This window comes from Petromyzon marinus, chromosome 14, assembly GCF_048934315.1.
Source record: "Petromyzon marinus isolate PM22_M1 ecotype Great Lakes invasive population chromosome 14, UKy_Petmar_22M1.pri1.0, whole genome shotgun sequence".
Taxonomy (NCBI): domain Eukaryota; kingdom Metazoa; phylum Chordata; class Hyperoartia; order Petromyzontiformes; family Petromyzontidae; genus Petromyzon; species Petromyzon marinus.
In genome coordinates this window covers 6967449-7087945 of record NC_133680.1, presented here as the reverse complement: position 1 = coordinate 7087945, position 120497 = coordinate 6967449, and the positions used below count along the sequence as shown (strand labels likewise).

Sequence of the window (120497 nt, the reverse complement as noted above, 5' to 3'; positions counted from 1 at the left end):
TGAATGTGTGGCCCCAAAACCAGCGGAGAAATAAAAATACATATTTATATTCTTAGCTCTTTCGGTAAAGTCACGTTGAAGGGAAACAATAAAATAATAAAATGTATATATATAAAACAATACAAAAATTCTCACGACGTTTCGACCATAACACAAACGGTCATCACACCTGATGAAACGTCGTGAGAATTTTTATTGTTTTATATACATATATTTTATTATTTTATTGTTTCCCTTCAACGTGACTTTACCGAAAGAGCTAAGAATATGAATTACTGCAGTCACGAAAGCTTTAAATCTAAATTTAATACGTATTTAGTTTTTTTTCCGGAGCTCGGCACCCGGTCAATTCCCTCCCTCGTGTGTATGACGATGATTGACACGTGTCAGTGAGGGGTCGAGGCAGAGCGCGTGGTGGTCACGTGGGCCGGTGGGGGGTGGGGGGGGGGCTGTCGAGAGGGGGTGGGGGGGGGCCCAAGACATTTTTTTGGCGCCAGAGCCGTCACGTGGTGCGCGGCGCCGTCCAATCAGCGCGCCGGTGCTTTCGGTTCGCGGGAAAATGGCAGAGGGTGCGAAAAGTGAGGGCGGCTCGCAGGCTTGCGGGCTCGCGTTGCTGTGAAGCGGCGATCTACGCTGCGTTGCCTCTGCGGCCATCGGGGGCATTTTTAAACGAAGGGATTGTTGTTGTTGTGGAGGCGAGAGCCCCGAAGCGAGGGAGAAGGGGAGGGGCCGCGATCCAAGAGGCGACGCTCAGGGCCGTCGCCGTTTCGCTGCGCCCATGGAGCTCGGGCCTAAGCGGGGTGAGTTACGGTTGCCATGTGCCGTGTAAGCTGTTCTTATGAAGCATTGTTGATAACATAGAAGTGTAAATATTTGCGATGGGTATTTGTTGTTGTTGATGTTGTCTATTGACTCGTCGTGAGGAGTTGCGGTGAAGCGATCGCGAAGTCGAGGTGCTAATTTTGGCGTTGCTTGCCCGATGGAGGTCTCGGTTATAAAAGGAGGGCGATGTTCATGTTGATTAACTTTGAAGTGTTGATGCATTTAAGAGTAATGAGAGACGTCAGCCAATGTTCAAATCAGGCAACATTAAAAATAATTCGTGGTTGGCCCATTAATTGAATTGGTTGATTCCACTTTTGTTCCTTGATTTTGACAGGGGCGGAAACATTGGCTTGTTTGCAACGGGCCTTAATCCCTTGTTACCATCGTAGCGCAATATATTGTTTACAACTAAATCCACGTTAGCGTGCATCTGTAGAACAATTTCACGCAAACGTAAACATGTGTATTATCAAAGTTGTCAGCTATCGTAACCTCGTATGAGTGAAAGCAACCTCCGCCTATTTTACACCAGTACGGCATATCATACGTTCCTTTTTATATTTAAAATGCTTGGTTGCACCTTCAAATATAAACGTATCGTCATCTATGGGCCGTATATACCGCACACCACTTGTGAAATGCCAGTCGTTGCGCAAAATGTATTGTCACTTGGAAATATTAAACCTCTCCCAGACTCTTTAAGGACTCGTGAAACCACTGCTTTATTAGACAAGGACCCTGATAATGTTGCTGCTGCTCTTGCTAAGTTCTCTCACCCTTGTGTGTTTTTTTTAGACACAGGACCAAGTGCCGGATTAAGATGTAGGCCCCTGGGCTCCATGTACTGCGAGGCTCCCGGAAATATTTTCAAAAGGAACACAAAGTTAAAGATAAACAAGATTTTTTTTTTACAAGGCTAACAACAAATATAATTCAGCATTCACAAATGAAATATCTTTTCACTTAATCGCTGGAGGCCCTCCAGCTGGCGAAGGCCCTTTGGGGCTGCAGCCGCTAAAGCCAATGCCAAAATCCGGCCCAACACAGGCCCAGCAACCAGTACGTCCGAGCCAGCCAAAAAAAACCAACGTGTATTCTTATATTGCATAGAGCCCTTGTCTCGCTTATCTTTTCCGGTTCCTTCTGTGTAACTGTATAGCGCAGTGTGTATCGATGTTTCGCGTTGTGTCTGTTTCACATGCAGATTTCCAGTTGTTGAAATCAATGTGTATTACACTTTAATGAAAGTTTAAAAAAATGGTTGTATAGGGAAATATAATAGTTGATTCAATTTCTACTCCCGTTACAGTGTACATGGTTGAGTTAAATTGTCAGATCAGTTTTCCTGGTCACTGCAATGAGAATAGGATGACCTAAAACAAACTAAATCAAGCCCCTTGTGATCCACTTGGATGAAGACCTCTCCTGCACGCCGTTTTGGTCATGGCCAGGAGGAGGGCAATCTTTGACCCATACTTTACTAGCCCCCCCCCCCCATCATCGCGGTTTGGCAACGTTTGGAAGGAACAGCAGGGCCGTTTGACATGTCACTTGCCCGGAATCTTACTCGGGTTTCGTAAGCACCGTGCACCAATAGCATTACTGCCGCTGTATTTTTGCCCCGTGACAGGGTTAGTGATTTTATACTGAGTTTTACTCTTTCCACAATCAATTGTAATATTGCGTATGGCATTACGTTCGGGTTTGCTAGCCATGAGAGACATTTTCGTGTAGTTTTGCTACTGCATTGAAGGTCGCAGAAGACGGTGGTGTTCTGTATGGTCTATGGTTTGGGTTTCATGGCCACAATCGCACTGGGGCTTTTATTTTACATTTGTTAACGACGTGTGCCTGTTAATGTTCTGATATGGTTGATAGTTACGCCAGTGTCTTTGAGCAATGTCAAAGGAGGCGCTATCTTTGGGTATCGAGGTGTTTATTCTTGACGGTCTGCGTTCGACTGTTTGCCAGTCTTCCGTATCTGGGTGAGATTCAGTTATGTTGATCGCACGATCACAGAATGGATGCCAGTTTAATTTGAAGGACAGTTTGCTGATCTCGGGTCACCGGTTCATATTGCAAGTGAGCTAACCACTGCCACTGCTCCACCAAGAATGAACATACGATGCAGTAATTTGCAAAAATTCCAGTTGATTGTTGACTAGACTTGCCCAAGATGTTGCCCTTGGAGCATAGTGTCCGTGTTGGTAACATAGTGTGTGGATGACTTCCGCACGTTAATAAGTGAGTTGTAACCAGGGGTGCGTGGAGTAAAGGTTAGGGTTGCCGCAATATGGCGATACAGTACTATATTTACTTGCCCCCTACTGGACATGTGTGAAAAATAGCTTCGTCGCTCATCAGATTTCTCCACAATAATTAAAGATTCTCATTCCGATTCTGACGATATATACAATCGTTCATTTACATTTTTAGAGTTGTAGAGGGCATGGCGATTATATGCCGTCATTTGAATTATGTATCAACTGACTGCATGTGCCTCCAGCGATACCGATTGTAAGGGTGCAATTCGAGCTGGGTTATCCAACTATTGATTGAATAGATGTATCGACTAAGATAACATATAGTTGTTGAGGTGTCGCCTGGTAACACGTGTGCCGCTGGATAGGAAGTGACGATTTGGAGATTGGTAACATGATTGCTATCAATTGCAGCACACCCGTCATGTTTTGGGGGATTTTCAGCATTCAGCAAAATTTCTGAATCACTCCCATTTTCAGAGGTTCCTGAATAATCGACCACGTAAAGTATATTTTTCTTGATGAGTTGACCTATTTGACAACTGTACCCAGGTCGAGGTGCAATCATCAGAAGACTTGAGTGGACTGGAGTTGAATTTGTATCATTCATACTAGAAATACAGCAAAACACACAAAATACAAATAAAAAAAAACTGAAGTACAATTACAAATTTACGAGAATTTGACATCGCGATAATCATGTAACATTTCGTAAAAATGCTAGTAAAGGTTTTATTTGCCTTTTTCAGATATATTTGTGCCGTGTTTGGTGAGCTTGGATCGCTTGTCGGAGATCTGTAGGCAGCAGAAGCTAAAGTGTGCTGATCTTGACATTACCCGGCACAATCTTAACTACTATGAAGTGGAATACTTGTGCAACTACCAGAAAAAAGAGGTGAGTAATGCACACTCACTAAACATTTACACCATCTTTACAGACAACCTTCACAAATGTAAATTGAAATTGTACTTGACTTTACACAATGAGAAATAACAAAAGCTTTACCTTTGTAGGAATGATGTATCATTTAAGCTTTTAAATGGCATACAACTCATTTCACCATTACGCTTAAATTATCATTTTTAGGATATGGAGTTTTACCTGGTGAAATGGAAAGGATACCCAGAGTCTGAAAATAGCTGGTTATCACGCAAAGATCTCAAATGCAAAGATCTGTTGAATGTCTTCCACAAAGACATGGAAAGGGAGTCGAAGAGGCAAAGACAAGTTCAAATCGTCAATGGAAAGAAGCCCAGAAGACATATCCGTAAGCTTCACCCCACTGTGGCCGAGTACCTGAAATTGAAAGGTCAGCAGAGGCTACTACTAGCCGCCTGGCAGAAGGACCTGAACCGGAAGAAGAACCACAGCGCTCTCATCCTAGTGGAAAATGATGTCGACCTCGAGGGTCCTCCAGCGTCCTTTATATACATCAACGAGTACCGACCAATGGATGGTGTTGTCATGGCTAAAGAGCCTGTGGTTGGTTGCAGCTGCAAGGACTGCTTTTCAGAACGGGGAAATGGATGCTGCCCTACAATCAATTTTACCAGCTTTGCCTACAACAACTCTGGTCGTGTGAAGGTGAAGCCCGGAACACCAATCTACGAGTGCAACTCCCTGTGCCAGTGTGGGCCCGAGTGCAAGAACAGAGTCGTGCAGAAAGGCATCCCGTTCCCACTCTGCATCTTCCGCACGGATAACGGCCGTGGCTGGGGAGTAAAAACTATGCAGAAGATCAAGAAGAACAGCTTTGTGATGGAGTATGTGGGAGAGGTAGGTGTAGTCATCAAGAAGGACTGATATCAACAAATCTTAATATTTTATTATGCTATTCAACAGTAAATATAATTTACATTCCTGGAATCCTACATTTGGTTTAATGGTTAGCACACTGAAATTGTAACATAGAGGTTGCCAGTTTGATCCAATCTCTTCGTGAAGCAGTTAAAATAATGGGCAAGTTTCTTAAATGCTCCCACTTCTGTACACCCAACGGTATAAAAATAGGTGCACCAGTCAATTGTAAGGTTGTGTGTAGTGGGGGAAATTTTGGTGTGGCTGCTCTCTCACCTCTTCCAAGATATCTTGCCATGGAAGAGTAGGCTAAAATACCCTCTAAGAGCTCTTGAGCTTATTTTAGTAAAGGACCTTCTGCCAGCATTGGCATAAGCAAGTGATTGCAGGACTGCACATTTACCATTTACCCTTTAAAAAATATTTATTGCATTCTAGTGTAAATTTTTGATGGTCAGTTGTTGGTGTTTCTGTGTGTTTTCGTGTGGAGCTCATCCCCTCGGAGGAGGCTGAACGTCGTGGTGTGATCTATGACAGGGCAGGAACAACCTACCTCTTCGATCTTGACTTCTGCAAGGATGACTACACTGTCGATGCAACCTTCTACGGCAACATCTCCCACTTTGTCAACCACAGTGTATGGCCGTACTTTGGTTGTGGTGTCACGTTAAAGAGTTTGGTGTATATTTGAACCTGCAAATTGTGGCAATTTTGATGTTAGGAATCTTGAATTTATTTGTTATACCAATGTTACAGGGTTGAGTTTTAAGATTTGAGATATTTAGGTTCCAACTTAATTAGTGTTATTCGGTACATTTAATGTGTCTGTTTTGAAAAGTATTGGTATAAGATGAATTTGTTTGATGAATTTCAATCAGATACACCTTTTTATGGGAAAAGTTGGACCCTTTTGTATATATCAAATGCAATTATAAAAATGCACATGAATTGGATGTGCAGTAATATGGATTGATACTACCAATACATGTACCGATCTTTTGTCAATCCGGAGGGTGCTGTGTATATCATCAGCAGTTATTTTGACCATACTAAATGGTGGTCAGTGCGGGTTAATGAAAGCGGGGAGCTTAGATGTGTGAATATAGAACACACTCATGTATTTCCCTCGCTGCCTTCTGCCACAATTTAGCCACATGGGACTATACTGACAGTTGCGTTTGTGACTTAATACAGTTCATGCCCAATTATAGTTCATTCCCATAGGTTGCAAGAAATATACAATAATCCTTCGCCAAACCGTGGGTGTTAGGATTCTGAAGACTGCCGTGCTTTGAAATACTTTAAGCCCCTATGGGTAAATAGGGGGTTAGGTCAACTGCAGCCGCGGTCACACTCGTCAAAACACAACTAAGTTGCCTATTCCCTCACTGAACACAAATACACAATAACATTAAAAAACTAATATTCAAGTAGAAATTTAAAACAGTAAAATAATATTATTTATCTTTGATACTGAGGGTTAAGTCCAGTCCATGGAGATGACAGTGACGAGGATGAGGTAATGGGGGGAGGTGGTTGTTCGAAGGAAGAGAGGGGCTTTGCCCACCCTCTTTCTCCACCTCCACATGGTGATGGGAAGAGAAAGTTGGTGGGAGCTGGGAGATGAGACGATGCACAGAGGGAATACAGATGCTGGGTGATTTCAAATTGCAAATGGCGGTCGCCATGTTAAACCGTGGACACACAAAATTAATCGTGGTTAGAAAATGTATATGCCGAAGGAAAATAGTGAATAGATAAACACCGCAAATGCAAAGAACCAGTTGGGAAGGGATTGCTCTGTTTGATTTCTTTAAAGCATACATCACTAAGTGGTTATGATAATTTTTCTTCCAATAAGCCTTTGATGTTTATAGATTTGAACACCCATTTTTGACCACTGTTTCGTTTCCTATACGTGATGCAACGTAAGTTATGTCAAAATCTAGCTCGAGTCATTTTGAGGCCTTGGCATGGCATTTACAACCAGCTATAACAATTGTCAGTGGTCAAACCACTTCCATGGCTGATACAGAGTAGGGAGGCCTTTATCCGGTAATTGATTGACTAAGGGGTGTAAGTTTTTTTTTTTACTTCATTTGATTGTGCCAATTGACTGCTCTACTGTTGTGTGCAGTGTGAACCAAACCTACAGGTGTACAGCACTTTCATCAATAACCATGACTTCAGTCAACCACGCATTGCCTTCTTTGCCATGGATGACTTAGCAGCTGGGGAAGAGCTGACATTTGATTACAACATCAAAGGTGAGCTACCTACACGGAGTGGTTCTGCTATCTGGCAAATATATTAGTCTGGTACCTGAGTACATAATGACACGTGCAATTCTAAAAACTGCTTACACAGTTTTAGAAATTAGTTTAACACATAGGCTTTTGCGACCAACATTATTCATAAGAAAGTTTTTTGGGTTAGATTGAAATTTGGAATGTTTTTTTTTCATACAGCACTTAGGATCTCACTACAATTGCTCTAACCCAAAAACCTTTATTCTGAGTTTTAGAAATTGCTTACACAATTTTTTTTTATTTCCTCAGTTAAACTTAACTTAATTTGTATAAGGAGTTCAGGGGTGGTTAGGAACACTTGTACATCGATTGTCCATGTCAAAAATGTGAACTATAATTAATAAAAAAAAACAGTTGTTGACATTAATTACATGAATTCTAATATTTAAAAAAATTCTATGATAAACATAAATATACGTAGCTCAGCTACAGGCTGGCTGAAGTGTACAGAGTGACGATGTCATGTCGGTCATGTTGCATGGGGTTGTATTCCTAATGGCAGTGATTACAACACCTAGAAACTTCTGCAACTCACCCACAGAATTGCAATCTCACTAGGAAACACATTTCCTTTGAAATTTGGTATGGTTTTTTTTTCATACAGCACTTAGGATCTCACTACAATTGCTACCTGCTGCATTTTATCAGAATGTTCGGGCCTCTGGAAAAAAATAGAGTCCAAGCCCAACATACCTTATCTACTTGTGTACATGATTGTTTCTCACCAGCAGTTATTGAATGGAAGAGGAACTGGCAAAACATCTGCTGAAAATATTCCCATTGTAATTAATTTAATGTTTTGGTCAAACAAAAACTCACTTGCAACATTGTTGACTGGGGAGCATATGTTACAAATAGTCCTTATTTTTATAACTTGAGATTTTTAAACTGCTTGTAGATAGTTGTCATAACTACATATGATTATAGGAATAGGTTTTACCCTTTTAACTGGCACAAAAACTGACACCTTTATTCAAGGCATCATGTTTGCAATGACCACAACACAAGCAGTCAAAATGCAAACAAAAAAAGACAACTCTGATAATAATATGCACTGTCCTTGAATTTGATTGGTCCACACCCGAGACAGCTTTTCTTAGAGCCTAGTCTCCATTGGTGTTGGACCAGAAGACGCCAAAAGGCGTACAACTCAAAACAGCGCACTATCAGAGTATTGAGGGCTCGGGGTGAGCATTAACATTATGAGACCTCCTTTGCCAGAAACAAGATATAGGAATAGGTTTTACCCTTCTAACTGGCACAAAAACTGACACCTTTATTCAAGGCATCATGTATATATATTATTACTTAGAAATACTATTTTCATGTTTCATGTTGTATCTTTCTTGTTTCAGAAATTACAGAAGATATGGCTGATGCTCCCAATAGCCCGATTCAGGCTAGCCCACTTTCCAGTCACAAATGCCCGGATTCCAGTAGCCGGGCTTTGCATGGTCAAGTCACCAATGGCCCTGTTGCCATTGCTTCCTATTCAATTGCACCAGATTCCAGTGGATCTGTCCCTAATGGGAGTATTACAAATGGCCAGGTTCTAAATTCTCCAATATCTAATGGTCTGGTTCCAAACGGTTTGGTTAAAAATGATCTGATTTCAAATAGTTCAAGTCAAAATGAGTCGTGTAACAAAGACACTGTGCTTCACACCACTGTGACCACAAGCCCCAAGCAGAGAGCCCGCATTACCTGTAAATGTGGAGCAAGTACATGTCGGAAGTTTTTATACTGAAACCCATCACCTCCGCTGTGTTCTAATTATTCATTTTCTAAAACGAGGAGCTTTGTTGCGAGTGTGGTATGTTGAACTCTTATTACCACCTGATTAATGCAGCTTTGTAAATAAAATCATAACTCCACTTTTTTTATTTAAATTCAATCAATGCAGGATTTGATTTGTGGTTTATATTCGTAATACATTTTTGGGTCGGATTGTATAAATAAAATGTGTGTAGTATACTGTCCCCCACCCCACAGCCAATTGCTTTTGTAAACGTTTCAATTTATACTGCTTAGGCACACGTACATTTTGTAGAGCAATCCACAAAATGTAACAAGTGTGTACGAAGTTTATCTGGATGTTAAACCAGCATCATTAGGTATTTACTGGTTGGAACTACCAGTGAAACGTTTCACATTGTATGGCGTTTCTGCGGCCGTCTGGAATGCATTTCTGATGTTAGGAAGCCACGAGAGCTATGCACTTTTAAATCTAGATTGAAAACGAATTTGTTTAGAACAGTTTTTTTTGTGTTTAGTTGTCCTTCCCCCGCACCTCCGATTAGCACGGTTGGCTACATACAGTGTGCAAGAAATTAAAAATACAACCAGCATCATCAGGCAGTTGGTTGTGATTGCCAGCAAAACGCCATACCCGATTGTTAAATGTGGATTGCTCTCCAACATACGGGTGTGCTGAAGCAGTAATCAATTTTGATTGAAAACTTTCATGACTGCAGGAATTAAGCTTTGGTAAAGTCACGTAGATAGAATTTTTTTAAATAAAAATAAAGTGAATTAAAGGAAAATAAAAAAACTAAACCATTAATGTAGACTGTAGCTTGGTTCTTAATCGGTCTGAGTGTACTGACAGTCTACAATGTAGACTGTAGCCTGGTTCTTAACCTCGTTGAGCATACTGGCAGTCTAAGGTAGACTGAAGCCTGGTTTTTAAGCTTGGTGAGCGTTTCGGCATTCTATAATGTAGACTGTCACAATGCTGCGTGCTTTAAAAGTTATAGATTCTAGTGCTGTGGCTATGGAAAATATTTTTTCATTAAAGAGAAAAAAATATTTTTGTTTAGATTTTTATCTTTTATTATTTTTATTTTTTTGTTACTGAAAGAACCAAGAATAAGTCTACATTATAGACTGCCAGGACACTCCGATTAAGAACCAGGCTACAGTCTACATTCATGTTTTTTTATTTTTAAAATTATTTTTCGATCTACGTAACTTTACCGAAAGAACCAAAGAATACAGTAATAAATTGGCACATTTGTTCACATGACAACTGAATTGTCTGCGGAGGATGGTGTAAAACGTACTGGCAATATTACCCAAAAATATATTATGCATTGCAATATTGATTGTGAAATTCTATGTTTTGAAGTGGGTTTTTTATTGTTTTGTGTTACCCTGCATGACTTAAATTGCCTTTACAGAAGTACAATGGCTCATCTAAGATGCTGGCAAAGGTGTGCTGTGTGCTTTTAAAAGTTATACATTCTAGTGCTGTGGCTATGGAAAATATTTTTTCATCAACAATTGTCAGTACATTGCTACTTACGTTATTCCATTTGGCCTGAGGATATTTTAAATTTACATTTAGAAATTGTAGACATTAAAACAATTATCAAGAGTCTTGACTTTGTTTTTCTTGTAATGCATTTTCTATATTTTAAAACCTTGCCAGCTTATTGCTTAAATTATGCTAAACTAATTAGCCATATGTGACAATGAGATGTCATTAGAATGTCAAGGTTTTAAGTCTCATTGCTACATAATATGAGGGTCAATGTTGAATTGAGGTAAAATGAAAGTGTTTTGTAAAATTTTAACCACGTGTGTATTTCCTTCATGTTCGAAGACTGATGTGCTTTGTGAACTAGCATGAGAGCGTTAAGAAATTGGATACTTGTATTATGACTTATTGGAACAGTTCCCTACATACAGAATATACAAGTCCATTTTGTTTTAACTACATAAAATATACAAAGTTTGAATGTTACTTCATGGCATTAATAATTGCTATATATTTCAAAATCCAAATCCTCTGCATCGGTAAAACGTTTATATGGATTTGCAGCACTTGTTAAAGTTTATTTGCTGTTAAATATTCAGTAGAACATGAAAGGTATTATTGGAGTGGTACCGTAAGTATTGACCGAGATGAACTGCATTTGTTAAACTTGACAACTTTAATAAATTGAATGTGACTATTAAGTAGACTTATTTGGAAACTACCTTTGTTTTATAATGCATACGTTTTGGTATGTGGGATGAGCTTGACAATAGCCACGTTTTACATTGGTACATGTGAAACCCTTTTAACCAAGTGGGTAAAAATTGAACTTCAAGAGGACAGTTTAATACAGATTAATATATTTTCAGACAAATTATTGTTTTGCAAAATCTGAGCACGTGTTTTTTTCTGGTTCTTTATATGCCAGCCTGAATAAGTGCAGCGTTTATCTTATTCCTGAAGCTAGCATTGAGTTTGAATGCTTCGTTTGTGGAGCCAGAGTGTTCCAGATGACGGTAGCAACCACGGACGAACGACGCTGAGAGTCAGGACGGTTCTGGGGGTCATGATCAAACAGATCTTGAGATGGGTTCCAAAGAATACGGTGCCCTTTCGTGGTTAAGAGGTTCAAGAAGAGTGAAGATATATGGCAGTTTACCTTGAAAAGTAGCACTATGAAAGACTTACGGTATGCAGGGCTGGATTAAGATGTAGGCCCCTGGGCTACAGGTACTGTGAGGCCCCCAGTAATATTTTCGAAAGGAAAACAGTTAAAGAAAAATAAAATGTATTTTTACAAGGCTAACATAAAATTCAGCATTCACAAATTAAATAACTTTTCACAATCTCTGGAGGCCCGCCCTCCAGCTGGCGGAGGCCCCTCGGCTGCAGCCCCTAAAGCCCATGCCTTAATCCGGCCCTGACGGTATGCGTGATCCTCGATTTTACAGGAAGCCAGTGGAGGGTCGTTAGTGCAGTCCCTGGTGTCCCGTATGGCTGCACTCAATAACAGACGGCACGTGGAAGATTATGTTGAAATTGTTGCAACAAATGTTTTCGATGGCTGGATAAGGAATGGCGTTGCAGTAATCAAGACAAGAACCAACGATTCGACATGCCAACGTTCGCTTAGCTGTTGGCATCGGTATTCTGTGCCATCAGGCCTTAAGGTGATGATTGCTAATTAAAACTCAGTTTTATACAGAACTTCACAAAATAAATATATCCAACCCTTAAAAACCAATAGACAAATTATAAAATTATACAAGTCAAGAATCTTTACACAGACGGATATGAAAACAATAACGTTTTAAGATGGGACCTAAACATACTCCCAACTTAATCCATGATGTTCTGGGGGAAAAGCATTCCACAAACAAGGTGTCTGGCTGCTGAAGGCTCTCGCTCATTGTTCACAAGTTTGTCCTCTCTTTAGGTGCACAGATTATGGAGCGAAGTTGCCCTGCTGGAGGGCGTAAGGTTTAAGCAGCTCAATATGTGTAAGGGATCCAACTCCATCAGGACCTTTAACGTTCAGTGAGAGAGTTGAACCCTCGGTAACGTCCATAGATTGCTGTTGGTTATATAGATTGATGGTAGAGCCAGAGTCAAAGATTAAGAAGTAGTGAAGCTCTGGTGAGACTGCCTAGTGCTTAGACAGAGATCTTCAGATTTGTTGGTATTGGACAGACGGCTATTTGACCAGAACCAGGTCTCCGATTATCACGGTTGACTGTACAGTGCGAACGAAGTTCAACATACAGGTATGCAAGTGTGATGTGGAATCCGTTAAATTCTTTGAGATGTCAGGGGTCTATCGATGAGGAACCTAAAGGGGGGGGGGGGGGGGTGCAAGTACGGATCCCTGAGGTATTCCAGTTGTCGATATGGTCACTGACGATGTATAATTTCCGACCTTGATGTAAGTCAGCACACCGGTGTTAGCGAGAGAGGCCTGCTGTTCAGCACACCTGTGCTGGTGAGAGAGGCCTGCTGTTCAGCACACCAGTGCTGGTGAGAGAGTCCTGCTGTTCAGCACACCCGTGCTGGTGAGAAGAATGCGCCGATGATGGTAGCCTCAGCCGGTCGGTGCGCCCTGTTTTGTCTGTTAATTCAGTGTTTTGCCAAGATTTTCGGAGTTTTTTTTTAACAAGAGACGAACTTTTAAACATCAGGGAAACCACTCCTGTGGATTTATTTCCCACTTTTCTGCTCCCAGCGGCAGAATTAGTGGGCATTCTAGTCAAAGCCGCGCTAGGCTTTGCTCAAGCAGCGAAACGCCGCCCAAAGGGGTAAACGGTCGGGGGCTCTAGTACGGCTACGCAGACGCGGGATCCGAACAGTGCTTCCGAGCTTTTTCCTCTCCAACGTACGTTCACTGTGCAACAAAATGGACGAACTTCAGCTACTGATGGTGAAAAACAAAGACTTTCTTTCAACTTCTGTTTTGTGCTTCACGGAGACATGGCTGTGTGATTTGATTCTGGACACTGCGCTACAACTGGCAGGATTCCATATTGTAAGATCGGATAGTGACATAGCACTCTCCGGCAAGACGAAAGGCGGTGGTATTTGTTTTTACATTAACAGTGGCTGGTGTTACAGTGATTCTGCAACATTGTTCTCCGCTCCTTGAATCATTTTTTTTATAAACTGTAAACCTTTCTACTCGCCTCGCGAGTTCGCGTCGCTCATTTTGGTCGGAGTTTATTTACCGCCTTGTCCTCAGGTTAAAGAGGCCCAACGCATGCTCGCCGATCAGATTCTGAGTGTGGAGCGAGCAAATCCAGATTCGGTGGTTATCGTACTTGGCGACTTTAACAAAGGTAATCTCAGCCACGAACTCCCCAAATACATACAATTCATGAAATGCCATACCAGAGAAGGGAACACTCTGGATCACTGCTACACTACAGTAAGTAGAGCCTACCACGCCGTCCCCCAAGCAGCACTGGGACACTGACCATGCCATGGTCCACCTGATTCCTGCATACAGGCAGAAACTAAAGCTCTGCAAACCTGCTGTGAGAACATCTAAACAGTGGACCAGTGAGGCTGTGGAGGATTTGCGGGCGTGCTTGGACTGTACTGACTGGGATATGTTCATGACTGCTACCAATAGTCTGGATGAACTCAGAGGCTGTGATGTACATTACAGCTTCTGTGAGGACTGCTGTATTCCAACACGTACCAGGGTGAACTTCAACAACAAGCCCTGGTTCTCAGCAAAGCTCAGAAGGTTGAGGTTGGAGGAGGAAGCGTTTAGGAGTGGGGATAGAGACAGATTCAAGGAGTTGAACAGGTTTAGCAAGGCGGTGAGAGAGGCTAAACGACTGTACTCAGAGAGACTAAAACACCAGTTCTCTGCTAACGACTCTGCTTCTGTCTGGAGAGGGCTCAGGCAGATCACCAACGACAAGCCCAGAGCCCCCCACACCACTAACGACTCCCGCCTGGCCAACGACCTGAACGAGTTCTACTGCAAATTTGAAAGAAAATTGGACTGTCCTGAACTACCCCTTCCCACCCAAGAGGCCCCATCCCCCACCCCTACTACAGAGACGACTCTCTCCTTTCAGGAGGGAGAAGTTAATAGACTTTTCAAGAGGCAGAACCCACGCAAAGCAGCTGGGCCGGACTCTGTCTCTCCAGCCACCCTCAGGCACTGCGCTGACCAGCTGTCTCCAGTGTTCACCAACATCTTTAACACCTCCCTGGAGACATGCCATGTACCAGCCTGTCTCAAGTCCTCCACCATTATCCCTGTGCCCAAAAAGCTAAGGCCAACAGGACTAAATGATTATAGACCGGTCGCCCTTACCTCTGTGGTAATGAAGCATTTTGAGCGCCTGGTTCTGGCACACCTCAAAGCCATCACAGACCCTCTCCTGGACCCCCTTCAGTTTGCCTACAGAGCCAACAGGTCTGTGGACGACGCAGTTAACATGGCCCTCCACTTCACCCTACAGCATCTGGACTCCCCAGCATCCTACGCCAGGATCCTGTTTGTGGACTTCAGCTCTGCCTTCAACACCATCATCCCTGCCCTGCTTCAGGACAAGCTCTTCCAGCTGAACGTGCCCGACTCCATCTGCAGGTGGATCACAGACTTCCTGTCTGACAGGAAGCAGTGCGTTAAGTTGGGAACACAAGTCTCTGACTCCAGGTCCATCAGCACCGGAACTCCTCAGGGCTTTGTCCTTTCTAGATTTAAAGCTTTTGTGACTGCAAGGATCCATACTCTTTGGTTCTATTCGGTAAAGTCACAAAATTCTAAACAAACACAAGATCCTGGTCCGGTTCAATACAGTACATAAAATCCGTGACCTGATCCCTTCCGTGAAGGATGTCATTCCTGACTTACAGTACCCCGGAGTTTACAAATTGATCTGCACCTGTGGTGACTGCTATATCGGGGAGACAAAACGACATGTCTCTGACCGAATTCGCGAGCACAAATCAGATTTGAAACATGGCAGAACGAATTATTCTGCCGTAGCTGATCACTGTTACAACACTGTGGGTGATCACGATATAATTTTCTCCGATACCAAGGTTCTTTGCAAACCAACGGGTTTTTATCAGAGATTTGTTCACGAGGCAATTCAGATTTACAAACACACACAATTTCAACCGAGAGGATGGTTTCAAATTAAGCAACCATTGGAAAGATGTTCTGAATCAAACCAAACATTAAACTAATTTTCAATGGTACAGTATATTTTTTCAAGTAGTGGTATCCCAAACTTTTGCAGCTGCTCAAATTCCCTTTTCACACCATCAATATGTAAACTCCCCCCCCCCTCGCTGGTCTGCACTTGCTGCCCCCCAGTACATCGTTCATCATGCTAAGTCCGCCAATTAAATGCTAATTTATTATGCTAATTCCTTTGTCAAGGCGCTCTGCTTCCTCTCACACAGCTTAAAGGTCGCGGTCTGAGCTTGGCTGTGTTCACTCCAGCACTGTCCTCTAGACAGTCTGCTCCCTTGACCTGATGAAGGCCACTTGTGTTGTGGCCGAAACGTCGTGAATTTTTTTTGTTTTTTACGTGACTTTGTCCTTTCCCCACTGCTCTTCTCCCTGTACACCAACAGCTGCACCTCCAATCATCTGTCTGTCAAACTCTTGAAGTTTGCGGACGACACCACCCTCAATGGGCTGATCTCTGGTGGGGATGAGTCTGACTATAGGTGGGAAGCTGACAACCTGGTGACCTGGTGTAGCCAGAACAGCTTAGAGCTAAATGCTCTAAAGACAGTTGAGATAGTTGTGGACTTCAGGAAGAATACAGCCCCACTCACCCCCATCACCCTGTTAGACTCCCCAGTCAAAATTGTAGAGTCCTTACGCTTCCTGGGCACTATTCTCTCCCTCGACCTCAAGTGGGAACTGAACATCAGCTCCCTCACCAAGGGAGCTCAACAGAGGATGTACTTTCTACGGCAGCTGAAGAAATTCAACCTGCCAAAGACAATGATGGTGCAATTCTATACAGCGATCATTGAATCCATCCTCACCTCCTCCATAACCGTCTGGTACGCTGCTGCCACTGCCAAGGACAAGAGCAGACTGCAGCGTATCATCCACACTGCTGAGAAGGTGATTGCTTGCAATCTACCAACCCTCGAGGACCTGCACACCTCGAGGACCATGAGGCGAGCGAGGAAGATTGTGGCCGATTTCTCCCACCCTGGACACTCTCTGTTCCAGCTACTCCCCTCCGGCAGAAGGCTGCGGTCCATCAGGACCAAAACCTCACACCACAAAAACAGTTTCTTCCTATCCGCTGCTGGCCTCTTCAACAAGGCCAAGGGCTTACACTGACTTTAACATGTTATCTACAAAATGACACCTTGTCATATTTACACTATGTTACCCTATTTGTATTTTTTGTATTTTTAGATTGTATCTTATAGCTACTTTATATTCAATATTTATTAAAAATTTTACATACTTTAGCCCCTTAGTGTTAGTTAGACTTTGTACCTTTAGTATAGTTAGACTTGTATACCACTTATTTTAGATTTAAGATTACTCTATGTTGAATGTATGCACCTTCCTGCCAAAGTAAATTCCTTGTCTGTGCGAACTTTCATGGCGAATAAAAACCCTTTCTGATATTAACCAATATAGTGCATACCACTGACAGCAATCTCAGATTCCAGATGCACGATTAAGATATATATTGTGTCAAAGGTAAGATGTTAAGGCTGACCAATACAACAATGGAACGAAAGTCAACGAGATAAAATGTCAGTGGTCTTGACAAGCAAGGTCTCGGTGGAATATGCTGAATGGTAGGTAGACTGGAGGGGACATTTTAGATGTGGCCTTACAAGAAGCAGACGTTCTAGCAGCTTAGAGACTTGATACATTCGATATTGGTTGATTATTAGAGTTGTTAAAGGCAGGCGTTTTAAAGATTGGTGTGAACCGACCCAACCTCATTCACGAGGGGTGGGGGGGGGGTTAAAATTCCAGATTTCAAACTTTGCTACATGTGCACCCACCACAGAAACTGTGCAGTGCACTGTTTGAAGATGGTACCCGATAGGTAGTCAAAGTTTAATTTATTTATTGGGGAAGTTCAAAGATGTTTGGTATCTCCTGGGGCTTGACAGGTGGGAAGAGCGAGAGGGATCGAGAAATTACTGGTCATGACAGGTAGAAAGCTTTCCCCTAATGGTGGGAATTTTAATTATTATTTTACACGCTTTTATTTAACTCACTCTTGTCTGTTGTATCCTCAACTCTGTTGTATCCAAAAAATCTTGTAACTCAATTCTAACCCACTTCCCAATGTCATATCGACTGCAAACTTGGTATACATATGTCATACTGATGACAATACTATATTCTATCATTAAACATGAAATATATATTTTTAAACAATATTTTCTTATATGTTATGTTTCGGCTTTGGTCTAATTGTCCACGCTCAACTCACGTTGGCTGTAATTGGCCACGGCCCCCTTACGTTGTGGCAAGCTTCGGGGCCACTTCCTGGAGTCGTGGAGTTCTGCCATTACTAGTACGATACATTTCATTAAAGCGTGTTTTTTAAAAGTATTTTTCCAATACTACTTATTTTTTGTTGTTGTGAATAAGTCAACGTTAGTGGTGAGCCCAGGGGTCGGCTTGGTGATCACGCTGGGATGGCACTTGGTTACAGTGGGGGTGGGCATTTAGTGTGGAACAGAGAGTTGACGGAGATTATTCATGACAGAATTAATGTTCATTAATAAGGGAAGTGTGAGAGGCCATGCTTAACCTAGTTGTGCACGAAACAGCTGGGCGTGGTTGGAGATGATGAATATCAGTTGTATTATGGATTGAGCGAGGTGCTAATTAGGGTGAGATACGGTATACTTGTTAACTCCTTCAAACTCTGTAGCCTCATTTGTGATATTGGCTAAGAGGGTTGAAAGTACAGGTAGTCCCGGACTTACGATGGAGATGCGTTACAACGACCCCATCGTAAGTCGAAACTATCGTAAGTCGGACCATCGTAAGTCGGGGACTACATGTAGCTGTGTCCTGAGGAGAGCGGTGGTGGTGGATTCTAAGCTCTTGGGCATACGAGAGTGCAAAGCGTTGTCTGGCGTTAAAAGGGACCGGGGTGAGGGTTGATGCCGACCAGAAACAGCAGGTGATCCGAGTGGGCCACTGACCGGTGGTGGCTACTCGAGACCACACGTGGTCAGCAAGGCTCCTGCCAGCGACTGTGGTATGATGTGAAGAAGGGCAGCACACCGCTGCAGTGCAGCCAGGGGGCCACCGGACTGACAAATTCTAAGATTAAAGAAATTGCCCTCATGAGATATGGACTCACACTTTTGATAAATTAGCACTGATTGCGTATTTGCACGGGGTATAACTTAAGTGAAATGCAAGCGATATATAAAAGCTGACATGTTGCACAGCAATATGGTATGGAAGATGTTCTTAGTTTCTCAGTGACACTCTGGCCTACTTTCAAGTTCTGTGCACATTAATTATTGCATCTTGTTTGACTAATGAAGTGAAATGTGTTTTCCAACGACATCATCATTTACATACGGCGGGCTATCGGATATTCGGTTTACCGAATATTATATAAATTTAGAAAGGCAACAGTTTTTCCTCCTGACATACGGTTTGAGAGATACAAAGTGTGACAAACGGAACGATGGACACGTGCATTATATACAGAAATCCCTCACCAGACGCGTTTTTCGCATCCGCGGTAATTATGAATCCACGGTTTTCTTTCTGCATACCAATTTGCTAACCGCGGGATGGAGTTATGCGTATCCGCGCTTTAGCACGGCAACCGGCACTTTTAATTCAAAAACACATTCCTGCGGAGGGAGCTGGTAAGATCGTTGGGTTGTTCGGTCAACGGCGGCATGGTGTATTCCGCAAATATGCCCGACTGTGAGGGCGGGCACAAGCCGGCGTGAGTAGGTTAAACGTTGAGTTTTATAAGGGCACCACGGGGTGACCAGCCCCTCCACTCCCAGCCCCACCCCTCCCCGCCCAGCCCCACCCAGCCCCTCCCCACCCTCTCCACCCAGCCCCACCCCTCCCATTTTTGGATGCACGACGGACGGACACAATAATCCCGTGGGCTGGTGTAACCAGAGGTTCCTACAAGTATCACCTGCATCTGTATTTCCTCCGTACATCATCTCATCTCCCAGCTTCCATCACCAACGCTCTCTCTCACAGAGTGACTGTTGTGTGTGGACGTTGTCGTATTGTCACGCATGATCTTCAATTATTAGCATGAATTTTGCCCTTAATCATGGCCCTAAGTGTGCAACCAAGAGGGTGTGCAAAACCCCTCTTCTGTTAAAGGGTGGTGAGACTCAGTGTTCATTGGAGCAGCTAGAGCAAGTACGGTATCAATCAGGTACAGTATTCTTGATTTAAAAGAATGTAAGTTATCCTAAAACAGCTTAAAATGTAGCAGCGAGCTACCCAGCCGCGTCCAAGGCACCACATCACCCATCCACCAAGATATCTCCCGATCAGTTTATCAGTTTAACACTTAGGCTTTCGCGACCAATATCATCCATCGATCTAACCCAAAATAACCCTGCATTATAGAAGACCCCCTGATATCTGACTCCGCCCCCTTTATGTAGGTGGAGAGCTCTCCCTTAATTAAATTGTTCCATTATTACACCCAGCTGTTCCCAAATTACCTTATTTTTTGGGTGAGGCACCACACCGCTCAAGCAATCCTAGGTGTGCGTCCACATACCCTCCAGCCCCACACAGAGTACCCAGACCCCAGACATCGCAACACAGGCGTGGCAACAGATCACAGCACTTCTCACAACCACCTCCTCCACATGAACTCATTCCTCATCAACGTCATCTTCATCACCACCACGGACTTCAACCCTCAGCATTAAAGGTAACATTATATATTTGGTTCTTTCGGTAAAGTCACGTAGAAGGGAAACAATAAAATAATAAAAAAGACTTGTATTTTACTGTTATTTTAACATGTATTTATTTTATGTCATTGTGCATTTAATTTGTGTTTAGTGAAGAAACGGGCATCTTTGGCTTTGACGAGTGTGGCTGCTGCCACGGTTGCCCTGAATCCGCATTTCGAATAAGGCCTTAAGTCTTGCCAAGCACGGCGGTTTTCGGGAACGTAACCCCCGCGGTTGGCGAGGGATTGCCGAATGTACATACATATTTGTACCGCCCACGAGACCAGACTCAATTCGCCACTCCGACAATTCACCAGTCACTCGCCTGACTCACCAGACACCTCGCCATTTGGTAGACCCACCACACTACTCTGCTGGAACGCAGCAAACATCACCCACCACTCACTTGACACCAACCACCAGCCTCATTGTTTCCATACACCAGACCAACCGATTAGTCACCAAACCCACACACCTATAACAACATCAAGATTTTTAATATATATTACAACCACGCACCAGACCACTGCATGAATGCACAACATTCCAGTACACACCCTTACACCATTAAGCTGGACACCATACCACAGATCCACGAAACGACACCTTCATCTCCAACTGCGCTCCACCAAACACCACACCACGACATGAATGCATGGCACCACACCATACTACTGTATTACTTTACATTACCCCACTATGATACAGACTACACCACTTCTGTACACTACACTATTTAACTGCGCGACTGAACACAATACTACACAACACAAAACCCATTGTATAATTGATGGATTTTCCTTACTCTCATTCACTTACTCATTACTCCCTCCTTCACTCATTCACCGACGCAATTCTGCCACTCTTCACAGATTTACTCAGCAGAACATTTGATTATGCAATGTACATAAGTCCTTTGGTGTACATATACACAGATTTGTTTTAGATTTTAAAAAAAGTGTTTCAGGTAAAACGTATCCTTCCCATCATTTTCATTCTTACCTCATAACACTCATTCATTCGCTCACTCCCAACTATATCCCAGCCTCCCATGCAGACTGTCCGGGACCTCCCACTGTGCTCCCTGATGCTCTCCGACTCCAGCCATTGCTAAGGATGCCTGTTGTTGGGATGCCTGTTGGTAGACTGATGGCCGGGCCTTCCTACTAGCAGCAAAACATGTTTATTTACGATGTACACAAGTGATTTATTAGGCTTCTCGGGTTTTGAATTTTGCAGTCCTCAAGCGTTTTTTGTTCCACGCCCATAACTCGGAAAAAACAGGTCGTAGATAAACACTTTTTGTACATCTTCAGTCAGACTTAAAATCAATATAAAATGTCTACACTATCTTGAAAAATGTGGATATGTATAAGGTTCGTTAAAAATGCCAAATACCTACAGCAGGATATGTTTTGACATGGATTACTATAATACATTCATTTTTCAAAACACATTTTCACCATGAATTGTGTGACCCATTTGCTAGATTTAAGTAAATGTCTAATAATTCATGTTCAGGTGGAGGAAGGGTCTCTGGTGTGGCAGAGATCTCAAAGTCTGATGATCCCTGCGAGTCTTGTGGCACAGAGCTCTTTCCACACACACAGTCTTTGCTGGCGATGTTTGTATGCTCCATGCAGCCTTGACTATTTTCAGGTGGTAATATTTCTGTTAGACCATTATTTCTCGTTGTGCACAACTGTTTAGTTTCTGATAATTTAACATTTCCACATTTGATATCCTCAATATCTGACTTAGCAAGCAATGCCATTGCACTGTGGTCTAATGGAATATCGAAATGTGTTCCTGAATGCATAGCTTGCATTTGGGTTATTCCTTCACTTTGAGGACGAACACTAGTGAAGTTGAAATCTTGAGAACTTAAAATTTCTGTTTCCGTCACATCGGAAATGTGTGTAGAATCAGATTGTTGGGAGCATTGTTTACAGCTGCTTGCACAATCATCTGTGTCCGAGTCTGAAAATAGTACAGGGGTGCCAGGGTTGTCCATGGTGTCTGCATATTGACAGCAACCACTATCACTCTCAGCAACAGCAGCAACAGCAGCAGGAGCAGCAGCTGTGGAAAAGAAGGCACCCCAAGTAAGTTCGGGACTGATTGTTGCAATATTGTTGCTTGCGTCTTTGCAGTCAGCATCGTCGTTTTGGACAACAGAGGTGTGCTCCTTGGTCGATATTTCATTGCAGGTTCCATTTGCCTGTCTTCCAGTGCTGTCTGCATTTTTACTGGGTGTGCTGCAGGGAGGTTCATCAGCATTCTGTACTTTTTTTCGACGGGCAGGTGGCTCTGGCGTATCATCAAAAAGATCCAGGAGGCAACTTTCTGAAAAGAAAAGTCATAATGCATTGTAATGATGTGTGCAATGTATTATATAGTTATATGAACTAATTTGTTTCAGAGACTTGAACATTTGTTTAAGCACTACAAATGTTGCTGTTATAAAATTACGGAATAAGTATGTAATTCGGAAGTGGTATGCAAAATAATAATTTTACCTGCATCACTGATAGATCTTTTTGCACACTCCAGAGATCCTAGTGGCTGGTAATCTGACTCTGCGGAATTCGGCTCTTGATAGCAGTACGATCGTAGCCTGACAGTTGTTAAGATAAAACGGAAATTGCATTAGTGTGAAAGCATGTTTGTATGTAATATATCTTTATTTTAAGTGCTGTGTGTAAATAACTGTTAATGTTTAAAAACTGCTTTCACAATGCTTACATCTCTTTGATATCTTCCACAGTTTTGCCCTTTGGAATGACGTTTGGAAAAATGTTGGCAGGCTTAATGTAGGATATGAAGTCTTCTATCTGCAAAAAAAAAATGCCTCATTCACAATGCAAGTAGCATGTCAGTTACTTGAGCTACGTTTGTCCTGAATGTTGTGTACCTCGCTGAAGGAAGAGTGGAATGAAAAGCAAGCTCTGTATGATGATTCCCCAGTCCTACAAATAAAAAGAAAAGTCACTGTTTTTAATTATTAGCATATTACATCATACATATAAACAACCACATGTATCTGATGCCTTTGTATGATCCAAAAATATATTTTTTCACCTCACGATGATTTTGGTTTTCTTGCTTCTCTGTGTGAACCACATGGTTGAAGGTTTGATGCTCATCATGTGAAGTGGCTTTCCTTTGGCATCTTTTTCTCTGCACGGGAGACGGCGTCCTTCACAAATCCCAGCATCCTGAACACGGCAGAATGAATGTTAAAAATCCCAAGAATGCATATTAACAAAATCATACAGTGAGGGAAAAAAGTATTTGATCCCCTGCTGATTTTGTACGTTTGCCCACTGACAAAGAAATGATCAGTTTACAATTTTAATGGTAGGTTTATTTGAACAGTGAGAGACAGAATAACAACAAAAAAATCCAGAAAAACGCATGTCAAAAATGTTATAAATTCATTTGCATTTTAATGAGGGAAATAAGTATTTGACCCCTCTGCAAAACATGACTTAGTACTTGGTGGCAAAACCCTTGTTGGCAATCACAGAGGTCAGACGTTTCTTGTAGTTGGCCACCAGGTTTGCACACATCTCAGGAGGGATTTTGTCCCACTCCTCTTTGCAGATCTTCTCCAAGTCATTAAGGTTTCAAGGCTGACGTTGGCAACTCGAACCTTCAGCTCCCTCCACAGATTTTCTATGGGATTAAGGTCTGGAGACTGGCTAGGCCACTCCAGGACCATAATGTGCTTCTTCTTGAGCCACTCCTTTGTTGCCTTGGCTGTGTGTTTTGGGTCATTGTCATGCTGGAATACCCATCCACGACCCATTTTCAATGCCCTGGCTGAGGGAAGGAGGTTCTCAACCAAGATTTGACGGTACATGGCCCCATCCATCGTCCCTTTGATGCGGTGAAGTTGTCCTGTCCCCTTAGCAGAAAAATACCCCCAAAGCATAATGTTTCTACCTCCATGTTTGACGGTGGGCATGGTGTTCTTGGGGTCATAGGCAGCATTCCTCCTCCTTCAAACACGGCGAGTTGAGTTGATGCCAAAGAGCTCCATTTTGGTCTCATCTGACCACAACACTTTCACCCAGTTTTCCTCTGAATCATTCATGTTCATTGGCAAACTTCAGACGGGCATGTATATGTGCTTTCTTGAGCAGGGGAACCTTGCGGGCGTTGCAGGATTTCAGTCCTTCACAGCGGAGTGTGTTACCAATTGTTTTCTTGGCGACTATGGTCCCAGCTGCCTTGAGATCATTGACAAGATCATCCCGTGTAGTTCTGAGCTGATTCCTCACCGTTCTCATGATCATTGCAACTCCACGAGGTGAGATCTTGCATGGAGCCCCAGGCCGACGGAGATTGACAGTTCTTTTGTGTTTCTTCCATTTGAGAATAATTGCACCAACTGTTGTCACCTTCTCACCAAGCTGCTTGGCAATGGTCTTGTAGCCCATTCCAGCTTTGTGTAGGTCTACAATCTTGTCCCTGACATCCTTGGAGAGTTTGGAATCTGATTGATTGATTGCTTCTGTGGACAGGTGTTTATTATACAGGTACCAAGCTGAGATTAGGAGCACTCCCTTTTAGAGTGTGCTCCTAATCTCAGCTCGTTACCTGTATAAAAGACACCTGGGAGCCAGAAATCTTTCTTATTGAGAGGGGGTCAAATACTTATTTCCCTCATTAAAATGCAAATAAATTTATAACATTTTTGACATGCGTTTTTCCGGATTTTTTTGTTGTTATTCTGTCTCTCACAGTTCAAATAAACCTACCATTAACATTATAGACTGATCATTTCTTTGTCAGTGGGCAAACGTACAAAATCAGCAGGGGATCAAATACTTTTTTTCCCTCACTGTATCTGCCATCAATAACTTGCCTGAAGAACATTTTAATCGGTTATATGACCTGCCATGACACGGACCCAAGTAAAAAGAAACAAAAGCTGAAAAGTGCAAAAAAAGTATGGAGACGCATGCTTATAATTCCATTGAGAAAAACAGGAATGCATAAATTAGAGAGTGAATGCGAATCGAAGGCATATCGGCCATTACGGAAATTGGACTTGTTCACAATGCATAGCTAGTAGTGGTGATGGGCAATGATTGTATTGGTGGTAGAATGGCAACCAAAGGAAAGAATAAACAGAAAAGGATGTTCACCATGTAAGTGGAGCAATGAGAAGTTCACGTGGAGGACTGAGATTAATTGCGGCATTGCAAGGCTACAAGGAATAGCGATGGACTGGAGAGGCCTGCAGTGGATAGACTATTGATGACGATGATGACAAATGTAATGTGCCAACATATCTACACTTGTAAGGACGAGTTTATGACGCAGGTTACATAAACATGCTTGCTTTGAAGAAGATGTTGCAGTCTTTTTGTAAGCCTGATAAACAGTTGCTGGTGATGTTTGAAGTATGGCACCTTTGGAATACGGCAGGCGTGGATCTGAGTATTGCTGTCATGAGTCACATGATCCAAAATATCAGGCATGTTCTGAAACATCTCCAGGTACCCCAGGTGCACCTACCACACACGCACACACACACAAGTCTCAGTGCACAATTGGTACCAGGAAATATAAAGCTTAATAGGCGGATCCTTATATTTTGATGTTATAACCTGTCTTTTTATAGATGTCATATCAAGTATCTTCAGCATATCTTTATTTTCCCTTCAATAATGCAATTATCAATGCAACATCGAATGGAAACAGCATAAAAGTGATAACGTCATGTGGTTAATGGATGGACGTTTTGTCAAGTGAATTAAATGGACTTCATTGGAAGTTATTACTGTGTCATTTTGATGAAAAAAATATTTTAAGGTATTTTCACGTATTTTCTTAACATGTGTGTAGAGATTCCCCATATATGCCAAGTATGACATGTACTATCTTATGAAAGTCAGAGATTAGTGGATTCTGAGATGTGTTAAAATGTTGGATTTTGAAGACAAACTTGACACCATTGGTGAACCATCTATTTAATGCTTTAATAAGGAATGCCACAACAATCAATCCCATACCTTTTGACCAAACTCTCGGCTCAAGTGAGTGAAGAGGTATTCATAGCCATAGGCTGCCTTGCAGTTCAGCCAGATCACATGTTGGGGGCTTTGTGTAATCCATCCCCGGACCAGATTTAAAATTCCTTTTAAACAATCTTCCTGTAAAAACATAATGTAATTACATTTTACGTCAAATTTACATTTTAAATGTTAAGTGTAATAAATATAGGTATTATAGGGCATATCTTACCCGGCTTGGAATGTAGTAGCACATTGGGTCACAAAATGTGGTATCTAAATATATGCTTTTGATACGTTTAATCCTGAAATAAAAAAAAGATATACAATGACACGTTAGATATGTTAGATATCAGTGTTAATAGCCGTAAGAAAACTGTAATAAAACATAAAAAATCCACGTTAAATTAAAGTGAGCAAATATATATACGCCATAATTGTGAATGCCACGATTGAGCTGTGGAACCCTTGAATTTGACATTACCCATCAACAATGTTGTGAGGACTAGGCATTGATATGCTGGAGCACTGTGTGGTGCACACAGCACTTGCCTGCCAGCTAAGTGCAGAGCCCCCATGCGGGAAACCCCTCCACGAGGCAGCCGGAAATCACCCGTGTAAAGCACCGCCCCATGGTCCCCTTCAAACAGGAACCTGCAAAGAGAACGATCTGTACAATTGATCATATGGAGATATGTCTATCATGCCACTTACAAATCAAGAACCAAAGGTAGAACAAGGCACAATACACCATGAATATTTAAATAAATTCAACTCTTGCAAATGAAGGTTAAGAGTTTTGAGAGATAATTATCTTACTTGTGATGTAGGCAATGTTTTTTGTGATTGGCATGAAGACATTCCAATGTGTGACATTTACTTTTTGCTGCAATGACCATGTGCCAATTAGTAAGGTTCATCAGCAAATTGGTCTATCCGAATGCTCAATTGTTGTTAACAGTGCACTAAATTTAAACGTAATCATCGTAATAACTATGAATGTCTATGTGCAACGCTCACATGACGGAGCCTGGGCAGTGACCCGCCGGAAGAAGTGTAACCACCAAATCTGTTTTCTGAAAAATAGAAAAATAAATATACTGTATTAAGTTAAAAGTAATCATCTGGCCAAATGTTAAATGTACAAACATGTTATTGTGGGTGTTTCGTGGGGGATTCGTGTGCAGTTGCAGGAAGTTACTTGTTTCGTTTTATCATCCATCAGGGAAATCTGGGTCGCAGTGTCCACTTCAATCGCCACCTTCAACAATGCACATTAGTTAGTCAGTGTTTCATTTCCATACTTTACGTGCCATAATACGTTTAATAACTCAGAAATGTGTGTGCATGGTGGCCGTTAATATTAACTTACCGTAAACCGTTCAAGGAAACGATACCTCCAGTTGCTAAGCAGAAGCTCCCGGGTGACAGGTGAGCAGTAGAGATGCACACCTGGGCTGAGAAATACTGGTTGGTGAGTGACTTTACCGAGCTGAACTGCATTACCACATCAATTATCAAAGTGAAATATCTCCGTGAAAAATTCTGCATTCAGATTATAAATCATCGTGCAAAATTCAACATCAATGTGTGTGCAGTGTCAAAGTTGTGTTGTTAACATAAGTTGGAGTAAAATGGAACCGACAGTCACACTAGTAACAATTAAAGATAGCATACTACAGTTTCTGATTTACATTAACATATATGACTGCATTATTATCGAGCATGTAATACAAATTACCTTCTCTCAAGCTTTTTTCTCAGTGCTTCCGAATATAATCCCACCATATGATCTGGATCAAAAACAAAAATACCCCAACGTGTCAATGTATTCAATTACAAGTGACTACTAAACAGTAACATTGCTGTAATTTATTTGATATGTCAGTAAGATATGAAATAATGCACGTAATGTATTAAGATGTCTTAATTTCATGAATATATTAGGTCAGTTACGAAAAAAAATATTGTTGGTTTCATCTACAATATCATTAATACAATCTGTTTTTGGTATAACTGACATAACATGTTTGTGAAATTGTGCCTAACGAAGCTTAAAACTCGTGGACAGCTTATTTAGTTCCTGTTAAAGAGATATATAGACGGTACATTCTGCATAGTTGCCTACAACCGGTTGCGCCTGATCTGGTTGGATCCTGGAAGGCAAGCAGAGTTGGGCCTGGTTAGTACTTGGATGGGTGACTGCCTTGGTTTAGGCTTGGGCTGTGACATGGCCAGATGGAAGTGCAGCAATTGATGCTTTAATGATTGTTCCACCCTTGTCATGGGTGCAATATCTATGGGTGCCCCGCTTTCCTTATATATGCTAAACAATTATTGATGCAATTGTCCAAAGAAACCAATGAAGGGCCCTTCTGAAAAAAGACTATCGACTGGGTGAAGCATTCCTCGGTTAAAATGGCATTATGGGTATCATTACGTCTTGAGATGCACTCGCATTCAAACAAAAAAATCATCGTTAGTATTTATTATCCGCGGGACTATTCTATTTGCTGCCAGAACCTATCCACAGGGAATTCTGTCATTCGCGGGACAAGTAGCACGGATGAGGGTCATACCTGTCAACCCCCTTATCGGTGCCCATCTTATTACAGACCAATTCCAACTCTATTGGTTACCCCGTGCGCTTATAAATCTCAAAGTTCATCCTACAAAGTGCCATTACAAGGGAGAAACACAAACAAATTGACAAAAAGACAGTTTTTTGCCCGTTTTGAAACGGCTGTACGCCGTGTGGACCTGAAAACGAAATTCCCACGGACAAGAATACGGGCTAAACCGTATGGGTCGACAGGTTTGGAGGATTTCACCCGGAACTGGCAGAGACTCAGACATCATCCGCGATGGCCCGAGATCTCCTGTCGCGACTTGATGATGGTGGCGGCGATAAAGCAGAATCTGATGCTGCTGATAAGAATGACCATGGGGCGGATAAACTCTGATAACAGAAGAGTAATTCGCTACCACTTTCCAGGGGGTAACATAGGGGCCGTCCATAAATGACGTCACGCACCTGGGGGGGGGGGGGTCAGACATTTGTGACGATGTGTGACGAGGGTTGGGGGGGGTCTGAGAAATGTGACGTCACATCAAAATACGCAACTTTAAAATACAGACAACACGTTCTACTTAATTAAATATACTTTTTTATTTTTTTATTTAAAGCTTTCGTGACTGCAGTAATTCATATTCTTAGTTTTTTCGGTAAAGTCACGTTGAAGAGAAACAACAAAATAACAAAATATATATAAAACAATAAAAGCCATCTGGCTTCCATGAGAGATTCGTTCATGAGGCTATCCACATATACAAGCACAGAGACAATTTCAACCGAGAAGATGGATTCTATCTTAGCAATCATTGGAAAGATTTGATAAATCATTTCAGTTCTTGATTGATTGTTCACGCTTACAGTGGCTTTCAGACAGCATACATAAAAACAAATTTCGTCTCCCCCCTCCTCTTTTCAAAAAATAGATGGACTAGTCCTGGGCAAACTGCCAATCGTTGCGCGTGACGCAAACGTTATTTTTTATATATATAAATAAATATGCCGTTTTCAAAATAAATTTATGCAAACCGACACACCTGATGTTGACCGTTTGAGTTATGGTCGAAACGTCGTGAGAATTTTTTATTGTTTTATATATATTTTGTTATTTTGTTGTTTCTCTTCAACGTGACTTTACCGAAAAAACTAAGAATATACTTTTTTATGTTTTATCCTACATCAGAGTGCAGCGCCACATTAAATACGCACTACAATGATAATAGTTTAAAGCGATTTGAGGCATGTTTTATATTTTTTTGGGGGGAGGGGGCAGAGCTTTGTGACGTCATATTTGAGGGGGGTCTGACTTTTGTGACACCATATGACTAGGGGGGGTCAAAAATCGTCCAAAATCACATGACGTCATTTATGGACGGCCCCATATCTGCGAAACAGGCGCGGATAACAGGAAGAAACACATTCTTGGTTCTTTCGGTAAAGTCACGCAGAAGGAAAACAATAAAATATAAAGCAAGAAAATTTCCTTGCTGTATTTTTTCACACCTGATTATGATTGCTTGTGTTGCAGTCGAAACGTCGTGACAATTTTATTGTTTTATATTATTTTATTGTTTCCCTTCTACGTGACTTTACCGAAAGAACCAAGAATATGAATCCCTGCAGTCAAGAAAGCTTTAAATAAAAATAGGAAGAAACACTTTAAAGATATCCTGCAGACTCAGCTTTGAATTTTGAATGTGTCCACACGGACGACCCCGTTTAGCAATTTCCTTTACAAACTAGACCCGTAGTGATGTTGTTGTTGAATACAGTAGCAACGAAAACGTCAATGTAACAGAGAACGAATACAGGGTGTTGAAGGAATATTACACAATACTACTAAGGGCAGTTGCGCACAGTACGAGTTTCCACGGACAAACATTCACGTCGACGATTTATAATATACACTGCTGGACGTTTGCGAAAAAGAGCTTTATAGCTCAGCGGATTCCTCCAGTATAACATTCGGATTATACGCTTTGGTTCTTTCGGTAAAGTCACGTGGGTAGAAAAAACACATAAAAGTTCACGACGTTTCGGTCACAACAACAAGCCACCGTCTTCAGGCGCGAGAGAATATATATCATGCCTCGTCCACATGCACTCCGATTCTTCTCTCGCCTCAAGACGATCCAAACGTCGTGATCTGTTGTCATTATTTATTTACCGAAAGAACCAAACAGTATGGGATTCCCGCAGTCACGACAGATTGAACATTCTCACTAATTCTGAATGTTGACTCCGGCGTTGAGAGAGGGGCAGCAGCAGCATCATTAATCCGCTCCCGGTACTCGGCCGGTTGCCGTTCGTTCGACGACTCACCCTGGTGGCAGTGAGACAGAAAGAAAGCTCTGGCGTCGACGTTGTCTCTGTCGAAGCGGTCGATGGACACGGATGGATACTCCGCGGTTTTGCCGAGGAACGAACTCATGGCGGAAGCCCTCGTCGAGACCGTCAGTCGCTCTCCTCACCACCATCACCACCCCCGCCGCCACACGCAGTTGTTGATACAAGCGCATGGGCAGCGCACGAACCGCTGCGAAAACAAAACTGCAGACGCTCGCACATCTTAATCTTTGAACGATGCACGCCGTCGGGCGTGCTACTTTCCACTGTGGACGCTGTCGTTTAAGCGTTCCTAAATCGGATAAATAATCAGCGACGACTGCACGAACTCTCTCCCTCAAGCCAATGCCGCCGTGACCAGCAAGACCAAGAACACTGCCGGTACATTCAGCAGTAAATAGTAAGACGCGTTTTCAGAGGAGGGTGACCCAGCTGCGCCCACAGGACATCACCGGTGTGAGGGGCCCGCCACGTTTGAAACCAACGGGGATCGACAGCAGTAGCAGCAGCACACTGATGGGGTGTTGACACATTTGTGTTCAGTACTGGTCGCGCTAAAGGCGACCAAGGGCCCGCGGGCCTTGCAATGGACTATCTGAAAACGAAATTACATTGCATTAAATTGATATAAAAGTTATATTGCGTTAAAATTGTATTATGTCGACGGCGTTTCGGGCAATGATTTAGGGTGGGCCCCCTCTGCAGCACACACCCCCTGGCGGAGCGCGCAAAAAGCTCGTCAGCCAATCAGAACGTCAGCTCGCGCGGCTCGTCAGCCAATCAAACACATCGGCTCGCTCGCGCGGCTCGTCAGCCAATCACAAACGTCGGCCCGCTCGCGGGCTCCTCAGCCAATCAGGAACGTCGGCTCGCTCGCGGGCTCGTCAGCCAATCAAAGGCGGCGTCACAACCACCACCTCCTCGCCTCTCCCCCGCCCTCTCGTAAGTAATGGCGACGCAGATTGGTTGATGTTGGTACCAAGCCGCCTAGCAACGCGACTCCCGATTGGCGAAGCGCGAAGGTTGCCCCCGGTTACCGCCATCGCCTAGCAACGGCTTCGTAAACAACCTGACAACGTAACCTGACAACGGCGCTTCCTCTCGCCCGGCAACACTTCCCGAGTGGCTTTACGCGCTTGCAACGGCAAGAAAGGTATTTTTGTTTGGATAAAAAAAATGTTGGCTTGATTGAACAGCTTAATAATGTCTCGTTGCTGGTATGGTCGTTGCTGGTTTGTCTCGCGTGTTTATAATAGCAAAGTTTTGAACGCGCAATGGCGCCCTGTTGGAGTTGACTGTCGCTCGCTGTAATAAAGTAGGCACTCGAGCGGTGGCGGCAGTGGTTAGCAACACACACTCTGTGCAATGAACCCGAGTTCGGCCACGGGATAACACAAGTGGCTAGTAATATATGAACCGGCGTACTGGTGAAGCTAGAATTATCAAACAGAGTCAGAATATTTATACTGGATGAATCCGATAAGCTATAAAGCTCTTTTTCACATGTCCAGTGATCGACAAGGCGTGACGAAGGGGCCTTCATTTAATTGTCGATTCACAATATATTATCGTATATATACACCAGAACAATAATAATAATAACATTCCGTGTTTATATACCCGGCGTTGCCCGGGCCAAAATAATATTTAAAAAGTACTCTTAAAAATCTAACAGCAGTGCGTACTGACTGTGGTGGTACCTGCTATCACTACAGCAATACATGCTGACTCTATAGCAGTATTTATCGACTTTATAGCACAAAGTACTCACCTGACAGAGTGGCGTGGTGAGGCCTAGTCCCATGCAGAGCCTCCGGCCTCGCCTAGATTGTCCAGCCGGCCGAGGTGGCACCTTGGCAGGCTGGAGCTGCTGGACTGCTACCCCTGACCCCTCCCCCCCCCCCCACAAGGCTACGATCTCCCCGGCCGCTCTGCAGTAATATCTAGGGCCGAAAGTGGTAGCATGTAGCGACTATAAAGTCGTAATAACTGCACGCATCGGGGTGGGGGGGGGGGGCATCACACAGTGAAGAATTAACGTTGGCGTTTAGTGTATTTTTATAGCATTTTTAACGCGAAAGAAAATGTCCCCCTCACTCCCACCGAAGGCGTGCGACTTGGCATAGGCCGTCCCTCGCACCAATGGCGCGTGAGTTGGTATGGTCGAGAAGAGACCTGATGGCTCGCTGGGACATTCGGTCTACAGGAAAGCCACCCACACGGATGCCTATCTAAAGCCTGACTCCCACCACCATCCAGCCCAGAATAATTCCCTCATCAAAACACTACACCATAGGGGCCGTTGCATCTCCGACCAGCACCACCTAGCTAGTGAGTTGGAGCACGTACACCAAGTCCTCAAGATGAACGGATACTCGGACCGTACAATCCGCAAAGCTGCCTCCCCAGCCATGCGGAGATAACCTTCTGAGGTTCCAACCGAAACCATCACTTTACCATACATAGCAGAGGTTACCAAAAAGATTTCCAAAAATCTTAAACAAACACAAGATCCAGGTTCGTTTCAACACAGTACACAAAATCCGTGATTTAATCCCATCTGTAAAGGATGTGATTCCTGACATGCAATACCCTGGTGTCTACAAACTGAGTTGTGGTTGTGGCAGCAGTTACATTGGGGAAACGAAACAACATGTCTCGGACCGCGTACATGAACACAAGGCAGATCTGAAACACGTTAGGACCAATCCCTCTGCCGTTGCTGATCATTGTTTTAATGCTGTGGGCTCACACGAAATTTATTTTTCCAAGACGGAGGTACTCTGCAAACCTACCATCTACCTTCAGAAATTTGTTAATGAAGCCATCCAGATATATAAACACAGACAGAACTTCATCCGAGAAGATGGGTACAAACTGAGCAATCATTGGAAGGATGCTATTAACCAGGTAAGGTCTTAACTGACTGTGATGTTTCCATCCTACCTGCCTATATCAGCTGTTATTTCCGACTATGTGTCTCTCTCTCTCTCTCTATGCCTCTTTCTTAGATCTCTCACATGTCCTTTGGATTGCACTCTCATGCTCACATGTCCTTTGTATTGCACTCTCATGCTCACATGTCCTTTGGATTGCACTCTCATGCTCACATGTCCTTTGGATTGCACCTCTCATGCTCACATGTCCTTTGGATTGCACTCTCATGCTCACATGTCCTTTGGATTGCACTCTCATGCTCACACGTCCTTTAGATTGCACTCTCATGCTCACATCTCCTTTGGATTGCACCTCTCAGGCTCACATGTCCTTTGGATTGCACTCTCATGCTCACATGTCCTTTAGATTGCACTCTCATGCTCACATGTCCTTTGTATTGCACTCTCATGCTCACATGTCCTTTGGATTGCACTCTCATGCTCACATGTCCTTTGGATTGCACTCTCATACTCACATGTCCTTTGGATTGCACTCTCATGCTCACATGTCCTTTGGATTGCACTCTCATGCTCACATCTCCTTTGGATTGCACCTCTCAGGCTCACACGCCTTTTGGATTGCAATGTCATGTTCACGGTGCTAATCTCTAATTAACACTGCTGTTGTGCGCATATGCGGGCATGATACTCTTATGCGGCAGCGGAAGCTCATTCATGCTAACCTCCCTCCCTAATCCCTCTCTCCCTAATCTCCCCCATTAACACAACTCACGTGCTTGAGTCCGTGAATGGAATTCCTTTCCAGCTCAAACCCCGCTTGCTTGCCCATCGCCACATATATAAACCTTGTTGTAACTGCTCTCTCGCTGGTTCAGCAGTTCCACTGCTTGATTCTATTTTTGCCACCTGAGGACGACCGCTTGTGTTGCGATAGAAACGTCGTGATTTATTTTATTTTATACCTACGTGACTTTACCGAAAGAACCAAAGAGTATAAATAAAAGGTAAGCGCACAAAAATCGCTTGCTTCACCGCAAGCGCTTGCACACCGCAGGGCTTACGGCGTGGTACCTGGTTATTTTTTTTTAACGTAAACCCCACCGTTGTAGAGGCAAATCGTTCGCAAGCGTGCGAACACACAAACCCACAAACAAACCCACAAACAGACAATTTTGGACTTTTATATAGATACCTATATAGATACATAAACCTTTAAGGACACACCAAATACAAAGACCCCCCCTTATAACCTGTTGGGGCAAGTGCTGTTTGCAATCACCTATGAAACTGAATTGAAGGGGGTTATGTGTTCAACTCCACAACTGACCGATGTTTTTCTGAGTCGATCTAGTGATTCCCAAAATAGGTTCCTATACTACAGTACTTAGGACCATATTGGTGCTTTATGAGGCCCAGAATCGAACGGAGAATTAAATGTGAGCTTCACAAACGACGACGAAAATGTTAGAATATGTTATTGCTCTTTATTTATGTTTACATGTAATTGTGTATATTTGTGTGAATGTTGGAATATTCTGTAGGCGGAAGTCGTTCCGTGATGAATCCGAAGACAATGAGCCGAGCAAGGTCGTGGAGCGAGGTGGTGGAGGACCTTTACCGCTTCCAGCAGGCGGGCTACCGTGACGAGACGGAGTACCGCCTCGTCAGGAATGTGGCCGAGGTCAACTGCAATGGCACACTCAAGCCAAGCCGCCACATACATGACCATAGCTGTGAAAACCCATACGGGTTACCCCTATTCTTGTACAGGGAAATTGAGTGTCCAGGTCCATACGGCGTACAGCCGTTTCAATACGGGCAAAACATTTTTTTGTCTATTTGTGTTTCTCCCTTTTGATGGGACTTTGGAGGATGAACGTTGAGATTTATAAGGGCATGGGGTGACCAAAAAGGTCTGAAATAAAGTAGGCACTGATAATTATCAATAAAGTAGGGACTGATATATGGGTTTGACAGGTATGCATTACAGTACATATTTTGTATACGTTGGATATAAGCAACTAATGTTTGACATTATATTGGTGGAGGAAGCAAAAGGTATCTGCTGATGTAAACACACCTTGAGCTTGCTTTCAAGGTGTGTACTGTTACTGGTGTCTGAATGCAACTGCATCTGAAAACGATGTACAATTATCGTGGGGCACAGGGCCTACTGATGAAGCAGGATTATGGTATATATTTCTAAAATAAGGTATAAATGACAACACTTTTATACAACACAACCAGTCATAGATGGCAAAGCGCAATGACATTTAGGAACACAATTACAGAGGCAGGCAGTGTAAGTCAGGAGCACAGATTGCCAGGGGAGGAAATTCTAGGTAATGATGGCAGCAGCAGAGAAGCACCAGCCACTCATCTGTGGTCGAAGTTATTTTTTTGTGAAAGGGTCTTGCTTGCTGGAGTGAAGAGCACGTTAAGCGTGGTAGAGCGAGACGCGAGCAAAGAGGTTAGCAGGAGAGAGCCTATGGGAGGTTCTTGAGTAAGGCGAGAGCGATTTGTAATTGACTGAAGTTTTAGGTGATGTGGTCGCTACACACTTTCCCACGTGTTTTTGAAATTTGGCTTACACCCACCTTTTCCGGCCGACTGATGTGCTTTGTTTTTATTGTCATTAAATAGGCAAAAAAAAAACCTAATCGCTGTTATTTAGTATGTGCGTATCATTGGTGCATGTGCTGGGATGATACAATTGTAAGCTTCGTTAATTATTAAAAAAGTATAACTGGCTGTCAGTCGCACCATTGAATAATTAATCACTTAAATTGTATGTGCCAATTGAATGACCTCACTGGAGCACTTGACTATAACTTAAGTCGATTTACCTAATTTTCGAAGCTTCATACCTATGTCAAACATCCAGTAAGTATTTACAAGATACAAACCATGTGTTGTGTCTTCCTGTGATTACTAATACATTAGTTACAACTGCACTACGAATGCCGGACAACACAGTTGTATTATATACAATTTAAGACGTCATTTACATTGTATTTTCCATAAATAAAGATGTACGTCTTCACTACTGGTACCATCACCAGGTGCTGAACAAAGGAGACGCATTTGTGTAACGTGTGGTTCACGCTTGTGTTAATGTTTGCAGGTGGACCGCTGGCCAGACACAGGCTACGTGAAAAAACTTCAGAGGCGTGACAACACGTTCTATTACTACAACCGCCAGAGGGAGTGTGAGGACAAGGAGGTTCACAAAGTCAAGGTGTATGCCTACTGAGAATGGGTCTACTTTCATGACAGCTCCATGTATCATATTGATTGCCTCTACATCTACTTTGAAGTAATGTATATGTGAAATGCTTTTATTAGGATCATTGGTAGAACTGCCTTAGCGAATCTCACTTGCTTTGTTTTTTAAAATGTGGATTACAGATTATGTTGACCTCATTGATATAAATAATGCATGTACTAATGGTGACTTGTTAATAAATTCATACTTAAATGTTGTTGAATATATTTTTAATCGACATGTGATGATATCTATCATAAACCCACGTGCGCTCCACCAATAAAAAAAAAACATTTGTGGTTAAAGCGATCTGCTAGCACAGTACACACCACTATGCAAAACAGCAATAACAACAGCATGCCTGGCACCTCCCCATGTAACCATAGAAGATGCAACATGTGCATCTTCACATCAACTGATATATGGACCAAAACACCCATAGCATAATTTATGACACTCTACGTTTACATGCACCAATGTGGCTCATTGCATCATCACGTGCAAACCCCACTGTGGCCTTTGCTAAATTGGCGTTCGATGTGTCCAACATCTTCTATCAACTAGCCATGCAGATATGCCAAAAGCAGTGGCGTGTCACTTCAACAGTGGGGACCATAACTCCAGTAAAATGTCAGTGCGTGGTGACTGTATTTTTCTCTGGTGGATATGACAGCAACAAAAGGCCATCTCATTCAAACTGAATACCGTTCAGCCAGAAAGACGGGATGAATGCCTCATTAACTTAATACATAGTTGAATAAATGACTGCAGGACAAACCTTATAATTTTTGGTTTAATATATGGAACACATTAATGTACGTAACATTTTATTTTTCAGTAATACAGTATTGGACAGCAAATGGTGAAAGGACACTCAAACTAGTTTTAAATTGGCTCCCATAAATTCCTCTACCCTGCTTGCAAGGCTCAGGAAGATAAACCATGTTATGCTATGAATAAGGGCCTTTGACCAAAACGTCGGCTGCTATATGTCTTCCATTTACGATTTTAAGGCGACTGTTATCGACGAATGTTTTTTTTTCATTTGTGCCAGGGGAACCACTGCCAGCGCAGCAGCATCACCAAATAACTTGCTTAGGTTTAGAACTTTAGATAGCGTGACTACAGGGTGGCACTATGACAATTGTTAAGCGTGAAAAAGGGGCGGGGGGGGCGGGGTGTTCATTGAGAAAGTTGGCCTCGGTGGAGCAAACCCCACCTCCAGCCACTTACAGAAGAGCCTCGCCCCACGGAAGAGGCGCAGTGACACGTGAAAGCAGGGTCCGCGTTGGTGGGGTGCGTGTTCGTTTAAACGTTGAATTAAACAGCTGACTTTGACTGAAGACCACTCGTGTGATACGCCGGGAAGTGAATGGTCCCACCAACATGTGGACGCTACGGGCTGCCTCCACTTGCTGTGGTCTGAAAGGAGGACTTTTTGTTGGAGCCTTCTTATTAACTTCACATTTACTGCTGGCCTCAGCACAGTCCGTGTGTTCACCGGTAAGATGCGAAGGAACTCGTGTTTTTAGTTGTTGATGTTATTTTCGAATTTGTATAATGAAGACGTGTGATTATTTGTGTCTCCCACGTAGTGTTACGGATTTATCCGTCTTGACCTGTACTACATGCACATTGACATTTAAAATACAGCACATTGAAATGTATGAATGTCAATGATATGTATTGTGTGTGCTAATAAGAAAGGTGGTTGGTTATGTTTTACTGTCATACGAATGTGTATTTCCTTTTAAATCTTCAAGGTTAGTTTGATCAGTTTTGACGCTACATTGCTTGAGTTTTACTTATGAATTGTGGCGCTAGGCAAATTAAACAATGCGTTCAGTTCCTTAGAACAGGAACTACAGGAAATGAATTCCTTAAACACTCTGGACGACGTGTCAACACAACGTGTATTTATATTGCAATGCTTTGATAGGGCTTACACGTTATTTTAAATTCTTACATTATGTAACGTGCACTGCGGTATATTGCACATGACACATCAAGACGTGTGATTACGTTTACTCTAGTGCAGCCAGTGGAAATGAACTGCAGGAAATTATTTAAGTTCGTGAAGACGGCTGCGAAGTTGATTAAAATAGTAAAGCCATGCACAACAAGTTCGCGAAATAAATTAACATGCAGTATATGTTAGAGGAACAACTAAACCAAAGCAAGAGTAGGGATAACGTAGAACACCATTAAAAGCGAGCTGGGATCAAGACGATGCACTACTGTGAAGGCAAAGCAAGTGCAGATTGAATTTGTTTGAAAGCCATCCATTTTTTTGATCACGAAAAGCAGCAAAGCAGTGCGTCTAAGGAACAACATTTTCAATGTGTGCATAACGCGTAATATGATGTGGAACTGAAACATGGTCACTGACAAGTGAAATGCAACAATAACGAAAACAAGTGCAGAATGTACTGTATCTAGGATTGTGCAGAACATATTGGTGTAAGGAATGATTATCACTGTGGGACAAAAATTGTTCCTGGGTAGTAAGTGTTATTTCCTAATTGCGTATGCCTCAAAAGTACAGAAAATGTCTGTTATTCCCCACCAACTTTGCTTTTGTGACCAGGATCGTAATATTTTGAAATTTACCTATTTTCAATGAGAAAACGTGTGCATTTGTGTCTTTCGTTCACATTAAGTCCTGGTCACAAAAGCAAAGTTTGCGGGCAATAATATCCATTTTCTATACTTTTTAGGCATAAGCAATACAAAAATAACACTTCGTACCCAGGAACAACAATGGTGTTTATATAGTGTCACCGATGGAGTGACAACCCAAGGAGGGAGCACACTGAAGAGTTAAATCACCGATGAGATCAGCGCATTGTGCCAGGATGGAGATAATAGATAGTGGCAGCACGAGGAGGCCTTTATCCAGCAGTAGATAGAACATGGTCGATGATGTATGTTGAACTTCTTTCACACCGTACGTGGCCAACCGTGCTGAACGGAGGTGCAGGGGAAGGACAGCAAGCTAAACACAAACAGCTGTTCTAAACAAATGAGTTTTCAATTTCGATTTAAAAGGGCATAGCTCCAGAGACGCACACAAACAATCTATACATAGTAACTATTCGTTTCTTATTTCGAGGTTTGCGGTGGGATTTATACAACACTAGTCTGTATTACTAAGAGTGCGTGGCTCAAGAAAGAGTGATGCCCGTCGTATGTCTACAAAGCTCGCTTTAATCAGGCAGGCAGTCAGAAGACCATAAATACTTCACTTAATGTACTGGAGTTATTTAATGTGCCTTATTTATCGGTACAACATATGCAATTTAAGTATTGACATCTATATTTAGGTTACGTCCTCAGAATCTTTATTTTTACTGGAGGAATCCAATGAGCGATAAAGCTCTTTTTTCACAGATGTCCAAAAAGTAATCGTGTCACTGGCATCAGACACTTGGTTTCTGGAAGAGAACGTTTTAGCATAGCTCTCAACAATTGCATTTAATTATGTTTTACTGCAGTCATGAATGCGCTGCATTGGATGTTAAACACATTGTTCGGCATGTACTATGGACTATACAGTGTGCATCTATGTGCCGATTTACCGTTTACGACAATATGCAATGGCACAATTTCTTTACTGTCAACAATTCCCTTTACTTTGGGGTTACCACCCCTGGCATCTGTTTTTGGGAGGCAGGAACTGATTTGTATCACTATCTGGCGGTACTGTATTATGTAAAACTTTAGTGCAATGTCCTGCACGGTTCTGATAGACCTTAGATGACTAAGAAATGTGCCGGGCTTTGGTCTGTGGAAAAGGTGGCAACCCTAGTTTGCGTGCGAAGGTCAACGTGGCTGGAGTTACAAATATGCACGGAACAGTTTTTTGCTGATTTTGGTTTGTAATAAATTACTAGAAGTGAAGTTTATGTGGACCTCTGGGTTTTTTTTACTTGAAAACCTGTCAGTGGAGTGGAATATTTTAAACCTCGGAACTTGCCGGAGGGAGATGACAACTTGCTCAAGGAGGACATTCTTGTGCAAGACTGACGTGGCCTAAAACCCAGAAGACTTGCTTTGCAAGTACTATGAGTTGTACAGGGTGGTCCAGATGTCTTGTGGCCCCCAATGAATTGACCCCTCATTTCTGTTTCCCCATTTGCATACGCATTTCTGTTTTAAATTAGGCTTACTTAAAACAAATATTACGTTTTAGAGAATTATATGGGGGGGGGGGGTCACAAGACATCTGGACCGCCTTGTACATTATTCCTAGAACACTACAACCGTATACAGTACTGTGCTGTGATATAGATGGACATCTATCCATGTTTTAAGAATTGTCACCCAAATTGTGCTGCAAACGAATTGTTTACTTACGTTTACAGAAAAGTAACAGTGAATCATAGAATAATTGGATGCTACCGTGGTGTTATAATTAGCAGACTTAACTTGCAATCCAAGTTAAGTCTGCATGGTGGGGTAAAGTGTCGGTCCTCCCACCTCTTACAAAACTTGTGGCCAGTGCGGAGTCGACCCAAATATCCCATAGACAGTCTCTGAATTGAGATTATTGTCATTCATTTTTTAAAGATGTGATACCGTACCAATGTCCATGTCATGGAAAATGAAAGTAAAACACCACAGCTTAAACGTTACAGGTTACAGTACTGTAAATGAATATATCACTGTTGGAACGCTACAATTCTAAGACCCAAATACAAATCCACCAAGAGTATATACCACCGTACTCTTTGGTTCTATTCGGTAAAGTCACGTAGGTAAAAAAAATAAAACAACTTTACCGAATAGAACCAAAGAGTATGGATCCTTGCAGTCACGAAAGCTTCAAATCTAGAATATATACCACCGACTTTATTTAAATGGTAGTTAAAGCAACAGTGCATTACTTAAATTTCATATGATTCACTGCAATTCCTAGCAAATAAACCAAAACAGGGTTGTGAACCTGTCAGTAGGTGGACCTTGAATTTAGTTATACCATGATTTGCATGGGCTCTGTCTCTACGTGCGGTACTGTGGCAATGCACTGATTTCCTCCTACGAGCATAATCACTCATTAAATTGGCCAAACAATGCCCAGGGCCCTGCTGAAAAAGAAAAAAAACAGTCGTGAGATTGATCGAGGCTTTAATGGATTTGTGAGCGGGAATTAGCTAACAAAAGTGCAACTGCGTCTTTCTACTGCTACTAAGTGGGCCTTGACTTTCCATGAAGAGTCCACCGAGTTGCGGATGTGAAGCAGAGTTGCTCCCCCCCCCCACTCCTTCACCAACCCAGTAGCCCACCCTTCCATTTCCACTTGCGGATATTTACAATGGCCTCGAATGTGACATGCAGTCAAAATATCTGTGAAGTCCTTTCCCCTTGTTTAAGCTGTTTTGTCCGGAGCTCATTGTCTTCAAACAGCTCTGAGTTGCTCATAATGGAATTATCATTCTTTTTTTAAACACTTATATGATGACTGATTTTCGGTTTTATTACATACACACACAAACACGCTTTCCTTTTGCATTCATATCTTTTTGCGTTCATTCAGCATTCATATTGAGAACACAGTTACATTGTTATACAGTTGTCAATATTTAAGTAAGAAAGGTGATTATGTGCATATTATATTGAGTACAGCATTTGTTTAGATTTTATTGGATGCTCATACATTGATTGGGGTTTAATTTCTAAAAGTTTTATTTTACATTTCTACAGTAATATTTACTCTAAAGTTATTTTATAACATTTCTCAAGTACAGTACTCAAATGTTTTCTTTAGTCTTTCCTGCATGGCTTTGTTTCCACATTGAAAATGTACGTTTTTTGCTGCACTGTACAGGAGAACATCTATTTTTGGCCACTCCTGTTACGCACAGAAGCTTTAGGGTCCATGCACTTTATATACCCACGGCCCTATTCCAATTATCCACCGTTAGCCGCGATTTTACCCAAAAGCCGATGCGGAACGGTGTCCGATAACCGGCAATTTTTCTTACGGGTAAGAGGAGTGAATTCGTGGATAACCCCGTGGATGATAATGCCCCCAATAATAGTCTCCCATGTCACAAGAGACATTGTCGATGGGATCTCAGTCGCAGGCCTCCAGCCGATGCGTAGCAGGTCCTCCTGATCCTAAGGAAGGAAGGTCGTCGATGATCGGAGGCAGAGCTCTTGCGTGATCTGCCAACACATCAGCCCAGTCAATGTGCCCAAAGATCCGAAGCCTCCTGGATCTTGACTCTTTCAGATACCGGCTGATATGCTATTCGCCAACGTAGTTTGGCATTTGTAATGTGCCCGCTGAAGTAAATACAAAGTGTCCGTCGCAAACATCACTGGTCATTACATTACTCGACCACGTCGATGTGGCTTACAGAAACGCTGGGAGGATATACACAATGTAGAAGGCGGATCTTTGTTACTCTTATAATGCTGGTAATGCTGGAGACCCAGATGTTGCTTTTAAGTAGTTTCATGCACTCATGTGTGACTGAAATTCCGGTATGTTAGCCTCGCTGAAGATTTCACCACCTCAATATTGGTGTCCCCTACCTAAATTTAAGTTCAGTCAAGCTGCAGCTCATCAGTGGTATAAATTTCGTTTCCCTCCCCCCACCCCCAGTTTATCAATGGGATCTCACCTAGTGATAGAAAACTTTAAGGTTCAAAATTATTAAATAAAGAGTTGGATGAGAGCATGTTTTTAGCGCTTTTGAAAAACCGAATTTAACAATGAGAAGCAAAATACTGTAGTATTTTTATTTGCCTGAAGAAAGTTTTTAATAACCCGTGCGTATTACTGTACCTGCCACGATATGGATTACAACAAACCTGGACATTGACAAATAAAATGTAACAAAAAGCTGTAAAGTGAGCAAAGCAGCATCGCGAGAGGAACGCGCTCGGAATTACACTGACAGGCAGAAAACACCACGAGTTAGAGACAACATATTGACTGCTAAGCACAGTAATTGTGCCTGGGCCAGGACATGTCCACCGAAAAGTTTTTTTTGTTGGCCTGTGATCGAGACTGATAGAGCAGTGACAGCCAAAAAGAGGGAATGCGTGGCCCGAGAAGTTTTCTCACTGCAATGCGGAGATGGAATGATGTGAAATCGTCTCGTCCAGGATCTCCGGATCCACTGTTGCAATCTCGATACCAAGTGTGGAGGCCGTAGTCCAGGTGGCTCATGGTTGCCCGTAATGATTAACATTTAGTGAGGGGTTCAGTGAGTAACACTAGTCGCAGTGTACAGATTGGTAAGCGTTCACACTACTCGTTGCACCTTGTCACGCTCGCACGCACTGTATTGCAACTACTGTGTAGTAAAGTAACACATCGTACAATTATTATGCGCACGCACACACACAACACACAATAATTGGTGGTGTGTGTACAGTACTTGGATCATCAATCTAAAGTTCGATTTTGCTGGCATCAGATTTATAACATACATTTAAGGTAAACAATTGATAATTGGGGCAGATCCTCAATTTTTGCTCTCGCTATTGCTGGCGGGTTGCCCTCCACTAGAAGACGCTCTAGAGAGCCACTCTGGAGGGTTTTTTTGGCCTCTTATTCCATACTGGACGGGCCGTCCATAAATGACGTCACGCACCTAGAGGGGGGGGGGTCAGACATTTGTGACGATGTGTGACGAGGGGGGGGGGGGTGAGAAATGTGACGTCACATCAAAATGCGCAGCTTTAAATAAATATATAATTGTTATAACAAGACTAATTGTTATCACAACACTCCTACAACATCAGAGTGTAGCGCCACATTAAATACGCACTACAATGACAATAGTTTAAAGCGATTTGAAGCATGTTTTATTTTCAAAATGGAAATATGGTTTTGGGGCGGGGGGGGGGCAGAGCTTTGTGACGTCATATTTGAGGGGGGGGGGGTCTGACTGTTTGTGACGCCGTGTGACGAGGAGGGGGAGGGGGGCAAAAATCGTCCAAAATCGCGTGACGTCATTTATGGACGGCCCCACAGACATCTCGGAACAGGTGTGAGTACTATAACCCACTTTTATCTCACCTCACGTTACCTGTCGATCGATTGTACAGTCTCCTGCCGGGTGGATTTAAGAATCTTGCCCACTGCTGCAACCACTGGTGACTTCTGGATTGCATCTATCTTTCGGCAGCGTTGTGTGTTATCCCCTCATGTGGGATTTGTTTTTACAGGATACTCCAGTTTCCTCTGACATGCCACAAACACTCACATGGATTCGGCTCCAATGCAAGACCTTCCTGAAAAGGTGTCTTGTGACTCGGCGAGGCTTTGTTCGCTCAAGTAAATGTTTGGCTATGTTGATGATTTCTTAGAACCTATACTTGTGCTCTGCCCAGGCAGAGACAGCAAACAGTGTGGCACTTTGGGCTGGAGAAAGGTCGGCAACTTCGCCACGATCCTGTGTCATCGCAGGAAAAGTTAAATGAAGAGAGAGGGGAATTCTGCACGAGTTAAAAACGCCTCGCATGCAAGCACACACACCTCAACACAGGAGCAAAACTCGCCAAAAACTGTTCGTGGAAAGAACTGGTCCTACCTGTTGAGCCATTGACATTCCTCAAAAAGAATGAATGCTTTTGCAAGACTAAAACCACTCAACTATCACCTCCACATAAACAGTACAGTATATCGGCCACTGTTCACTAAATCTTTGTTTTAAATTGGGCCATGAAGCTTGCCAAATTGATCTTCGGAGAAAAATTAAATTCCGGATGTGATTTGGAAATAAAGATATGATCAAGTCATCATGAAAGCACTCTCAAACTCATCAAATTGTCGAAGCTACCCAGACTGGAGCCTTGTGAGTTAGACTGTAAATGTTGTGGATCCACTCTTCAACACACCGGTGGGCTAAAGTAGTGAACTATTTGTCTTTTGTCAACGTGACACTTTTTTGCTGATTGGCCGTGTCGAGGGGTGGAGGGTTACGACACATTTATAAATAACGCGATCTAAACCAAAAACCTTGATTATGAATAATATTGGTCGCGAAAGCCTACGTGTTAAACTGAGTAGACGTGTGACCACCAGGACTTTTCAGGCACAACAATACATTATTTGTATTGTAGGAGTGGGGCTTTGAGGTGGCTTGAGTTTCAAACCGTCATATGTGTGGCATTTATTCAGGTTCTGCGCTTTCCTCGCACACGACACCAACACACACGTGTGTATGTTGAATTTCTTTCGCACCGTGAATGAAATAACCAAAAACATTTCAACGCAGTACTGGCCTGAAAAAAGTCTGAGACTCGGTACAAAAGTTTCCTTGGTATTTTGTATGCGTGGTGTGCTCACACATTCTCAATGGTGATGTGGTGACGTGGTTGAATTTGTGCTTGAGAGTACTTGCAGAATAATACAGCACAGTGTCGTGGTCTCGTTTCGTTTTAGCTCCACCATCATCAGCCTGACAAAGGAGGTGCTTTTTTTTTAGATATCCAATCCTCTTAACTTCATCGTGGTATTTATCAGCTTTAGAAGTTGCCAGGAGTCTGAATGTTGAGATGCACAGCAGGACATTTTATCTTGAAAGGGAGTACTCGTCTTGCCTCAAATCCTGTCTAGGCAACAGAAAACTCCGGGTTTTTAAAAAAAAAAAAACATTCACTTTACACTCACTATAGCGTTTGACTTAGTGACGCGGTGAATTAAAAATACAAACATATCAAGTACATAATCGTTTAGCCTCTACTTTATTTTGGAGGGATGTGCTCCGTCAGGAAACCCCTGAGAGTGCCCGGTGGTGACCTCTGCCGTCAAATGGAGACGCTGGAAGAAAGCTGCGACACGAATCGGAGCATTGCAATGCGTCCCACGCGGGATTGGTCTCGGTAGCCGCCGTATGTGATGATACGGCTTACAAAAGACCGCAAAGAATAGTGACTGTGATGCCAAGTTTTAGGTTTATGAGCCATACACAATGAAGGATTTGGAGGAAATTGAAAATGTTTCATTTGCAACAAAGCGCAGACAGAAAGGGCTACAATAGAACTCCTCCAAACTATACAAGAGGGCAATTCCACTGATTTGGTAATAAGCTGTAACATTCAACACAGCTGCTGTATAGCTGGCGGCTAAACACTGTCAAAGGAGACATTTAAAAGGTAGAGTTTAATGTATTTTCAAGTGCTGCGAAAGCAAATTCCTTTGACTTTTAAAGAGCGTCTGGGAGAGTCCTCACTATGGATTTGTAAGGATACACCCCATAGTGATTTGATGATTGGTACAATCATTTGATTAGCGAATCGGTTTGTTTTGTCAAATAACATAGGCGTTTGCACCAGTTTACTACAACTTCACTATGAGTGGCATGATGTGACGTGAAGAATACATTTGTACATCTCACAGAGCAATGTGCCACGTGCATGGGAGAAAGGCACGTGGAATACATTTTCAGCAAGACTTACAAAAAATATACATACTTCGAGTGACAATTTTATTCTAAGCACATTCAGGAGCACGTATTCACATAAGGCTCTGCTATTAGATTCTTAGCCGCACGACAAACCAAATATATCACTTTTAAAATGATCAGGGATAGAATTTAGCCAATTCAAACGAAAACTAAAAAAAATCGAATGTGATGTATGTTTATTTGTGTATGGTCACTGCTGACCGGGCTGACACCATCAACTTGCTACTCTTGATATGCCGCTTTTCACCACAGGTCGCTTCCCCCTTCAAAATCAGGATCTCAGCAGTGCATGCTCGGCTCTCTGAGCCCTGAGCCACGTGGCCAGCTATTTTTTACAATGTTATTTGTCTTGTTTCTTATCTTTGCTGCCCCATTTTCCACGTTTTTGTCCTCGCTTTGAGCCCAGACGTGTAACCTTTGACGTTGAAAATGCATCTACATATATACTTTATAAGGATTTGAAGTTTTCGTGACTGCAGGGATCCATACTCTTTGGTTCTTTCGGTAAAGTCACGTAAGAACCAAAGAGTATGGATCCCTGCAGTCACGAAAACTTCAAATCCTATACTCTATAAGGTTTATATAAAATGTAAGCGCTTTACCTCTTCATTATGTCAATGTAGAAAATAAAACCGGTAACATGTACCTTTAGGAAAAAACAATTTGCGATTAAAAAATGTCCATTATACACCAGATTGTCGTCTGAGAACCACACATATTGGTGGTGCTTGCGTAGAGATTTACCCAAGACCTGGAGCATTGGGGCAACTTGTACACACAATCAGATATGGGCATGCATATACAACTACTCCTTACTGACAATTATTAGTTAAGAAAATTGAATAGAAACGCCTTCATAAGCTATGTTTAAAAAATGTGGATCTCTGCAAGTTGCGTAAATTACACCCACATATTTATCCTCAAGTTTCAGTATAGATGCCAGAGGCTCTAATAGCGAAACTAAAGCAATTTCATGATGATCCTTAAGTGCAGGAGGAGAAACGTCAAAGGGTGCACCACATAGCCTCCTTTTTGATGTTTATGAATGCAAAATCGTACACTTAATGCACTGCAGTAGTTGGCACTGCTGCGGGTGATAAGAGCATTACTTAACGCTTCTGTTTGTCCATTACAGGTGGATTACCACTTTGAGTACACAGAGTGCGACAACACAAACTCGCGATGGAGGGTGGCTATACCCAACATACCCGGCAGCTGCATAGGATTTCCAGAACCCACGCAAGGAAAAGAATGCTGTGAGCAAGCATCACGCTCGCACTCATTATGCATAGTGAAACGACGGGTGTGCAAGTGGTGGCAATACACATCCGTGTGAGGTTGGCGGAAGCGTACATAAAGACAGAGTTGCTGAGATCATACCGGGAGAGTAGTGGCGTAGTGATGTGTGCACTGCACGATAAGCAGTTTAATTGCTCATCAATCTGTTTTCGGGTTGTACCGCGTGCTGTTCGTCATGATGTCCAACGTTTCACTCCAAAGTGCTGTGAGCTATTTCAGGAACTCGGCAACTGAAGTAACTCCCAGCACGTGGATTAAAACGTCGGACATCATGCCGGCCATCACGCAAAGCGAAAACCCATCGGAGAGTTGTACAGCACGCCCCCGTGATAACCCACGCAGAGGAGCGTTTACATTTTTAAAATTATTATTGCTCCACCGGTGCAGCATTTATCCGTCTTCATGCCACCATAATGTTGATTTCTGACACCCAATGACGCTTCCTGGACTAGCTTTCTCATGTGGGTCGGGAGAGTTCCTGAACATCCCCACGGAGACCTGCATCAAGTGTACACCTGGGACCTACTCCCTCGGCTCTGGGGTTCGCTTTGACGAGTGGGATGTCCTCCCCACTGGGTTCTTGGCTGCATCCAGCAGCCAGAGCGTAAACCTCCAATCGGATGTCAACAGCTGCAACCAGTGAGTCGTCACGTCGATGTGTTCATTCTCTCATGTTGAACCGAGTACAATGTGTAACCAATGCAGTATAGTACAGCTACTTTATGCTGGCGAGAGAAAGGCAAAGGAGCAGCAATCTGATACAAGCGATCCCAAGGGGTGTGGCTTATATCCATATTCTACTTAATTGAATTAAAGGCAATGCAATTTATGGCACAGTTATACATTTTTAAATGATGTAGAGACAGAATCCATGTAATAATGAAAGTGTTTATTTAACATCTTTAAAAGTCAAAAACTGTTTGGTCACTCAGTGTACATTATACATATAATATTTTCAAGCAGCTGATATAGACAAAGTTAAATTTACGATCTAAGAGAACAAATGTAAGGGAAAGTGCTGTTTATTTCCAGACACTGATTATATATTTAATTTTGCTCTTTCATTTATATACATACCTGAGCATTTAATATATCATCTTTTTAAACTCCTTACATCTTTGTAGAATCACAATCATATTTTTCTAAAGTTATCATCTAACAGCAGGTTTAAATTGATGTTTAACTTTATTTTTAGGTCACTTTGGACTCCAAAGGATCAGTATATTGAGTCAAACAGAGATGACTGCTCTGCGTCACTCATCTACCGAGTGAATCTCAAGACGGAGGGAACAATTGCGTTCGAGTACCAATACACCGACTCCAACATGTTCTTTGAATTCTTTGTAAGCTTAGTCTGCTCTTGCGTATGGCAATGTGTTCTGCAGCTACATCTAAATGCTGAGGATCTGCTAGCCATGGCAAAGAGGGCTTCAGGAGAGCGAGAGAGATCGTGTAGTTTTCCTATTCCTCCTCCGTAGAAGGAATGCAGATGACTGGTTTTCTATATGATCCATAGTGGGGTTGCATGGCCACAATTTCACTGTGGTATGTCTTTAATGCAAGGTTATATAAGGTTACATAAATGCCAGGCAATAGGACCACAGTTCATAATAATTTGTGATGGTATTTTTTTTCTTCAAATATTTTCAAACATATTCTTGTAAAACATGCGTTCTCAAAATGGAATGCTTTATTTTCATATTAACCAGACAATGTGCCTGGCTCACAAGGGAGATTTAAACTCACAAGTGAGATGAAACATTATTTCAGACGTTGTCATTGAACAATGCAGGAAACAAATACTGATGCGGTGTTTTAATGTATTGTTGACTGCAATACCCTTACTACTTAAAATGCATTCATTTTTACATGACTATGCATACAATTTTAATACAAGTGCAGGAATCTTAAAACTTGTTTAACTACTAGTATAAATTGTTGAAATTGTTTTGATATGGAAAGTGACTGTGATGGAACTGGTGGGCTGATTATTCTGTTACATTTCATAGTTGCATCCGTAATAATATTAATGATTAACCAGGAAAGCCTCACTTGAGTCTAAAGACTCGTATTCATGAGGGCTCTGCATTGGGATGTTGCTATTGCAATTATTTGAATGTTTGGCATATGACGCTGAGCACTGCCATCTCCTAGCCACAACATGTAACCCCATGGCTTACAACACCTGCCAAGAACTGGTGGTCACCCATCCAAGTTAACAACCAGATCCAACGCTGCTTAGCTTACAAGAGCTGATGAGCTGAGATGCATTGAATGTGACTTGGTCATAAGATGGCATGGTGAAAACAGATAAGCCAGGTCAAAGTAGTTAGCTGATTGTGATTGTACGTTGCATTTTGTTGTACATTGGTTGGGATTGCCCTTAATGCTTTGGCCATTTAATGTTCATTTAATGAAATGTCAATGTCCTCTTCAGGTACAAAATGATCAGTGTCAAATGACAGACTTCAAAGGCAATGTTAAATACATGCCAATATCTGAAACTGGCAAGTGGGTCTCACACGAAGTAAGTATTGTTTTTTCTTCATTCCTAGTCATGATTCTTAGTTATTCATGCATTAACTTATACTGCAGTAGAACTACATTCGTATAAGAACACGTTATTGGATATTTTTTTCTTAATTATGTTTGGTACAATCTGATTGGCTCTGGGACACAGCCAATTCGTTTATAAAATCCTTTTTTTGTAATGTGGTTAGGGGTGAAAATCTGCGTCGATTCATTGATTTAAAATCGATTCTTAAGGTTTACAATGCAGAAATACACATCGTAAATAGTGCGTGTAATGTCTTTTGTGTGTTTCTTTAATGTAAATGATATCATAATGATATGCTAATGTTACAACAAGACAAATGGAGCCTACAACCCCTGTATGAACAATATATAATATAAACATACAACAATACAAAAAAAGACGTTGAAAACAAAATAATCAGTTAATTGATTGCTCGCTTGAATTGCGAAAATAAAAATATATATATACTTCTGAGAATGGGCGGTGGGGGGGGATATTGGGGAGAATGAATTTATTTACTTCTCTCATTCCAATTAGAATGCATTCGAGGTTTTTTTGTTTGTAACCAATTTGTCAATGGTGGAAGATGGGTTATACGTGAATAGAGTTACGGTTGAGAGTAATGCGAGTGTGGGTTAGAGACAACTTCTTTTCCACCGTACGTAGCTAACCGTGATAATCAGAGCTGCGATATTGGTACCTTGGCTTGAATCTGGAAAAGGAATAATCTAGGATTGTATTAAATGTAATTGGTGAATATCATCTCCCCACATACATGCACTTCTTGACTGCAGGCTTAGCCACATGCACTGCACTTCTTAGTGTTCAAATATAATGCCAAGGTTATAATGTATACTGTTTATGTACCCTTTGATACTTTAAATATTACGTGTGTATCCATTACCTCCCTTTGAAAATAAAGCCAAGCATTGATATGCAATAATGTACACGTTTTAATACAAATGTAGTGTGGGAGGTAGAGCAATCATTCTGTGGTTAACACGCTGAGCAATGAGCCCGACGACATGACTTTGATTCTCCACCACAGCCCGTATCAGTGGCGAGTGATATCTGAATGATCCTGTTCTCTCCCCCAACACCCCCTGCACTGAGCTGCATGGTGAAGTATGGTAAAACAACCTCCATGCCCAACAACACGTGGATAAACGTTCATCCAGCAGTGGATTGGCAAAGGGCAGTAGATTACTATTCAATGCAATTAATGTCATTGGCCTTGTCTTTATGCTGAATGTTCATGGATAGTTTACAATGGGGAAAAAAACTACTTCCTTGTGGTTACACTGTATACAGCACAAGGCCATCATAGAGGACGAATGTTTTTAATACAATTGCAGAGTGTGTGCTAATGACATTGCAGAGTATCTGTGTGTTTAATGGCATTGCAGTGTGTGTGTGTGTTTATACACGATAGAGAAAAAATAAAGGTCACCTTGGGCAGTTCCTGTGTCCATTGGCGCTGACAGGGCCCACTGATACAACGTTTGCGCTTGTTACAGAGGTTTGCTGTTCCAGCAGCAGCTGCCTGGTTAATACTGCAGGTGTATTAACAAGTAAATGTTCTCCGTCTGCTTCTCAGTGGGCATTAAGGATCCCGTTGATATTCGAAAACGAGCGGGAAATGTATGCTGGCATCGCATCCCAAAAATTTGAGCAAGTACAGTACTTGCACATTACTTGATTTGGAAAAGCCACATAGGAACATCTCACCCCCTTCTGGCAGATTGATGCCAACTTCAAAGCCCAGTGCTGTTTTCACCTTGTCCCGCAGAGGGACAGCTGCCACCAGGTTTTACCCCATTTGGCTCGACTGCCACAGGGCACCTTCAGATGCACTGCATGGGAATCGCGGTATAAATATCGCGTGATGATCTTCAAGCGTTGATGACAATTACATTCTTCTATAATGAGGGGCTAGTGTACCTCATTTTCTGCCCTGGATAGTTTCCTTTCTTAATTGCTGTTGTTTGTTGTCCCCCCCCCTGTTCTGTGCGACTTTTTTGAGATGTCGTTTCATTTGAATGCTATGTAAACACAAGGTGTACTGTGTTCTATATCTTCAACATATCTGTGGGATGGGAATTCCCAATCCGGAGCTCGGGGTTTCCCAAACTCCATTCCCCACACCCCACCTCGATCCGCCTTTTCACGTTAATCAATCATCCCCATTCAAGTACAAATTAAGTTGTTGCATGCTGCACACACCTGATTCTTGGCGAACACCCCCCCCCCCCCCCCCCCACGTGATGGAGACGAATTACCGCACGCAATTTAAAATAGAACATAGAAGATTAAACACTTGGAAAGGGAGACTATGGTGGGGTGCCAGGAGTGGAATTTGAGAAACCATGATGTAATTACCACACACCACCATTGTCCATGTTGACATGGTTGTCAAATGCCTCAATGTGTAACAGATTCATTTCCTTTGGACTAGTCGGTGGTCTTCTTCTTCCTCCACGCGTTTGTCCCACTAATGTGGGGTGTTCCGCTCTCCTTGCCAACCTTCCCCACGCTGCCATGTCCTGCCCCATCTCTCTCTCTGCTCCTCGGGCCACCGTGTCCGGTCGCACCACATCGCCCCCCCCCACCCTCCACCTCTTCTTCTGCCTTCCTCTTGATCTCTTTCCTTCCACTCGCATCACTTGCACATTCTGACCCACGCAGTTTTCCTGGACTGGTCTGTGGTAATAACTGGAATTCTGGGAAATGCTTCGATGGTGAATTATTTGGTGATGCTGCATTTGCAGTGCTGTAAAAGCACAAACAAAAGCACATCAGGTATATGACAAACCTTAATAATTGGCTGTGTCGGGGTGGTGGCAGGTTTAACGACGCATTTAAATATATTTAGGCGACCTAACCCAAAAAAAACATGTGTCATGGATGATATTGCTCGCGAAAGCCTCCGTGTTAAACTGTGTCGATTCTACGTTGACCACAAGGGCAGAACAAAGTAATCGCGTCTTGACCCCTACTTGTGACAGTTCATCGAATGAGCGGTGGGGAGCGAATTGTCACGTGTGTCTTGTGTTTATCTTTTAATTGCACAGGTGAAACTGCCGAAAGGGAGCAATGTGCTGTACTGGAGGACAACGGGCATGGTCATGCACAAGGACAATGAAGATCCCAAGCCTGTGCGCATGCGCAGCATTCACATTACAGGTTTGCAGCAGCCCCAACGGCCGCACTCTCTCGTTTATTCAACGGCACGAATGGAACAACAATGACGATAATAAGTTCGGCTTGCGTTTCTCCACACAGTGTGTGCTCTCTCCTTCGAGAGAGAACCACTCGGTGGCGCGACAAACCACAGGCAAGCGGGAAAGGCGGTTGCCAGGCAGTGAGCTGCCACCAAATTCCTTCCCAAGCTCAGCAGTCCTCTATATGTTAAGGTGTTATTGCCCAATTAATGAGTACTTGTGGAAGATAAACGGAGCACCTGGAGAAAATCCACGGATCTAAGGGGTCAGCACTCTATCCGATTCAGATGGAACAAGTGGAGTCCACGTTATTGTTGTACTGAATCACCTGGTGAGCCAGGGTATGGCAACTCGATGCCCACAGGAAGGGCATTGCTGTAAAACTGCAATCCAGCACTTGTCTCTGCAGTGCTGGATTACAGGAGTATGTCATCACTGCCTGGCTAAACACTTGGTTTGTCTGCATGGAGTCAAGAATCACTGTCTGGATCACGTTGGATATTAATTAGTCTTTGACTTTATTCGTGTCCTGATATCGGAGCCCAAATCCCAATGCAAAATTTGGACATTACCTGGACAAATAAACCCCATTGAAAAACCAAAATCTTTTCCCATAAAGTTGGACTTGGTTAATCACTCTTCAAATAGGTAACGTCAGTGGACTTGTATGTATGTACGTAAGTATGTTCAACTTCTTTCTCACCGTACGAAGCCAATCGTGTGAATTGAAGGTGCGGGAAATCTCTTTATTGCCAACTGTGGTACAATAAAACCAGGATTTTATTTTTCATGGTAAGAAGAATGTCTCAAAATACTGGAAGAGGGGAGAACTACGTGTCAGTGCACTGTCTTAAGTGGTGTATTTTTGCACAACTGACACAAATTGTAAACTTTCAAAGTCCTGCGAAGCTAAATCAAGAAGAGGACATCCTGGGAAAATCAGGACAGCTGGCAACCCTCCGTGGGCTGTCATCCGTTGAACACTTTGTGTAATGTTTTTGCCACGGGCGTTACATCAATTAAAAGTGTGTACGACTGGTGTATGCTGCCTCCTTGTATTGCAGGAATTTCCTACACGTCTAAGTGTTTCCCATGTAAGGCGGGCACGTTTAGTCAGGACGAGGGGGCGAGCTCCTGCCAGCTCTGTCCCAAGAACACCTACGCAGCGAAAGGTTCATACATGTGCTCCTTTTGTGAGCATGACTACTACTCAGGTATGCCCTCATTTTGTAATTTTCTTTATCGTCATGCTTTTTTGGTTTCGTTTTTGGCTGCACTATATATCTACATTTATATTTATGCTGTGATTTTTCTGATTCAGTTTTTTTGGAAAACATCATCGAATGCCTCAATTGTTTAGTTTCTTTACAACCATGCTTTTTGTTTTTGGTTGGTTGGTCTTAAGATGTGGTCAATATTTTTCTTCATATACATTTATATGCCTTTATCGAATGATATGTTCGATTAAGCCACGTTCAAAACACAGGTACTCATGGAGGGGTGCCACCCAATTTTATAGTAAACCAGTTGAGAAGTTTAAAATGTAAATATCAAAAATCCAGCGTGTAACCAGGACCAAGAGATACTTAGCAGCGAATTCACTTAACATTGTTGCTTGGTATGCTTTATATAAAATGTGTTAATTGTCATGTATTGTTTCATTGTACATTAACCCATGGGGGTAACCCTGCCTAATATACCCATTCAATCAGTTAATGCTGTTTTAACTTCGGCAAAAATCTGCATGCAATAATTGTGGCTTCATACACTGAATTATATCAAAGTTTCCATTTGACACCTGACGAAAAAGTGTCACGTTCAGTTTCTATTTTCATCGACACTCCGCAGATCCTGGGTCAAGTGAGTGCAAGCCAAAGGAGCCATGCACTGCAGATGACTACATCTTCACGCACTCTCCTTGCGATGAGGAAGGACAGGTAAAAAAAAGTAGAAAGTGCTTCAGGCCTCATGCTCTTGACAGGGCCCATTGACTGAAACATCAGCCTACTTAAATAGTCAACGAATTCTTAAAATAACACTACCTTAAAAAGAAAAATATATAAGTGGGGTGACCATTCTGGCAATGCACATTTTTCACAGCATGCAGAGAAGCCGGAAAGTTTGAGTTGCACAAAATATGTTTGTATTACAAAACAGTGTCAATAACGAATATGGCCAGGGCTTATAATTCACACCTGTGCAGCATTGCAAATTCAGTCCCTTAATAATTAGTGTCATCTAAAATAGAAGTTTTTTGGGTTGGATCTCATTGCTGTACATTAATTCCCTTTCTCCATTAGACAGGTGTTTACAAGAATCAGGTGAAAATGTTGCGAAGGGTAATACGTTTTTTGCTCAAAATACTAAATTATTCTACGTTGTTTATTATTGATTGGTAATTTTACTTTTTTTTATTCCAATAAAAAATGGACTCTCCTGTGTCATGCAGTGAGACAGTGTCTTTTGGAACTCTGTTTGAGAATAAACCAAGGAAAGTTAACATCACAGAACTACTTGTGAGATATATAAAAGTGACCTCATATCCACACGAGGGGGCACTGCACTTTCTCACGTGCTGTGTTCTAGGTATTTGTTGACATTTTATTTTTAACTGACAGATTCATTTTTTTTTGCAGCAGATTAAATAAAAAAAACATAATTTGATGGTTTTATTGTGTGGTCATTGGCGCTGGGATGTGACTATTAACTCGCTGAACTTGAAAACCCGTTTGAGTCATTGGTGACTGCCTGGATTCAGACCAAGGGCCTCAGCAGTGCTGACTCAGGGTTCTCTACCTCAACCACCTGACGACCTCAGTGTGTGCACATTGTGTTATAAGGGTTTTTACCTAACCCATATATGAGGGTACGTTGCCACACCACACGTGGAGGCTGCCGGCTTCTGGTGATTGGATGAGGTTGCACACTGGAATTTTAATACAGTGATGCACTAACTCGTGTTTCCAGATTCTAGATCTGGGTTTTCGACATATTTTCACACGTAAGGTTGAAAATACATTGGGGGTTTGAACATACTTCCCCCCCCCCCGTTTAGTTTATTCCGGTTGGTGAATGGGGGAGGCCGAAAACCAATTCAGATAGCACTCGCACTGATGTGTGTGATGACTGGGAATCGAACTCTGGTTGCCGCTTTCACAGCGCAGTTCGCAATCCACTGCACCATCGCATTCGCCGCAGTTTATGCATATTAGCGTTACCTTCCTTTCTTGCTTGCGCTTCACGATGACAAATGATGCCCCACAGCTCTTTTGCTTGCCGTTTCACTGGGTAGCAGTGATTGCACACTGAACTTTACACCTCATGCAATAAAACCGACTTGCGTGTCATTTCGAGGACGTTTGCCACACGTCCAGAACTTTAGCATTCGCAAAGAAAATAAAAAAAAAACACGTCATTAACGCTTGTGCCTACAACTCTAAAAGCGATACTGCCACGATGTAGCAGAGAATACATTGGACCACTGATTCGATCTCCCGCCGTAGGCAGTTGAAACACCACAGTCGATCGACAGGTCATGTCTGATGGGGTAAAGTGTGGGTACTCCCACCTCTTCCAAGAAGGCGTCTGGTCGGTGTGAAAGAGTTTGCTAAAATACCTTCTCTATGGGCTCGCTATAGAGCTCCGTCTAGTCACGACCCTTCCAAAGGCAAAGATCCCCCGTATAGCCTGAACAGACTGTTGGGGCAAGTGCTGTTCGCAAGCACCCATGAAGGCCGGTACGGACACGAGGGGGTGGGGTGACCAGCACCATGGCCAGCCGCCTTTGTCTCCAACGTGGCGATGTTTACACACCGCACCGGGTAATCATTTGAAGCTGAGTCAACCTAAGGGAGGCCCAGAACCTGTCCAGATAATCGTCACTGGTGTTGGCCGTGAGCGGGAATCGAACTCGGGAAGGAGCCTTCCACCACCAACGGCACAAGCCACATTTTATTTTTTTGCCATTTGTATTTTAACAGTAGTTAATTGCTCCTCTTGTTTGTGTGTGTGTGTGTCGTTTCTGTCTCAGACACAGTTGCAGTACAGCTGGGTGGAGCCGATGGTGTGCCGGGAGGATTTGGAGGGTGCGGTGAGCCTACCGCAGCCGGGCAAGAAACAGCAGTGTGCACCCTGCAACCCGGGCCACTTCAGCAGCGACGGCTCCAAGTGCCTGCCTTGTCCCCAGGGCACATTCTCCAACGGCACGACCGGTACACGCAGCACCAACAGCCACGTCTACAAGCAAAGCCATGCCTGCCCAGGCGAGCAGACGCACCCGTTTGTGGAGCCTTCCGCCCGTGGACGGGCACGTAAATTGTAGCGTGCAACGAAACATTACTTGGTTCATCGGTCATGAATAAATAAATAAATATACGGCTTTGTTATATTCTTGGTTCTTTCGGTAAAGTCACGTAGAAGGGAAACAATAAAATAGTAAAAATATAAAACAATACAATTCTCACGACGTTTCGACTGCAACGCAAGCAATCATCATCAGGTGTGAAAACCACAACAAGAAAATTTGAAGAAAAAAAAATACCTTTGCTTTGTTGTTGTTTTGCGTGTGAGAAACTATTCATTATGATTGGTGCCATTATATTGGGACATTATGCTCTCATTACATGAAGGATACACTCACTGTGCAAACGAGACATCAACAATGACAAACAATACAAACGAGGTGTCAGAGACGAGAGAAAATAATGGATTGTTGAATTGAATCATGACCCTAAATTGACAATTGATTAAATAGCTTGGTGGTGCGAAGTGAGTGGGGGTGGCGGGGAGGGCGGGCATTGTTACATGCCTAACAAACTGTGTTCTTGAATTGGGTGCCTTCTGTGTGATATAGTTTGGAGACAATTCATTCATTAAGAGGGTTCACCCACAAAGTAGCGTTGCCCTTTTTGCCGGCATACTCTGAAACATAATGCGATCCTATGTACGCATGCATGTTGAACTTCTTTGGCACTGTGTGTAGCCAACCGTACTAATCGGCGGTGTGATCCTTTCTGATGGCCTGGCACAAATATACAATTATAATTAGAGTTAGTTAATCCTCTTCATCCCCTATGGGACACGAGGGCACAATGAGTTCCCTCCGCTTCATCCTGTCCTCGGCAACGTGTTGAGCCTCGCCCCAAGAGAGGTCGATCGCTGCTGCCAGCTCTATGTTCACGGCCTTGCGTCACTTGGTTTTGGGGTCTCCAAAGGTTTCCTTTTTCCCGGGGGGGGGGTGTTCTTTTTCGGGCCATTTTTGGTACACGGTCCTGGTCCACTCGAAACAAAAATAAAACGGGAGTGTTGCCGGCGAAGAAGGCCGGTGAGTAAATGGAAGTCCTCCGCAATGCAGTGGTTCTTAACCTTTACTTTGGTTCTCAGAAAGGGCATCCGTCACCCCCAGGGGGTTGCCTGCACCCCAGATTGACAACCACCGCCGTAACATTCACCGTGCGCCGCCCTGTGGCAGAGTGCAGCCAGTGCCCCGCCGGCACGGAGCCCGTGCTGGGGCTGGAGTACAAGTGGTGGAGCAGCCTCCCGCAGGGGATCAAGTCGTCTTGCTTCAACGTCGACAACACGAACTGTGACGTGATGAAAGGTGCCCCCCCCTCCTCCTCCACACACCCCCCCCCACCCATGGCCTTGGCCCGCAAGCCAAAATGAGCGATTTGGCGGAAATCAAGAAAAAGTAACGACGCTGGAAAAAAAAACCCAAGTTGATCGTAAACAAAAAAACCTTTGCTTATGTTTAATGAGTAGGGTCTACACCTGCGCTCATATGCGCGGGGTAGCTTTTCTTGCAGGTTACTCCGGTATCCCACTGAAAAGCCAAACACTCAAATGTAATTTCGCCAAACATAGCAAAATGCGGAACCTTGGCTATAGGGCCACCCCGTGGACATGATGTTGGGTGCAGTTTACTGTTAAATGTCCTGTGCTGTATAATGTAGGTAATGCTCACCTTTGCTTTCTGTAGAGTCCTATATAAAGCTATGGGGGGGGGAAAAGCAGAATATTTGAAATCGTGAATTTAGATAGCGTCTAAATGTGACCACATTTTAAGACGCTACACAGGAACAGTGGGCATAGTTAAGGTGTGTAGAGACCGTGAGTCATAGGCTGAGGAAAAAATGGAAGGTCTTCAACAGCTAAACAAAAAACAGGAGAGAATCTGTTCTGCTTTGCTGCTGCGTGGTTAAAGATGCCGATGTTGGCCAGTCGATGTAACGTGAGTGAAGGTGGCAGTAAAAATGTCCGTCTTGTCACAGGCTGGCTGATGGCACAGGACCACATCGTCACTGGCACGGGAGCCTCGGACAATGACTACCTCATCCTCTCTCTCTCTGTGCCTGGATACAGGTAGTCCACCCATCACAGCACGGCTCTCCACGAAGCAACTTGTCATCCATAATAATTTGTATTCATCTCTTTTTGTTTCGTCATTTCCAACAACGTTATGCTGCGGCGGTTTGGCCAATGGGGGGCACTCCCTGGCTTATTCGAGGTACTACATATATATTGGCTAGCTGACAATTATTGTCACAACAGTTCTCAAATCCCTTCTGTCAAGAACGAGTATTAAGAATGCCTTCACAATTTTTTATGTCCTTAATGGTTTTGCTCTGGCATACCTCTCTCCTCTCATATCCCTCTATTCCCTTGTTTGTGGATTTCACTCTCGTGGCCTAGTAGCTGAAGCCAGGTGAAAGCCAGTATACACTTTTAAACTGTGGGAGGTCCCTACTTCTCCTTTGCTTTCACTACTTTCTGGAATTTTTCTTCTTCTTGTCATCCACGCCATTGATTCCCTCCCCATATGTAAGTCCAGACTTGAGATCAACCTCTGTCTTCTGCCATTGACCGACTTTCCCTACTGATAGTTTTCTCAGCAATGTTTCTCCTGCACCTTCCCTTCTATGTCCACGTCTTTACCCCTTTTCCCCGGTTCATGTCCCTCCACTTTGCAAAACAAACAGAGCTGTTTCTGCTTCACTCGATCATTTCATAATGAAGTGTACAATCACCATGAACGTGGCACTGTGGGAGATGGGGAAGTCTGTTCAGAGTAACACCGCTGCTCAATCTGGCCAGCTATTGTTTTGTTTTCTTATTCTTTCTTATAGTTTTCTTATTCTTTCTTATAGTTTTCTTTGCATGTTGTGTGTGTTTACTTTGTAGGGTATTTTGAGACATGTTTGCGTGTGAGATGTTTGTAAATGATCGTTAACCCATATACTTTGACCATTTGTTATTCTGCATAATTAAACATTGAGCTGCAATGCCAGCATGAAATGGCTCACTTTTGATCACACTACCAAAGCAAGATCGTTTAGCATATATGTTATTCTAATTGCAATGTGTATAATCTCTGTGTGGTCTGACTTCTGGTCTATCCGGCCTTAATCGTTTTCCTCCTCAGCTACCAGATCAAGAATGACAGCAAGTCCATTGAGGTTGCAAGGGTCACTTTTACCTTCGAGTTGGACTGTGTTTCTCAATGTGAGCTCTTCTTCATGGTGGTAAGTGTGCTACAAGCAAACAACATTAACAGTTACAATGGAAAATTTCGATGGGATATTTACAATTACAAATTGGTTTGCTCTCTCGTACAAATACTAATTGTACTCTTTATTTGTCTCAAGAAAGGTTCACTGAGTCGCATGCATTGGGTTATTTGGTCAAATCCACAACAAAAATATTTGGCACTTGCGAGGATTCCATAATGAGGGGATAACATCGAGCACAGACAGATTCACTCCATTGTTATAAAATCATCTTTTGGATAACTCACAATTCAATGTCTGACAAAAAAATCTACGGCTTCAAAATATAATATTTGGGAGAGTCATTTTGCTTCTCAGCCAGTTAATTTGCCTCCTTAAATAAAACGTGTGATCGCTGAACAGCCGTTCCCTTAGCTGGTGTGTGTGTGTGCGTGTTCGGGATCATTGCAGGACACCAACAGGAAGGCCACCAGGGTGAAGAACTCATGGCAGGGCAAGCAGGACAAGCAGGTGTACACGTACATAGTGCCGGAAAATTTCACCACCACCTTCACGTGGGCCTTCCAGAGAAGTTCAAACCCCAAGGCGGTGAGCCTCGTGTACCCCCCCCCGCCCCACTAATTGTTTGTGCGAGTGTCAATCACGTGCGATGGATTCCCTATGAGATCGTGGCTGCAGCGCTCTCGGCCACGCTGTTGCCTTTCCCCCGACGACGTTTGTCTTGCTTTTCGTCAGCTGCTTGAGCTGAAACCCCCTTTTTTGGGCACAGATGCATGAACAGCAAGAGAAGGTCCGGAGGGAGATTTGAACGCGCCAAGCTTTTGTGTTCCATCGTCAAAGAAAAGAAAGTTAATTTTGGCACCAAAATAACTGTACAATGAGAATTGAGAGTGTTGGAAACTTGTGCAAGTAATTATTTTGGTATTAGATATCAAGGGTCCATAAAATGTTTTTACTTTTTCTAGATTAAGCATGCAAGATTATTTAAGGAGCTAAACATATTCTTTAGTGACTTTTCCTTCAATCGTGTGTCCACGTATTAATAGTAGTAATATTTCTGAAAGGCAATATTGGCTTCATGATGATCTAATTACCTAATAGTTATATTTTTGACGACATCTCACCACAACAAACAAGTGTCACATGAGAGCCACAGTATACAATAGAGGCTCATCAGTCTTAAAAGTGTAATTTATGTACCAACATCTTGCACTATAACAATAGCTGTGTGATGATTAAAAAATATTGTAATTCAGCTATCTGTCAATAACCATCGCTCATGAGAAATCACAACCAACTGATCACTCCATTAAACATTGTTCCCACTCTCCAGTTCAGGTCATGCCCTCTCAAATAAAAATTGCATTTTAGAAAGGGGAAGTAATTTTCTCTGTGGATATTGGGTGGATTTCTGTGTTGTCCTGAATGTACTGGTAATATTGTGTGCCACTAATGTTGTGTGCCAGTAATTTTCTTTTGCCGGTAATATTGTGTGCCAGTAACATTTCATGCGGGTAATATTCTGTACCGGTAATATCGTGCACCATTAACATTCTGTGCCAGTAATATCCTGTGCCAGTAATAACGTGTCCCAGTAACATTCTGTGCCGGTAATTTTCTGTGCCGGTAATATCGTGTGCCAGTAACATCCCATGCCGGTAATATTCTATCCCGGTAATATTGTGTGCCACTAACATTCTGTGCCGGTAATATTGTGTGCCAGTAACATTTCGTGCCAGTAATATCCTGTGCCAGTAATATCGTGCGCCATTAACGTTCTGTGCCAGTAATATCCTGTGTCGGTAATATCGTGTGCCAGTTACATCCCGTGCCGGTAATATTCTATCCCGGTAATATTGTGTGCCAGTAACATTCTATCCCGGTAATATTGTGTGCCAGTAACATTATGTGCTCGTAATATTCTGTGCCGGTAATATTGTGTGCCGGTAATATCATGTGCCAGTATCATTATGTGCTGGTAATATGCTATACTGGTAATATTGTGTGCCAGTAACATTCTGTGCTGGTAATATTCTAGACCGGTAATATTGTGTGCCAGTAACATTTCGTGCCAGTAATATCCTGTGCCAGTAATATCGTGCGCCATTAACGTTCTGTGCCAGTAATATCCTGTGTCGGTAATATCGTGTGCCAGTTACATCCCGTGCCGGTAATATTCTATCCCGGTAATATTGTGTGCCAGTAACATTCTATCCCGGTAATATTGTGTGCCAGTAACATTATGTGCTCGTAATATTCTGTGCCGGTAATATTGTGTGCCGGTAATATCATGTGCCAGTATCATTATGTGCTGGTAATATGCTATACTGGTAATATTGTGTGCCAGTAACATTCTGTGCTGGTAATATTCTAGACCGGTAATATTGTGTGCCGGTAATATTGACGTTTTGCTTAAATTTTGATTTAAAGCTTTCGTGACTGCAGGGATTCATATTCTTGGTTCTTTCGGTAAAGTCACGTAGAAGGGAAACAATGAAATAATAATGTTTATATATATTTTAAACCTTACCAATTTTTTTAAAAATAAATAAACCGTTTAAAAATAAATAAATGCGAACCGCCACTTCTTTCAAATGTTTCTTGCCGTTGGTTTTTCACACCTGATGATGACCGTTTGTGTTATGGTCGAAACGTCGTGAGAATTTTTATTGTTTTACATGTATTTTATTATTTTATTGTTTCCCTTCAACGTGACTTTAGCGAAAGAGCTAAGAATATGAATTATTGTATTGTTTCCCTTCTACGCGACTCTACCGAAAGAACCAAGAATGTGCTGCTTAGAGTTACGCCGTATCCTTTTTACTCGTGTCCAGGGCCGCGAGTTCGTCACCGACGTCGCCAAGATCTACGCCATCAACGTGACCAATGCGCTGAACAGCGTCTCGTCGCACTGCCGGCCGTGCGCGCAGGGCAGCGGCTCCGGCGACGCCGACTGCGTGCCGTGCCCCGCCGGCTTCTACATCACCGAGGACTCCTCGCGCGCCTGCGTCGAGTGCCCCGACAACACCGTGGTGGCCGATCGCCACGCGCTTGGCCGCGACTCCTGCGAGCCCTGCGGCCCCGCGGCCAGGAGCAACCCGGTGGGTGGGCCACCGCCGCCAGTGACGCCACACGCTTGCAGCAACGGCGTGGCAGGCGGCCGCGGCTACGCAAGTGGTGCCATGAGTGGGGGACGGTTCATCCATTCAAAGGACGTATTCAAACTGTAAATGTTGTGGATTCACTCTTCACCACACCGGTGGGCTAAAGTAGTGAACTAATTGTCTTTTGTCAACGTGACACTTTATTTTGCTGATTGGCCGTGTCGGGTGGTGGAGGGTTTCGACACATTTATAAATAACGCGATCTAACCCAAAAACCTTTATTATGAATAATATTGGTCGCGAAAGCCTACGTGTTATATTGAAAACTATAACGTTGCATGACAGACATTTGATCAAGCCCAATGCCATGTATCTATGTGTGTTGAACTTCTTTCGCACCATACGTAGTCAACCAAGCTAATCGCAGGTGCGCGGGGGGAAGGACAACAAACTAGACACTAAACTAATGCCATGCTCCGCGCGTTAGCAAGAATCATCTCTGACGCACGAGTCGGCGATAACATCACTGGGCTGAAATCAACAAATTGCAATGATGTAAGTAATCGGTTGGAAACGCGTGCTGCTGGCAACGTTAGTGTGCACGATGACCGTGGCGATATGACAGCGAGAGAGAGATAGACCACTGGGCCGGGCGACACGGTCGCGTGGGGGGTCGCGTGGGGGGTCGCGAGCGCCCGCGGGGTCAGCCCGTCGGCGTCTTCTCTCCCCGCTGCGCCTGCTGGGCCGGCGGAATGAGGACGGCTCCATGATCCATACAGCAGTCACGCGCGTGTGAACGTAATGGGGGCAGTGCAGCCATCCTGTCCGCCGTTGATGGGGAGAAGATGCTCCAGGGCTGTGTTTGAGGCACGGGTTTTATATGTTGCATATAAATGTAGAAATAAAGACGGTCACTGGATCGCGCGCTGCAGATGCGCTTCTGCGGCTGTCTGGAATGCTCTTCCTCCCTATATTAGGAAGCCACTGCAGCTACGTGCTTTTTAAAATCTAGATTGAAAACGAATTTCCCCCAAACTGTTTTTTTGTGTTTAGTTTGCTGTCGTTCCCCTGTACCTCCCATTAGCGCAGTTAACTGCGTAAGATCTAAAATAAGTTCAACATACATACATACATCGTCAGCCTTTTGTAAATCCACTGCTGCACAAAGGCCTCACTACGTCTTGTAGGTCATATGCGTTTGACTATTGAACAATGCTGATCGGTGCATGTTGGTTACTGTGGGGGAGCACAGGACTGGTTAAGACATCACTCACCACTGGTGTGGCCACTTGTATTGTGGCCGAAACGTTGTGAGAATTTTATTGTGTTATTTTATTTTATTAATTTATTATTTTATTCTCATTCTACGTGACTTTACCGTAAGAACCAAAGAAGATTAATCCTTGCAGTCACGAAAGCTTTAAATCGAAATTTGGTTCTGTGATGCCATCTTTTAGGCTGTTCCCCGACACGGTCATGTAATTCCAGCTGCGAGAGTTTTGACTGGAAACTTAATTATCTCACGATACGACACCGATAGCACAATTGGAACATCATAAAAAAAAACAAGTCAATCTATTTTAAATATGCTTAGTCATACTATGCTTTTATTTTAAAGTACGAACTGTAGGTACAAATTAACAAAACTTTCAAATCTCATCCCATGAAAAGATTTAACTTCAGGCCCTGATTAGTCCCTCGCAGCACAAATCCTGATGCCCGGACTGTCACAAGGTAGCAATTGAATTGTCTATCCTTTTTTTGTATTATTATCAGAGCCACTCAGCATGCTACAGTGACTGCACGTTCACATACGAAACTGAGAGCGGTGTGCTCGAGTTCAACTACAGCGGTCTGAATGGTACCACGAGCAAGGTGACTGGGCCCAGCTTCACGGCCAAAGGGACGATGTACAACCTGGTCTACAACATCAGCCTCTGCGGCAATGAGGTAAACACCACCACAGTGCCTCTCATAGACACTGAATTCCCATATGATTTTTTAAAAAGAATACTACTGAATAAGGTATTTTTCAGTTGTGCTGTACAGCGATCTGATGCGTGTTCTATTTGTACAACGTGTCGTTTCGCACGATGCCTGACATGCTTGGAGCTTCTTCAGCAACTGAAGTCAGCTCCAGAATTCACTTTCAGGACGTGGATCGAAACGTTGGACATTATTTCGAACAACATGACGTACGACCCGGAAACACATCGCCGAGCCGTTTTAAAGGAAGAGGAAACCAAAAACCAAACAGCTGCCATCTTGTATGCACAAACCAATGTTGTTTGACGTGAGCTCGATGATTAGCTAACGGGAAAATGGATGGTTAGGTTATGAGAAAGCACGCCACTTGGCATGTTAGTGGCCCTACTCCTATTGGATGCAACGTCAGGGCAGTGATATAAGAGGAGTGCGATGATAGAGTAGGAGGTGTGGCCCTGCAATTTCGTGATCGTGCCACTGCTGGTGGTAGGGCCTCCATTAGAGGAAGCTCGAGAGCTCCTCTCGAGGGTATTTTGGCCTACTCTTTCACATCTTGAGAGAGGTGGCAGAAACCCACACTTTACCGCACCACACGCAATTTACCGATGGACTAACTGTGTGGTGTACTCATTGTATTGCTGGGTGGACAGAGGCCGAAGAGAGGAGGTTTAATTTAAAATTTCACTTCGCACATGTTTTGGACAGCCTAGGACACTGAACCTTGTTGCATATTGACAATAATTGTTTATTTTTGGGTTGCATCTTACTTAACTCGTGTAGCGCAGTGTTGTATCAAGTGGTGAGAAACAAGCTTTCTCACTAAGCTAGACGCTCATATGAGTGAGCTCTTGGCCGCACGAGACTCGTGCCCCACTGGCTCGGCAAAATGCGGGGCCCTCGCGTTACCAGTGCTTCTTTTCCAGTGACTCTTAGCCGAGCCGGAGGAAACAAAACGTGATACACTGGCCTCACAAAATATCTGAATACGGCCTGGGGCCAAAGCAGGGCCAGCGACGCGGTTAACGATGCAGTCATCGCGCGTGACATCAGTCGGTGCAATTCAAACGTAAGCTCCGCTGCGTCATCTTTATGCAGCTCGACTCGTTCGGTCGCGCGTGATAGCACCAACACCGCCCAGCTGCTGCAGTGGAAAAAAACAACGTGGCGCCGCCTGAGCCGCCCCAGGGGGCTGGCATGGCACAGCCGCTCCGGTGCGGCTCTGTTGTAACGGTGGAGGCTTCGACGAACGCCTTGAGGTTTTTGGGGGCCACTCGCTGAGCGTTCGCTGTGCCGTGCCTCCCAAGGGCGCGATGAAGGCGCAGTGCGTGGACAACGTGACGAGCGCCCAGCTATCGCAGAAGGACCAGAGTCAGAGGACGCAGATGGAGGCGTTCGTGTGCCGGTCGACCATCATCACGTCGGAGGCACGCGGCATCGGGGCTACGGTTTCCTCGCAGATACTCAACCTGGCCGACCGCTTCTTAGGTACGCGTGCGCACACGCTCAGCATAGGTACGCTCAACACATCCATCTTCACCACTATTTCACAGTTGTTTAAAAGTGAAACGGGTATGCTAGTTGCGCATGTAATGGCCCTTTTGTTGATCCACTGTTGGACGAGGGCCGGGCCATTTCCTACAGGTCGTGGGAGTTATTCGACCATACTTTACCTTGGTGGTCAGTGAAGGTTGGTGAAAGCGGGGAGCATATATGTGGAAGCATAGAAGTACATATATTTTGTTGCACTGTCTGCCACTATCTACCCTGTAGCCTCACAGCAGCCTATTCTGCCTGTGTCATGCATTTAATGAGATCAGGCACATTCAGTGTGATATGGTCACACACATGTGTGGGACTTTTATTACAATGAAATGGCAATTGGTAATGTTTTTGTTCTTTGACACCTGTTTTGAGGACTAAAACACTGGTTAAGGTTTTTTAGTGATATCTTCTGAATATTGTATTTAAAACACAATAAAAGTCACCCTGCAATTTAAACCTCTACATCATTGTATGGTTTTCTGCTAAACTGAGCTTTAGAGTGGTGTTCATCTCCTTTAGTTCTGAGCCGGTGGTAGAAATTCTGCATTCTTACTGTGGGACCAATTCTGTCCTTAGGAGATTTCCCCACAAAATAGTTCCTATTTTATTAGCCGCAGAGGGTTAATAGGATCAGTTAACCATTGGTCAAGATATGAACTCGCAACTATGAGGATGCGATTTTTCCCAACGTAACCCAGGCAGATCACTTGGTTTTCAATAATTTTATGGCCAAGTAAAGCTTCCGGATGAAAAATATCAATACTTGCTACTGGGACTACGTATTTTATGACAATAATTATGATAATACGAATACCACTGTTTTGAACACAATTGTAAGTATATCCATCATGGAGATGGAGTAATGATATCAGCTTGTGTGCAGATAGCTTGATGGATTATTGTCACAGTGAGATATGGCAATGACTGCTCCCTGCCCCCACCCCTCAGCTCCAACCAGACCTACCACAACCCCGATCACGGGGTTGTGGTAGGTCTGGTTGGTGGCACATTAGGAATGGACCACTCTTTTAATTATTTCCTCGTGCAGCAATGGAGCAAAGTGTGGTTTTGTGAAGGTCCTTATGTGCTGTGCAGTACATCAAAGACAAAGATCCCCCGTATAGCCGTAACAGACTGTAGGGGCAAGTGCTGTTAGCGAGCACCTATGAAGGCCGGAACGGTACACGAGGGGGTGGATGGCCAGCACCGCGCCCGACCGCCTTTGTCTCCCTAGTGGCGATATTTACACACCGCACCAGGTACTCATTTGAGGCTGAGTCGACCTAGGGGAGGCCCGGGACCGGTTCAGATAATCGTCACTTGTGTTGGCCGTGAGCGGGAATCGAACCCGGGTCGCCAGGTTCATAGCGCAGCGCGCTAACCGCTACACTACCGCTCCCCACAATCAATGCACGTTTACACCAGCATGCGATACTGAGTCGGGCCTGTAGGTGGCTGGCAGGGTTATTGAGTAACCTAACCTGTACACCAGTCACGTGGTTAATGGCGACTCGGTTGGAAACTGCTGTGTGTGACCCACGTGCTGTTGCATTTTGATAGTTATAGAAATGTTCTAGTGTTTAAGCTTGGCTTTGAATTGGTAGTTTGTGATATCTTCAATAGGTGGGGGTTTAGCACTGTACACTGCAAAGGATGATGTACTGTAGTTGATACTGATAATTATCTAACCTTAATACTGTTTATTTTATAACCATGCCCATGCACCCAGAGTATGACTACTTGCAATATATATTATACTACTATAATGAGCCAAGAATGTGTGGCCCGCACGTGACGTCACTCCACATGAGGCCCACCCTCAATATTCACACGCAGAGCAAGGTCGAGCTGAATTAAATAATGTATTACTCAAAGTCGCTTCAAATATGACGTTTCTTTACAGAAAGTGACGGTAAAAATAAATCTAAGCAGCACAGTGCTACATCCGTGCGTGACGTCACTGCATGCGTGGAAATTTACACGAACGCACAAGAAAGCCGTGCACTCCACATGCCGCACCCCTCGTTAATAATCATGAGCGGGTGACGTCACGCCACATGCCGCACCCCTCATTAATAATCATGAGCGGGTGACGTCACGCCACATTCCGCACCCCTCCACAATAACCATTAACGGGTGACGTCACTCCACATGGGGCAACCCCCCCCCTCCTCAATAATCATGAGCTGAGCAATTTTGATATTGAATATTTCAGATTTACTGCAATATACACCCGTCCTTGGACGAGCAAAAAAGCTAGTGCTATTAAGAATAAAACACATGTACAGTAGTAAGTTGTACAAAGGTGACAAGTACACTACGTATACAGTACATATAATGGGTGTAACATCAATATAGTGAATGGTATCGATAGACATAGAGCTTAGGATTAAAGTAATAATCGAATAGTTAAGTGTAAAGGTTATGATTAAAGACAAAGATGGTTTATCAGTAGTGGAATTGGGTTTAAGGGAAACTGTTATTGAGTAACCTGGCTTGGACACCAGTCTCGTGGTTAATAGCGACTCGATTGAAAACGGCTGTGTGACATACATGCATTTTAAAGATTACCACAATAAATGTGTTTGTCCTCGATTTGGAGCACCTGCCCACGTCACAATACCACTATCACTACCCCTATCACTACCCCAACCCCTATCACTACCCCGATCACTACCACTACCCCAACTCCTATCACTATCCGTATCACTATCACTACCAATATCACTATCACTACCCCAACTATCACTATCCGTATCACTACCAATATCACTACCACTATCACTACCCCACCCCTCCTACTTAACCTCTCCCACCTGTTCACCATAACAACACCACCACTTTTAATAACCCCGCCCTTTATCTCAACCACAATCATCTCATGTACAATTGCTGGAAAGAGTCTTTGGAATAGGTCACGATGTCAATCTGTGTAAGATAAGATACGGTGGCTGCTGATAGTTGTTTTGAAACCTGACGGTGTAATCCAAGTCTTGTATCCATCTTTTTATTGTCCTGCAGGGGCAAGAACACAGAATACACTTGACGGAATAAATGTGCCTCTGGAGTTGTTTCCCCCAAGTGACTACCCCTCCATCCCCGACATCATACATTACTACAGGTGACAGACACTTGGATTCTGTTCCCTCTGCTGTGTCTCATGGCTATACTGATGGGTGCATTGGGTTCGATGGCATTAATGTTTGAAAAAAAAAGTTGTTTTGTTTAACCAGGTGGATAGTCCATCTCGAGACCAGGATAGTTGAATTTGCGAGAGTGACCCGGGTCACCAGGCTGACAAGCGAGAAACAAAAAAAACAACAGAGGCGGTCTGCCGGCATGGAGGCTGCGACGCTTCAAGGGCGCGATGTAGTTTTTGCAAGGGAAATTTTGCAAAGCCGAGGGTCTGCGTGTTTCTCTTTAAGCCCTAATTAGAAGTGCGGCCCTACGAGACAGATTGGGGTGGTGGTCACAAGGGGTGTGATGACCTAGAGCTGTTTTCCTGTAGGTCGTCGGACACCACAAACTCCTGTCCGGATGGACGCGTCACCACCTTCCGGCTACGATGCAGCCCGGAAAGCACACAGATTGATGACATCGCTGTGCCAAGGTAGAAACAAAACATGGGCACGTTATAAATTAACCCCCCCCCCCAATGTTATGAATTGTGACATATTTGACGTAGCTAGTAAATTCAAACATTAATAAATTTTTGTGTGTTTTTTCTCTTCCTTGCTCAAGACAGGTTTGCCCAATCCATTAGGCTGTATTTTCGATTACCATTTCACTTGCATCTCATTTGCATGAACCGTAAATAACTGATTCTCACATGTGCGATTCCACGTACGTATTGTGAGCACATGAATAAACGTAATCAGTGGATCGATGAATCATTCCATGCCCAACAAACAAAGTGCATCTTCTTTGGTTCTTTCGGTAAAGTCACGTAGAATGAGAATAAAATAATAAATTGATAAAATAAAATAACACAATAATATTTTAATATTTTAATATTTTATTGTGTTATTTTATTTTATCAATTTATTATTTTATTCTCATTCTACGTGACTTTACCGAAAGAACCAAAGAAGATGAATCCTTGCAGTCACGAAAGCTTTAAATTGAAACAAAGTGCAATTACGCATTATATTCCTGGCGGGAGGAGGGGGGGCAAGGCAGTTTTTGCATCGATATTTGGTTCTTATTTTGCATTGTTGTGTATTTCAGCAAATGCCCTGAAGGAACCTGTGACGGATGTACATTCCACTTCTTGTGGACTACTCCAAAAGTTTGCCCGCTCTGCAGAGAGGTTGACTACAAGCAGGTCACCGAGTCTTGCCAGGGCGGCATAGAGGTAAAGCGACATTAGCACTGCTTAAAACAATACCCCTGGGCTCCGGGAGGGCCATCTCAAACCCTCCGTCTCCATATACTCTATTGAAGTGTGCCTGGGATGCTTGCAGTGTCAACAACCAGGCTCATTTAGTTTTAAGAGTGCAAAATAAGCCGTAAAGGGGAACTATCTAAAATGAAGCAGATATGCAAGAACGCTTGTGCTTTGTTATGATCGTATTTTATTACTTGCTGAAAAATATATTTTATTTTGTATAACAATTGCAGAACATGAATCTAGATTGATAGGCTAAGTTGCAAATGTATGATTTGAGGTATTCATCACCAAGTTCACACTACAGTGTTAAAAACCATGGCAGAGGTCTCTAGACTTTGAAGAGGAGTGTTTTTTAATTATGAATTTCAAATCCGATTTATATAAAACAATAATTCACTGGTTCGAAAGGCTGTAATTTTTACCCCCATCTGTAGTTCGAATGCAGTCAGCACATACTGAACATCAAACATTTTAATAACTTCCAATATAGTGAAGTCATCAGAAAAGCTCACGGCAAATCTAACACACTTAGACACGCGGTCATAACGTTGCGTGTCTATGCACACGCGTGTGTTGAATTTGTACACCGTACGTAGCCAACCGTGCTAATCCGAGGCGCTAACCTCGATCCGTATGACTTCAATTCGTGACTCCGGAAACCTCAATCTCGCACCCTCACCCTCATCTTTGCAGAGAACGCACTACGAGTGGAAGGCGCCAGGCCGCTGCACGGGCGGAGTGTCACTTCCGCCCGAGACGAGAAATGTGTGTATGGACCTGAGCCTGTGGCTCAAGGTGGGCATCGGGGGCTCCATCCTCGTGGCTGTTGCCCTCGTATTTCTCACCTGCCTCTTCTGGAAGAAGAACAAGAAGTGAGTGCTCCGATTCGGGGGGGAGACCCCGTCGCGGCCCACGTACGACCGGCGTCCGCACCTCTTGTGGTGGTACGGCCGACGGTCTTACCCCTGGGAGCTGGTGCCCCCTAGGGAGGTGGCGGTTTTGTCATGCAGTTAGAGCGGTGTTCTTCATTGGGCCACTGGCAGACCCTGGTAACCTTTAGTGCGGCCCGTGACGTGCGGCGCCTGACAATACGCAACATGTGAAAACGCCCATCGTGCTGCTGTCAAACCCAATGGTTTAAAATGTGTGGCGGCCCTCACACTGATGGTGTCTTATCGGCAAAAGTGGCCCCCCTCTGAAAATTTGTGAAAAACACTGATGTAGAGGATTTGGCTGTTATAAATATCCACGCAATCAAACACTTAATTGAGCTATCATTTGTGGCCAGGTCTCTTCCGAAGAGCTATATAGCTCAGCGGGTCTTACCTGGTAAGAAAATAGTTTAGTTTAGGTTAATGCTGATAAACATTCGTTAGGACATTACAGTGAAACTTCTTGCATTAATTTGTGATCTTGATGTTCACAATGTTTATTCTTCATTGCCGTGATAGACTTACGAAAGGTTCTGTTATCTCTGAATAATGAATTCATCCTATATCCACATGTTTTTTTTCACAGATAGAGGACTGATCCAGAAGTGGTGCCAAAGTTATCCTATCAACTGTGTTTATTGGTGGCTAAGCTGATTCCAGTAGTGCTAAATTCATGCTATTTTATCTGCATTTTTTTCTGATAAGAAGAGTGACTCGGAAGTGGTGGCAAAGTGATCCCATTCTTTATGTTTTCCATGGATAGCCGCATGGATGTCTAGAGTTATTGTCGTGAATAGGTGTGGATAATATGATCTGCTATGATGCCTCCCATATCAATACGGATGCGAAGACCACCTTAGCATTTATTGTAAGCACGCAGTAGTAAATGAATACCAACTAGGACTCTGGGCAGTTCAGATTACGTTTACATGCACACCCGCATCACTATCTGAAAGCTGGCATCTTTCAACTGATTCAAATCGATTATCGTTGCATCAATCGTTGTCTCGTAGGCCGCTCGCACGTCCCTGTGTCTGCCACGTCCCTGTGTCTGCCACGTACATTTAACGCACGTGTAGTATGACCGCGGCTCCCTCGATTCCATCACACCCTTCATGACTGATGTGGTCTGCAGACCAGTGTCACTTGATGTGTATGTATGCTTAACTTCTTTCCCACTGTACGTAGCCAGCCGTGCTAATTGGAGGTGCGGGGGGAAGGACAATAGACTAAACACAATTACCCTCCCTCTGCTTCCACCATGACTGTGACCCCTGACCCCCCTTCACCACATTTCACTCATCTCAATGTGACCCCCGCTAGCCACTTGAGAAAAGACGGCTATATCTTCAGTTTTTCTTTTGTAGTAGCCTGTTTGGAGATATGAGCCATTCAAATTTTTACAGTATGGATTTCCACTTGTGATTGTATCGCTTTGATGTTTAAATTATGGTTATATTGATTGACCACATTTTTTGTTATACATTCATGGTAATCACATTCTTGGAAAAAGATTATTGGATTAGGCTATTTGAAGTGTATATCAGGCAGGAGGTTGACGTAGTGGTACCAATTGTGCCTAGCAGCAAAGATGAGCCTTGTTTCAATTGCCGAATTGGGCACCTTTCTATGTACGTTCTCCCCCTGCCCTGCATGGGTTTCCTGCCACAGATATATTCAACATACTTTGTATTTGGTGTTGGCCATGAAGTCCAATGCAAAAATATTACCAGCAAATGACTCATTTGGGATAACACGCAAAAACATCGACGCCTACTGAGAAACTTAGTGAGCAAACACTGTTGCTTGCATTGTAAGTCCAAATTCATGATTATTATAATTAATATCTGGTGAGTTTGGCTGCATTCCAGGTGATGTGGTCATAGGATTTTAACCCCTTTCCATTCCGAGACGTCTGCAAGTTGTAGGGTGGGTCTCGTTCACCTCTGATTCTCGTTACGCCCAAGCTGCTCGGTGTTAATTTTATTTAGAGAGGCGTAGCGCCGTTTTTTTTTTAAAGACATTCTACTCATTGCAGAGAACTGCAGCGACACGACCACACTCTATGATAGCATGTGCAACATGCCCTCCTGCATGGCCTTGTGGGAGCCTCTGTACCGATAGAGTTATTTATTTAAATTTTCCTTCCAGATTAGTTTTGACGATGTACACGCACGTCCTCGGAATGGAATCGGAAGAAAAACTGATGACGTGCGCATGCATCATCGGAACGGAAAACGGTTGATTCACTATTCTCACAGAATTTCACCCGAGTGGACGTGATGAACGCAAGACCGTGCACGGCACGTCCGTGTTGTCCGTCCTGCGCAGGCTGGAGTACAAGTACTCGAGTCTGCTGATGAATGGCAGTGCCAAGGACGGGGGGGAGCTGCCTGCCGTGGACAGCTGCGCCATCATGGAGGGCGAGGAGGAGGACGTCATCTTCGCGAACAAGAAAAACAAATCCTTCTTTGGGAAATTAATGAACAAGAAGAAGGTGCCTTTTACCACTAGAAAATTCACAAACTTAGCATTGATATGTTCGTAAGCATTGCGAACGCGAAATACTTTCACCGTAGCTTAGAAGTGTGCGCTTTGCGTGGCAAGTCCAAAATACTTGTGTTTTCATTCTTTAAGCGGAAATGTTTTACACAAAATAATTGCTTGTGTAGTCCCATTTAAATAGCTACTTATGTTGTTAGTTTATATACTCGTAAATCCAATTGGCCAAAGACTCAATGCAGCCCCTTTGTTAAAAGCTTTGTGACTCATTGACGCTTTTCTGGATAAAGGGCATTAATTATATATTTATTGATTTAGGGTATAATTTCATGTGGTTGGTGATTCATAAATTGTGGTTGAAATTGTACTTTGAATCACAATGTGAAATTCACTATCACTGACCACCACAAATTCACCACCACAACCTCTTGTATGGAGCTGAGCATCAGCTGGGGCTCGCCGTTGTGATTTTCTCAGTTTTACGGCTCAAAAACACATTTACGTTCCAGAATCATGGGCCTAACATGCACAAACTTTTTGCCTCTTTACAGGATCCAGAAGAGGTGGAGTTTCAGTCTGTGCAACTGCAACTGAAGTCTTGAGTCATAGGTGCGTTGCAAGTTTACATAAAGGTGTGCACTTTGTATTTGTCAATTGACATTGGTTCGTCCATTGCAGTACGAGGCATCGGAATGTTTGCTTTGTTGAACGTTGTAATGTCATGCGGTAGACCTTGCAGCGTGAAAACTCTTTAACAGCAGAATTTTTTACACAATCAAAAGGTTGATTTTCACGGTCAATCGAGTTACTAGATATATGCATCAGGTGGGACTTTATAATTCCATTAAACCATTTAGAGAATAATGTAGAGTGGTGTGTAAGCTGTATATTGTTGGTGAGTTCCATACATGCAAAGTTTGCTGTATTTTAATTATGTACAAATAACACACAGAATATCAGAATCCAAATATTTATTTAGACTAGAGGAATCCGATGACCGATAAAGCTCTTTCACAGTTGTCCAGTAGGGGCGGTTAAGAACGTTACAACAACAAACAGTACAAAACATGATAGTAGTGCAACGTACACGAATAATATACAAATCAACCCAAACATACAAATACAATACTAAACCATCCCCATCCTACCAGGCAAAGCCCACTGAGGTATTCACTTATTTTTCAGAAGCGACCTGGCCACAAATGATAACTCAACAAAGTGGCCCCATCATTTGGACATTTACAGCACCAAAATAATCGCAATGCACGCTTGTAAATGTGGAGGGAAAAACTGACAGGATCCGGAGAAAAATTCCCCGCGACCACGGGGAGAGAGACACGCAAACTCCAATTACACAGCAGGCGTCAGGGTCGGGATTGAACCCCCGACCTCCTGCATACCAGGCGAGGAAGATTACATCTCGATATCGTGGCGTCCCTTTAATAGATAAATTAGATCTATAGCCAAGATCAAGCATGGTCAGTCCTGAGGATATGTTATATGGTATGCTGATGGACAAGTTGCACTGTTTTTATTTGTATAATAGTCTGTACAAACCCTTGTTAAGTCTGTACGAAACAGTGGTGTTTATGATAAATAACACATTATAACATGTGTTATTGCAAATGTTAAGCCATTGCAAAGAATGTGGGGTGTAGTGGTAACTACTGACTCCACTGTGGGATTATGTTTGCATATTTTATGGGTGTAATGTTAATGCTTGGTTAAATTAATAATAAAATTTTGGCCTTCGTCAATACACATCTGGATGACTTTTCTGTGCCATGTCAGTCATCGGGACTGTTTGACGATACTTCACCTTTGCCGGCCAGTGAGGGTTCGTGATGTGGGGACTGGTTGACATTTCACTCGCCTGTGACGTTAGCCACGGCTGGAAATCAAACTCAGGTCACTGGGTTAGCGGTGCAATGCACACACCGCTGCACCACCGCTCCACTCCAATACGACCGGGTTGTGGAACGTAATTCGCTTGGCATATAAAACAAATTACATATGCAGAACAAAACTAGGAATATAGGATAAGTGAATTTCCCAGTAAAACGTTATGGTTGGATTAACACTCATCTGGTATAAAGTCACGAGAGAGTTTATTTTTCCCCCAAAACATCCTTCCTACCTTACCATGAATTAAAACATTATGGTCCTTATTATACTTTACACTCAAGGTACCGTTGTTTTCGTTAGGGTATGATACAAGGAAGTTAAAATATTGAACTAACATGGTACGTGTAAGCTTGCAAGCCAAGTTCACTATGTATTGCTGAGCATTGTTTAGCTATAATCAGGAAAGGCTGTTCATCATACATGGTGTAAGTCAAGAATGGTTCCCCCAAAAGGTAAGTCTTCACATACATTGGGGTTATTTCTGTGCTACCTGTAATAGACAATGTGAGTATTAAAAATGAATATACCTGCACAGGTTTAATATTGCAGTTTAAAAGGCAAAGCAGCTCATTTAAGCTTCGTTAATAGAATGCTTTCCAATTGATAATATAATTGGGCCATACGGCATAAGAAAACTGTGTGTTGTGAACCCTCCTCAACTTAACACAGCCAATAAATAAAGTTACCACGTGAACAACAGACGTGCCAATTTACCACTTTAACAAACTAGTGTGCTTGAGAAGATTGCACAACTTTTTACAATTCACTACATTCACTACATTGTGAATTGCCCTCTCACTCACGGGTGGTGTTACTGAAGCAGTAATAAGGGGGCCATCCATTTAGTACGTACGCATGGAGGGGGGGTAACCCAAATGCGTACGCTTGCGTATGGGGGGGGGGTCTACTGACTATGTACGTACGCATAGGAAACGGTGGGGGGGGGGAGAGGGTGAAGCCTCGATAATAATTTGTCTACATTGGCCTTCAAATGAGCCACAGTTCAGTTTCTTCAGCTGTCGGACAACAAGTACTGCCGGGAGAAGTGGGACTGTGGGAGAGGTGTCACTTGTGTGCCACCGTGCCCCTGACTGCAGCTATCACGCAGCCCAATAGTCTGGCGGCCTGCCCCATGGGTCACACATCCTGCAATCTGGACTCCTCACTGCAGACTGCCCCTGGCTCAAGGTTTTAGCTGCCGCAGGCCAGTGTCAAACGACACCAGCGCATTCACGCTAAGGAGTCTTCTGACAGTGATAACAATCAAAAGCTGTACGATGATGATGATGATGACGACGCCAGCGACGCTGTGGATCTTGAGACGGTGGCCCAGCAGACTGCAGCTATCACGCTGCTGTGCTTCAGCATGACACTGCGCCTGTTGACGAAACCCCTATAATGCGTCGTCACCTGTTCCACTGGGTTCAGTTGGCGTTTGAACCGAGCGGACACCAGACAAACTTTTTAAAGGTACGCAATTTAATTATTTAATGCAGCCGGCGGTGGACTATCTGTTTGCCTAAACGCGTTAATTAATATTATTAATCCTTGATCGTTACAGCGTGGATTAAATATCGGCCGTTCTATACGTAGGTGGGGTGTAAAAAGTCCGCGTGCGTACAGGGAGGGGGTGAGGGGTCAAGTTTGGACAGATTTTTGCGTACCTACAACATGAATGGCCCCTATATACGGACGTTTGTTCATCACGTTACTATATTAACTGGCTGTATCGGATGGAGGAGGGTTTATGACAACACACTTTACACGAATGCGGCGATCTGAGCCAAAATTCAACAATGAATCATAAACATTGGTCGCGAAAGCCTACTACGGGTTGAATTGGTTAATGTTAGTTCACGCATTCATTTATGTTTGAGTTTTAATACGAAGCAATGTTTCCATATCAGATGTTGCCTCACCTGTCCAGGTTATATGACTCAAATCAGGGCTTCGTTGCTCATAGAATATTTTATGGGAATCCCCAAGACCCCGGACATTAATTTTAAGTATAATTTGGAATGCAGTAAGGTCTAGTGTAAGGCGAAGTTTTTTTTGAGCAAGCTAGTTTGGCTTGTCAGTCTGCATTGCTTGCTGAGCATATCGCAGTGAAACAACGTGCATAGGAATCAAGCGATTACATCGAATAATCGATGCATCTGATTGTTAATCTAACGACGTGCGGATCGAATCGTTTTCGATCGGTATGTGTTGTGATGAGCGGATTCACACCACACCTGCAGCCACCAGGGAGAGGCCACCATTACACGAACAATGTAAAACAAAACAGATGAGATTATTGAATCAAATCGTGACTGAATGAGTGACGTAGCTTGTTTGGCATGGGCCCTGATGCAAGGGGTTAAAACGGGGCCCCTTGTCCCATTCCTATCCTGAATCTCAGCGGCCTTGGGTCCCTCCAGTCTGTGGGGCCTGGTGCAGTTGCACCGCCTGCACACTGAGTAGCTATGACACTGCTGAGTTGCAAAGATGTGCTGCATCATTCCCCCCGTCCCGACTCTCTGAAGCACCAACTTTTGTGCACTTCTGCAAAGTAACCAGCAAGCGGCACTGTGTCATCATGGAACACTCAAATCCACGTTTTTTTTAAGTCCCTACCTCATAGGTACGTCATACAAAAATCCTGGTAAAGGTATTTTATATAAATACATAAAAGCATGTTGCAACAAATGCTGTTTTGAGTAATGTTGGTGTTTCATATCGTTGTAATGTAGTTATGCATTTTACAATTAATATTTGTGGTCTATGGAGGATGATACAATAAATGTTATTGTGAAACATTTTAATGCATGATTAATGTCGTAAATATTTTTGCTGTTAAATATTTCCGGCAGATTAATATTTTTTTGGCACCGTCTCATTATCCACACAATGCTCGTTATTCAACATCTACCTTTGACCCCACCACCCCTGTCTGGTTTTCATAATACATGTGTGAGCGCCTTTTTCCACGTCATTAAACGTTCTGTTTACTTAACAATAAAGCAATGTGGACAAACTGTGCTGTCTGTAGATGTCCGTGTCTTTCTCTGTAATTATCGGGGCACAATTATACGTATTGTTTATTCTGGCACCCGTCTGTGGTCCAGTTTATTTTTGCAGATAATTGTAAAAGCATTTTAGCGCCATTGTTGGTCTGATGCGCGTTAATTTATAACTCAAATATTCTAAACTGCTCCGTTTTTTTCTGTACATTACTGTCAGGCTTATTTAGATTTTGTTTGTTTTCAAAACAGCTCGTTTCGATTGGAAGTCATCGTTTACGTTGTTTATTTTACATTTAAATTCGTTGTTGTTTTGTTTGTTTTTCAAAAATTTGTTAAACTGTGGGAACGAGCTTTAACCCCCCCCCCCCCCCCCCCAATTAGATGTTGTAGAGTTACAGTACTGTTGTCAGTCTACTGTTGGATGAGGGCCTACCCACATTGTGTCAATCGTAGGAAAATACGATTGACACTGCGCGAGTCTTTGCAGGTTGGTGAAGGAGAGGCGCCCCACTGATGTTAGCCGGAGCCAGGAATCCAACTCAGACGGGCAGGTTCATAGCACAGTGCACTAATCACTGTGCTACTCCTCCCGTTTTTGGTAGAATTAAATATATAAAAAACTGTATTTAGCATTGTTTTTTAGTCTCGTAATTTTGGTTACAGTTTTGTATTTACTAATTCGGCAATGTGCTTAGTATAGTTACATTTTCAATGAAATAATGTTAGTGTTGTTTCAATTATAGTATAGTGAAATTCCACATGAGATATTGCCAAGTGTTATTTAAGTGCAAAAGATGACTCTCAAACCCAAATGGATTGTAATCTGTGTCAAACTGTTTTCCCACACGCTGGATTATATGCTGCCCCATGCATTCAAAGGATTCATTTTATTTAACATCGTAAATTATAAGCAAGCTTTGTGCTCCCTATTCTCATAGGGCTGTCCACCCTTGTTAAGATTGAAGACGGGAACATACGTTTGTGTGTGTGTTTTTTTTCTTCTTGTGAGCAGTAAATGTGCTTTAAAAGTTGCTGCGTGTGTTTTGCAATGCCTGAAACAGCACGTTCGTACGTTCACATGCCTTCTGTTCGTCTCAAAAAAGCCGTAGGAAGAAAATAAAAAATCGGCTGGTGGTCACCAGGGCAAAGCTTCACAGAGGAACGATATTTATCAGCGTCCCACACTCATAATCTCGGCCCTTCATCGCGCACGGGGAATCCAAAGGGACCCCAGTGCATGGGCATATATATTTTTTTTTGCCCAAAACGGCTTGGACAAAAAGCGAGTCTTAAGCCTTGAGCTGGTGTTGACGGGAGAGGCCGCGTTTGTTGAGCTCTCTCTTCTGGTGAGAAGTTGGGGTCAATCGGCAGGATAAGAGGGAGACATGCCGCCACACTGGCGTATTGTTTTGTGCTTTCCAGAATTCCTGCTCAGGTTTTTTTTTTTTTACAAGTCCTTTTAAACTGCTGCTGACTTCAGATGGTATGCAGAATTTGATTTGGGGGGGGTGGAAAACCGAACAGAATTTTCCCGAAAGTTTTCTCAATTCTGTTACATCAGTTGCTCCTAAAATACATGCTGGGTATGTGGAGACTTTAAAACCTCCGCAAGCAGTCCCCAAACAGGTTTTGTATAACACCAATTTTATAATGGTCCCAATTAAATCCCTCTTCCCACGGATATAAACGTGGCTGTTTCAAATGTGTAGCAAAGGCAGCACGTAGTTTGAATCTGAAACGCAGGTAATGGGGCCAGGTGTTTCCAAATTCCTGCTCGGGTTGCATGGTAGCTAATCCTCGATATGTTTGCGCTTTATTTTGTGAATTGGCTCAGATTATTTAAGCTACTGGATTATATAAGGCCAGTTACTGCCAATCAAGACTGCTTGGTTGTGAAAAGGAACATGTTAAACCTTCACGAAATTTAATAGTGGTGAAATACTACAATAGTGTTCATTCTGGAATGTCATTTCAACTGGTCTGATTTAGTTATACACATTTAACACATGTCTATTAAATTAATTCAAATAAACTTACAGTGATACCTACGGGTTAATTGGTTTGGAATTCATTAGTTTCTTAGCTGTGCTCATTGTGGCCATTTTCTGAGTTTGGGGAAAAAAGAAAAACCAACATGATGGAGTGTTTCCAGGACAATTCCTGCCAATGTCTTTGTTTTTTCTTCGCCTCAAAATCTCACGGCACTTGATGGCCATATTAATTTGTCCAAATATTCTTGTCATTGGCAAACTTTGATTTATTTTGTAAGCAGCACCATGGAGGTACCGATGATTTAGTACATGTATAGTCCATAAGAATACATTATTTTATTTTAATTGAGAACTGCCGTGTTGTTTGCCTCGTATAGATATTAATACCATGAATGTCCTCATATTGTGTGCAATTCTTCCAGGGTAGCAGTTGAAAAAAATTAATAAATGCATTAACTTCCCAACCCGCATTTCCCTCGACAACTCTGTCCACCCAGCAGTATAAATGGGATACACCACTGCGGATCGATCGGCAGGCTGGTTGTGATGGGGGAAGGTGTGGGTACTTCCATCGACATTCTTCCAAGACGTCCGGACAGCATGCAAGTGTCGATCAAATGCCCTGTCGTGGGGCTCTCTGGAGCTCCTTCTAGTGGGGGCTCTTCTGCCAGCAGTCACATGATCAAGGCATTTTGTGGCCGCACCTTTATCCTCCGCAATACTGAATATTAGTCATTGGCATCGTGAATTTATGCCCATGGGTTGCATTAGTATCTCAATGCATGCGTTTACAAAATTGTGCAATGTCTACTACCCATGTACTGTGCACACATCTTGTATTTATTTCACATTTCTCAGAAGAGAGACGAGCTCTGTCAGTAGGATCTCACTTGGTTTTAATAACACGTGATAACTCTGGAGTTTGTTGTCATTGAAAAAAAAATACTTTCATGAGCATTGTTTTGCTTTTCATATCTGTCTTTGGGAAAAAACTAAATCAACATACAGTTTGATAGAAATATACATTACTTAAATGGAAATGTATACTCTACCCGTTGGTATAATAAGTGTTTGATCTAATACTTTTAATTAGCTTCTCATAATGGTGAATTAAACCACAGAATCAGAATCTTTATTGAGACAGGAGGAATCCGATGAGCTATAAAGCTATTTTTCATCTGTAGTCTTGTAGTACAAAACCAACCATTGCATATGAATTTGAAAACGTATTGACGGAGAGATAGATGCCATTCAAGAAAACGTGTACGATCGCTTGCCCTGGGTTGTTAGTCGCTGCCGTAAGTATTTGCACGGTCACACTTACCTTTCTGAATAATTTCATTCGAGGGCATCTCATTAAGTACGCTGCTGACCCAAGATGAGTGCCGGACCCTTGACCTGACCTGCTCACGCCGAACTGATTTTGTAATGCTTTGGAGAGCGCACCTTTGATCGGATGCCAGCTTCGTATATTTTCTCGTCGGCTGCGCACATGCTGCCGAGATAATCGTTTGGCCGACATGGGTTAGTGGCGGCGAAAGGGCCTCGGAGGTAGAGCGAGCGAGCGAGCGTGCGCGTTGCGAGCGTGCGAGCCGACTTGCTTTGTTGAAGCTTCTTCGCTCGAGGCATGGGCCCTGCGTGACACCTCTCCCTTCACGGGACGTCGAGCCTGTCGTCCCGAGCGATTGCAGCTGTGAAGGATTTTATGCCCGTACTCTCGGAGGGACAGGCATCGCCGGAAAATTGGCCACCTGTTTTAACGCGTTTATTTTTTTTTACTTTAATCGTGCCAACAAAAAAAAACAACAAAGAAACCATTGCGTGCATTGCGATGCATTTGGCAACATCGTATTTGGTTGATGCGTGTATTGGTTTAAATTGTATTTTTTCTTAACAGTTTGCGCATGCCATCACAATAGGTCATTTCAAACAATGCAGTTACTTTTATTGTGTCATGGACTTATATTTTATGCAGCTTTACAAATAATTGCGTAAAAATAGGACCGGAATGTGTTCATCATGGCACAGCAAAATTTAAACTATTGTCTAACTTCAGGGCTGATAATATGACTGTTGCAGTTCTGGCTGTGTTTATCTTCCTTCTAAAATTAATTACCCAGTGATCATCACTGCTGTCTGGTCGGGCTGAAATGTTTATCCGAAACGCGAGCTTGTTCACAGCGATGCAGATTGGCACCATTATCGACGCTGCTCCTTTGGAGTGCTGACATCTGAAATACCTGCCACTGTCCCTCACCCTGAGATGCCTTCGGTACGGGGATAGACTGTGAAGTGTTGGGGATAGACTGTGAAGTGCTGGGCATGCCAATGTAATTTAAAGAAGGTGCTGTATAATTTGCTGCACTGTTGAAGCAGCCACCTGTCTCCAACATTAATTTAAACCCCCGAAGTATAGTCCACAGGTTCTTCATCTGTGTCCCATTGCTCCCATTCAGGATAATGTGTACCCATGGGATGTTGCTTTAGATTAAAATAAATACTCATGTGGGATTGCGATTACATTTTATTCTTCCACAGGAAAAGTCAATATTGAAAGATGCTCCCTTTCATCCAGACTTTATTAAATCGCTGTCTTCTCTCCCCGCAACAAATTATTCCAACTGCACTATCAGCATCATGTCACGAGTTGAAAGGTTCCATTTGTAAATATCAGTGTTGTGCCTCATGTGTTATTACTGCATTATATATATATCTGTTTTGTTCCCAGGACTTCTGAAACATGTGTTTTTTTTACACAGTAGGAGTTACACTTTTCATCTCTATCATGAGGACGTTGCGCGATGCTCAAAATGATACGCTTAATTATCACAGCGGGAATTTTTTGACAATTTAAGTGGCAAACCGAATTTAATACGATGGCCTTTTTTTGTACAGTCCTTTGTGACTGGGCTGAGACCAGGTCACTAAACTTCAGAGCCAGATTTTATCACGGATGGCTGCCCCGGTTTCAAATGCAGGATCTCGGTCGTACCGGCTCAATCCTCTGACCTTCGAACCAGCTGGCTACCTCAAACTTGATGAAAATCTATAACAAAACTTGACTTGTCTTGCCATAAAAACAAAAATAAAGAACTTATACTAGTTACGTGTGGCACATTATACAGGGGGCAACAGACAATTGAGGACCACACAATAGGTGCATTCTGCTATGGAATATTAAGAATGTGACATAGAAAGCCCCACGTTAATATGGTCATTAATTGGTTTTAATTGACTAGCTAAATTTTTGAGGCTTCAAAATAATTTCAGTAAACAAAACCAAATTTAATTACCAGTCATATTCATCTCTCCGAAGCGTGCTATGGTTCCACTTAATCCGATTGATGAATGTTTTTCAAGTCGTGTGCAGAGCTCCATTTCTGGCTCAACAGTCGTCAACGTGGCAATACATAGCATGAATACCCTTACAGAAAATACCCATGAAAGCGCTGTATTTAATTTGTTTTCATAACACGTGTGTGATGATAAAACATGTGCATGTGATGCACTGCTTTCCATCTTCACATGGCTTATCGCCCTCTTCCTCACCTGCATGGCATAATGCACTGGTCCCTCAAGTAGGGAGATCGTTCATAGCTGTATACTTATTGGCTTCACCTGTACACACCGTCAAATGCTTTGAAGCAGCATGAGAATCGGCAGTGCAGGGCATTCCAAACTTATAAGTGAACCATTTATTTTTCTGGCGAGGGAGAGCACATCATATATGCAAGGATATTCATTGCAGGTGTTTGCACTATGATTAAAACAACATTTTGGTGCCTTTGAATAATATTTCTTGACTGGAAATTACTTGTCTCAAGAATGTGTTATTATCGGGCCCGGTGACTGATCGGTAGAGGGAACATCTTGCAGGTGGAAGCTTATGACTTGAAATCCTGTTTGGGGGTTGACATGGCCCATCATCACACTGGAATTGATAAAATGGGTACCACTTTTGTGGGGAAATCACAATGTTATTCTTTATGGATAGACTCGTTTCAACCATAGCAAAGTGGAATTTCCACCACTGGCTCAGGGCTGTAAACAAGAGATGACCACCACATCAATGCTCATTTAAGCAGGACATGGCCTTCGACTTTATTTATTTATTAAAGTTGCCGCACATGTTTCAAGTTACATAAGAGGTGCACGGATACTGAGAACAATATTATTCGCGGGGGGGGGGGGGGGGGGTGCTCTGCTACAGACCTTGCCGTTGGAACGACTTAATTCGTGATGGATATTGCATTTCAAATAACGTGACCAATTGGCACTAAGAGAGTTATGTAAATTAAATGATCCCTGTTTTTTTTTTTTCTCGGTGGGAATGCAATGTGCAATAACAGCAGATGAGCGAGCACGCTTGAGGAATTTTCTGAAAGTGCCCCCATAGATCATTGCTTTAAATCCAACGAGATTCATGTAAAATAAGCAAACACCCGTCTCTGAAATGCACCATCAGTCACTGCCAGGCTCGGCTGCAGGTTCTCGCGCTGCACATGGCATCAAAGCCGTACGAGGCTTCCTTAGGGGTTCCAGTAACCTCTGCTTTGTCTCTTTCATCGCAACAACGATGGTGCCGAGTTTCCAAAACTGATCTGGACTTCATACCCTCGTAAATACTAACTGTACGTTTCATTGTGTAATATATGACTCTTATTTTTTAAATTTTACTCGAGGTAATTTTTTTTGTTTGAGTTTACAGCAGCAAAGGACTTACAATGTTATTATCATCTGCGTTTGTGTTCATGACAATTATACCATGGTTTTAGTTAAACGAAGTGGCTTATCACATGGAAATGTATCGCAGCCAGATACTGTCAACGCATGTTCCTAAATGTGGAGGGAAAAGAACGTGGAGGACCCGGAGAAAAATCCCAGACGGCCACGGGGAGAAGATGCACACTCCAGATATGCAGCAGGCGTCAGGATTGGGATCGACCCCACAGCCTCCCTGTATACCAGGCGAGGGAGTTAACATCTCGCCACTGCAGCGCTCCTCAATGGCAATCTATGTCAGTTGATTTCACTCTATGAATGGAGTCTTTAAAAGTAATATTTAAAACAACTTTAAAAAAAAAACACGCCTTTATGAAATGTACCGTACTCGTAATGGCAGAACTCCACAACTCCAGGAAGTGGCCACAAAGTTTGCCACAAAGTAAAGGGGCCGTGGTGATTTACAGGCAACATCAGTTGAGCGTGGACAATTAGACCCAAGCCGAAACATAACATATAAAAATAATGTTTAAAAATATGTTTTTTTTTAATGATAGAATTTAGTTTTGTCATCAATATGACATAAGTATACCAAGTTTGCAGTCGATACCACACTGGGAAGTGGGTTAAAATTGAGTTACAAGATTTGAGGATACAACAACAACGACAACAACAACAGACAATAAATCAGTAAATAAAGGGACTGATCAATTTAGGCAATATGGTCCTGTGTGGAAGCGGTACATTGTGGGGGATTTTTGCTCCAGTCTACTCCCGCTCGTGTGCATTGTTGTGCAAATACCATCCTCTCACGGATTTTCATTGCTTTTGCGTTTGATTGAGTAAGACTCAGGCTTGTCACTACATCCCCGAAGAGATATTATGAACGAGAACGATCACAACTGTGGCAACTTTACAGGGATTGCCAAGTCTCAATGTGTCACAATGTATGGAGATTGTTTCGCATTTGTTGGCTGATAAACCATGACTGCCGGCATCTCTCTAAACTGTTTTAAATTCGGCTGCCAATTTTGACATAAACAGATGTCCATACAGTAGTAGTGCATTGTTTTTCCATAGTAACCCGCTTTGTTTGAAAGGATCTTTTGAGACGACGTAAACGATTTGGTGATGCTACATTGGCAGCGGTGGACAGGCACAAATAATATGAAAAAAACCACATTGGTGTATATAATAGGTGACATTTTGGGTAATGGCCCTTATGCATATGGACATTGCTCAAAATGTGGCCCATTGTAGATTTTTTTTTCCTTTTAAGACTGTTATTGCTGAATGTGTTGAGCTATTTATTGACATTAGAGTCCTGTATATCCATCTGCCTTTCCATTTAACACGAACTAACTGGCAGTTGCGCAACTAATCACACTTCAGATTAGCACGGTTGGCTATGTATGGTGCGAAAGAAGTTAAACATACATACATACATGCAATCTTTGCAAAGGACAAAAACACTGCCTAGCTGCCTGCAAGTATTACTCACCAGGTGGTACTTATTTTATTCGCCCCAGAAATGCATTGTTGTTGGTTTGGTGTTGTTATTGTCAGCCTGCGACTTCCGATTTCGGGCCAATGGCCTCCACATAAACAACAATTGGGCAAATTAACCCAAGCAGGATTTTGATTCCACAACATCTTAATTGCGTTGCAACGATCTAGCAACTGAGCTACTGTGGCTGTTTAAAAACATTTATGAGAAGTTGTATATTCGTTGACAGTTGTGTGTAATAGGTTCACGGAGGTGAGTAAATACAAAATATGTGCCTATGTCGATATGGGTTGTGTAAACTTGATTTTGCACAGAACAGACCAGCATAGTTTTGGGATTGAAACGCAGTGTGGACGAAACAGTGGCCTCTTGATGAAAGTAATGCTTCCAATTTATCGCCATTTTAATTGTGCCAATTTCTTTCACGAAAGTCTGCCAGCTTCAGATATGACAAATGAGTCCTTTGACTCTGTACTGTGCCCATAGGGTATCCACACAAACACGCGCTCATTATTTTTGTTCGTGGCATGAGAATACAACGAAACTTTGTTATTTTTGTGTAAATTGCATTATTGTTAATATACGCACGTAATAATTTATTGTGGTGTACAGTTATGAAATGATACTCTACTCATTTTTGCAATGGAGGTATATTTGTTATTTTAAAGTTAAATTGAAACATTTGAATATTACCAAACGTGGTGGAAATGTTGCAATGAGGATTTTTTTTTTACCTTGTTAGAGTGTACCACTTGTTGTTTCAGTATTGGGGTTGAATTTATATCTCTTCTTGTTATTCCTTTACATCGAACACTGAATGTAGTGTGCATGTCCGTTCATATACGTGTCAATGTGAGGAGATGTGCATTTATGAAATGTTAATCCACTTGATAGGTATAAACAAGTACCGTACTTTATTGTCAATACTCGAATGGGAGACTGCCTGGGAATTGTAGGCCTGGGCTTCGAAGTTGGTCAGGATATGGTAATACAACAATGGATGCTATGTGTGCAGGGCTTTGATGTATCAATCTTGATTTCAGGCTTTCGTGACTGCAGGAATCCATACTCTTTGGTTCTTTCGGTAAAGTCACGTGGTAGGTAGAAACTAAATATACCTAGGTGACTTTACCGAAATAACCTTTGATGTATCCTTTCGTATGGATGGTACTTTGTCTCGGGTACTCAAACTGACTCTCACTTAACACGCACTGATTAAACATCCTAAGACAGCAGGACTCCAAAAATCCGCGATCCAATAACCTACACGACCACGTAATCCGCAGATTGCCCACGGATTTGCGGCTCCTCCGGAAATCCACGGGACCGTCGATCCTGAAGTCTACAAGAAAGTTGTGGATTTCGGGATCGCTTCCGGGAGCGGGGAATTCGTCCCTTAATCCACGGCACAATGCGTCGGCGGGAATCACGGCACTCAACTTCGTCCGACTGGGTCCCAAAGCAGGACCCTCCTGCAAATGAATTTTGAGAGTCGGTCAGGCTTTGTTGGGAAAATAAAGAGGAAGCTTTATTGTTTTCGAGGTTAAATTACTTTACTTTTTTCGTGTAAATGTGTGGCACTCATGGATTGCATTTTTCCGTATTCAATTAAAACTCTAATTAAAGTGACTGAAATAAAAGTTCAGACTCGGTGATATGGGACAACAAATGAAATCAGTTAAGAATGCTGCAGTTACATTTAATTAAACTCACCTTCTCCTCCTCCATCCCCCCTCTCGTCTCAGTCGACTCCACTCCACGTGCTCTCTGCTCAAGCAACCCAAGGTTTTCTGTAAAAGCCTCCAGTCAACTGCCACTCAAGAGGAGGTCACTGCTTCTCTGCTGATGCCCTTGTGACTTGGAATTCCCTCCCTCCGGCCATTCATACTGCTAATTCCCTTGCATTGTTCAAGTACAGGATCAAGGACTTTCTTTTTTTCCCTCTGTCTTTCTCCCTCTCTATTAAGTGCCTTAATTTTTCCACTTTAGCAGACTGTATTCTCATTTTCCGCTCTGCCCCGTACTACCGCACCACTTAATGCCTCCCCTCTGAAAATAAAAGATATCTCAATACACACGACTCCCCCCCACCCCCAACTTCCTACAGGATCTTGAAATGCGGTCGTATTGAGATTATTTTAAATCCGAATGGTATTTTTGTTTGTCTTTTATAAGCATTTCCACTGCGTCGACCGCTTCCAGATACGCTTCTGCGGCCGTCTGGAACGCTCTTCCTTCCGACATTAGGAAGCCACTGGAGCTATGCACTTTGAAATAATCTAGATTGAAAACTCATTTCTTTAGAACTGTTTTTTGTGTTTGTTATCCTTCCCCGCAACTCTGATAGGCGCGGTTGGCTACGTATGGTGCGAAAGAAGCTCAACTTACATACACATATTATATCACGTAGCTAATTTGTGAGGTTTTCTTTATACAGTGTGTTAACGAGTTTGAGTAAGTGTTTTCATTTTCATTCATCTGAGTGCATTGTCCTGTAAACCACCACTTTAAAGCAGCTCTCCAATTTGTTTTCGGGTTGTACCGTATCTTGTCTGATGTTTCGGTCCACTTCAAGAACACGATTCAGTTTCTGAGTAAATTTCCCGCATGTGAAGCTTGTCCAAAACCTTGGAAATCTTTCCGAACAACGAGCAATACAAGAAGAAAAAAACACATTGGAGAACTATGTATTTGAATTATATTCCTGATAAAGCTCCCAGATATGTGGAGCGAAAGGTCAGACATCATGCCAAACAACACCCGTTACAGCCCAAAATAACGCCAGCGAGCTATACAGCACAACCGCGAAAACCTATACAAGTCATCTTTGGTCTTCGCATCTGATTGGCTCACAAGTGACGACATCACATTTATCCCTCTATTTAAGAACGAAACAGGAGGATTTCTCATCAACTCTGGCTGTCGCCTGATGAGGCTGGTTGTAATCACCGGCGAAACGTTATACTCCAATTGTAAATGTTGTGGGTTAACTCTCCAACACACCGGTGTTCTGAGCTAGTAACGAATCGGCATATATTGTTTAAGTGACACCTTACTAATTGGCTGTGTCGGGTAGTGGCGGGTTTAACGACACATTTATATTAACGCGATCTAACCCAAAAACCTATTATGGATAATATTGGTTGCAAAAGCCTACGTGTTAAAGTCACGTCGTAATATATTATTTTGTACATGGAGGGGGGGGGGGGGGCTTCTTGGTGACACTGATATTGAGATTGAACCGGTAAACCCAACATTCTTGGGAGCAAGGGAGCTTGAGTTCTGGACCACCCAGCCACCCAAAGGTGACCCAGTAACTGATAACTGTATAAATAAACAGTAAAGGCTTAAACATTCGTACATCTGTTGCACATGCTATAGTCTGGTAACTGGAGTTACAACGTTAAGGCGGCATTGATTTTTGTCTTAAATTGATGACAACAAAAATGAAAAAAGTCTAAATATTTTGAAGCTCTTGTAATTTACTAAATGTATTGGCTTAGTTCTTTGAAGTTCCCTGACAGTGAATACATTCACGGGAAACTATTTTTTACTGCCTTGTCTGTGAAAGACGTATTTATTGCATCCTGAGTATGAGATAAGTGATAAACAAACTCGGGCAGGTCTAGGAAAATTAGTTTAAGTTTAAACTACCTACGTATCTGCTTCTCGTTTGTAGATGAGCACAAAGGGAACGCCATATAATGTTACCTTTGAGTGGGACATCTACAAAAAAAAGATTAGTTTTTTTTATCAATTCGTAAGGAAATAAAAACTAGTGTTGATACAGAAGCGTGATATTTGAATGTCATTGCAACACATTTTAATACACTAAACTTAGCAGTAAGAGTTAAAGGCAAAAGCAACAATGACCGTGGCTTTAGACCGCACTAGGAGGCAGCTTGGAACCCCAATCAGTATTTTCCAAGGTTGTGAAAAGAAGTTAAAAATTAGCTAACATCAAACATTTATGCACAGGAACACCCTGTGGACTCACCCCACTGTTACCGCATGTAACTTATATTAGGAAGCAGGTGTCCAGACTATGTCAGCGTAGCTTAGAATCCAAAACTGTTTGTTCCTGTTTGTTGAAGGGTGGTTGGTGGTCTCCTGCCGTTACTTTCCCCAATGCCTGCGGTCTAGGTCTTACTTCAGAAAATATTTCATTAATTTGAATGCAAGTACTCTCTTGAAGCTCTATTAAACTGCATTCATAATTTAATATTTATTCACGTGCTTTAATTTCGTATATATTTGTCACATCTGGTGCTCTTCTTGGGTGGGATTTAAAAATCATTAAATCTTGACTTAACGCTTTCGTGACTGCAGGAATTTATATTGTTTTGGGATTTCGGTAAAGCCACGTAGATAGAACAAATAATACAAATAATAACAATAGCACGACGTTTCGATCGCAACACAAGCAATCGTCATCAGGTGAAAAATATAGCGGGAGAGCTGCTGGGGCAAGAAAAAATATATGGTGGGAGCTGCTAAGGTGGGAGCCCTGCTATTTTTATTCTTTTTATTATTTACGTGGCTTTACCGAAACACCCAAAGAATATTGAAAATTATTGTATAGCTTTTAAGCATTCAAATATATTTTCATTGTGAGAAATATCGTTATTGTTTCACATTGTCGTGACTTACCCAATAGTTTGCGCACTTTTTAATCACACACCACTCCACCTAAATTCCATTCAAATAATGTGACGATATCCACAAAACAATGTAAAGACAACATGCTAAACTGTGAAAACTCTTTATGAATGTTTTGAATTAACAAGCGCCTTCAGCAACTGAATCAGAACAGCGAGAGCTTGTTTTTTTACGCTATTGTATATATTTAAATGATCCACACGTGTTTGTTATTTCACATTTTCGAGCTCAATTATGACCATTATTGTGGAAACTTGCCGTGCCCACGTTTTCGGGGGGGGGGGGGGGGCGGGTCATGACATCTGCATGTGTCCGTGCCGGCCAGTGGGTCACCAATCAACTTGCAGAGTCTGTTGCCCCAGCTGAAAGACTTGTCAGACTCAATGTCCATATGTTCAACATTATGTGTGTTTAGCCAAGTTATAGCGGTCAAATGAAGGCACGCTTTTCTTTGAATTCCTTACGTCCCCGTTAGTGTTATGGCATGAAATTCTAATTTCATGGCCAATTATACGTGTTAAGAGTGGCATTGTGGGTCGCAACGGGTTACTTATATATTTTGTTCAACTTGTATACAGTAGTTGTGGAGAAGCTATAAAAGGTTCAAAAGGTCACGGCTCTTTACTGGGGCATATGTTAGTCATCGTACTCAAGTGCAGTTTATTTTCGTTATACTGCCTCTTACTTTTAATATTTAGTTTTCGCCGATGGAAGATAACGGGTTTCACCCACCTGTTAAAACGTGGACTTTTTTAGATACTATACTCGGTATGCTTATTTAAAAGTTTGTGAATGCATATCTTACTTTTGCCAGTACTTCTTGGTGGTACAACCATGCACGTGCTATGCAAATATATTACTCCAATGAATGATGGGAATTAGAAATGTGTACGCACTGTTGCATTGGTCACAGTAGTTAAGCAGGTTAGAAATACTGTTTCACAGTTTTAGAGACATAACCAACTTAAATCTGCAAATCTCAATGACATTTAAAACCTAAACTTCTCTGTATTAATATATATGAAATGTTTTATTATTTTTTTATCATAAACTGGCGAGATGATTTTTTTTATCATAAAGTGGCGAGATGTTAAATACCTCTCCTGTTATACAGGAGGTTTGTTGGTTCGATCCCGACCCTGATGCCTGTATATTTGGAGTTTGCATGTTCTCCCAGTGGTCGTGTGTATATTTATTATCGGGATCCTCCGAGTTTTCCCTCCACAGTTAGATTCATGCGTTTAGAGTATTTGGCATGTTCACCACAAGCACCCACGTGATAAGCCACTTCGTTGAGCTATCATTTGTGGCCAGGTCACTTCTGAAAGAAAAGCTATACAGCTCAGTGGGCTTGACCTGGTAAAATAAATTAAAAGTCCATAGTGATGTAATCTTAACATCACAAGTCTTAGCTGTTGCTCCACTCAATGGGCATGGAACTGATGAGATTTACAAGTGAGACCGGTAACTCGGTAGTACCCAGCTTATTCGTGAGATTATTTTACTGTGTTCCTCCGTTCGTGCTTTTTGCAGAGGTTTGCAGTTCCAGCCAAGCGGCTGGCTGCCTTGGTTAATATGATTAATATGCTCCAGGTGTATTAATATACTGCAGGTGTATTAACCAAATGTGCATGCTCTCTGCTACACAGTGGACGTTAAAGATCCCATGACTTTGGTCGAAAAAGAGTAGGCGATGTGTGCTGGCTTTATGATCCACGTTTGTGAAATTTGATAGATTACTGACAAATGACTTCATTGTGGAAAACCATGTAGAAATATCGCCATTTTCAGGCCTGCTCTGTGGACACCTTGTGCCGCACAGGGACTGCTGCCACTGGGCGTCCGCTTGGCTACACAACAACAGGGCACCTGGAATGTTTGAGACGAGGTGTGATGATATAAGGCGCCTTGAGTTGCCGAGTCGTTTAAACAAAGCGCCACAACAAATGCACATCCTTATTCTTGTGTGCGGCCAGATTGCAGGTGAGCAGAATTATCACCCACGTACTTTACTGAAAGACCCAAAGAATATGAATTCCTGTAGTCATGAAAGCTTTAAGTCAAGACATATTTTAAGAGTCAAGACACCCTGTGACAACGCCGTAAATATAAATGTCGTCTGGCGGTTGAAGCCCTCTCGTGGCGAGCAGGCCTCGACACCGGCATTTAGCCCTCGACCAGATTGCCATTCGCAAGAGGAAGAGAAGCATCTGGCGGCTGAAATGCACCAACGCTCGCGTTTCAACACCCTCCTTAACGTGCGTCCACGATTTCTAAAAAGTTTGCTGGAAGTGCTAAGCGACGAACTAAATTACGGACATTGTTTGTGTGGCCCCTGAAAACTGTAGAATTCCACTCATAAATCACGGACCGTGCATCCCTCTGGCCGTGGCTTTGAAAAAGGCGCTGCCTTTTCCTGGGGATGTAATTCCAGTCGAACGCCGAGAGATAAAAGTACTTCTCGATGGCACGACAGGGCTCGCGGGCTCCTGTTAGCTATAACATCTCGGTCCCCGTGGGGTTAGATTGTGATGGACGAAGATGGAGATAAGAAGTCACACGATCGCCATATTTATGTTGCCGTTAAGTCGATTGGGTCACCACAGTGCTGCGCTAGGAATGAATGAACGCATTAATTGTCGTGGCGATTTTACTCTGATAAGTAGCAAAAAAAACACATTCATTTGGTCACGTGTCCCTACTGAATTTACGCACATTTACTGCAGAGAAACCTTATTTAGTTTCACCTCTTATCGTAGATTATAATCTTTTTATCATGCGTGCGTGCATATTTTACGCTGTTTGCTAGTGTAAAGACGAGATTTACAATTTATGTGTCGTTTTTTGTCTTCTGTGAAGAGTCGCAACAGAGTGTAATTTCTTTAAGTGTCACATTTTTACAGTTTAAGGTACTACTTCCCAGACCGTTGGGTTGCTTTAGGAAGTAACCCTAAAAAAACCTCATAAAAGTTAATGAATTACCTCGTGAAAATCAGGCAAAGGAAGTTCGTCATATGCACGGGCATCAAAGTGCAGTACAATGCCGCATATTTGACTTGCTGGGGACTGAAGTGTTGGCGTATATGTGAAAAGGTCAGATATGTGAACATCTAGCGAGCATGACATTTGCGCATACCGTGCACAAATATGTTACTGGACACAAATAAAGCGCAAACCTTGGAACGTTCTTCACTGTGCTTTAGAAGTGAGCGAATTTACGCCAGATTAATAACACGCTACTTGATGCGAAAAGGCTGGACTTTGTGAACATCTACAGAATACTGCACTGGGTGTGGGCGATTAATCGGTCAGGGCGGATACTCGACGTTATACCGAAGTGACAATCTGACTGCTTTGCTCGGGCACTCGCATGCACAGAAACGCTTGAAAAACTTAAATGCACGCACGCTGTGGAGAAACAACTTCTGGTCGGTTCATCAGCTCACAAGTTTTAACATTATATTTGGCTCGAGGCTCTTCCCATCGTTCACGAGCATATTTGAATAGGGCCAACTTGAAAAGTAACAAGCAGGAGAAAACGAAATAAAATAAACTAATGAATGTTTGCCAAAATAGCATGTTTCCCCTATACTGCAGAAATGTTATAAGCAGTTCCTGTGGTGTTCCTAGAATTTGTAGCATCTTGACAGTACTTCACCACAGGTGAAATTATTATTCTCCTGTGAAAACAAATCTTAAAAAAAATAGAGCCTACTGATTTAAATTAACAAAAAAAACACCATCCACATTTTACGACAATCTAAATGTCTGCAAAAATACCCTCCTGTGGATGAATATACATTTTTCTACTATTCTCTTTGTGTGAGGTATTACTACAGTATATGCATTATCATTGTGATAAAGAAGGGTGTCTCTGGTGTAGGCCAATCGGTTTCAAAGACAATGCATCATATTATCAGAGCATGTTTGTTTGCATGTTTACCACAAGTACCCTGTGTGGTTAATGCAGTACTTGATTCCCTGCAAAAGGTATCCATTTGGTGTTTGAACATCTTAAAAGATTCAATAGTAAATTCCTTTATCTTTTTAAATTAAACTTGTAATTTATCATCTGCGACTTTTTTTGTAAAGCAAAAAATCTCCCCCACGTCTTCATTGAATGATGGAAGCTTCACCTTCGTACCGCCCTGTATTTCGACATTGCAGGAAACGTGTCCTGCACAGCGGAAACGTGTCCTGCACAGCGGAAACGGGGCTGCCAATCTGCTCATGATCACCACCTCGTGCTGTTTATGAGCAGAAGGCATTCCAGTGGAGCTCCCAGTAAATAACCAAAATGGGACACACTGATGTGTGTACTAACCTTGTGTTAGCGTCACCGTAATTGTAAGCAGGTGATATGCTGCGCTGGATAACATCGAGCTAAGAATTCCCTTCGTTTTTCTTTCAGAAGTAGCAAAATAATACTGGATTCTCCAGATCATAAGACAGACTTTTTTTCTTCTCCCGGTATTTTCAAGCAAGCGTTGGTGGTGTGCTTCATGATCCAGAGAATGCATTGTATTTAGAAAGACGTATTTTAATCTTGTTGTTTATAATCACATTTTCTGGCAAACATTTCTCGATAGCAATGCATTACTACCCTGCAGAGAACATAAGACAACCACCAGCAGGCATTCGGAGTAACCATCTACAAGAACTCTCTCTCCTCAAGCCCTCTCTTATCTAGCAGACCTCGACACTGGCATTTAACCCCTGAACACGTTGGCAAATGCAAGAACATAATAGTTGGCCGTTCATAATCGTCTTCTGAAAGGCGGCTCGCCATTGTACTCTAAAGTCACAATTATGAAACACACCGGGTTATTTTTTTGTCCTGCTTTTCCGGTAGCGTTTTATAATACAGAGAACAGATAAATAGATGGTGTATATCAAATGGGGGCCCTGCTAATCATCAACTCATTATGTGCTGTTTGCTTTATAATAATTGCAGTCTCTTTCAGTGAGGCGTCTTTAAATAGATCAGTGAGATGCAATCCACATCAAGACACGCTTGCATTAATGCTGCTTTATTATTCGTTATCTTTATTCGTTCTAACGGCTTGGTTATGAACAGGCACTATATGGCTGTTAAATGGTCAGAAACTTGTGATCTGTGGTACTTTAAATTTACGTTTAAAACAGTGGTGGTTTCCGTGGGCGATGTTCCAGTTCTGTTATAAAATGATGGTCCAAACAACGCAAGCGCCTTTAGCATGCAGTTGTACTTTTCCATAAGAATTTCCACAATTCTCGTATCATCAAAATGTTGCACATTAGAGAACATACGCAGGATAATAACATCATCCGAAACGATAAAAAAATGTTGACTTAAAGCTTTAGTGAACTGCAGGAATTCATATTCTCTGGGTCTTACGGTAAAGTCACGTAGATAGGTTCATAGAAAATAAAAAAATAACAAAAAACTACGACGTTTCGAACGTCATCAGGAGGAATACCGAAAGACCCAAAGAAGATAAAAAAACACATGTATGTGGACTTGAGTCATACACACGTCTGCTAGAAGGGGTTATGAAAGATGGTCAAGAACAGTTATGGAGTGGCAGTCAAGGATTCGAGACCGAGAGGACATCAACCGAGGAGATGGAGCGATAAGATCAATTCATGTACAATTGCTGGATGAATCATGCGAGATGATGGTGGCTTGGAGAGGCCTTCATCCAGCAATGGATTGATCATTGCCGATGATTATGATGATACAGGTAATGTATTATGACCAAATACCCCCTGGAATGTGCCCGATCTCGCTGGATTTTGAAACCTCGGCAGCGTTGAGCTTGGATAGTGCTTGGATGCATAGAAGGTTGTTATTTGGCTGTGGGTGTATAATAAGGGCAGCAGGGGCCAGTGCAGCAAAATACATTGTTGTACTGTATTTATATGCTCCCGTGTATGTGTTCCCACCTTCACCAACCCGCACTGACCAGCGTGGTGAAGCCACACGATGGAATAACCCCCGCGACCTTCGTCCAACTGTGGGTTGACAAAAGCGTACACATGCACTTATAAGCAATTAAGTCATAATAAGTGAACGGCAATGTTCAGTCACTTTGGCCTTTTTACGGTTGAACTTTTATAGGCTTGAAATTGGTGTGCAAATCTTGATTAGTGTGATTGATGATATTTATAATGGTGATGATGATGATAGCGATCGTTAGATATCAAATGTTATTTTTACAATACTATGTTGCGAAGGTGTAATGTCAAACTGAGACGCAGTCGTAAGACTTATCTTGCACACACCTTGCCAATTCAGCAATCTAAATACAGACTTTCTCAGTAATACACTTAACATATATAAACAAGCGATTTCAACATAATACATCAAATGCGCTTGTGTATAACATCTGTTTAAAATAAAACAATATACTTTCAAAATGAAATGACAAATCCATATTACGGGCCATGCAAAGAGCCAAATCTTACTGTGTCTTGAAGGTTGGATTTTTTTTATTGTCGTTGTTACTTGTTTTCTTGGCTACAGCCATCCTCCGGGTTTGGCTAACTGCCAGGGGACCTGCAACGCTTCAGTAAGTACATCAGAGCCAGCAAGGCGCAGACTCACATCGCACGGATGGAGGGTGGCTCCAGCAAGGGGAGTGGCTTCCCCTTTCCCCGAGCCTGGAGTGCGGCCAGGAGCGCCCTGGAGAGATATTGACCTGCTTTGTTGACCTGCTTTGTTGAACCACAGTGGCTGCGAAGATGCACACTGGTCCGTAATGCCCCTCGTGCTGTATATGGCATACGATTTTATGCCGCTATTGACATTGTTATTATTATTATTGTTAATGCCGTAATATTTCGTCTAGTTTTGTCGACAATGAATGCTGGCTAGCGTGGAAGAGTAGACCAAATGCCTTCCTAGAGGGGTTCTACCTCCACCAGCAGTGGTGTGAGCACGAGCAAGCACATGCATGGCTGCGCCTTTAACTTTCTACCTATACATGTGTTTAAATACTTGTTGTGACAACTACCGCGGCCAGCATGCCATAGAAGAGGCCTTAAGTCTAGCAGTGGATTAACAAAGGGATGTCAAAATAATTATAATTATTATAGTATTTTGCCACATTTCTGAAATGTGTACAGCCTGTTTTTTTTAATTTTCATTGTTTAAAGTGTCCAGGTTTTGTTATAGAAGCATTTGTCTATTCTATATCTCGATGGTGTGGTCCAGTAAACCGTATGAACTCATTTTCTGGCAGACGGTGCGAGACGCGAGACACTGCCTACATAACGACTTCCATGCGTCACTTAACGCGCAACACATTGTACAAATAGAAAATACAAGAGGAATAACAATTCAACTTGAGTATTCGATTGCATTTGAAATTAAGCATCTTATGTTTATTTCCATGTGTGAATTCAACCAAGTAAAACTACAAAATCGTATCTTCCCCGGGGAACCAGGGAGAGGTTTTATTAACTAATTTATTTATTATTGCAAAATGGTTTAAAAAAATATTTGCCTACGCCACAAAGTCTAAGCCACTTACACATTCAGTAACTCCATTCATGAAAGGGACACTTTTTGACAGTCGTGTGCGAAACGCAAAATGTATTTTATATTTGCATAATTGACATGAAAATAGAACTAACAAAAATACGAAAATGTTTTAGTTATAGTTGGCATAAAGTAGAGACAGACAAAAGTACTGTACATTCTTCCAGACCACCAGAGTTGTCTAGTGGATACAAATTGCCCCTTATAAGGTGCTATCTTCTTATCAATTGATCTTAAGTGCTCTGGGGGTTGGGTGGTAATTTGTCGGTTTAATTACAGGAAGAGAAGCAAGTTGAAATAACCGGCGATGACTGGTGTTCCCAGCCCAGTTAATTTCCCCATATTTGTCTTGTGCGATATGACGGAAGCTTGCGCGCACAGCGATAGGTTTTAACGTTGTCATTGGCCAGTTTTCTGGTAAAAAGGTCCCCAGGAATCTGGTCAGTGTCACTGTCACGGATTTACGACTGTCCCTCTGCCGACACCATTCCTTAAGATAATGACATGACGCGTAGCTTTGGACAAACCTAAGAGGAATGAGCTTTTTTGTTGCGGCTGCAGTTTTTTTGTCTTTCTCTCTCTCCAAAGCATTGATTAGTTAATTATTGTTTCAAACGTGCTAACTATTTTGATAACATAGTTCTCTGAAAAGCGTTTGGCTATTCACTCCACTGTACCTCATTTTTTATTCTACCTTTTAAACATTTTATACAACCTTTCACAGCTATTTACAAGCTACTAAATTGCTTTAATTTACGTTGATATTTGATACTCGCAAATATATATAATGATGATAAACTAAGTACAGTACTTCATGAAGAAAGTAATTTAAAATATAAATTGGTATTTCCCACAGAATGAAAAGCAACCTGCAAATGTGTAACTGTCTTGCAATTTTGGAAATAATCATGACCAATTTTGTGTTCATTTTGCAAGAATAATTTTCGACTCAGTTGGGTTCTAGAATTTGTTTTCTTTTACTGCAATTCTGTGTTGAATTTTCCACCGTTATTGCCCAAATTGTAGTTACGCCAGATGCAACATTGGTGCCAGAATTTTATTGTGGGCTCTTAAATGAAAGTAATGTGCAACTCTGTTTTTCACGCACCCGGCAAAAATGTATGCAACCCTTTTTAAATGTAAACGCTAGGCCAGCAGCTCATTTGCCTGCAGCAATGCGTGGAATTTTATTCGTTTGGGCAATGCTACTACACATTCTACGGACACGCAGTTTTTATTCAGAAAAAAAACATTAGATTCAATTCAGTACTTTTGTGTGTACTCTATGTAACACGGGGATAGATAACGATCATGAGACTGATATTAATTAGGGGAGTTATCCTGTTCTTTGTCCAAACGTTGATCCCTCTAGGTGGGGTCCGATTTCCGAGAGTTTGCACGATCTTTGATCCATAGCCACCTCCATGGTTACGCCACATGTCCTCATGTCCTCGTTGTCAACTTCTCACCATGGCCTCTTTAGTTTGTCCCGCTCCTTCTCATTCCCTACATTTTTTTTCCCCGTTCTGAACTTTTCTTTCCAACGCAGTCCCCCGACCTTCTAGCCACACGTCGGAAGCGTGCGATCTGAAGAAACATTTGGAAGCTTTACATTCTTTAAAAAAAAAAAAATCTCCCAACATCTCCCCGTTCATCGTTAACACATCTTGTAAGCGTACGCTACTACAATTTTACCTTGTGGTTTTTATATACGCCGAGGTCGACTGCGCAAACATTACAACGCAGCGTCGCAAAGCTTGTAGCGGAATGGGGAGGTTGGTTGGTGGGATGGGGAATGGTCTAATGTGACGCGCATGGGAAATTTCTGTTTGTGGAATATCAATTACACGTCAGCCATCCTTATTTTCGCCACATCAAAGGCTGGAGGCCAGCCTGCAAGTAGCCAGAGGCCGGTCTCCGCAGGCGGGGTGGGGCGGGATACCCCAGCGCAGGCGCCAGTGCGGTGGCTGATGCGCATCGAGGTAGGGCCACATTTCCAGGGCCCCGGTTCGCGTGTGTTTGCAGAAAACCCAAACTTGACTGCGAACAATGCTGCGGTTCCACATGTTCAGCCACGTAATATTTTAATTTATTTTATAATTACAAGGATGCTCTTGCTGAGATTGTAAACAGGACACTTTCATAGCGCTCTGCTGTGTTTTCGCGTTGTGCCGAGTGGCGTTTGGTTATGATGCAGTTTAGTGTGATGTCCGATGTTCGTTCCACGTGCCAAGGGCTTCTTGAGTTCACGAAGAAGTTCCCAGCACGCGGAGTGAAATGACGGACATCGCGTCAAACATAAGATAGCTGTGCAGCACAACTGCGAAAATCTCCATCGTAAGAAACTCAAAATGTCAACAGAATCGCAATGGTGTGTGCTCATTTTATTATCTGTGTAGCGTATTTTACAGAATAATTTTCCTGCATTGAAACGTAAGCTTGTTACCATGGCAGTGATAACAAATTTACAACTTTTAGTCCACATTTTGTTCACGGCGTTCACATTAAACGCACGTGTGCCAGCTTATCCTTATCACCAGAAAGCAGAGAGAGAGAGAACATTTAACGGTTGCAGCTGTTACAATGGTGCTTTAACATGAGCATAAAAAAACACCTGGTAACGCCAAGCATATGCTATACAGTTACATAAACAGTGACTTTATATGAAGCGCGCGCAGATGGTGAGCAAAGTGGAATGCGATGAACAAATGCCGCACGTTAGATGTGCTCTGATATACGGAATGTTTCTTGAACATTAATATGCGTTGCTGCACTCTCAATGTCACAAGAATTCAACTTCTGCTGCCGCTACTGCATGCATGCATGCTGCGACGGGAGTGTCCCAACCCACTTCAAAAAGACTCCCGTTCGTGTTATGGAAGCCGTGTCAGTTATTTTTTTTCTTGCTTTGTGGAAGTCTTGATTAGCCCTGTGAGAAGGTTGAAATCGTGAGAATATTTTTGTTGTTGTTGTTGCTTAAATCAGGGTGTGTCGCGCCACCCTTGTCCCTCCGTGTTGCACACTGGGGACAGCTGTGCAACGGGAAATCGTGGCACTTAGAAAAAAAAATGAAGCAGCTTTACTCAAAGAAGATAGTGGTTCCGCAGATGAATGAACGTTATATACATATATAAAGAAAACATGTATCATAGTTAAAAGTGATTGCACTCATTATATGAGCAGTTCCTTTTTAAGCGAAACCATGAATATTATTACTGCTGCGAGAGTTGTTTAGCCAAGAAAGCTTCACTGTGTCTATAGTCCTGCCAAGTTTTGACAGTAGTGGGGCGATAATGTTGCGTGTGATCCCAATTTAGTAATTTGTAGCATTGTTATATTTTTGGCCAATACCAGTTACGTTACACGGGGGTTGTTTGTTTAGCTATGAGATGAAACCAGAGATCCTGGAGGAAACCCATGCAGAACAGAGGAGGAACACACAAACTCCACACTTTTGTGAATCGAACCCAAGAGCGTCTTGATGTGCGGCACGAGTGTTCCCACTGCACCACCCTGCCACTCTACATGACGCATCACTGCACTTTTCAAGCTGTCCACTTATACCGATTGACATGTAGGGAAGAAGAAAAAAACCCAATACCCATACCTATCAAGTTCAGAGCAACAGAGAACCTGGCCTGGGCATCACTTGAGTCGTCAAGTCGGAGAACCACGCTCTTCTAGATTTGAAGCTTTCGTGACTGCAAGGATCCATACTCTTTGGTTCTATTCGGTAAAGTCACGTAGGTTAAAAAAATATAACAACAAAAATCACGACGTTTCGGCCACAACACGAGCGGCCTTCATCAGGTGAAGGGACCAGACTGTCTCGAAGACTGCGATGAGCTTGGCTCTGTTTCACTCCAGCGCAGTCTTCGAGACAGCCTGGTCCCTTCACCTGATGAAGGCCACTTGTGTTGTGGCCGAAACGTCGTGATTTTTGTTGTCTTATTTTTTTACCTACGTGACTTTACCGAATAGAACCAAAGAGTAACCACGCTCTTAACTGAAATCCACAAAACTGCATTTGTAATTGAAGTACATTGCTTATTGATTTTCCATTGTATATGCATGTGGTTACACAAACGCATCATTCACTTGCACGTGAATTATCAGTATTGAATCCACGGCGCGGTGGCCACATGACCCTGTGTGCACGAAGCTGAATCGTCACCAGTGTGCAGTGCTTCGGAGGGAGCAGCACTCGGCGAATTCAGAAATATTTGACAAATCACTCGAATAGCGGCAGGGGTGGGGAGGGGGATAAGGCACCTGAGATGAGACGCGACACTCCAGCACGCCTGACCATTCTTTACGAGATGCAATTCAATACTCAGAGATGGGGCTATGAGCGTGCTTGGTCGGGGCAGACCATGATTTGTCATTGTGGCGTTCAGGCTGAAAACACAATGCCAGACAATGTTAGAAGTGGAGGCAGTTACATGGCCGTAGGTCTGCAATGTAGTCTTGGCAGGAAAGGTTTGTACTTGACATTCCTGCTTTTCAGTTACGCTGAAGATTAAGCATCAAGGACTTGAAGTTTTTTTTTTTTTTACAAATGTGCCCACTCAAGTACTCCTGTTCATTGTGAACAAGTTTAGCTTTAAGTTAAACAATCGAGTACCTACTCTTAGTAAAAGACAAGAATCATAATTTAGAGTATTCTATAAAATAAAAACAACGACGTTTGACCATACTTCACCATGCTAGTCAGTGTGGGTTGGTGAATGGGGGGGGGGGGAGCGGATAAGGGCTAAGCCTTGTTCAGATATCATTCACCATTGATGTTAGCCGTGTCCAGGAATAACGTTCAGGTCACTGAGTTTGTAGAGCTGTGTGAACCTTGTGTCTGTTTTATGTAAATGTAAGCGAGAGAAGAAAAAATAATTAAAAAGCAGGACCGCTACGTTCATATTATAACAACAGTTATAAATGTTTTGAAATTAAATGCAGTCAAACATGGGTAGAGTAAACTGTTTCGGTGGCTCTGTTTAATTTCGTTGGCGTCTACGAGTGATCTATTTAATTGTGGCTGCATGTCGTGGAAAGGACAAGTCCGGTCCTGGGATGTGGCATCGCTCGGCACCTCCGGTGGCCTGTGTTGGATCCGTGCCAAGTGTGGAATCCGTGCATCTCATTCCGCTTGAGTGACTGTTGAAGGATATCTCGCTCACAGTCCGTTTGAAGCCCTTTGCCTTATATAGATATAGAGGTGGATATAAGGAATGAAACAGATAGACTTCTACACACATCTGGCTGTCGTCCTGATGAAGCTAGTTGTAATTACTGGCGAAACGTCGTACTCAGATTGTAAATGTTGTGGCTTGGCTCTCCAACACACCGGCGTGCTGTTACTAGTGACGAATTGGCCACGTTCTGTTTACGTGGCAACCCTTACTAGTTGGCTGTGTCGGGTGGTGACGGGTTTAACGACACATTTATATATTTACGCGATCTAACCCCAAAAAAAACTCTATTATGGATGATATTGGTCGCGAAAGCCTATGCGTTAAACTGACTTTTGTGTTAGAACAGAGATCATCGGTTGATAAATCTGTCATAGAATGCATTTGAAACTACGAGGACCTCGAGTCTTTTTTTCGGTTTCCTTCTCTTTTGTCTCTCCACTTAATACCCTCACCTAATGATACGAATTAACAAGCTCTCAGAATGTTTTTTTTTATTGTTCAGCGGCTACTCATTACATAGCCACCATTATTAACGGTAACCTCTGCTGTGACTCTTACACGTCTTAGTGTTGCCCTTTGAATTTAAATGTTTCCCGAGCTGCACCTTCACCTGCGTTCATCAAATAGACTCTACCCTTTTAAATGGTAAAACACACACAATGTGTGACTGTCACAAAAGAATGCACCTTATAAACTGTCGTATTACTTTAAGATAATATTACGTTTAAAATTGAACGCGCTAATGAACACATACCCCGGAGAGAAAGAGTACCAAATCCCAGTAGTGCTTTGTTTAGCTTCCCAAGCTAATGGTAATATAAACGAAGGTACACACTGTGTACAGGCATTCCATTTGTGCCAGCATTGCTGGCCATCATTACAATATCCACAGTGGAATTGTAATGAGTGCATACAGGAAGCTCTAATTTGGCTGGATACAACAGCGCTCACAAACATTGCAGCCGAGATTGTTTCTCGCTTGAGTTTGTGGCCTCAACAGGAAATTACAGTAGATCAGTCGTGTGGCCCATTCCTGAAATTAGCATTTCACGAAATGTCCTGCGTAATGCTGTTTCGCCGCTGTGTAATACTCCCTCGCAATATTACTGCAATTGAAGCAAACGTCTCACGTGATGTATTCTGATTAAATCGGCCTAAAAGCATTAAACCTGTGGTGAAGCGCTTACCTCTGTAAGGTGATGCATTCTGCTGAAAGAATTGATTCCCCCAAACATCAATGGATTAAAATAGGCAGATGAAAGATGATTACTTATCTGCGGCCACCAAATTAAAATGATCAGTTTTTTTCTGATGTTGGTGTTATTATTTCTTAATATGCACAAACACAATAAATTGGAAACAATGACAACGGCAAGCTTGTATGTAAGAAAATCAACAAAGCTAAAGAGAAAAACTCAAGACACTTTCAAGAAAGACAAAAACTTGAAACTTCACCGATGGACAAACATTGGTCGTTTGCCTCTTAACAGTATAGGTAGGGTGCAGTTCCTGAAATGAATTTCTCATTTTACTGCCACTAGACGGAACTCAGGGGAGCGCCTCAGGAGGCTATTTCACTAACTCTTCCATGGTGGATACACCACAACTAACTGTGGTGTATCCATTTACACTGCTCGGTGGACAGTAAGAGGATGTAATCAAACGTGTCCACTGTTTCAACTTCTGCACCGTGAGATCAAATCTAACTGGCGATCTCTGTATGTTGTTATTGTGATAGACGCAAGCCGAAAACCGGCTTGAGCAGAGTTGCCCCTGCTTCGAGCTGTTGCTGGGCCTCTTTCTGGCTGTTGACGAGGCCTGCTTCTGTTGGTGCACTTCCACCTTACTTCTACTGCTGCCAGTCGCTTCCAATGCGTATCGCCGTTGTATGTATATTGAACGTCTTTCACACCGTGCGTAACTAAATACAAAAAGCAATTCTAAGCAAATGAGTTTTCAATCTAGATTTAAAAGTGCATAGCTCCAGTCGCTTCCTAATATTGGAAGGAAGAGCGTTCCAGACGGCCACGCGATGCAGTGATTGTCTTGGTTCGATGGCCAGCCAATAGCCACTGCGAGATGCCCGGAGTGTGCGTTATGGTTTTGTTGTCCTTGACGAGATCACGGGCGAGGGTTTTGTGGTTCCTTTGTGGAAAGCACTTCGTGTGAAATGAACGCGACCTTTTAATGAATTTGTTCGGCAAACGTTCATGTCTCCGCTGGCACTTCATTTATATGCGTTACTTTTCCCTCTCCCTCAATGGCCAAGCACTTACGTGTGGGTCTTATAATACCTCGCTATAGACTCATTTCTTTGCAGCACCTTGAAATTCAGGTGGACGTTGCACACATGTTAATGATTAAACGGTTGTTAATTGTCATTAAATAATATGCACAAATATTGTCCGGTGACATGTTGTCCGAACAGTGGCGTAATAGTCAATCCACTGCTGGGTAAAGGTCTCTCTCCACGCCGTGTCGGTTGTGGGGATTGTTTGACAATACGATATGCTCATGAAGTAGGGAGTGGTAACGACAGGGGTGGGTGAGAGGGACAAAACCATTACAGATATCACTCACCACCGATGTTAGCCATGGCTAATAATCAAACTCAGGTCACTGTGTTCAGAGCCACGGTGCGCTCACAACGGCACGGCCGCTTCACCCTGTACTCATACGGACACATGCTCTTAATTTGCAACTATAATTTAAAATGCTCTTCTCGAACTTTTGTGTCAATCTGAATAGACAAGACACACAGGCACATTCATTCATCCATCCATAACCTGGCAAGCCCTTGCTGTTTGCAGAATATCAGTTATACACGCGTGTCCGTGACCCGAATGAACAAGGGTTAGGAACCCGAAATAAGAACTGTCAATCAAAATCAGTTTTTCTGCTGCTTCTTGAACTATGTCAGAATAGAAGTGACCTCCACGTGTTTTGAATTTTTATCTTTGTAAAAGGAAAAGGTCTCTACTCGAGGATTTGCATGGAGTGTCATGTGGCTGACAATGGATATTTAGATGTGACTGCTTCATGGATCATAAACAAGTTTATCAAATACAATAGTCATGCTTTGTTTAAATATTTACTTACTCTCATTATGATGGAATTAACTTATTTTCCACTTAAATATTTCTACTATTTTTTTGCATATTACATGAATGAATATTTTTAAATAGTGAATGTATTTTTTATAGTGCGGGGGCAGGAATAACAGTAGCGCAGGGGTCAGCATGCGGACCTATTAACCTGGCAACCTGAGTTTGATTCCTGGCCAGTACAAAGTGGTTTTTGTAAAGCCCTGGAGCCTCCTGTTTACTCGCCTGCATTGACCAGAAAGTAAACAAAAGTATGGCCAAACAACCGCCCATGACCGACACAGCAAAAGGAGGTCTTCATAGAGAAGTGAATTGAGAAAGGACTGTAAATGATCATTTTATAATTTGTATTATCGTGTTTTTCATGAGACACTGTCCAACTGTTTTTCCTCGTGGTTGAGTACAGAACCTCTTGGTCAACATTGCACTTTGGTAACAAGATAGCGGCAGACAGAAGTTTATTTTCGTTACTCAACAGCGAATACTTTGTCACATAACATGACAGGCTTTGCTGACTGATCTTCAATAGAGTACACAGTTCCATGACATGCTGCGTCCAGGTTCCACAAATATATAATCTCGCTTATATTTCACGTACATATCAACTATTTCGTGCAGTTACGTTTAAGCTGTTATGTTTCCATGACACAAAACTGCTCGCTGTGGAAATCTGATTGCGTTACAATGTGTATAGGAGAATGCGTGTATATTGTCCCATAGCATGGGGTTTGTTAGACCATACTTCACCATCCTGGTGAGTGCAGCTTGGTAACATGGGGCTCAATCCTAGTTCTGATATCACTCGCCACTGACGTTAGTTAAACTTAGCTGGCAAATGAATAGTGTGCTAACCACTTTACCAACATTGCCCCAGTATAAATAATATCATTGCACAAATTTGTTTATTTACAACATCTTTAGCGCAATTACAGGTAAATTACACCAATATTGAAAACATTAAATTAATGCAGCGAAATCAGAATCCAGATCAGAAGTTTATTATACGAGTAAATTACCCGTTAAATTAAGTCTGTATACGTTTGGATAACAGTTCTTAAAGGCAATACCTACAAACAGACCTGATCAGTGCAGTTTATAAAATTATTAATTAAAGAGCAATAATTTAATACATTACTCATTTGATATAATGTTAGAGAAAAAATACTAAAATGTGATGTTCTTTTTACATACAGGTATAATACATTGTTCGAGTACGAGGAATGAATTTACGATGTGCACTTTAGTTGCAATACAATTACCACATTAGCTTATATAGTGTTTGCAGCTGCATCTGCTGTGCCGGGCATGCAATGTAAGTTCTAGGTTGCAATGCAATCGCAGAATAGCGTCATATGTGGCAGTGACCGTGATGTCTCCCCCTCCCGCATCCCATAGACAGGCGCCGTGCGTTTAAAAGCACTTAACGGTCTTGCTGTACCCTAGATAGCATCGGGGTGGCAGTATTGTGTGTACACAGATGCAATTGACACCAATCAGAGACCTCCCTTCCCAGGCCAGTGAGAAGCCATTCCTCACCTTGCCACGGAAAGGGAAGGGGAATTCTCGCACTGTCGCTCAATGATGGATTATCATAAATGATGCGGCATATGTTCCTGGGCTATTGTGCAGTCGAGGGGCTGGGAGGAGGGGGTTGGGGGTCTGATTTAAAAGGTATGAAGAAAGCACACAAAAGAAAATCTACAGTGTAGCCACCGAAAATACACTTTTTTCATTGCAGTATCTAAGATGATTGATGACACTTAATAAACTGGGTGAACAAATAAGTCAGTGGCTGAGGAACCTGGCTTTTGTTAATTGTAGACAGGTTAATGTTTAGTCTCCGTTTCATCATCTTGAGCCACATATACCTTTAATAACAGCCAGATATATAAATATAGAAACAGTGATGCATGGGAGCAGGATGGATTTGCGTTCGGGAAAACTGAATTTCATTATAAAAAGTAGCATGTCATAATTGTGCTTGAAGGGGACAGTTTTCAATGATTGTGTCTGGTCAGCGATGTATACATGTTGAACTTCTTTTGCACCGTATGTAGCCAACCGTGCTGATCAGAAGTGCGGCATTGGGCTTGATAAAATGCATGTCAAGCAACAATTGTATTATTTGCAATAAGGTGTAGATCACAACATGACACAGACAGAGAAACGTTGAGAGATGTTGTAGAAGCATTGAGCGATGCATGCTTGGAAATTACATTGAGAGACAGAAAGAGGTGGCACGTGCGTTGAGCATGGGACAAATATAAATTTGAGACATCATATCGTCTGTTATTGAAAGTTTTTAGTCGCCTTGAGCAGGACACTTTACTGGAAGAAATTACGTATGTCCGATGAGACTTGATAGGGAATCGCAACCATGGGAAAGAATGTGCACGACAGGACTTCTGCCATGGAGATGGAGCAATGAGATCAGCCGACATGCAGGAGTGATCTGGATTCTATCAGGGCAAGTCATTGGTGACGGCATGTGGAGCCCTTCATTTGGCATATGATGATGACTGTTTTGTCAGAATTCATAGACCATTTAGCATAGCTCTATTATCATGTGCTCTGGTGTCCGTTTGTGTTAGACGTTGGCTCAGGAAGTGGGGAAACATTTAATGCATATGAGAGGATATGGCAAAATTATATACCAACAAAATATTCCATAAGTGTAATGTATCCCTTTTATAAGGCACCACATTACTCAATGTAACATATACTAAAGTGTACGTATTCATATTATTCCTTTGATAAAACAAAGCAGTCATGTGTATGTAACATTTGCTTACTAAAGCTTTGTTTACAGCATTGTACGAATAGGGATATTTTCATAGCTGTCACATGTGTGTTTGAATCTTTAAATTTGGAGTATAATCTAAAATATGTTTGAATAAAAAAACTCGTGTTATAGATGCAAATGTGAGATACATATTGTAGACATTCTTGATGTGCATATTTTCCACGTGTTAATAATGTTAAGTTGAAAAATCCTATTATTCCAGAATGAGTTTCTGCTGGCAATAGCATCGTATCTACTTTACAACAGATGACACAAATTGGTGATATACTAGAGCATTGCTTCATAACTTTGAGAATCGAATTCACCCGTGAGCTACCCTAAGTAGCATGTCAAACGCCAGTCTACCCAACTACCAGTAGCTACACAAGTAATGCACTCAAGGGCTGGACTGTTAATATTTAGAGCGAAACGTAAAACGTACACCGGAGCGTGCAGTAACCTTTGACTTTTAGATCTCTGACTCAGGGGTTAAATTTGAAGGACGGAGAGGTAGAATTGCACACCTGTATCCTGCGCCCGTGAATGGAAGGCTTTGTGTGCTTTAAACCCAGGTGAAAACCATCACGACAACGCGTATTATTGTTGTCTTTAATTACGCATTTCCTTTTTTGCAACAGCAACCAATAAAAAAAACAGATTTAAAAAAGGGTAAATGTGTGCAATACCACGAGGGAATTTTATTTCGGCTGTGCTATCAATGACATTGCACTAAAACTAAAATATGATGGAATAGTTAAAATGTATGATGAGTGATGTCTAATCTCATTGTGTATTTATTCGTATCCGTCACTTATCAAATCGTTCAATAGCGCATTAAGTAATTTCACTTGCATTCTTACTTTGAATGTAAATTGTGAACAATTGCATGCATTTGTCATTCTTTTACTAGTTTGTGATGTAAAAACATAGTTTTAGCAGAAAGAAATCAGCTGATTTGAATGTGCTGTGCCAAATCAAATGTACAAAAAATAATCCAAAAGTCGTTTTGAAAAATCCAAAAGCACAATGAATGAATCATAATAATCCCACTTGGCCACTCTCCGAGGAAGAAACTGGATTGAACTATAATTGTGCTCAAGAGTGCACATGTTGCGAAACATTAAATGTGAAATAAAATACTTTCGTCCAAATGTTTGTCAAAGGAAGATGGGGGGGGGGGATACTGATTATTTATTGAGCAAGAATAACATTTTGCCATAAGCTCACGGGCTACTCAAAAGCCTTTCACGAGTGTGCGCAGTAAACACTTAACAGGCCCAACAGACAAACAGAGAGACACCACACGCACACACTTAGCCCGGAGATGGACAAGGGGAGGACGCGCGTGAGCGAGCCAAGCGAGAGAGAGAGGGCAGCGAGCTAGCGAGCAGACAGAAAGTGAGAGCCCTCAAAGCAGACGCGGCAAACACTCGCGCTTGGGCAACAACAAGAGGCAACGGAGCCGCTAATCCTCTTCTGATGGACGCGCTCACACAAGTTCAGCCGGCCCTGCCCTTGAGGTCCCTCCTCGTGTCACTCACGCGTTATCTTTCCCTTCGCTCTCCTCCTCCCCACCACCACCACACACGCTGCGCAAAATCCCACCAGACAACACGCGCTCATCACCTGGCCGCCCCCCTCTGTCTGCCCTGCTCTTTAAACACTTAATTGCTTTGGCAGAATTTATTTATATATTTTGTGCCACAGACCCCTGTCTCCTTTAAGCTGTGGGGCTTAAGTCTCAGGGACAAAAAATACAAACCTATTTTGACTTTCGCTAAGAACAAATGAAGGCCAAGAATGTTTTAACCCCTCCCCCCCCCCCCACATCTCTGTACAACCCGGGTTTGTAAGATTAATATGGTGCAGCGTTAATGAAATGTAACAAAAATACATTCCGAGTGTTTTTGAAAGAACACGACAGTGGGTTCTCTGCTAATGTTCACGCTTTGACAAAACACCTCAAAGACAGAAAGTTGTTCTTGAAATCCATTACAGAAGCACGAAATGTCCTTTTAAATGCATTCCCCCATTGCTCCCCGTCGCTTCTGATGCCTTCCTGGTGTACAGTCCTTCCTCCACTGGCCCCGAGCCAAACCGACGGCCTGCAGAAGGCCACTAACAAAAGACAGATCTGTGAGTGCAAGTGCTAACTAAAGACTAAAATGGTAAAAAAAAAATCTTAACATGCACTCACCCCCGCATCCATGTCTATGCATTTTGATGTCTGGTTTTTCAATTCCCCCGTAGCTATGGCTATAAATAAACATTCAACTTTTGATATGTGGTACTTTTGAAATAAGTCATGAATAACCAATGGAATTATACATTTTAATAAGGCGAATAATTATGGCATGGCTATTTGAACTTTGTTATTTTTTTTCCATGTGAAAAGCATTCAAATATATTTGTCTTCTCTCACTGAATCAATATACATGAGCAGCTTTAACACGTTATTTAAAATCACAAACTAATGATGCATTTGAGTGTTTTAAAGTTGCTTTTAATTTCGCAACTGTAATTTGGTAGTTGTAAGTTCTTGAAATAATACTCGGTTCACATTCTGTGTTGGGACAACGTTCGGCCCACCTCTGAGCTGCATGTTGTATGGTATGTTCCAGATTCACATCTTGACAGACAGCCCAAACACATCACTCTGGCAATTTGCCCCACTACTACATACTTGGCAATCCCACTGATTTAAGGGGTAGGCTGCCGATTGTTAAACCTTTTTAAACCCACGGTGGCGAGATGTGAACTACTTCACTGGGTATGCAGGAGGTCGTGGGTTCGATCCCGAACCTTGATGCCTGTATATTTGGAGTTTCCATGTTCTCCCCTTGGTCGCATGGATTTTTCTAAAAGTCCTCAGGTTTTTCCCTCCACATTTAGAAATATGTGTTTAGAGTGTTTGGCTCCGATACATTTTCACATGATGAGCTGCTTCGTTGAGCTTTCATTTGTGGACAGGTCGCTTAATAAAAGCTATATAGCTCAGTGGGCATTACCTTGTAGTAAAATAAATAAATAAAATGCCCATTTCCAAAGCTGAACGTGGTATTTTTCTTTAAACTTAAAAAAAAAGTTTTAGAGTAAAAATTTTGCTTTGAAAATTGGTATTCGGATTTCTAACTTCGCCACATTCCGCTGAACTCAAAAATGTTGAGAGGTGTGCTGCTGGTGATAGAGACAATGGCACATCTTGCCTGAAATTGGACGAAAGTGAACGCTTGCCAAGGTGTGAATCTGTCCTTGATGTGTTGCCTCTTATGAAACATTGGGGTCATGTGTAAAGGTTATGTCCATCCAGTACTGCAGCAGCGGGTAAGTTTGGCCCCATTTATAGGTCTTTACATTTGTATCCAACTCTATATATCTACATGCATATAGCCTGCTGCAATGCAGTTCTACAGAAAGTATATCCCGTGCGGAAAACAAACTTGCGGCCCTTTTCACCAGTAGCATAAATGTGGGGTTTTGTGGAACGTGTGTGAGAAGGTCTCAAATCACGGCAGACCTGTAATGGTCATCTAACACCTGGCTTTAATGAAGGCACTTCCATTTTGCCATTAGTAGGAAATTGGCAAATTCCGTAATTGGACTTAAATTGGGTGAAGGGTGAGGTTAATATTTTTTTTCCGGTGATTGGTGTTCCCGTTTATTTAAAAAAAAAATACGGCCAGTCAATTTCAATCCGCTAGCTCAGCCAGAGGAATAGATACATAGACACATTGTATACGTCGGCTTTCACAACCAATATTGTGATTCGTAATCAGTTTTTTGGGCAAGATCGTATATGCATAATGTCAAACTGGAATGTTTAAAAACAAGCACAGTTTTTACAAATGTATACGCATTTTTCTGAAAATCCAAATAAATGTTCATATTTACCCACAGGACAACTATATTTAAATCCGTGGTGGAGAGTTATAGTTAAAATAAAACGAAATTATACCTACGAGACGATCTAACCCAAAATAAACTAATCATGAATCAGATAAATATGCAATTTTTGTCAAAACAAAAGAACGAGTTCGAGGTAGGGACACATTCGTTTTATGTTATCACCAAATTTAGGCTGCCTTTCCAGTCCATTGCTATCGTCACTTGATCATCTTGTCACTGAGGGCAGCAAGGCTCCTCGTATGACCGAGATGATGGATTGCTGGCACGGTGGCACACCCGGGCATGTCTTGTCGCAGTCTCACTCAAGCCAAAGAGAAACCAAAGTTATTTCGTCTTCACCTATTTGTCTCGGTGAAACCATAGTCACGATGTAAAACTCTTGAGAGATACGTGTGACACTGACACAGTTATATGAATCGATGTCATACACAGCACTTCAAGTGCCACTCAAATGGCTGCGTGGTAACGGTCCGATGACATAATGTGTCGTGAAGTGCTTTTTTATAACGAGATTCTGTCGCAGTGTTGTATCTGCACATTGCTTAAATCTTGACTTAAAGCTTTCGTGACTGCAGGAATTCATATTCTTTGGGTCTTTCTTTAAAGTCACGTGGATAGGTTCAAAGAAAAGAACAAAAAGCAACGACGTTTCGATCGCAACATTTCCATCACCATCTACACATTGTAAAATACGACTACTATTATTGATAACCAGGTATTGCCAACTAAGCTATTAGCTCTTGTTCAGATGTGGCCTGGCCACACATGATAGCCAATTGAAGTGGCTTATATAAAATCACATGTGGGAATTTATAGCAGGCAAATGATCTAAAGACGCTTCATGATGGCAATAATCACACACGTACGCATGCGTTTGATCCACTTGAGAAGAAGCGCACGTTATTCAAATCTTTTGCAATGACTTTGCAGGGCGTGGGGGATATAGTGGCGTGAACTGGTTGCACCGGATGGGCCTGCGACCGGCACCACGCGGAAGGTGGTGGCTCTGTGATTTGTGAACCCTGCAGTACTTTTGTTCTTCTCTTGGTCTTCACGGTGCTCTCCCATTGGCGGTTCTGGCTTTGAGTTTTCCATTTTGTCATTTCACCGTGCGATTAAAAGTCATTACTTTGACTCCCCAGAAAAATAGCTCTTTTGCTGTAATTTTTTTTTTATCCTATCATTTGAAAGTGCACTTCAACTCAGATTCTTAAAGATACGTTTGTGAAATAAGTGATACTGTAATATTAAGTGCTGTATATGCAGAAGTAATACATACATAATGTGTAACATCCATAAACATTTTAATGTAACATTTCCCACACAATGTATATGTGTTCGCTGTTGGGAGTTGTTCTGCGCGGTTTAATTTGTGCATGGATGGAGTGTAAAAAAAAAAAAGTTCCCATGCCTGACCCCAACATGTTGTTGGCAACATGTTGGGGAGCAGTAACTTACTGTACCTTGGTGAACTTTGTTATTCATTCAACAATTTGGTGCTGATGTAGGAACGCGCGGGGGCTTTGAGAGGGGACAAACCTTGCTTAACGATCGCTTTACTCTCGATGTAGAGGAGGCAGCGAGGGTGGTGATTGATGCAGGAGCCGATAGGCAAAAACCCAACTGAAAACAAAGTGGATTTTCGTTTCAAAGGCCTGGAGAATTTGAAATTTTTGTGGTTTTAGGGGCATATTGAATACCGAGCTGCTGTCTCTGCCTTTGCACGGCAAATAGCCATGCATCTAACGTGAGTTATACAACATAACATTTTTTTTTTAGGAAAGCACACAACTTTGCAGGCTGACAATGGCACAATCCTGTGGCCAAGTTGACGCTCCATTGCCTTACAAATGGATGTGTTTTTAAAGGCAATAAAAATGGTGCTTGCTCTGTTGTAATGTCAATCAGCAATGTTGCGTGGGGAATGGCAATCTCTTGAGAAACGCCACGGAGTTTTTTCGTACGGCTTTTACCAGAAAAGAAGATAAAGCACATGGTGAGTAACGTAATAGGGCAAATGTATTTGTATTATTGGGTGGGTCCCGTTTTAAACATGAATGAGAAAAGTGTCTAGTTTGTAGTTTTCCGTGTGACAGCTGCCTGGTGGAGGAACGAATTCTCATTTTCTCATGGTTAAAATGCACTCCATCTGCTAACGAGATCAGACTAAGATTTGTCCCATTTACAATACCAAAAAACAATTCCCAGACCGTTCAGGAAGTCCTTGCAAATGTTGTAATTGCGATAAATTGCAAGTCGCCTAATCATTTTAAATACGAAAATAAGCAATGATGGGATAGGAGGAAGAGGAAACACGTTTGCTCCTCCGATCCGTATGGATTGCTATACGATGCAAAGTTGCACTGAAACATGTGTGATCCATAAGAGCCAGAGCGAAAAAAGGATGTCTCTTAACTGGCGCCAGTTGAAACAGCAATCTACCGTTATTCAGCACATCCTAAGGATACACAATAGCGAGCATTAAATGACACTGGAGTAGTGGATTAGCGCAAGACGGCTATATAAGTTAGACAAAAGAATGCACACGATTGGAATGGACTTTAGCAGGTTTTCAGATTCAATTACTTGCATTCCACATGCACTTACTGAGAGTAGGCAAGCTCTTCATAGTGATTCTCTTATTTTTTTGGGTGTATGGTGACTGACCTATCTACGTTTAATTTAATTGTTGTCATCTGCACTGCTGTCATTAGATTGTTTTCGTTATATTTTTTTTCACGTGTATATGACATTATCATCTGGCACGACTCAATAAAGATCCACAAATAAAATGTTTACAGGCGTACATTTCCATTTAATAAGCGACGGGGTCAAGAGTGAGGTCAAGAGTTATTGTTCTACTCCATCACAACTTCGGATGGTAACGACTGGAGCGTTTGCGCGATTTCTCTCGTAGTTCAAGCCCAAGAGAGAATTGTTGGCAGCTTCTTGGCAGCCCCAACTGCGTGTGCTTTCGGATGTCCCAAAGCGGCCTCGGTGTGTGGCATCGGATTTCCACTCTCCTCCCCATGGCATCTCATTCTTGACCTTTCCCTGTCTTTGGGCTATTAGTGCGTCAGCATGGCTGGATGACGGTGCTGTAAGACTGACACGGATCCAGCAACGACAACAAAAAAGTATTTCACGGCTCATTATTGAAATGTTCACAGTTTATTTGAAAAGTCGTTTCGTTTTTGGACGTTTATATTTCTTGAAGTTTTTTTTTTGTGGGGGTGGTTGAAGGGGGGTGGGGTTAAGGCCAACCTTAAATAA

General features: G+C 42.6%; 4 protein-coding genes across 7 annotated transcripts; 3 read left to right on the top strand and 1 right to left on the bottom strand.

Moving 5' to 3' along the window:
- Positions 1–507: 507 nt before the first annotated feature.
- SUV39H2 (SUV39H2 histone lysine methyltransferase) lies at positions 508–11153 on the top strand. The gene is made up of 6 exons (XM_032954180.2): positions 508–800; positions 3836–3981; positions 4174–4863; positions 5375–5521; positions 7022–7151; positions 8549–11153. The coding sequence occupies exons 1-6, from the start codon at positions 779–781 to the stop codon at positions 8938–8940; spliced, it is 1527 nt and encodes a 508-aa protein (XP_032810071.1). The 5' UTR covers positions 508–778; the 3' UTR covers positions 8941–11153.
- Positions 11154–20860: 9707 nt separating this feature from the next.
- On the bottom strand, positions 20861–32062 carry DCLRE1C (DNA cross-link repair 1C). Of its 3 annotated transcripts, XM_032954183.2 has the most exons (15): positions 31779–32062; positions 31303–31516; positions 28150–28201; positions 27781–27865; positions 27610–27669; positions 27429–27484; positions 26961–27062; positions 26641–26713; positions 26409–26549; positions 25806–25907; positions 23464–23600; positions 23297–23351; positions 23128–23216; positions 22902–22999; positions 20861–22728 (listed from the first exon to the last, which is right to left on the bottom strand). In XM_032954183.2, exons 2-15 carry the CDS (start codon positions 31409–31411, stop codon positions 21842–21844), a joined length of 2046 nt encoding a protein of 681 aa, XP_032810074.2. In that variant the 5' UTR covers positions 31412–31516; positions 31779–32062; the 3' UTR covers positions 20861–21841. The 3 variants fall into 3 exon arrangements, with proteins under 3 accessions (XP_032810074.2, XP_075923170.1, XP_032810075.2); XM_076067055.1 differs by having other exon boundaries at positions 31303–32062; XM_032954184.2 differs by lacking the exons at positions 28150–28201; positions 31303–31516; positions 31779–32062 and having other exon boundaries at positions 26961–27078; positions 27781–27868.
- A 290-nt stretch (positions 32063–32352) lies between these two features.
- Positions 32353–37715, top strand: MEIG1 (meiosis/spermiogenesis associated 1). 2 transcript variants are annotated; one of them, XM_076067057.1, is made up of 4 exons: positions 32365–32479; positions 34099–34236; positions 35765–35904; positions 37348–37715. In XM_076067057.1, the coding sequence occupies exons 3-4, from the start codon at positions 35782–35784 to the stop codon at positions 37474–37476; spliced, it is 252 nt and encodes an 83-aa protein (XP_075923172.1). In that variant the 5' UTR covers positions 32365–32479; positions 34099–34236; positions 35765–35781; the 3' UTR covers positions 37477–37715. The 2 variants fall into 2 exon arrangements, with proteins under 2 accessions (XP_075923171.1, XP_075923172.1); XM_076067056.1 differs by lacking the exon at positions 34099–34236 and having other exon boundaries at positions 32353–32479.
- A 151-nt stretch (positions 37716–37866) lies between these two features.
- LOC116942371 (endosome/lysosome-associated apoptosis and autophagy regulator family member 2-like) lies at positions 37867–81854 on the top strand. Its single transcript, XM_032954181.2, has 22 exons — positions 37867–38991; positions 49051–49171; positions 49667–49853; positions 50410–50557; positions 51652–51741; positions 54822–54933; positions 56036–56185; positions 56820–56908; positions 59002–59182; positions 60442–60570; positions 61241–61331; positions 62392–62491; positions 62927–63064; positions 65311–65577; positions 67357–67530; positions 68871–69051; positions 72130–72229; positions 72617–72718; positions 73336–73462; positions 74192–74370; positions 76762–76927; positions 77484–81854. The coding sequence occupies exons 1-22, from the start codon at positions 38875–38877 to the stop codon at positions 77532–77534; spliced, it is 3000 nt and encodes a 999-aa protein (XP_032810072.2). The 5' UTR covers positions 37867–38874; the 3' UTR covers positions 77535–81854.
- Positions 81855–120497: the final 38643 nt, after the last annotated feature.

Excerpts from the sequence above, each read along its gene's own strand:
- SUV39H2 (XM_032954180.2), top strand. The coding sequence starts at position 779 with ATGGAGCTCGGGCCTAAGCGGG. Across the intron at positions 4,864-5,374 it reads TGATGGAGTATGTGGGAGAG|CTCATCCCCTCGGAGGAGGC; the intron begins GTAGGTGTAGTC and ends TTTCGTGTGGAG. Across the intron at positions 5,522-7,021 it reads CCCACTTTGTCAACCACAGT|TGTGAACCAAACCTACAGGT; the intron begins GTATGGCCGTAC and ends TGTTGTGTGCAG.
- DCLRE1C (XM_076067055.1), bottom strand. The coding sequence starts at position 31,411 with ATGAGTTCGTTCCTCGGCAAAACCGCGGAGTATCCATCCGTGTCCATC. Across the intron at positions 26,550-26,640 it reads GCTACTACATTCCAAGCCGG|GAAGATTGTTTAAAAGGAAT; the intron begins GTAAGATATGCC and ends ATGTTTTTACAG. Across the intron at positions 23,217-23,296 it reads TCCACTCTTCCTTCAGCGAG|ATAGAAGACTTCATATCCTA; the intron begins GTACACAACATT and ends TTTTTTTTGCAG.
- MEIG1 (XM_076067056.1), top strand. The coding sequence starts at position 35,782 with ATGAATCCGAAGACAATGAGCCGAGCAAGGTCGTGGAGCGAGGTGGTG. Across the intron at positions 35,905-37,347 it reads TCGTCAGGAATGTGGCCGAG|GTGGACCGCTGGCCAGACAC; the intron begins GTCAACTGCAAT and ends TAATGTTTGCAG.
- LOC116942371 (XM_032954181.2), top strand. The coding sequence starts at position 38,875 with ATGTGGACGCTACGGGCTGCCTCCACTTGCTGTGGTCTGAAAGGAGGA. Across the intron at positions 54,934-56,035 it reads GCGCAGCATTCACATTACAG|GAATTTCCTACACGTCTAAG; the intron begins GTTTGCAGCAGC and ends CTTGTATTGCAG. Across the intron at positions 69,052-72,129 it reads CCTGGCCGACCGCTTCTTAG|GGGCAAGAACACAGAATACA; the intron begins GTACGCGTGCGC and ends ATTGTCCTGCAG.